The following is a 144,179-nucleotide window of genomic DNA, read 5'->3' as shown; positions in this document are numbered from 1 at the left end:
TGCTGAATTTGATTATTTAGGGTAAATATTTTACAACAGATGGTCATTACAATATCCATTTAAGAAGTGCTCTATTAGAGGTAATTCATAAAAATGGGGATGTTTTATCAAGAAATGGTAATTCTTTCTTTAAATTTATATAATATAGATTTTTGATCTTTACTCGTAATTGGGAACCTGGATGAGGCGCCCCAAAATTTTCTCAGAACAACAATGACTGCAACCTATGATTGCTCCTAGGAGTCAAGACTATGGTTATCCCTCAGTAATTGTCAGATCAACATACAGGGTTGTAGATTTACTGGTTTCAGCTCTAACTAGAATTTAATAGATGGATTTGAGGGGTAGAATTTCTGTTAGGAATTTGTTCACTATCAAGATGGATATGAGGTAGAATTTGATTATGTGAAGACTGAAAAATAGATAATAAAAGATCAAATTATGAGTTACAAGAGTTTTAAGAGCTCTATTTTAGATGTTCATAAAATTCTATTGTTAATTCTATATCTCCATTTTAGTCTAAATTAAGGAATCAATAATTAATCAGATAGATTATAGTGTAGAATTAGAGCTGTTAAATAGACTGCTTTTAAAAATTCTAGGTTTTCAAGGTTTATGTCTCTATTGTAAGTATTTTCATTGACATACTAACTATCCTTGTGTCTTGAAGAAAGAGTTTTTTTTTTAGATTGGTAATGGACTCTGGACTCCAATTGTAGACAACTAGAAATTACTCTTAGATAAATTTCCCTGGAATGCTCAGGAGTATGTTTATGTAATTTGTTATAAATTCATGTAATTTTGAGATTCGGGGTATGCCCCTACGGAAATGTGATAATATAGGACAAAAGTCCTGGGCAAGACTGGAGGTTTTCTTCTCCGTTCTTTCCTACCAGTGCCCGTTTGAACAGAGGAATACATTTTAACTTTTATTCTATCTTTATTTTAATATAAGATCCAAGGCCTTGGCCGTTTATTGATCAATAATAATAATATTATTAAATAATATATCATACTATTATAATAGTATGATATATTATTTAATATTATAATAATAATAATATTAAATAATATATCATAGTATTATATTATAATTATAATAATATTTCTATAATATTATTACTCTAATTATCAGATATCCGATCATATATCGGATATTCAATCACATATCACATATCTGATTTTAAATCGGATATTCGATGTCAAATCGGATATCCAATAAGGCTCGGCCTTACCTTCTAGGTTTGGTTCCTGGATAGGTGAAAAAAAGTCAGAGCAGATTTTGAAGCACTTTTAGGCATCTTCAAACTCTATTTTTTTCACATTGCCACTTTTTGGCACACCATGATCTTGCACATACCCACTCACTTGTCAAAAAAAATCTAAGAGCAAAACCTCAACTTCATTCTATAACTTGAAATTTGAATGCAACCCAATTCCTAAATGTAACTTGGCATTCATAGTATGTGACTCCGTAGTCACTGAAACTTGATGTTGTTTTTCAACTTTATTATCAACATTTTCATTAGTAGGCATATCTTCATAAAAGTGTACAAATGATTTTTATTCTTCGAGTTTCTTCATAGGTTCAACCTCATATTCTTTTATATATTCATCAAATTTCACATTTTCACTTTGCATAACTTTTCTAGTGTTATTATTTAAACACTTATAAGCTTTACTTTTTATAGAATAATGAAGGAATATAACTTCTTCACTTTTTGCTTCTAGTTTACCATTCTTGAAATCTTTCAGAATATAACACTTGCTTCCAAATACCTTAAAATATTTTACATTAGGTGAGCATCCATACCATACTTAAAAAGGTGTTAAATGAGTACCTTTCTTGACTTGCACATGATTCAAGGTATAGATAGTTGTACTTACATCTTCTCTCTAGTATTTCAAAGAAACATTTTTCTCCATCATGACTATCCTAGCATAGTCTATTATAGACCTATTCCTCCTTTCAACAATTCCATTTTCTAGAGGGGTCATAGAAGCATATGTTTTTCTTTTGATTCCTCTATCATTACAAAACATCTCAAGCTCATTTGATGTAAATTCTCCTCCTTTGTTAGATCTCAAACATTTCATACTTTTACCTATTTCCTTCTCAACTCTTGCTAAATACCACTTAAAGCATCAAAATTTCTATTTCAAAAAAATAACTATCATCATTCTAGAAAAATCATCAACATGTAGCACAATGTACGTATCTCCTTTGTAGCTTTGTAATTCAATTGTTCGACATAAGTCAGCATGAACAATCTCTAGTATTCCTTTAGAGGTATGAGTTTTACTCTTAAAACTTGACTTTGTCATTTTTCCTAGATGACATTATTTGCAAATAATATTGTCAAGCTTCTTCAAATTAGGGAAAAATTTTACTCTCCTCATGTTACTGAAACTAACCAAGTTATCAAAATTAACATGACATAACCTCTTGTTCCATAGCCACACATCATCTAATTCTACAATTAAACAAGTAGCATCCTTTATATCAAGATAGAATATATTACCTCTAGTTCTATCACCATTTCCAATTAGTTTTCCATCAGTATCATATATCTTAGTAATCTTGTTTTCAAACTCACTCTTATGACCTAAATTGTTTAGTTGTAACACACTCAACAAATTATAGTGAAGTCCTTCAACATAATAAGGATTGTCCATAAAATCATTTTTGTGAGTTTGATAGAACCTTTTCCTTTTATTAGACAAGGTGCATCATTACCAAACCTTACACTATTTCAAACATTATAATTTGATAGAACCTTTTCCTTTTATTAGACATGGTGCATCATTATAATTCAAGGTAACAAACTTACTTTTATCTCCATTCATATCATGTGATTACCCATTATTAATAATCCATCTATCATTCTTGTTCACACAAGATAGTAGTGTCATTGCCTCATCCTCATCAAATTCATCCTTCATTGCAACATACACCATTTCATAATCATCATCGTTAGATCCTTCTTTTGTTTCTTCAACAATGTAGCAATACTTCTTGCCTTTATCTTTGTAATCTTTGTTGTCTTCATTTCTTCTACTTTTGTACTTTTTATCACCTCTGTAATTCTTCTTCTTTAGACATCTAGTAGAAATATGACCAACCTCAGTACAATTGAAACACATCATAGGTAACTTACCTTTGAACTTGCCTTTACCTCTGTGAAATCTCCTTGCTAGTAGTTCTTTAAGTTGATCTACATCTTCTTCATCTGTACCACTACCACTGGAGACATATTTTACCTTCTTCTTCTCATTAGGTTCCTTCAATGATAGCTTATCTTTGAAAGTAGGTTTAATATTTTTAGGTTTATAATTATCAAAATTAGATAGGTCAAAAGAAGTGAACCTACCTACTAGACCTTGAAGAGTTAGATCATTCCCTAACATACATCTCAGTTCTTTTATTGCAAAACCTCTAATAGCATAGATGTGTAGTAGTGTTCTCAAAACTTTTATTAGTACATTATCATCATCTATTTTAACAATAGCTCCTCTTATTGCATTAAAAAAATCTTTTATCCTAGAGAAATATTGAGCAATATTCTCACCTTCTTGCATTCACATATCATTGAGCTTACCTCTAATACTTTTAACTTTAGTGCTTTGAACATTTTTGTCATATCCATAGATAGTGTGTAGAGCATCCCACAATTTCTTTGTACTATCACAACCCTTAATATCATTAAAATCAGCATAACTTAGGACAAAGACAATCTCCAACATTGCCTAGTTGTGTTATTTCTTCTTTTTCAGATCTTTAGTAGTTAAGACTCCAGTAGGATCAACAAGCTTAACAACAATGGTAGATTGTGTATGATCTCCAACTCCTCCAAGGTGTAGCTTCATCAAAAATTTCCATGCAAGAGAGTTATTTCTATTAAGCTTGGGTACCTCACTTTTTGACATCTTGATATTTTTGCTTCTAGTACCTTCAAACTAGTACTCTTAAGTAGATGACTCTGATACCAAATTTTTGAATTCTTTAGAGTAACTGAGATGGTGGGTGAATAAGTTATCCAAGGTCCAAATGTAGAATTAAAACATTTCACAACTTAGTGAATGTATATCTATACAAAATTCATCATGCATGCATCCATTAGATTATGCAATCACTTACGCTTGTAGGTTACTGTCAAATGAACTTGTAGAAATGCAAACATGAAACATAAAAGATTCAATAAAAAATTTGACATAGCGATTTGACATGTAAACCTAATTTGGAAGAAAACCACCAGCAACATGCTACTAATTCTCACTCTTCTGATGTGATGCCCTATGAAAGGCCAACCTTATTAAAGGTTACAATGCACACTATTAAATGTGACCCGGTTAAAGTTTTTCAATCACCCTATTTTGAGTGAGCCTTATTAGAGGAATTAAGACCATTCACTTAGAATTTCACACGGTTAAAGGATTTACAAATGGCTATTAGGTCAACCTTAATCCAAAGGATTTACCCTAGATTGGTATAATGATTATAAAGTAATAGTAAGGCATGATCTAATAAGAACTTACAATACTTTTGTAGATTACAAATCTTTGTTTCAGTCCTCCATTCTACTTGTCTTTCACACACTTCATCTCTGATAGCTTGTTCACCCTTCAAGCATCCATACCCTCTAGCCTTCTTTCTCTACTTACCAATGCAAGCTTTTCTCTTAGGATAGTAAACGAAGTGATGCCCTAGACTCCTTGTCTTCCTTAGGTTCTCACACTTGACAACCTTTGCTTCTAACTAAACATCTCTATAAATATGACATTAAGATCTTTTGTTGTTCATCCTCCATCATCAATTTTAGGGTTAGGTTAGATTAGGTAGGATTCAATGAATCTACCCTTCTTTTCATTTCATGCCCTTCTACAAAATTAACCTTCAATTCTCTTTGAATTAACCTTAAAATGGTTTACCATGAATTTTGTGCCACCAGCTCATCAATCTTATCTTCCACATGGTTCACACAATCTAAGAAATCAAAATTGTAAGCTTAGATTCATTGATTCTTGATCTTTCTGATAATGCTGACACTCAGCATTAACTAGCTTTTGATGCTCAGCACATATTACAATTCTCAACATCCACTAACAAATCACTCAGCATGAATTAAAGTTTATTGGTGCTTAGAATCAAATAAAATGTACTTGAATTACAATGAAATTTTCTTTGCTTGGCTCCAACTAATTTTCTACTCAGGTTACATTAACTTTTTTGGGCACCTATTGTGCACATTATTAAGCTTGGAAGACAAACTTTTCTTGACTTGTTCTTCTGAACTTAATTAGTGTAACCATCCTTTGCAACCTTAAGTATATTATTAATGCATTACAATATCACTATCTTAACTTATCCTTCTACTCCTTTTTCATATCATAACTCAACCTGTCCTCTAGGTGTTATTGTTACCTTATTTGATCAAATCCTCTTCATCAATTGAACAAATGATTGTACTCAAATCATGTAACTAATTGTCTTACCAACAAGTATCATGTTTGCCATTAGTGACAAAATAATGAATGAAAAACATATTCATACTTGTATCAATCTATTTTCAATACATACACTGCAACTAAATTTCATAAATCAATGAGTTTGATTATGGCATCCTTCTACATTTCCCACGATGAAGAGATTCAAATAGATAGTTGCCATGCAATCATGGGTTAATGTTGAGCTTCACTTGGTCTCAATAATATTTTAATATTATCTACTTATCCTACAAGGCCAACCATGTGAAGCTAGAAGCTCATTTGAACTCCCCACCCCCCCCAAAAAAAAAAAAAAAAAAAGAATTTGAATTCCCTGTGAACATGTAAAATTCATTCATTCAATTAATAAAATATAATATTCATGAATTATCACATGATAACATTCATTAACACAAAATTTTCATTAGAACATACATATTAACATTAAGACATAAGATTCATTCGAACATGAACATGAACATTCGATAGATCATAAATAAAACATCTAGACATAAACATCAGTCATAGACATAAACATCATGAACCTTTTTTGTAGCCTAATTTCCTCTCCTCTTGAGAAGTGGTTTTTAAAACTTTGCCTACATTTTTTTCTTGGAGTCATGAATTGTTTTTTGAATAAATTTCAAAAAGACCAAATCATTTACAATTTATAAATATTTGAATTTGATTTTTCATTTTCATAAACTTACAATTTATGCAACAAGTTTTGAATTGTTATAATTCTTTAGAATAACTGAGAGGGGGGGGCGGGGGGGGGGGGTGAATCAATTATTCAAGGTCGAATGCAACTTTTTCTATAAATCCTTAATGGTGCATAACTGAAATTATCATGCATGCAATTGAACATTAAACAACTATGAAAAGTAAACATGCATCACACCATAATACTATGAATTTGATAACCCAGAAACCATCCAAGAATAAGAAGGTAAAACTGGAGTGGGGATGATACCCACAAAATAATTGTGCAATTGATTTCAACCACTTCTGATGGTCTGCCCTATTAAAGGCCTGCCCTATTAAAGGCTACAAAACATTGTTAAATGTGACCTTGTTAGAGGATTTCACCATACTATTAGGAATGGGCTTGGTCTAAGGACTTTAGAACATATACTTGGAATGTCACCCTGTTAAAGGATTTACAACATGGCTATTAAACCAACCTAAGTCCATAGGATTTATTCTAACTGTTACAATTACTAGAGAGTAACAATAATGGCTTTTGATCTAATACAAATTACAACACATCTTGTAGATTATAGATCACACTTCAGTTCAATCCTTTGCTTGGCTTTAATCACTGCAGCTTTGACAGCTTGTCATCTCAAGCTTCATCACCTTGAGTCTTCTTGCTCATCATACCAATGCAATCATATCTATGGTCACCTATCGAAGGAGAGTATCCGTGCTCTCTTCCACCTTAGCACCTTCATTAGTACTTCATGCTTTCATGCTTGACAATCTCTATGCTTCATGATCTTATGACTCCTTAAATAGAAATTTGGGAAACCTTTCCTACTCAATTTTCGCTCTCCAACTTTAGGGTTTCAATAGATTAGGTAGGATACAATGTATCTATCCCATATCTTGCTCTTATCTAGAAAATTAATCTAGAATCCAATTGTATTTGCCAAAAAAGTTTTACATAGTGTTCTATACCACCAGCTCATCATTCTTATCTTCTATCTGATTCACAAAATTTTAGATAACTACCATGTCGGCTCAAATCTGGCGAATCTTTGATTTTCAAAATAATGTAGCAACTTGACATTATTGATTTACTGATGCTCGACACTTATATCTTGCTCAGCACTTGCAAATTTACTCAACACCTATTATCTTTTCTACTACTTAGCACCTAATCTTCACTCGACACCTGAAGACTGCTTGACACCTGAAGATCACTCGGTACACACTAAGTTGAACTTTGCTCATCTTCAACTGAGAATCTATTCGACACTAATGAGCTTTCTTGGCTCTCTCTAATGAACTTAGTTAAGCTTTACAAATGACTTAGCTAAACCTTACATCTTTGATGTGTTTTAGTGTGCCCATTCTCTATCTCTTAGAGTATGACATCAATACACTATTTTATCAATGGCTTAGCTGATCCTTATACTTCATTATAACATCATAACTTCAACCTTTCTCTAGGTGCTCTAGTTACATCTTATTGATTGCCTTCTCCTTGTCAATCAACCAATTTATAGTATTTGGATCACTAAAGTAATTTTTCATTCCTGCAAGTAGAAAGTTTGACATCAATTAGAAAACAATGATTGAAACTTTTACCAGTTCCATTACTCTTCATTCATGAGCTTTTCAATCATTTCCAACAATCTCCCTCTTTGGCATTGATGGCAAACCAAACTGATCACTTGATCAACTTTAGTTACCACCAAAATTATATACATTTTCTGCTACTTTCTGCTTCCTTCTTGACTACTACATCCTTTACTATTGATCTCATATATCTCCATATCTTTACCTTTCAGTTTATGATAAATCTCTCTTTCATATATATCTCCCTCTTACTTTTTATTGATCAGTTTTCTACATATATCTCTCTCTTTGACATAAATGCCAAAGATGTAGCATCTTTAACATGTGAAATATAAGCTTTGATTCTCATGTGTTCTCCCTCTATCACCATGCTTGTGAGTGATTTGGAGTTCCTGCTCCTGCTGTCATCCTTTGCATCATTCTTCTGATATTTCAATGATTTTTTCGTGTTGATGCATGGTAGCTTCTTTGTTGCTTTAAAATGCTTGAGTTAGAGGAATTACCCCCAACTTAGCTCTAAGATATTCAAAAGAATCCTTGGGCAATGGTTTGGTGAATATATCTACAGTTTGTTCCTTTGTGTGAATGTACTCCATCTTCACTTGTTTGTCTTCTACTAGTTCTCTAACATAGTGATACTTGATTGCAATATGCTTGGTTTTCGCATGCATTACTAGATTCTTGGATATGTTTATAGTACTTATATTATCACAATACAATATCACAAGTTTGGTTACCTCTTCTTTCATTCCTTCCAATAGATGTCTGAGCCACAAAATGTTTGTGCAATTGACTGTTACTATCACATATTCTGATTCTGCAGTGGACTGAGATGTGCATGTTTGTTTCTTGCTAGTCCAAGTAACTAGTCTTTTACCTAAAAATAATGCTTCTCCACTTGTGCTTTTCCTGTCATCAATGTTACCTCCCCGATCTGCATCTGTGTATGCATTGAGCTCAAACTTTTCATTCTTTTTATAATATAGGCCAAAATCTTTAGTTCCTTTGAGATACCTCATTATTCTTTTTACTACTATGAGATGATTTTCTTTAGGATTAGCAAAAAATCTAGCCACTATTCCAACTACTAATTCTATGGCTAGTGTGCTATGTACAACATATTGTAGTTTTCCAATCATGGATATATACATTTTTTGATTGACTTCAGCTGATACATCATTTTTGGATAGCTTATGTCCTATTGCCATTGGTGTGCTGACTGGTTTGGAGTCTTCCAATCCAAATGTTTTAAGTATCTCTTTGATGTACTTTGATTGTGTCATAAATATACCATGTTTTAGTTGATGTACTTGCAATCCAACAAAAAATTTAATCTCTCCAAACATAGACATCTCAAACTCATGTTTCATTTTGTCAGCAAAACTTTTGCAAAGCACTTCCTTTCCTCCAAACACTATGTCATCCACAAATATTTTAGATACAATAGTATCCTTACCTTCTTCTGATTTGATGTACATGTTACTGCTATCATCAGTTCTTTCAAATCCTATTTGCACTAGATACTTATGAAGTCTCTCATACCATGCTCTAGGTGCTTGTTTTAGACCATAGAGTGCTTTATGTAGTTTACAAACCATATCTCTGTTGTTCTCATCAAAAAATCCCTCTGGGTTTTCAATATAGACTTCCTCTTCCAATAGACCATTCAAAAAAGAAGACTTTACATCCATCTGATAGACTTTAAAACCTTTATATGTAGCATATGCAAGTAAAGTTCTTACTCATTCCATTCTCGCAACAAGGGAAAATGTTTCCCCATAGTCTAATCCTTCTTCTTGAGCATAACCCTTACATACTAGTCTAGCTTTGTTTCTAGTAATCTCACCATTCTCATCTAGCTTGTTTTTAAATACCCACTTGGTGCTAATCACATTCTTGTTAACTGGTCTGGGAGGCAAACTCCAAGTTATGTTCTTCTTTATTTGATCAATCTCTTCTTCCATAGCTTTATACCAGTCACCATCTTGTAATGCATCATACATTGTCTTAGGTTCAAATTTTCTTAATAGACATGATTCATTTCTTAGTCTATTCCTTGTCATTGGTCTTGCATCTTTGTCACCAATTATCTGTTCAATAGGGTGATGCCTCTTCACATATTTGGATAATCTTGGTTCTATCCTTGTTTCCATGTTTGATCTTTCAAATTCATGTACACTATGCACTTCATTGTCAGGTAGTTCTACATCTCTGTCATATGTACTGACTTCAGAGTTAGAATGTGCATTTCCTTCATTCTGCAACTCGGCTTTTGAATGCAGCTTGACATTCACTGGTTGTGACTCGGCTGAAACTGAAACTTGTTATTGAATCCCAATTTGATTGATAGCATCCTTGTCAACAGGAATTCCTTCATATGAATACACAAAGGTTCTGTAATCATCCATTCTCTTTGGTTTTTCAACTTGGACATCTGTATGCTCATCAAAGTTTACATTTGCACATTCCACAATTTTGTTAGTGTTAGTATTTAAACACTTCTATGCTTTACTTCTAGTGGAGTAACCAAGGAATATGCCTTCATCACTTTTTGTGTAACACCCCGCCAAGGGATCCAAAGAATTAACCTAGAATTTCACTAAGTTTGGTAACATTTTTTCTTTTTTACATGAAAGTAAATACCATACATAACTTATTCACAATAATGGAAGCAATAGATATGTCCATCTGAAAGTAAACATAACATACATAACAGATTACATTCTTTAAAGATCCCTTAACATTGAATTACATACAAGCATCCGTCTAGTACAACATCCACATGAAATAATAATGATAAGTCCAATGTTTAAACATTACATTTCCAAATGCTCAATCATCCTCTGTACATGTCACAGGGTATGACAAGCTCAAAGAATATACATATGTAGAATAAGGTACATCATCCTATTCCAATCCATGATACATCAAAGTTGAGATAATCACATGATACATCATCATAAAAGACATATACATCCATCATAAAGACCAAACAAAATAAACTAAGTGCACGGTTCCTCCCAACCATTAATAGCATCATTAGACCATCATGGGCCCTAGCCATCCCTCCGTGCATAACATCCCAAATCATCAAAGAGATCATCGGTATTAACATAGTAGGAATGTCACTCCAAACATATACAACATCATATGTAGAAAGTAATCTAACATGCAAATATAAGAATAAGATAACATCATCTAACATATGCTAATCATCAATGAAAGGATACATATCCACCATCACGAAGGACACATAAGCCACGATGTCTTAATGAGTCTCAAATGATAAGAGTGGAAAATACACTACCACCCGACCACGTGGTACCTAAGTGGTCCACTCCCACCATGTTGAGGAGATAATCTCAAGTCCCAAACAAGTTGTCAAAATCTCATAGCATAAATCTCTATAGTCCAGGAATCCTAAAAGTATACTAACTCAAAGGTTCCAATTACAAACTGACATCTACTTCCTAGAGGCACACAATGACATGTAGGAACCTACTATGCAAGTGGGAAAGTGTCATCGCATTTATCAGGTACAAGTTACCCTGGCAGTTAGCTAAACTCCACGAGTCCATACTAATCTCATGCAGCCACTAGTATCCTCTCATACTGACAAGGCATACTATGGAATTCAAGGTTGTGACCATGCGTCTCACTACTCCCATCCTAGCCTGTACAAGCACTCAAGGCATGGGCGAGATCAAAACACTTATCTTTTTAGGTTCATTCAGTTAGTATTAGGTATGAATGTTATCACTTATTAATCCAACTTACAATGAGTTACCCTGGCAGCCTCTTAGGGCCCCGGCCCCCCTTGCAAGCCACTTACCATCACTACATGCAGATATCCTACCCTATTGCTCATGGACTCATAAATCTCAAAATTCCAAAAGATAATCCATAAAATCATCAAATATGCATAAAAGCATCAAATCTCCATGAGCAAACATCCATAGAAAATCATGAACACAACAGCTCTCTATTGGCAACTGAAGTATCACTGATAATCAAATATCCATGGTTCTTAATAACCAAAATATATCTCAATCATACTGATTGAAGACTCCAAAAATGGTTGAGTCAAACATGTCACAAAATGACATCATCAAGAATAAATTCACATTTTAGTCCGATCATGGCGACTAGAAAATAACCAAGGATAACTGATCGATGACCAAAATAATGGTTAGGTCAAATGTCTCATACACAAGAATCTCAACTATAACCATCAGTAATCACATCCAATACATAGAGAATTCCATCACATAACCATGGTTGGGTTTATAAAGATCGAGATTAAAACATCATCATGACATCACAATCACAAAACCCCCAAGCCTTTGGTAGACGTCCTATACTAGTCAACACTAGTCAACCCAAAACCCAAAACAATAGCATAAAGAATACACAATGTAAACACATGTTTTGGTTTTGCTACATTTTCAATTTTGAATTCAAATGCAAAAATCTCGATTTAGATTTCCCAAACTATATCAAGTGGAGAAATTTCACGTTTTACCTAACCCATGTATTTGTTTGATAGATAAAAAGTTTCTCCATTAGACTCAATTTTCTAATTGATCTAATAATATTTTATTTATATAAACTCTGTTTGAAGATAGACATTTCCTATGAACAAAACTTCGATCATTTATTCTAATAATTAATCTTAATTAAAACTAAGTTTAATTAAATTAATTATTAATATCTCCTCATAATTGACAAGCTTAATAGCAATATTTTAAATCATTAAAAAGAGTGACCCATTAATTGAGAACTTTATCATTAATTATATATATACATGTATACTTATATACACATATATATATAAATATTTATATATATATACATACACAAATATATATATATATATATATAATATCATTTAATAATTAATAACATTTCAGCATTTAAAAAAAAATTGAAACTCAAATTGCATATGAAATAACGTTGCAGATTAAACCTTATATAATCTGAAACCCACATATGACTCAACGCGATTTAAAATCATGCAGCTATTTAAAGTACTGCACCATAGGTACACTGCGGATCGCAAGTACACTGTGGTCACAGGTACCCTGTGATCTCGCAGGCCTGCGGTGGGTGGGGTATATGATACCTGCCCAATAGTTACATATATATATATTTTTAAACGTTTTCAATGTAATGGTTTTTTAATAACATTTTTCCGAAACAAAATTGAAATCACAAATGCGTTTTAATGAGTATTACTACGATAACTCGCTCAGCTTTCCAATTAATTAAATATATATATATATATATATATGCATATGTATGTATATATATATGTATGTATATATATATATATGTGTGTGTATATATATATATACACAAATATACATAGGGTTTTATACAGTATAAATTTATATACGAAAATACAGATCTGAACTATATATATATATATATATATATATATATATATATATATATATATATTCACAAAGAATATACATATACATATATATATATATATATATATATATATATATATATATATATATATATATATATATATATATATATATATATATATATATATAAGTTTCCTACAATTATTAACTATCTAAATTTTCTCTATAAATTTTTTTTTTCAATGAATTTGGCTACAATTCAACCCTAGCCCCATATTTTTTCAGATCTATAATATTCTCAATTAAATTAACTACCCATAGAGAATGCATGCAATAACAATAGGAAATTCCTCAGAAGACATATGGAAGACATGAAGAAGACAAGGAAATGAAAGATGCGGAAATAGCATAAATAAAATCACAAGAATCTACCTGAATTCTGATGCTAAATCGCTCTTCCTCAGAAGACTCGCAGAGCAAGCTCCCTTCTTCAGAACTCTCAAATCCTCCAATGCTCCAATTGCACTCCAAATGCTATGTCTAAGCTTCTAGGAATGCCTGAATATAAAGAGCTCTCAGGAAACCTCTAAAATGCTTCTAGAAACAGCTGAAAGGTGTCACCAACTAAGCATGGGTCTTTTCCAACCTTTTTGATGAGTCATAGGGTTGTAGACACCACGTGCTTAATTAATGCACTAACCCCTGTGTTGTTGACACATGAGAAATAGAAAAGTGCTTTAATTCTCAGACAAGCTTATAACTCCAATTTACTTTTTAAATAATTTCTATTTAAATTTTATAACTTTCATTTTAATTTTTATAACTTTTATTATTATTATTTTATTTATTACTTTATTATTATTTTATAATTATTATTAATTTTAATTTACTAATTTTCTTTTATTTAATTCTTTTTCCTCAATTAATTCTCATTATAATCAAAATATCAAAGATCATGATATTTAATTTTCTCAAATAATTAATTTATTAATTGAATCTATTTATTAAGACTTAATTAATAGAAAATTCACCATAGACCTCCATGATAAAATATGAAGACCCATCATAGAACAAATCATACAAAATCAGTCTAAAGGGTAAAAAATCATGAAATATGTCATCCGACATATTCAGTGGGTATTCAACTCTGATACTTGTCCTAACTCACTAGGACAAATGGTTTTAAAGGTTTGAGATTTGGACTTGAGAATTTATCTCCCTTCTCTTATCATTGAGATATTATAATAGGGTATGCTCATCCTAACAATTCATGGAAGTCGATACCCAATACCTACAACCTGCAGAAAAACCATGCATGTACATACAATATATAATGCTAAGCTAAACAGACAATGACAGGAAGTGGTGCATCATGTAGATCGTGACTAAACAAGTGACTACGACTCCCTTCCTTAACCACATCAGAAACGCCATACAATAAGAAAACACACACACCATACACATGCAAGTATGGGGTAAGTATCCATAATAAACACATGAGATAATAAACCATCTAACTAATCATCATTAATAACTAAAAACAATATAATGATCATCATACATACATGAAATGTAAAGTCTAAATGATCTCATCATATATCAACTGAATCCATATCATAATATCTGATAGTGTCAAAACAATACCACTAAACTATGAACATAAAACTAGTCCATCAAAGTCTGATAATAATAGCAACAATAAGTCTAAAAAAGATGTGAACGAGGGTAGGCACTACATTTTGCATCAAATTTTCCATTTCTAGCATCCTTAAGGATAAAACATTTGCAACCAAATATTTTGAAATGCTTTACATTAGGTGAGTGACCATACCATAATTCAAAAGGTGTTGCACTTGTACCTTTCTTGACTTGTACTCGGTTCAGTGTATGAACAACCACACTTATAGCTTCTCTCTAATATTTTAGAGCAACAGTCTTTTCCATCATTAATGTTCTGGCACAATCAATCACAGATCTATTTCTTCTCTCAACAATTCCATTCTATGGAGGAGTTCTAGGAGCTAATGTTTGTCTCTTGATCCATTTGTTATTGCAAAATATCTCAAATTCATTTGATGTGAATTCACCACCTCTGTCTGATCTTAGGCATTTGAAACTTTTTCCTATTTCTTTTTCAACTCTAGCCACATACCACTTGAACATTTGAAAAGCATCAAATTTTTACTTTAAGAACATAATAGTCATCATTCTGAAATAGTCATCAAGAAACAACATTATATATTTATCTCCTTTGTAGCTTTGTACTTCTATTGGACCACATAAGTTAGTATGGACTAACTCAAGTACTTCTTTAGATGTATAGTTTTTACTCTTGAAACTTGACTTGGTCATATTTCCTAGCTAAAATTGTTTGCACATGATATTGTTAGGCTTCTTTAGTTTAGGTAAACCTCTGACTTTCTTCATTTTACTGATATTGACCAGATTATCAAAGTTGACATGACATAGCCTTCTATGCCATAACCACACATCATCAAATTTTGCAACAAGACAAGAAGCATTTTTCATATGAAGATAAAATAGATTACTTGTTGTTTGATCTCCTTTTCCTATCAATTTACCAGCAGTATCATAGATTTTTGTAGTTTTATTTCCAAATTCTATTTTGCACCCTACATTGCCTAACTGTGAGACACTTAGCAAAGTGTAGTTTAGTCCTTCAACATAGTATGCATTATCACATGAAATTTTCTCTGTAAGCTTAATGGAGCCTTTTCCTTTGATTTGACATGGAGCATCATTACCAAATGTAACACTATTTCCATCATACTGAGTAAAGTTAACAAACTTACTTTTGTCTCCTATCATGTGATGTGAGCATCCAGTGTCTATGATCCATCTGTCATTCTTGTTCATACATGTTACCAGTGCTATAGGCTCTTCTTCATTAGACTGGTCCTTCATGGCCACATAAACAACTTCATCATCATTATCATCAGAATCCTTTTCAGCAATATAGCACTTCTTTCCTTTGTCTTTGTAATCTTTCTTTTCATCTTCTCTTCTATACTTGTATTTGTTTCCCTCCTTGTATTCCTTTTTCTGTGTACACCTTGCAACAATATGTCCTACTTCATTGTAATTAAAACAAATGATAGGAAACTTACCTTTGAATTTTCATTTGCCTCTGTGAAATCTTCTAGGTGGTAAAGCTTCCAATTGTTCCACATCTTCCTCATCAGTGCTACTGTCACTGGATACATATTTCATCTTTCTTCCCTTCTTTGATTTCACCTGTTTAGCATCTTTCAATGATAGCTTGGCTTTGAAAGTAGATTCAACATTCTCAGGTTTGTAGTTGTCAAAGTTAGATAACTCAAATGCAGTGAGTCTACCCACTATACCTTCAAAACTTAGATTGTTTCTTGGTACACATCTTAGCTCTTGTATAGCTAATACTCTAATAGCATAGATAGGTAGCAAGGTTCTTAAGAATTTACTATTAATAGTATCATCATCTAATTGACCACTCAAACATCTTATTGCACTTACCACTTCCTTTATTCTAGAGGCATACTGAGAAACATTCTCATTTTCCTCCATTTTCATATTATTGAACTTTCCTCTGAGGCTTTCTCTTTTTTCTCTTTAGACATTCTGATCTCCTCCATAAATTTCTAATAGGGCTTTCCACATCTTGAATGTAGTGTCACATCCTTTGATATCATCAAATTTAACATAGTTAAGTGTAGAAGCAATTTCCAACATTATCTGATTGTGTTCCTATTTGTTTTTCAAATCTTCTGCAGTAAGAGTACCAGTTGGATCAACATGTTTAGTAATAATTGAATTTTGGGCATAATCTCTTATGGATCCAAGATGTAGCTTCATCAAGCTTTTCCATGCAACAAAGTTGTCTTTGTTGAGCTTGGGAACTTCTCTCTTAGGCATTTTGATCTTTTTTGCTTCTAGTCCCTTTAAACTAAGCAGCAATGCTCTGATACTAATTGTTATAATTCTTTAGAATAACTAAGAGTGGGGGGGGGGGGGGGGGGGGGTGCGAATCAATTATTCAAGGTCCAATGCAACTTTTTCTACAAATCTTTAATGGTGCATAACTGAAATTATCATGCATGCAATTGAACATTAAACAACTATGAAAAGTAAACATGCATCACACCATAATACTATGAATTTGATAACCCAAAAACTCTCCAGGAATAAGAAGGTAAAACTGGAGTGGGGATGATACCCACAAAATAACTTCACAATTGATTTCAACCACTTCTGATGGTCTACCCTATTAAAAGCTACAACACATTGTTAAATATGACCTTGTTAGAGGATTTCACCATACTGCTAGGAATGGGCCTGGTCAAAGGACTTTGGAACATTCACTTGGAATGTCACCCTGTTAAAAGATTTACAACATGGCTATTAAACTAACCTAAGTCCATAGGATTTATTCTAACTATTACAATTGCTAGAGAGTAACAATAATGGCTTTTGATCTAATACAACTTACAACATATCTTGCAGATTATAGATCACACTTCAGTTCAATCCTTTGCTTGGCTTTAATCACTGTAGCTCTAATAGCTTGTCATCTTAAGCTTCGTCACCTTGAGTCTTCTTGCTCATCATACCAATGCAATCATATATATGGTCACCTATCGAAGGAGAGTATCTGTGCTCTCTTCCACCTTAGCACCTTCGTTAGTACTTCATGCTTTCATGCTTGACAATCTCTATGCTTTGTGATCTTATGACTCCTTAAATAGAAATTTGGGATACCTTTCCTACTCAATTTTTGCTCTCCAACTTTAGGGTTTCAATAGATTAGGTAGGATACAATGTATCTATCCCATATCTTGCTCTTATCTAGAAAATTAATCTAGAATCCAATTGTATTTGCCAAAAAAGTTTTACATAGTGTTCTATACCACCAACTCATCATTCTTATCTTCTATCTGATTCACAAAATTTTAGATAACTACCATGTTGGCTCAGATCTGGCTAATCTTTGATTTTCAAAATAATGTAGCAACTCAGCATTATTGATTTACTGATGCTCGGCACCTGAAGAAATTCTGTGAAACTCAGCTCTTGAAATTCACTCAGCACTTCAATATTGATCGGCAATTATATCTTGTTCATCACTTGAAAACTTACTCGGCACCTATTATCTTTTTTGCTACTCGGCACCTAATTTTCACTCAGCACCTGAAGATTGCTTGGCACCTGAAAATCAATTGACACACACTAAGTTGAAATTTTCTCAACTTCAACTGAGAATCTATTCGGCACTAACTAGCTTGCTCAGCTCTCTCTAATGAACTTAGTTAGGCTTTACAAATGACTTAGCTAAACCTTACATCTTTGATGTGTTTTAGTGTGCCCATTCTCTGTGTCTTATAGTATGACATCAATACACTATTTCATCAATGGCTTAGCTTATCCTTATACTTCATTATAACATCATAACTTCAACCTTTCTCTAGGTGCTCTAGTTACATCTTATTGATTGCCTCCTCCTTGTCAATCAACCAATTTATAGTATTTGGATCACTAAAGCAATTTGTCATTCCTGCAAGTAGCAAGTTTGACATCAATGATAAAACAATGATTGAAACTTTTACCAGTTCCATTACTCTTCATTCATGAGCTTTTAAATCATTTCCAACATGAATATCCACCCAAGTCAAGCTTGTGTTGGTCATACTTCTATTTTCTTTGTTTGGTTGCCTTTGATGTGTTAGGAAAACTATGTGAAGTTTGAAATATGTTAGATCACATAAGTATTAAGATTAATTATTACATAATTTAATTCTTATTATTATGGCATACCTTTTTTCCTTGAGTGGTACCATTTCTCCATCATCTATTGCTTTTCTCTCAGTGGCATCTTTTTAAAGATTCTTCGACTCAATAATAGGAATATATGGGGTCCACTATTAATAAGGGTTTTTTTCATTTGGGTCATGTAGTTGTACCTAATATACTTCAAGGCTTAACCCACTTTCTCAAGGAGCCTAAGTCTTTGAAAGTCATTAGGTTCAAAAAGTGATGTCATGACATCAATGAGTTGGTTCTTTAACTCTTTCATTTGCAAATTTCACCTTTTAAGAAGAGAAAAAAACTCTTAAATTCATATATGAATTGAAGCTACCTTTTAATTTACTTGAAGAAATTGAGCAGATGAAACATGATCTAGAAATGAAATAAATATGATACATTGCATGTATAGTCAACCCAGATATACACAAACTTTCATTTTTAAGTTTTTCATAAAATATATTATTCCTTGCAAAATAAGAGAGATAAAGTGGTAACTACTTACCAATAGACCCTACCACCACATCTATCATCATGGTACATGTTACTAAATTTGAAGTAGGTGACATAGTGAATAAAAGATCAATGGTGGGACCTTAAAAAGGAGATTGATAGAGAACAATAAATCAAGATTGTTAGAGCTATTAAAAAAAATTGTTCGAGCAAAACAAAAATCTAGGATAGAACATGCGATATCCTTGAACCACTTGAAGTATCATGCACTCGGGGGTTTCCCATATATGTCCTGAACATCCTCTATAAAAATAACACATATTCATTTTATTTAATGACATAAATAAAAGAGTATACAAAATAGCTAATATTAAAATTTTGTTATAATTAAGAACTACATTAGTACTTTATCTGTATATATATATATATATATATATATATATATATATATATATATATATATAACTACATTCATCAACCTATCCTCCATCCATGTATTGATTTTATTCCACATAAAAATATGTGATTTCCCTCGTGTGCCTCAAATATGCAATTGGGTCACTTCTTAGTTGACACAAGTCATGTACTATTTATAAAACCTCCAATATTCCCTAATGTGTTTGGCCATCCATCAATGAATATAGCTATTGTTTTAATTTTTTCACTAACTTTTTGTTGTATATAATTTTCTATGAGTGCATACCTATACATAATTTTTTTATATCTAATAATTTGCATCCAAATACTGTAATCATAACAAGGTTTGACATACTCCATCAATTCAACAACCTTTTTGTAAGAGACCTTTATACCATTCATGGAAAATAAGCCCATACCATTAAATGTGGATCGTGATATGCGATATATCCTCTCTCCAACACAAAAATCATTATTTATTGGAGGAAATTCATTTGGGAAATATTGTTTCTATAGATGTTTGTACCTAAAGGGCACACCAGAGTCACCTTCACTCTCATCATCATAAGAACATGACCCCCCTTGAGAAAGGAAAAATTTCATGCACTTATTGAATTTCTTTTTGATATTTTGACCTTGAGTTGATTTGCTTGATTTAGGCATACTAAATGTCTCACTTTCTTCTTCCTCTCCTACATTTTATTCACTCAAGGGAGAAAAATCTGACAAATATCTATTTCTTGGTACCCATACTCCACAAAATACGAGAGATAGGAGACAATGAGAGAGATATTTTACAAATGGTAAAAGACATTAATCTCTGTGGGGTGTACTGACTTATATTTGATGATACATGAGGTTGTGTGGGATGCTCATGAAATGGCTTCAGCTTTTTGCAATAGTAAATCACTTTTCATATGTTAGCTAAAAAATTCATTATCCATATACTGAAAATTACATTGACTATGATCATCACATATGAATTATAAATAGTAAAAGGTACATGACAAGTTAATCAAATTAATAATTAATCTATCAAGAACTAATTATTGAATAACATGGGCATTGATCACATAAATTTACATTTCACTCTTCTCATTAATAATCAAACCCCCTCCAATATTAGCTAATCAACCCCCCCATAATTGATATTATTATTCATTCATCTCATCATTAGGATCAATTTCGTCATTGACATCTTCACCACCACTATCATGGCCATCGTAATCATCATCATCATCATCATTATCATCATGATTAGTAGACTCATCATCATCATGATTAGTAGAAGCATCATTTACATTAGGAGCATCATCAACTTACTCTCAATCATGATCCACTTCTTCCTCTTCCTTAGTATCTTCTTCTTTGATCACATTATATTTTATCACCCTTCCCCTTGGATCATGTCTAAAAATAAATGACCAACCTAGTTTACATGGAAATTCTAAGTAAAATACCTACTCACATTGGCTTGGAAGAACATAGGTCTCATCCCCAATAGGTTCAAACAACCTTGTATTAATAATTGGAAATCCATTCTCATGCTTAATAATAGCTCTATCAGGATTATTTTGATTGAGTGGTAGTGTATGTCATTTGATGACAAAGAGAACTAATTTGAAGTAATTAAAGTCACAGTCCAATATATCAGTCAAAATGCCATAGTATTAATTTAGAGAATGTCAAGGATGTAAGTCATTTCCAGATAAAATATTGGTCACTTGGAAGACTACACTTATCCCAGAATTAGAATTTCTCTTAATGTCATCTAAATCTTTGATTCAAAATTTATAACCATTGCATAGCATAGACTTGTGGTGTTTCACCTACAACAATGTCAAACATGTATAAATTATTGCATCATGATTTCAAAAACATATAGTTGATTAACAAACTTGTAAGTACCTAGAGATCTCTTAAACCATATGTTGAATCTATTTTCATTTGTGTCAAATTGGGATCTCCATTACAATGAGCTTGTTTAACCAATGAAGACATGGATTCCCATTTTAATCAATGATTAGAATGTTGACTTTGTTTAATCCATATAGTCATCCAATCTTGATTGTTTGCAATAAACAAATGTATTACATCTCATTCTTTAGTAGTTGTACACAAGTAAATAGATGACTTACAATAGATTTTTTTTAAAGATTAATAATTAATTAAATACAATAACATCTCATAATTTATTACCTTTCACTTTCCCAAATCTATCATTCCCCACCAAGTACCCCCCTTGAAACCTTTAAATAGATTCAAGATCCCAAATGCAATCTATATAGCTATTTACTACAAGATTAGGAAGATAATGAGTAACATACACCATCATTTGGTATACCATATATCCCTTGCTCCTTTTCAAACACAACCTTTCAAACATTTTAGGTGTCTCTCAACCATCTACATTGACTTAGGCTATACAGGTCCACATAATTCAATTTCCTCAACTTGGTGTATGAGGCAGTGTTCTTGTGTATTGAAAAAGGTTGAAGGTAAACACTTTTCAATTTCACACATTAGTGGAAAAATTCTTTTATTCCAATACTTTATATCTTCTTTATGAATTTCCTTAGATGACAACCACCTACAAGGGATTCAAGGTACAAGAATATATAAATATGAGACTTTATAATATATTACTTGTTTGATATATTGAACAAATATCACTTCTTATCTCATATATTTTTCAAGATCATATATCACTTGTTTGATATTATTGTCAATTTTTTTTGGGAGTGATAGGGGTAGCACATACTGCAACAATTGTCAACTGACCATTTCGTTCTTTTCTAATGTAATACAATGAAAATTGAATAAAAATTTACAAATATATTGTAAATACAAAAGATCATGACTTAGCTTGATGAAGGTATGCCAATCATGCATTTTTACCCCTTAGAAAAATTCACTTTTCTTTGATATGAGATTTCTTATATTCATAGAAAATCTTGCAGAAAATAAATTTTTTTGTATAACTTATTTTATGACATTACATTGTTGTTCCATTAATAACCAAGGAAGAGAAATTGCATTAATCTAGTATCCATTTCTGTTTGATTCATTAATATTTTTAATTGCATGATTGGAATAATGAATGTCACTAAAAATTTTAGAAAGTTTATCTCTGTTACATTCTTTCAAATATGCATAGTATCAAACAAATATACAATTTGCAATTGCTCATAGTAGGGTAGCCTACTAAATTCTCTGGGATAACATTTTAGTCCCTTTGGAAGGTAGCCAGTAATGATGCCTTGATGACCTTGAATTCTATTATATTCCAACTACCATAGGTGAGGAGTCATTCTTTATGGCTTTGATGTAATTGTTGACATTACAATCAAGTTTGTTTATTAATGACATGCATGCTTAATCAAATGCTTAGTAGCTACCAAGCTTGTCTTGCAATATATAGTATTAAACAAGTAATTTAGGCTATATTGAGTTCTATAGTTGCTACTAAGTTCTAGGAACAATATTTAATTCACACCATGCAATATCTACCAAGTTGATGATTATCAATATAAATTGTGTTTCATAGTGTTTACTAAGTTTCTCAGTGCAAACTGAGTTTTCTAGTGATTACTAAGTTTGCAAATTTAGCAATGTGAATCTAGTATTGACCAAGCTATATAGTGTCAACCAACTGATTTAGTTTATATCAAGCTCACAGTGGTAGAGTTGGCCTAGCTATGCAATGTTAGCCAAGTGATTCAATTTATATGCCAAGTTTTTCAGTGTTCATCGAGTAACCACTATAGACTGAGTCTAGACTACTTGGAAGTGATTAGTATGAGATGAACTTTGATGTCTACTAAGTGCATGATGATGTCAAGTAGTTACAATGGTTTTTGAGTGTTAGAACCTCATTGACTTTGTCTTCATAACCCGAGTACCTACAAATGGGCCAACTTTGTGTATTTTGGTGAAACTTGTATTGTAGCCAACTTTGATGAATTGTAAAATAGATTTTTATATATGTAACATATTGTATCACATCCAATGTGTGTAATGTATGATTATAGAAATATATATAAGAGAAAAAGTGCAAATTATGAAGACTAAAAGTAGTATAAGGAGTAACAAAGATTTATCTATCATAGCAAGGTGATCATTACCCTCCAAAGGAATCTCATTCAACAAATCAAGTTATAGATCAAAGATTAGCCATTAGTTCATCCTAACAAGTGGAAAAGTTAAATCCTTTCACAAGGTAGACTTAACAGTCTTTTGCAAATCTCTTTACCAAATACATACTTCATTGTATGTTCACAAATACTTTTGTAAGGTGGACCTAGCAGTCCTTATTACTCCTAATAGGGCAGATCATCAGAAGTGATCATTATAAGCCTTAACAAGCCAACTTTATACTACAATGTTAAAGCTTGTGGGTATCATCCCTACCCCAATTTTATTTTCTATTTGGAAGGTTTTTGGCTTATGCTATTGTGTGTCAAAGTGTTATGAATGTTTTAATGTTTTTAGTTTTTCATGCACGCAATTAGATCATAATACATATGAAGTATTAATTGGTGTATTAAGATTAAGTTTTATTGGTTACTAAGTCACCCCTCCCCTCTTAATAACCTAGAATATCTTATATTTATAATAGCAATCCCTTCTTTCTTATTGAAAAGATGTTTTTGACACTTAGATACTTATGATTTTTGTGGAGGAAGTGCCTATTTTAGCATCAAACACCTGCTTTGATAAACTTTTGGAATGACAAGATTTAATATTTAAACCACACATTGGATATGAAAACTCTCCCTTAGTTTGAAGAGCTACAAGATAATAATATAATTTCATTAAATATGTTCATTTTTGGAATAAGTATTATCACATACAACTAGATTTCAACATAACATACAATAGAAATGTGTCAACCTTGGGGCATCAGAATTGTCCACACAAGCATTACATCGAATTGAAATTATTTTTATCCAATTATTCTAGAGATACCATACATAATGAAACCATTCCATCACACCAAAAACTCATCAATACTAGGAGAAATGTATACATTCATATCTTTCACTTGGTACTTACCTAGTTGAATGAAAAACTTTAGTTAATTATTGTGGTCATTTCACTCCAAGACTTATAATTATATGTAGGTAACAATAAAATAATAAAATACTAGGAAAAATAACTACCAACATAATTTACTCCCTCTTTATTGACATTCATGGAGGAAGGTTATTGTTGATAACAAAAATAGGCCACAGTAAGTAAATAGATCTCATCTCTCTAAATGGATTGATATTGTTAGTTACTAGAGAAAGCTTGATATTTTGAGGTTCTTCTTTAATGTGTTAATTTTTTTTCTCTATGTCCATAAATGCTAAACCATCCATAGGAATTTAAATAAGGCCATCTCAGCTTCTATTGCATGCATGGTAATCCATAAATTGTGCCAAGCTACTACACCTGAATAATCATTTAAGATGTGGAATAATGGGGATGTAAAAAAGAACCTTGCAAGGAACCTTTTCTATCTTTTGATCATTTCAACATCTACTCATATAACATTCGGGACATTTTGTTACATTTCCTTAATCTTTATGATACATTACATGATATTTAGTGTAAGCATCTATTGATTGATACTCCATTTCAATATATTTCATAGCACACATGATTCTTGATACATATTTCACCTTTTATATACTATAATGACATATATCACAAACCTTAACATACATGACATTGTTACAATAGATAAAAAATTCACTAAGAACAATCCAACAAAGAGAAGAGTTGATTGGGATTCTTCATAAAGGGTCATGTTTTCCTTCTCAAGTAGAGGTATTTCATGGGTAGCCTCAATGTCATCCTAATCATAATAATAATCATCATCATCAATACTAGTAGCAACACTAGTACCAAATGTGTCATGAATCACTGCATTCATACCATCATCTTCGAATGTGTTTTATGGTGCATGATCATGATCTTCCTTGGGATCATGATCTTCTCCTTAAATACTCACACCTCCATGTTCCTCCATATTCACACCTCCATGTTTCTCCATATTTACACCTCCATGTTCCTCTGAGATGTTTTGGTCCATATCACATACTACCCTAGGGAGATCTACCTATATAAAAATGATCATAATCAAACTGTAATTCCCTACCTAGAGATCTTTGGAACACAAGGATAAAACATGCACTAGATAATTTGTTTTCTTAAGATAAGTTATTTAAAAACTACAAAAAGTAACCAAGTGCAATAATGAAACACTAAAATAGGATGATGAGAATAGGGAACATGGAAAGACTCACATGTCCTTCTACACTAGTGGAAGTCTTGCAACTTCTTTGATGGAGACACAACCCAAGAACAAAATGGACACAACAGAAAAGGAAAAATTATATTAACTGAGAAAATAAGCTAGTACAACAGTATAGGAAAATAAACTTCAAAACATGCCCTAAGGGCTTACAATAGCATAAATCTGGAGATAATTTCTCCTTTTAGTACCTCTTCTCAAACTCCACTCCAAACTGCCTTTTACAATGCCAAAAATCTCCTTAAATAGACCCTGGAGGGTTAAGGACTAGGAGTACATTCTAGAAAGTGCTAGTAGGCATCCACCAACCAAATAGAAGGTTCCAGAAGCTGCGTTAGAAGTTGGTGCAAATCTAGAAGAATCCAAAAATGGTAACCGAACTTCCGGGAGGCATAACTTTTGAACCATAGCTCTGATTGACAAACCGTTTACATTTTCGAAAAGCTCTCAAAGCGCTCTATAGCCCTATGGACAAGCTTCACTTGTCCCCCATTTTTTGGCCCTTTTTGAGGTCATTTAATGCCCCTAACCTGACTTTGAAGCATTCTTAGGAGGTCTCCAAAACTCAAAAAATTTCAATAACTTTCAAACCGTGGGGCCTTTTGACCTGATTCTTTTTTTGGAATGCTCTAAATCACAATTAAATTCATCTGGCCAATTCACACCTTCTAGGTCACCAAAATGATGGTCAAATTGCATGCTCCTTTCAAGATTTTCTAGCACACTGATAGTTGAACTGTGAGAGTTGGAACCTTTATTTGACCCAAATGGGTGCCCAAAAATGAAAACACATAAAACAAAAACTAAGTCTAAGTACTTTTTTTGGGTGACACAGGATTGCCCTTATACCTTTGGATGCTCCTGCATCATTCTTCCAAAGATCTCTAAACTCTAAACCACAACTCTAAAACCAAGACTACACAAATCATGAGAATATACGAAGGGGATGTTCTCTCTCAAACCCAAAGTAAAATATCCTAGCATGGTTAGACATACAAGTCCATATCAACTAATCATAATCATGAATCATAAACAAAGAGCAACAATGGTCATGTAGAAGATGAGGGCTCAAAGTTACCACCATTCATCTATGAAACACCATGTTGAAAGATAAATGTTGACTCCTAGAATTTGGCTAAGTCTAAAATCCTGAAGCCCTAAATTTTTCTAAAAATCTTTAGCTTAACTTAGAGAGGTCTGGAACCTATATCAAATGAATCATTTCATATATTAAAATATATCTTAAGCATAAAGAATATTTAGATATATTTCAACTTATACTTAAACAATATATTTTAAACTCCATAGAAAAAAAGGATTGAACTAGGAAGGTGTGAAACCCAATAAGGTGTCCAAAACCAACTTCCAAACTTCCCTCTACCAACACTAAAATCTCCTGGTTTCTCATGTAAGGAAGTGTATTGGTCTCTAGTTTCATGTGAAACTTTTCATCACTACATGTGAGAAAGTACATTTCTCTAAGTGAGGAACTACATAACTCTACGCAAGGATTCACATCATGCCATGCAAGGAAGTGTTGAATTTCATGTGAGGAAGTGCTCATGCAACACAAGAATTCATTCCTCCATGTGAGGGAGTACATGTTGACACAAGGGAGGATGTATTTCTCGCAAGACAATACATTATCATGTGAGGAAAAACCTTTGCTATGCGAGGAATGAAAACAACACAATAATGAAGCCAAACAAAAAAGCATAAAAACATGAAACCTGCACATTAGAGAGTACTAGATCCATGTAAATCAAGGAATGATCACTTGAGAGCGTGAACTACAAGACACCATATAATATAAATTAGAAAATATCTGTCCATCCATTCTATAATAGTATAGGCAAGAACATGTAGAAAGAAACATCACAATGTACATACATGGTTCATAAACAAAAGATCATATGAAGGAAAACATAAACATTTAAGAACCAACACAACTTAAACTCCTTTTTAGTTCCTCCAAACTATAATAGCATCATGAGACCTCAAAGGCCCTAGCCATCCCCTATGGATAATATCCCAAACTACCAATTAGATAGTTGGAGCTATCTTATGAGGGATTTACTACTAAAAAACTAACTAACATCCTAAGAACAAGAATATCTAACATGCTAATCCAACAAAGCATAGATATGTCAACTAGCAATAAATCACATCATCTAACCATATGTTATAACATCAAAATAAAGGAATACATCAATGTAACTAATATCATCTAACACAATATCCATACATTCCAATAAAATCATAAATTACAAGAAAACATACATTGAGAAACTTGAAATACCAAGTGAGCATCAAGCATCGGTCTTAACTAGAAAATAGACCATCTCTATACATTGGGCCCTAGTAGTGGTATACGTAGCTATGTCTCCCAACCATGTGAAACCCATAGGTCCACTCCTACCATGCTGATGGAGATAATGAGCCAACCAAAAACACACATAAAGGAAACATCCATGGATAACACTCAAGCTAGATAGTAAAGAGAACAAAAACCAAGATCATTAGATAGTGCAAACACAATAGGTCTTGGTCAAACACTTTATAGGTAAACTATGTATGAACTTGATGGAGGGAGAGTCACTTAGCATTATAAAGCCCAAGATAAATATCATGTGGAATCAAAACCTCCCTAGTAAGTGCATCACACCATGTCCTAGAGCTAAATCAGGTGCTTAGCTTTTTAGTATCTTATATTTATTGTCCAGTAATTTATTTGATTATCACTTATTAAAACTTCTTCATGCCAACCTAGGAAATAGTCACCAAGGCTATGAAAGAAGGCCCTCCATGATGCACCCCTACATAACCATTCTTATCACATGATGAGTTCCCATAGACAATGCATATTCCCAACCCAACCCCAATGAACACAACTCCACCAATAATAACCACAAGATAGGGCCTCCACAAGCACCAAAAAAATACACATGCACATGCTCATGTGTGGATGCACCAACATAACAAAGATCATAAAACAATGGCTAGATGAGAATACAAGAAAAATAACACTCAACCAACCTATATCTAGGAGCACGAATTCTACACAAATCCCAATAAGCAATAAAACGATACATCATAAACTTACTCAACCAACCTCAATATAGGGGTATGGATTCTACATCATTCCAATGATGGACAAGGTGATGAGAATAGGAAACATGGAAAGACTCACATTTTCTCCTACACTAGTGGAAGTCTTACAACTACTTCCAAAGATCTTGAAGCTCTAAACCACAACTCACAAACCAGGACCATGAATCATGAGAATATACCAAGGGGATGTTCTCTTTCAAACCCAAAGTAAAAGCTCCTAGAATGGTTAGATATTCAAGTCCATATCCACTAATCATAATCATGAATCAAAAACCAAGACAAAAAATGGTCACACAGAAGATGAGGGCTTAATTTTACAACCATTTATCTATGAAATACCATGTTGAAAGATAAATGCTGACTCCTAAAATTTGGCCAAGTCTTAAATCTTGAAGCTCTAAAATTTGATGAAGTCTAAATTTCTAAAGCCCTAAAATTTACTAGAATCTTTATATTAACTTGTAGAGGTTTGGAAGCTATCTCAAATGAATCATCACATATATTAAAATATATCTTAAGTATAAGGAATATTAAAATATACATTAACTTAAACTTAATGATACATTTTAAACCCAACAAAAAATATATTTTGAATTAGGAAGGTGTGAAATCCAATAAGGTGTCCAAAACCAACTTCCAAAATTCCCTTTGCCAAGTCTAAAAGCCACCTATTTATTAGGTGAGGAAGTGCACTAGTCTCAAGTTTCACATGAGACTTTGAAACACTATGCCCAAGAAAGTGCATTTCTCTGAGCAAGGAACTACATAACTTTATGTGAGGATTTTCCTTACACCACAAGAGGAAGTGTTGAATGCCAATCAAGGAAGTACTCACATTGTTGGTGTTTTGAAACTACTAGGAAATACAATACCTAATATTAGGATATAGCAAAGAGATACGGGCCTAAGGATTAGCTACTTCCTATATTTAGCATGAACCTCTTCAGATCTAGAATAGCTTCAACAAAACCTTAGGGATTCTCTACTATTTTGGCTCTATAGGACCAAGGCAGGTGAACCTTATGGATGAAATGTCTAGTTATTTGATATTTACTTTATAATTCACTCATACACTAATATTCTTCCTTCTTATTTATCCCCTATAATAGATAATGGTCACAATTCTTCTTGGTTTTACAAATGACTCTTGGTTACAATAGCTAACTATAATGCTCAAAGATTCATTCCAAACAAGTGTTAACTAGCTATTAAACTCTTCATATAAAAAATTAAAAATTAATTTGATTTAAAATTTTTGCTTCATGAATTCTTCAATATATAGCTAAATATATGATAAGTACCCTATCCATTGGTATTCAAATTCTACCCAAATAACTTTTGATCTAATCAATTATATCAACAATTATACCTAAACCTCATTCTAATGAATATTCTTCTTATATGAATAGAAATCCTACCAATTTTTTGAAGCATTTACTTAACTCCTTGAATTAAAAGTAACATCAAATTGATATATGACCCATCTTAGTTGCATTAAATTGCATAAACCTTTCTTACACAATCCCAACATAACTAGCAAATAACAATGGAGACCAAATTCATAGAAAAAAAAGATGACACAACACTCCTTTTGTATTAATTCTCCTTTAAGACCATACAAAACTAATGTAAACTCTAAAATACTTTAGGACTTGACAACTTATCATTCAATGTTCACTTGTATTCTCAGATTTGCTAATGAATATATTACAAAATTCCATACAAAAACATTGGACTAAATGCAAATAGCATGAAACTAAAAATTACGTGAATTTTGGATCTCAACTTCACATCTTGGAAATCCCTTTACAAGAAGGATTGAAACAAGATTCAAATGGGAGGACACACATAAAAAATTGATTGGAAGACAAATACAAAGATATTTCATTTGGTGACAATACAAAGCATTCTCTATAATTGGTCAAAACTCTTGATGTAGTTACAAAAATGGCAAGTGGCATCTATTAGTATGTTCTTTCCAATAAATTCTACTTTCTTTTAACTAAAAATCATATCCCCATTTGTAAAAGATTAATATATCAACTTAATGTTCATCTTTTGACTTTTCTTCATTAATATCCATCTCTGCAATCTGTATTTCAAATCAAATATTTTTGCCACCCTAGGGTCAAAAATAAGCTGACTAATAGGTGAGAGCCACATGCCACCATTTTATTTTCTAGATCCATGACCTTTCTCCTTATCACACCATCACTACCTTTCTTCCTTTCGTCACCATGCTAACCCACAAAGTTGTGAACCACCTTCATTCTAACCATTTGGCCTCCTCAGTATAGTTTATGGCTTAACATATTTTACACATATAATGATGTGAAGACTAATATTATGGCCTTATCACTTCATCATGGCCACCAAACTTGCAATTCATTATAACCACACAATATTGGACCATGTAATTCTAACTGTAACACCTTCTTTATTTGTAAAGTTGCAACACCACACTTACTAACCTGTGAAGATGTAACCAAGAGTATTTCACTTTTTCACAAACTCATTCAACTCTAGCTATCTAAGTGCTACAATCTTGCACTACCCATCCAACTAATAGTTTCACACCCTCACAACTATAAAAATCACATGTCATTATAACCATGCAAAGTTGCACTAAACTACTCATCTTAACAATTTCATTTTTTATAGGATGACATCTTAATACTTCTACCTTTCTAATTTACCTCCAATGGGAAGATATCAAATGAGTCTTATCTTCTTTTATCAATCAAAATTCCTTCAAAATATGAAAGCAAAAGACCCATGTGATAATGTGACAAGGATTTTGTAAGAAATAGGTCCACAAGACATGTGTCACCACATTGTTTTCTTGCAATGACTAAATCTTGAGCATTTTCAAAATGTGAGGATATGCTAGACATTGATTTGTTGAGATCTAATGATAACTTAAAAGATAAAACCCTTGACATTACTTCTAAATGTGACCATGCAATAGGAAACAACTAACTATTTCACAACCTCGCACATTTATTCATGAATTACTAGGTTTAAATTGTAACAATGTGTCAATACTAAATATCAACTAATCCTTTGAGTTAATGATATCTCAAATTAACATAAATTTTAATTTAGCAATCAAATATCATGAAACTCATTTGAATGATAACCTTTGAACTTGATGTGATGTTGCAGACGCATTCACACCTTCACTAAATTTATGCCCTTAGCATCACTTTAGACTATGATGTTGTGCCAAGCTCCTATACTTGACAAATTCTCCATTATTCTCAAGTTCACAACTTGATCACTTAACTTTTTTTATTTAACCTATGAAGATGCAAAACCAATGAAAGTTGACCACCCTAATCATTTTCACAATCTTGGAGCTTGATCTCTGACTCATCTTTAAACTTTAATGATGCCACAACTACACAAATTTGGATTGATTGATTTATGCTTGCCCATCACTACAACTTACCATTGACCACATCTTCAAATGAATGATATATTAAATGAATATATATTTTATTTTATCAATCAATATCATGAAACTCATTCAAAACCTAAACTTTGTTATTTTTGTTGACCTTTCAATTAGTCCTAGAGTGTACCACATGTCAGCATTTGATTTTCTTACCTTTTTTCTAGCTTCACCATCTTTGGCCCACTAGGACATGTGTTCTCATGTTGTATTCCCACTTTCACTAATCTTCTTGCATCTTCAAAATGTGACCATAGTCTAGCCACAAATATTTATCATTGATTGGATTACAAATATTGAGAATTCTTCAATCTCACTGATATCTCTATCAATTAGAAATTGTCCATATGGTATATCACTCTGACATTGACTTGACACATCATTAAGTTTTTCCACATGGAAAAAAATCACATCTCCACTACCATAACCCATGATTATCTTTTAACTCTAGCGATCATGCAATCTAAAGCATATCGTGACTTCAAATCTTAAACCAAGGGTTAACCTAAACTTATTTTGACCATGTGGTAAGCTAAAAATCATTTCTCCTTTGAATAAATAGACACATCAAATGAATTAAATAAATAATTTATCAAGGGAAACATGGAAATTCATACAAAAACTAGACCTACCATCTCTTGCCAATTGCAATACATCGATCGCGTGCTTCCCTGCTTTAGATAAACTTTGAACATCTTCAAAATCTAGGAATATGCCTATTGTTGATCTAGGAAGATCTAATAAGAGTGGTAAAAATGGAAAATTGTGGCATAATCAGTACCCTTGACCAATCAAGTACCACTTCTCTAACACATCACTTATTCTATGGCCCACAAGTCTATGTGTCTACTTCTCACTTTTTTATTTTAGCTAAAGGTCAATCATTCTGAAAATGTCAAAAAATTCCTACCATCAATCTATTAATATTAGACAACACAGGAAACAAATACTTACTACATAACATAAAACTAAAAGGCCCCCCCTAGGGTAGGTGGTAGCTAATTGGACCTTCATGACTTAATTTATCACTTTGCATCATACCTTTGTGAACTAGCGACAAGCATTTCTTCTAACTATTGGGCATCTTTTGCAGTTTCACAGCTTGGATTTTACCTTTTATTATTTAACCATGTGATCATGCAAACATGCCTTAGACTTAACTATTTTCTTCTCTTCATGGCTTAAAACCCTTAACTCAATAAGTGACCTTGAGACCATGCAATCCACTAAATCTAAATTATCAAGGTAACCTTCTCACATAGTCATAGAATAAAAGGTAACTACATCATTTATCCTACAAAACTATGATAATTACACCATAACCTTTTCACCTAGTTGCAACCATAAAACCTTTAATCCCAAAAAAAGCCATGACCATGCGATTGACTACAATTGCCTCTTCGCACCATATACCTCACAATTATCCTTAACTTTGTGAAGTCACATAGACTAGAGATGAAACTATTTTTCTCCTTTCCACCCATCACTACGATTAGTGGCCAAAATGAAGTAGTGTTGCACTTGAAATGGGTTTGCAAGCTCACAACTTTTTTTTTTTTTTGAAGTATGCAGGCTAAAAGAAATTAAGCTCAAAACATAGTGATAAAAAAAATTTAGCATGGTTTTTCATGTATCCCCATTTAAAAGTTCAAACAAAACCCTATGGTTTTAACATGAATGAAAAGTTTTTTCTGAAAACTCAAGGCAATCTAGGAAGGCTCTTCCTAATTTTCACTATTTTTTGCAAAATTTATGAAAGTGGAAAATCACACAGATAGTAGCTCTATCAAAGGATGATGGATAACTTGTATCCATGCAAGAATGGAAAATTTCATGCAAACATAGACCACACACTTGAAACTCATGATAACTTTTGAGAGCACACCTAACTAAGAAGGAAAATCAAACAAGAAAACACTATAGAGGGAAAACAAGCAAATACTTACAAAATTTACAAAATTTACAAGGAACCCTAAACTATTGTTCATGGAATCAAGTATTTTTAATATTTTTTTTTTTCAAGAAATGTCTATGAACTTACAGCTCAAGAATGTCACCAAATAACTCTCTTATGAAATATAAGTTTTCTCCTTTATTACCATGGATCTGATAAGGGCTAAGTTAGATGGGATCAAATTTACCATGCTTGCCTTTGTCTTCCAATCTAGTGTTCCAAAGTAATACTAATTCTTTAGGCTGGAACTTCCTCTCTAATTTTTTTCTATCATAGAGATACTTCATATGTTCCTAAACTTTTGCATTCACTAGAGATGCATCCCTCCTTGATTCATCTAGTAGTAAGATATCATCCATTCTCAGTTACATAACATCAATAGTATCTTCATCATAGGCCTAGATGAACTTATACATAACATTTAAATTGTTCTGAGAAAATCTTGCTCAAATCCCATATACTAAATCAAAAGGTTCACAACCAATAGCCTTTTTCATAATTACCATGTCTCTCCATAATGCTAGAGACAACTTGCAATCACAGACCTTCTTTTTATCTTTCAAAATCTTTTTAATGATTTTGAGTAAACTTTTATTATTGGATTCAGCCTGACCATTTCCCTAATAATGGTATGGTGATGATGTAGATTCAGTAATGCCATATTTTTGCAAAAATTCTTGTATTCATCTTATCTAAAACACATTGCATTACCAGTGACAATTTTACATGGGCATCCAAATATGATAATAATATTATTCAATATGAAGTTGATTACCACTTTACTTGTTTCATTTCTAGTAGGAATTGCTTCTACACTTTCTAAAATAATCAGTGGCAACAAGGATCCAAGAATGCCCCCCACTACATTTAGTTGAAATTTCCTCAATCAAATCAATGTCTCACTATTGGAAAGGTGTTTGAACCTCTACTAGCTTTAATGAAGAATTTCCAGAAAACTTCAACTTCCCATTGAATCATTACATGCATCACATTTCTTCACAAATTCCTATGCATCTTTGAATAAGGTAGACCAACAAAAACTAGACCTAAGAACCTTCTCGGCTATTTTTTTTCCATATAATGACCCACACAAACTCCTTCATACATGTCATTCAGAATCTTCTTTGATTCTTCTTCATCAACACATTTCAAAAGGACACCTCCTATGTCTCTCCACCATCATTGACCTATGGCAATAATATATCTGATAGCTTGCAACTTCATAGCTCTCTTTTTATTTTTAGTCAGTCTTGATGGAGCCTTCATATGTTGTAAATAAAAAAATATATCTTTTTATGAATCTAAAGTGTCGATGTCACATAGATCACTCCTACATTCATCATCAAGTTGGCTAATCTAATTTACTTCTAGGTTAGCATCTGCCATAAGTTTAGCAAGGTCTTGATCTCTAACCAAGTTGGCAATTTGGATATCAATATTGAATCTTGGATCAAATTGATCCATCTAGATCTTCTTCTTGATAATTCTTGCTACGAGAAGATGTCTTTCACTACAACACTTGGAACAAATGCAATTAAAGTGGATCCCATTATATAGAATATGAATGCCTCTACATCTTTAACCAATGCATATGCATATCTTTCATTTATATCATACTTAAGTTTAGCAGCTTGCAAAGATTTCCTAAAAAATTCAATTGGTTGTTCAAATTAATCTTCATTTTTCTACAATGAGACAATAGCTACTCTATGAAAAGAAGAAAATGAGAAAATGTGCATTGGCTTGGAATAATTAGGAGATTTCAAAATAGGTAATCCTTAGAGGCTTTTTTAATCTCATTGAATGCCATGGTAGGCTCTATATCCCATTTGATTTTAGAGCCTTTCTTTAACATCTTGGAAATAGGCCTACTCACCTCTGCAAAGTTGGTGACAAATCTTCTAAGAAAATTTATTTTCCCAAAGTATGAATGAATACCTTTTACATTATTTGGTTTTTTAATTTTATCAATTGCTTCAACTCTTTTATGATCAATCCTAACTCCTTTTCCAACTACGTGACCTAATAGCTTACCCTCTATGATAATAAATGCACATTTCTAGGATTCAAAGATATTCCATATTTCAATGCTTTGATAAATAGCTTTTCTAAGTGCATGCAATGATCTTATCATCTTTCAAGTAAGTAGTTAAATCATCCTAATATACTACCATAAATTTATCAACAATATCCTTGAAGGCTACATGCATTTCTCTTTGAAAAGTACCACAAACATTAGCTAACCCAAATGGAATTCTAATATAAACATAAGTCCCCCAAGGTGTTGTAATGTAGTCCTATACTATTTTGACTCTTTGAAAGCAACATGATTGTTTCCAAAGGACCCATCCATCATAGACATGAGTTTTGCTCTAGTTAGTCTTTGTAGCATTGCCTCCATGTTTGGCAATCCATAGTTATCTTTTAATGAAGATATGTTTAGATTTTTCAAATCCACACATAACCTTATATCTCCTTTCTTTTTTTTGATAGGGACCAAATTTGATACCCAAGAAGAGTGTCTTATAGGTTTGATGATCCCAACATCTCTTAGCTATATTAACTCTTCCTACATCTTGGGTGCAAGAGTAGGATTAATTGGCCTCTCCTTTTGTCTAAAAGGATTTGCTCCTTCTTTCAATGGTACTTCATGGTGAAAGAGGTCATGTATATATGCTTTCAAGTCATTATATGATCAAGAAAAGACATGTCTATACTTTCTTAATAAGCGAATCAACTCTTGTCTAATTTTTGGGGTTAATTTTTTACCAATATACACTTTCTTTGGTGCTTTAGTAGTCCCTAGATTTATTTTTTCCATATCCTTGACACTAGACTCCTTATTTTCTACTTTGGATCTATCCTGACTATCAAATACAGTTTTCAAAACAACTAATCCCTTAGGGATCTTGTTAGTTTTCAATTGTAGAAATTCCTACCCAAAGACAATATCTTTGCCATCAGTATTTTCAACATATACTACACCATCAATTTCTTGCCCCCAAAACTGGTCTTCATAGTTTAGGAATTTAATTATATCCTTGTCTTCTTCAAAGAGTTTCTAATTCTAAACATTATTAGGAATAGATGGCTTATTTTGTACTTCTAGATTTGGTACACCAACAAATGAGATGTCATCGGGCTTAATGGCTACATTAGCTAATAGGTTAGCCATTTTTTTTTACTTCTATCCTTCCAGATTATTTCAAATGCATCAAAGTACTCAACTGTATCCCATACAACATTCCTATATTGTTTCAATATTTTATTATTTGAAACATAGACTCCTCTAACTTGGGAAATAATTAATTCATAATCCCCAATAACATGCATTCTCTTGATTCCATGACTTACTGTAACTTTTAATCCTAATAAAAGTACTTGATACTCAGCTATGTTACTGGTAAATACAAAATGTTGAGTTACTAAATATCTAAAAGTATTCTTCTTTGGAGATATAAACACTACTCTAGCTCCTGATCCATAATTAAAAACTACTCATCAAAATACATGTTCCACAAATTTTGTGAATCCATACTATAACAAGTAACTCCTTATTCAATCAATGGTGGAGATTTCTCAACTTCTTGAATAACCAGTTTAGCCCTAAAAGAATTTACATCTATATCTAAGAAACATGTAGCATCTTTGTCAACACTATCTCCAAAAGCATAAGGGACTCTTGTCTCTCTATCAATCTTGATGACCTTTTCACCTATGTGGAAAGTAGCATATAACAAATCCCATTGTAGGCTACCTCCCATTGTAGCACTCCACTTTTTGGAGAGTATCATTCCATGATGAGGAGGAATATCAATTACAAGGACTATCATGGCCATTTCAACCTTGGGATAAGAAACGTATTTGAAAGGTAACACATTAATGGTACCTATAATAGGAACTTCCCTTGCATCCATGGTTCTACACCTACCTTGCTTGGTGTCAACTACTAAGCCTAGGGATTTCATAACTTTGAAAGTCATTATGGTATTAGATGCACCTGAATTTATCATGCACTTTTTCAAGGTTCAACAATTTATGACTAAATTGAGGAAGAAAAGATCAATATCTTTCAAGAAGGCTATAGATGAGTTGTTCAAATATATTTAAGGTATTTGAGACATGATTCTATTATCTTCTATTTCAATTGATTCTTTTTGCAAGACTATGGGTTTTTGTTCAATATTAGTTTTATTACCTATCCCATGCAATCAAGAAAGAGGCTTATTATTATGTTCTTCTATTCTAAAGATTTTAGGGAAAGGAACCTTGACAATAATCTGAGATAACATGGAAATCATGTCAACTGGATAATAATAAATAGGCTTAACAGAAAAACCTTAAGCTAATAATGCTTGAGTGGTAGGCCCTATTATTTCCTTGATGAGATCAAGCTTTGATTTCTTATCTGGCACACTAACTTTGAAAATTTCAACATTATGAAACTAAACTTCTTCTTATGCTCCCACTTCTTGCTCTTCCTATCCTTGACTTTGACTATCATTGTACTATCTTCCTTATTTTTGTCATTCATCTTATGAGTGATATATTTGACAAAAATGATAGATGGTTTTCCAGTATCATGGCTAACATTTATATTTCTCAGATTATAGTTACTATGTACTTGACATATTATCTCTACTATAATTCAGTCAATCTATTCCTTAGAAGTTTTTCTCAAATTTATGTCACTAACACCTAAAGATGTAGTATATATCTTATGTTCATCATGATCTTCATTATTTGAAAATACTTGCTAATGATGTAATTAGTAAACATTCCTTTGACTAATAACATCACTTTTAGGTTCTTCTAAATCATAATCATGACATAAATTCACCATATTGCAGCTCACTTCATCATGACTCTTTTCTTCTTCCTTTTCCTCATTTTGCACATACTAATTTGCAATAAATGACTGAGCTAATGCACAATAATCTTGGTAATGAGGATATTCAAACATAATACACCATGGTTCATCATCTTTCATAGTGATAGAATTTATTTGTAGGGGGTGAGGTATATTTTTATCCTTAGTAGTTTGGGTAGGGTTAGGAATGGGCTTGTCATCTTTCTACTGAGTGTTATTTGAGTAATTTTGCATTCTAGGCTGCCTATTATAGTGAATATTGAATTAAGGCTTATCACTACTAGTTTTCTTATTTGCACTACTAGATAATGGATTCATGTTCTTTAGAAAATGTAAAACTTGTCCCATGATCCCCTCCTTAGGATTATCACTTTCTTTCTTATTTTTCCTTGGATTGAATAGTTTAGTGTCATCTAGTCTTCCTAGCTTACCATAAGCCTTTCTATTGTTCTCAATATTAACACCATCTTATAAGCATCTCCTAAGGTCTTGGGATATTTTTCCCTCAATATATATGTCATCTTTCCATAAAAAGCATTAAATTAGGTAGTGAGGCATACATCTTCACCAAGTCCCATCACTTGGAAGAGCTTATACATACCCTTTTGAAACTTCACATTCAATTCAAAAGTTGATTCATTCTGATTCTTTTTAATATTATTGAATTCATTCAACATGAAATCATCATTGGTGTTATCTCCATACCATTCCCTAAAATATTTTTCCAAATCACTCCATGAACCAATGTTGTCATCTGGCAACCTTCTAAATCAACCTCTTACATCTTCAGTTAGTGAATGTACAAACAAATTCATAACCACATCTTCATGCTCTACCTCATAATCATTTAGCATGTCTACAAATGTTCTTAGGTTCTCCTCACTAGTGATGGCATTATTGCCTACAAATTTTACAACCTTATCTCTAAAATGAAAAGAAAAAGGATATGGGAAACCTGGGATACCTAGAAATGACATCTGTATGAACTTTTCCATATATCTAGGCATTTTCTGAAAAATAGTAGTATTTGATGTACTTGATACATTTTCTTGGTTTTTGAGAAGGCTTCGAGGTTTCTGAATTGGTTGAACCACGGTGATTTGAGTATTGGTGGTAGAGGATGAAGTAGGGGTTGAATGAGAGACATTATGGCTTGGAACGATTGTTCCACAGTTGGAAACAAAAGTTATGACCTAAGTGGACATATTTGGCCATGAAGCTAGGGAAGAATTAGACTTAATAAACTAGATTTTTCTTCTAGTCTCTGCTGCTTGTGCTTCACTATCTACTTTCTCAAGCTCCTTAGCTAAATCTTCTTTCTCCTTCCTTGTTTTCTCTAAATCTAGATCCAGCTGAGATAGAACTTGACTTGTAGATTTCTATAAATGACTTGAGGTTCATTTATTTGGATTTCTACAACCTTCTTCTTACCCTTATTAGGATGTTTCATTATTAGATCTATATGTTCTTGCTCATTAGGTTTGTAGGATTGTACTTGAGGTAAGACAGGTCCTTCCTTCTCTTTCAAGATATTTTCTTGATCTTGGACCTTAGATCTTAAAACTTCAACATCTCCAAATACATAGGAATGCATTTTGGAGGACTTTTCTTCTAAATTTGTATTCTTCTCTTTGAGAGAAACCATTCTTCTGAGAAAGTTATCTCTCTCAATGAGAGTGTTCATTTTTATTTTCTCTTTTTCTTTCTCCAAAAAAATACATTTGGCTTCTTTGTCAACAATCCCTCTTCTAAGGACTTCTACCATAGAAAAAACATCACCATTATTTATAGCTATTGTTTTAAATTTTAGTAAATCATCCAAAACTATCACATTTCTCTCAATATAAGTGACTTGCTCAAGATTTCACCTATTTGATTGAATACTTCTAGGTTTGAGACATTGGTTCATCTCTTCCACTACACTAGTTTTGAAAATAGTATCTTGTACAAATGATACTATTTTATCTTGATAAAACCCATTTTCATGATAAGGCATTGTGAAAATGTTACCTAGGAGTCTAGTGGTTATAGATTAAGAATTATGAGACAAAATTTCTTTCTCAGCTAAGGGTTGCTATTGTGGGCTATCTCTAGGCTTCCAAGTATGACTAGATTCACCTTTCTTTTTAGGCCAATTTTTTCTACAAAACTTTGGAAAATTTGTATACAATGAGATATCTAGATTTTATTTCACATAATCTCTCATATTCTTCCTTTTGTTAGCCATCTTTCACTTTGTAAATATAAGCATTAATATAAAAATCTAAGACTAAGTCACCACTCACTATGGGAAAATATCTTTATTTTGGCTATAAGAAAAGGAAAATTTTACAAGGAAAACTTTTCTTGAAACAAATGTAACAATAGATAACCCAACCTTAATACTTTTATATTATATACTTTTAGAAAACAACTCTATTCCACTAATAGGGTATGTTATAACACTTTCTATATTACAGCTTCTATGATACTGGATCTTTCACAAATTCTCAAGGTTTGTTGCTCAATAGAAACTAATATACAAGAATAGACTTACATGATAACAAGATTATGAAAAAAAAAATGCAATTTTCAATAGAGATTTTGGAACTTCATAATTCTTTTCTATCATTGACTCCCTAGTAGAGTTTCCATTTTGTTGGTGTTTTAAAACCACCAGACAATATAATACTTGATATTAGGATACAAAAAACATATATGAGCCTAAGGATTAGCTACTTCCTATAATCAACATGAACCTCTTTAGATCTAGACCAACTTCAATGGAACCTCAAGGATTCTCTACTCTTTTGTCTCTATAGGACTAAGGTGGGTGCACCTTAGGGATGAAATGGCTAGTTACTTGATATTTTCTTTATACTTCACTCATACAATGATATTCTTCCTTCTTATTTCTCCCCTATAGAAGATCATGGTCACAATTCTTCTTGGTTTTATAAATGACTCTTGGTTACAGAAACCAACTATAATGCTCAAAGATTAATTGCAAACAAGTGTTGACCAGCTATTAAACTCTTCATACAAAAAAGTAAAAAATGAATTGATTTAAAATTTGTGCTTCATATAACCCCATGAATTCTTCAATATGCAACTAAATATATGATTAGTGCCCTATCCATTAGTATTTAGAGTCTACCCAACATACTTTTGATCTAATTAATTTCCTTACAATCAATTATATTAGCAATTATCTCTAAGCCCCATTCTTATGAATAACCTTCTTATATAACTAGAAATCCTACCAATTTGTTGAAGCATTTACTTAATTCCTTGAATTAAAAGCAACAAAAAATAGATAGACAATCTATCCTAGTTGCATTAAATTGCATAAACCTTTCTTACACAATCCCAACATAACCAACACATAACAATGGAGACAAAATTCAAAGAAAATAGATAGGAAAAACACTCCTTTTGTATTCATTCTCCTTGAAAACCATACAAAATTGATGTCAACTTAGAAATAATTTAGGACTTGACAACTGATCATTCAATGTTCACTTGTATTCTCATATTTGTATACGAATACATCACAAAATTTCATACAAAAATAGTAGATTGCATGCAAATAGCATGACACTAAAAATTACATAAATTTTGTACCTCAACTACACATCTTGGAAATCCTTTTATAAGAAGGATTGCAACAATATTCAAATGGGAGGATAGATACAAATATATTTCATTTGATTATAATACAAAAAATTCTCTATAATTGATCAAAAATCTTGAACCAGTTATAGAAACAGTAGGTGGCATTTATCAATGAGTTTTTTCTAATAAATTCTACATTCTTTTAACTGAAAATCCAACCTTCATTTGTAAAAGATCAAGTAATCAACTTAATGCTCATCTTTCAGCTTTGTTTCATTCATGTCCATCTCCACAATCTGTATTTCAAATCAAATATTTCCACCACTCTGGAGGGTAAAAAACCAATTGAATAATAGGTGAGAGTCATGTGCCACCATTTGATTTGCTAGATCCATGAACTTTCTCCTCATCACATCATCACAACCTTTCTTTCTTTTTTGACCATGTTGACTTGTGAAGTTGTGAATCACCTTTGTTCTAACCATTTCACCTCCTTGTGGTGGTTTATGGCTTAACATCTTTTACACATGCGACAATGTTAAGACTAAGATAATGGCCTTATTGCTTCATCATGACCACTAGACATTCTATTCATCTTAAATGTGTGATGTTGCACCATGCAATTCTAACTATAACATCTTATTTATTTGCAAAGTTGCAGCACCACTCTTCAACCACACTTACTAACCTATGAAGTTAAAACCAAGAGTATTTCACTCTTTCACAACCTAATTTAACTCTATCTATCTAACTGATATGATCCCATGCTACCCATCCAACTACCAATTTCACAACCTTGCAACTATGAAAATCACATGCCATTATAACCATGCAAAGTTGCCCTAAACTGCTCATCTTAAAAATTTCATTTTTCATAGTCTCACAACTTAATAATTCTTCCTTTCTAATTTTCCATTGAAGGAAAGATATCAAATGAGTATTATCTTCTTTTATTAATCAACAATCCTTTTAAATATGAAAGCACAAAACCCCTGCGATGATGTGACAAGGATTTCAAATGAAAAGGCCCCAAGATATGTGTCACCATGTCATTTTCCTACAATGAATAAAGCTTGAGCATTTTCAAAATGTGGGGATACACTATACATTGATTTTTTTGAGGTATGATAGTAGCTAAAGAAAGAAAACCCTTGGCATTACTTATAACCGCGACAATATGATAGGCTGAAACCTAACTATTTTGCAACCTTGCACATTTATTCATCAACTGCTAGGTTTAAATTTCAATAATCCACTAATACCAAATATCAACTGCTCCTTCAAAGGAATGGTATATATTTAATGAACACACATTTTACTTTACCAATCAAATATCATGAAACTCATTAAAAATTGACCTTTGACCTTAATGCGATGTTGTAGACCCATTCCCACCTTCACTGCAGTTAACCCCTCAGTATCACCTTAGATTGTGATGTTGTGCCAAACTCCTATACTTGAAAAATTCCCCATTTTTTGCTAGTTCACAACTTGATCACTTAACTACTTCATTTAACTCGCAAAGATGAAAAACCGTTGAAAGCTTACCATCCTGATCATTTTAGCAATCTTGTAGCTTGATCTTTAGCTCATCTTTAAACTTCTATGATGTTGCAACTATACAAATTTGGATTTCTTGATTTATACTTTCTTATCATCGTAACTTACCATTAACTACACCTTCAAATGAATAGTATATCAAATGAATATAGATTTTATTTTATCTATAAATACCATGAAACTCATTCAAAACCTGAACTTTGTTATTTTTTTTTTCCCTTTCAATCAGTCCTAGAGCATGCCACATGTCAGCATATGATTTTATTAACTTTTCTCTAGCTTCACCATCATGAACCCATTAGGACATGTGTTCTTATTTCATATTCCCACATTCACTAATCTTCTTGCATCTTCAAAATGTAGGCATATGCCAACCATAGATCTTTATCATCTAATAGTTTGAAAACATTGATGATTATTCAATATCACTGACATCTCTATCTAATAAAAAACTTCCCATATGCCATATCACTTTGACACTAACTTACCACATCATTAGGTTCATCCACATGGAGGCTAGTCGTACCTCGATTTCTATAACCTATGATTATCTTTTAACTTCAATAATCATGCAATTTGAAGCATATTGCAACTTCACATCTTAAACCAAGGGTTAACCTAAACTTATTGTGACCATGCAACAAGCTAAAGCTCATTTCTCCTTTGAATGAATAGACACATCGAATGAATTCATCAAATACTCTATCAATGGAAACATGGAAATTCATATGAAAATTGAGCCTATTATCTCATGCCAATAGCCACAAGTTGAATGTACACTTACCTACTTTAGATAAACTATGAACATCTTCATAATTTGGGCATATGCCTATCTTTGATCTAGGAAGATCTAAAAAGAGTGGTAAAACTAGAATCTTACATCATAATTAGTACCCTCAACCAATCAAGTACCACTTCTCTGACACATCACTTATTCTATGGCATATGAAACAAATACTTACTACATAACATAAAATTGAAATGGGCCTTGTCGAGATAGGTTGCAGTCAGTCATGCCTTCATGAGTTAATTTATCACTTTGCATCATATCTTTGAGAACCAGCAACAAGTATTTCTTCTAGCTACTAAGCATCCTTTGCAATTTCACAAATTGGAGTTCACCTATATTACTTAACCATGCGATCATGTGAAGAGGCCCTTGATTTAACTAGTTTCATCTCTTTGTAGCTTAAAACCCTTAACTCAACAAGTGACCCTACAACCACGTGAGCCATTGAATCTAAACCATCAGGATAACCTTCTCACATAGTTATAGCATAAAAAGTAACTGAATCATTTATCCTAGAAAATTATGATAATTATAGCATAACCTTTTCACCTAGTCACAACCATAAAATTTTTAATGCCAAAAAAAAAGGGAAGATGCAACTGACTTCTCTTCACACCATAGACCACACAATTATCCTTAACTATTGCAAAGCCACACAATTATCCTTAACTATTGCAAAGCCACACAGAGCTAAGATGAAATTGCTTTGGTCCTTCACACCCATCACTATGGTTAGTGGCCAAAATGAAGCAATGTTGTGCTTGGAATAGGTTCAGAAGGTCACAACTTAAAATTTTAGTCAAAAGCATGCATCATAAAAGAAAATGGTCTTGAAACTTAGGGATATAAAAAAATTTAGCATGGTTTCTCATGTATGCCCAATTATAAGTTAAAACAAAACCCTAATGAAACAACAAACAAGGCAAACCCTAAGGTTTTAACATGAATGACAAGTTTTTCTGAAAATCCTAGGCAATCAAGGTAGATTCTTCCTACTTTTCACTAGTTTTTAGCAAAATTTAGGAAAGCTGAAAATTAGCCCAACACACACCATGCAAGACTTCATTCCTCCACACAAGGAAGTATAGTCTCACATGAGGGATGATGTATGTCTATGCAAGAAAATAAATTCTTGTGTGAGGAACTACCCTTCTCATGTGAGGAATTTCAACAACACAATAACAAGGTGAGACAACAAAGGCATAAAAATATGAAACTTCCACATTGGGGGTACCAGATCCATGTAAATTGAGGAATGATCACTTGAGAGAATGAAATACAAGACAAAATGCAATAGGTAGTAGAAAACATATATCCATCCAATCTATAACATTATAGGAAAGAACATGTGGAAAGAAACATCTCAATGTACATACATGGTTCATAAACTAAACATCATATGAAGGAAAACATAAACATCTAAGCACCAACACAACTATAACCTCAAAGGCCCTAGCCATCCCTGGCATGTAACTTCTTAAACTACCAGCTAGATAGTCAAAGCTATCTTATGAGAGCTTTACTACTACAAAAGTAACTAACATTATAAGAACAAGAAGATCTAACATGCTAATCAAACAAAGAATAAATACTCCAACTTGTAGAAAATCACATCATCTAACCATATTTTATAACATATTAATAAAGGAATACATCAATGTAACTAATATCATCCAACATGATATCCATAGTTTCTAATGAAAGCATAATGATGGAGATAATGAGCCACACACAAACAGACATAAATAAAACATCCATGGCTAAAATTCAAGCCAAATAGTAAAGAGAACAAAAACCAAGATCATGAGACAATTCAAATAAAATAGGTTTTGATTAGACACTCTATAGGTCAACTATGTAGGGACTCGATGGAAGGTGAGTCGCTTGGCATCAGAAAGCCCAAGCTAAATATCATGTGGAATCAAAACCTGCCTAAGAAGCACATCACACTATATCCTCAAACTAAATTGGGTGCTCACCTTTTTATTATTGTATATTTATTACCCACTAATTTATTTTATTATCACTTATTTAAAACTTCTTCATGCCAACCTGGGAAATAGTCACCAAGGTTGTGAGAAAAGCCCCTCCATTATGCTAACCTAAATACTCAACACACACACACACACACACACACACACACACACACACACACACACACACACACACACACACACACACACACACACACACACAATGTAAGGAAGAGCAAAAGCACAAAGTCAAAAAAGGCTAGAAGTAGTATAAGAAGTAGCAAATATTTATCTATCAAAACAAGGTGATCATTACACTACAAAGGAATCTCATTCAAAAAATTAGAGTTGGAAATCAGAGATCGGCCACTGGTTCATCATAATAGGTGGAACAATTAAATCCTTTCACAAGGTAGACTTAACAGTCTTTTGTAAATCTCTTTACCGAGTGCATACTTCATTGTATATTTTGCAAATCCTGTTAGAAGGTAGACCTAGTAGTCCCTATTGCTTCTAACATGGTAGATCATCAGAAGTGATCATTGTAAGCCTTATCATGCCAACTTTATATTGTAATACTAAAGCTTGTGGGTATCATCCCCACCCTAGTTTTACTTTCTATTTGGAAGGTTTCTGAGTCACCATATTGTGTGTATAACTACTATAAATATTTTAATGCTTTTAGTTTTTTGTGCATGCAATTAGATATATATACACATGAAGGATTAATTGATGAAATAAGAACAAGTAACCTTGCCTATCTTATATTTCCAACACCCATTTTTCAAAAATTACTAAAATAAACAAGGTAAATATCTATATCACATAACCATTGAATCCAACATGGAAAATTCATTTCTAATTATTTAAGCATTTGATAATGATTGATTAAAAAACATGAAAGGGAACTTAAAACACATAAGTGAACATGGTTAAATACATGGCTAATCATTGCTACAGAAACCTAATCTAATGTAGTAGGATAATAATACACAATGCAATCTCTGGACACATCTTAGGGTAATAACTGAACAACATCATGATACCACATAAATATAGGTAACTAGTGGCACAAACCTTAGTGAAACCATCTAACACATCATAATCTCATAATCAGCCATAAAGCTAATCAAAGGAATTAATACCATAACATAAATAAAATTACCTCAAGGGTGTAGACCACTCCTGGTCCTAATCATTATCACTCACCAAGAAAGATCATCAAGTTTGCATGCATCAGGATGACTTGCATAAATCAAATGGGAGAGGCACTACACAAACCCTCATTTTTTGGTTCATATGTATATTAATGATGAAAAAAAAAACAACTTACCAATGGATAATAATCAAACCCCCATTTAGTGTGACCATTTTCCCTACAATTTCTCTTAGTTGTTTTGATTTTGATTCTTCTTGTATTTAAGCTATTACAACTCTTGCAAGGAAAATAATATTTTTCATTGCCTTCTCTTTGAAAGTTAGACAACAATCTAGTGTTTGTCTCCCTATTTGTATCAAATTCCCTTGCATTGTTTGACATGATCCTTTTTCATGGGAATAACCTATTCTTGTACCCTTATTGAGTTAGTTGTGTATATCTACCAAAATATTGGACATGTTGTACTTAATGTTTATATGTACACATATGGTTTTGAAAGAAAATTTTGGTGTAATTAATGTGTATATTTGCAAAAATATTGGACATCTTGTACTTACATTTATATTTGCACATATGGTTTTGAAAGAAAAATTATTTGTAATTAATGTGTATGTCTACACAAATATTTGACATGTTGTACTTAATGTTTATATCTACACAGATGGTTTTGAAAGAACAATTTGGTGTAATTAATGTGTATATCTATAAAAATATTGGACATGTTGTACTTAATGTTTATATTTGCATATATAGTTTAAAAAAAAAATTTTGGTGTGTTTATGCCTCTTCATATTGATTTTGTTCAAGGGAAGCCTATCAATGGTAATAGAAATCAAGAATGCATTATTCTAAGAGTTTACAATTGTTCAACAAAATTAATGTTTTACAAGAAAATGCACCTAAAGAACTATTAGCTCAGAAGCAAGAACATGGTGTTGAAACAATATAGAAAGTGCTTGACATGAAAGGTCTGCAAGTGAGAGTGTTGGCCAATCATGAAGACATGAATGATGAAATGAAAGCTATTGAGGACCAAACACCTATGCCAAAGTTACAACACAATGTGAAGTTGATTTTAGATATGTTAGAGACAGATATTCAGAAGTTTCCTCAAGATTTGAGGGACAAGAGAGATAGAGAGTATATGGAAATATACCATAAAGAGAAGGAGTAGGTTTAGAAAGAGACTACACAACACAAACAATAGCTAGACAACATACAGGATATTATGGAATCACTAGACAGAATCTAGGAAAGTGTTGTGGTAAATAAGATTGCATGAAGAAAATCAAATACAAACGTAATTATTAGATCTACCTTACTAACTCCTAATCAGTTGGGCTATTATTATTTGTCCCCATCATATTCATGTTCATAGCCATGTTAGGGAGGTTATCTCACCTAGTTCATCCTGATGAGTTTGAATTCCTTGATCATCATCTTAGGTGCTCAAAATAATGTCTGAGATATTTGCACCTTAGGTCCCTATTTGATCATCATTTTCAAAAGGGCCTCAAAGTTGACCACAAAATGTTTCTCAATGTGTTATTCTTTACATTCATTAGAGGGGGATCCAACTTTTTCTTACTTAGACATAGGGCTGACTTGTTCTTCTTTTTAGGTGACCCCTTGTCCTCTATCACCTTCCTCTTCATTAATCTTGTTTGTAACTCCTTGTCAATCCCTCCATTCTTATTCTTATTTTGACATTCTTGTTTTCTTGAACATTTAGGGAGTTTTTCACATGATTCTTCATTTGGTTTTTTTGCATCTTTCATTAGTTCATATTTAAATGAAATTATATTTTCCTTCAACTTAGCCATCTATTAGTTTATCCATGTGTGAGTGAATGCTGTTAAACATGAATTGTTATTGTGTCAAAACTTCATCTTTGTTAGACCAATATATAGAAGGAATTACATTCTTTCTTGTTGTATCATGATCACCTTGGAAATAGAATCTATATTTTCTTAAACCAACATATCTTAATATCTCAAATACAATAAATTTGAGGGTACAATAACTCAACTATATGAGCTACTTCTATAGTTGACCACTACTTTCATTCCTATTGATCGTCAATATGATTTCTTGAAATTTTTGAGCTTATATTTCTTCTCTAATTATTTTCATTCAAATGATTCACTTTCTTAGCTTTGGCATAAGATCTTTAAGAAAAAACACTTCACACAAGATTCTTACCCTCCAATTTATTGCGTATATCATATTAAGATATTAGGATTTGTCATGATTACCTTAGAAATAGCATCTAATCACCTTGGAATTTGTCATGTATTACATCTACATTTTCCTTTTTATTGCTTAAAAGAGTGTTTCAAGGTTGGAAACCACTTCAATATCCTTTGCATGGTTTAGAGGTAATGTCATTTATGGGAGGGTCTTCTGCAAGGGAATAAGCCTCATGATTATGGCATTTACACAGAAGTAGAACTTTCTTCTTCAACTCCTTTCACTCAAATCTCCAATGAAATTATTCTTCCAGCAGTGAGAATAAGTCGTACAAATTCCTTGGAGCCAAGGAACCCTAAACTTGTACTACATTTTCTACAAACATGGGAAAACTTTCAACTGGATTCAATGCTTCATAACATTCTAGATCATATAGGATGCCCAAATTAATAGTAGTAATAGATACTTAAGATCCTCATCGGGAGATTGTACTAATACATGCATGGTTACATCCTTAATTTCCATTTTTGGGCCAGTGTATAGATCCTTTATATCCATCCATTTGTTATAAGTTGGGGAATGGACTTCATGTGTGACATGCAAGTGATACATCTGCATATGCAATTTTATCAACTTGAAAAACTATATCTAATCCTGCTAGTTGGGAACAACTGATTGTTCATTTTCTTGTACCTAATCTAATTAATTTTCTATAGGAATTTGTAATCATCCCAGCTAATCATCAACTAGACCCTTTAAACAAGGTTATGGCTTGTTTCCTTCTTAAAATACCTTTTATGATATGTTTTTGTAAAACTTATTGTGAACTCTTCATATTTTTCATGCTTTGCATTATTTTTGTGCAAGATCTTGATGTAGGAGTTAATGCAAGAATTGATAAAATCCAACTCCATAGCTCACCAAGATCACCTGCATGCAAATACACTATCAAAGGGAAACCACGGAAGAAATAGGTGGAGCTTGGAAAAACCCAAAACAGACTTGAGAGAGAAGATATTGTAAACCAAAGAAAATGTATTTACAATGAAAATGAGATGAGAGATACAATAAGAGAGCCCGAATATAAAGGGCTTATGGAAGCTTGTAGAGCAAGTTGGAAAGTGGCAGAAGATAAGGTTGACAACCAAGCATACTTCCATAAAAATGTGGAATACACTAGAAGGGAACAAACTCCTATGTTGTCAAAAACTCATCACTACAACAATTAAATGAATGCATTAACCTAAGTAAACTTAAGTATATAGAAAAAATAATTACTAATTAATTATTTACTCTAACACCCCCCCTTAAGTGCAACTTAGGGGAATTCCTTAAGCTCACAAAAATTAAGATAAAATGCAGAATGGGTCCCAATAATGAGGCCATGTTAGGTACCCATGTACAATGCAAAGAAATGCAACCTCTAGAAATGGGGAAAGAGAGAAAAACTCATGGGAAAACCCCTCCCCCAAAAAAAGGTAACCTAGTGAAGAAATGAAGAAGCCTCCAACTAGAGGAATGTTCCATAAAAAAAGAACAAAAATTGATCATGAAGAGCATCATTGAAGCATGAAGAAGCCATAAATTATATCATTATAAAGAAACTACTGATATGAAGAACCTCCATGGAAGAAGAAGGCACAAACTAAGCATGTCTATATGGAAGATGATCCATCTCACTAAAGTGTGTATGTAGCCAGCCACTGCAATTACCTTGTATATAGGATCAACCACTGAATACATAGCTCACACTATTGAACCATCCAACTAAGGAAGCATTAGAACACCAAAATAATGATTTTCTCCAAAATTGAAAATTTTTATATGAATCTTGATTGTAAATAGCCTTCTAGATCCAATGGTAGTGTCCGTTTGGGTCCAAATTGCTATGAAAAATGCTCTTCCCTAAGATTGAAGAAAAATGCACAAACAAACTAGGGTTTGTGTCTTTGAATTGTGGCTTCAAAAATCTTTCAGCCAAGAAGCAATAGGGAGGCTTTAATACCATGTAGGAGTTGATAAAATCCAACTCCACAGCTTGCCAAGATCACCTACATGCAAATAACCTATTGAAGAGAAACCAAGGAACGAAGAGGTGGAGCTTGGAAAAACCCTAAACAGACTTGAGAGAGAATATATTGCAAACAAAGAAAATATATTTACAATAAAAATGAGATGAGAGATACAATGAGAGAACCTAAATATAAAGGCCTCATGAAAGCTTGTAGAAAGAGCTAGAAAGTGGTAGAAGATAAGATTGACAACTAAGCAGACTTCTAGAAAAAGGTGGACTACACTAGAAGGGAAAAAACTCCCGTGTTGTCAAAAACTCATTGCTACAAAAATTAAATCAATCCATTAACCTAAGTAAACTTAAGTAAATAAAATAAATAAATAATTATTAATTATTTACTCTAACACTTGAGCTAAGTCACTTAGCATGGGTTGAGTGAGTTTTATTGTTTTATTATTTGGATTCCAAAATATGTATGCAGCTAGACCAAATTTTCTATTATCCTAATATGTAATAAGTACCTTCAAAAGGATGTTTGGGTAAAAGCACAAACCTATGTCACCTTTTATAAAGAAACGATATATCAGAATGCAATAGTTCAACATTAATGACAAAAAGAATAGTATTTGTGTTTAGAATTTGAAGATGATGTAAATTGATGAATTTTATTCCTATAATTTTTGTAATTTTTTTGAGTAAGAACTTATTCATTTTATTTTATTTTGAAGTCCCTCTTTTAACTATAAAATAAAAAGGGTGCAATTCTTGTCAAACAAGTATATGCAAATCATCTTTTTTGTTCTGATTTGAAAATATCTTATAGATGGCATGTATAGCTAGGGATCAAAAAAAGAAATAATTATTTTATATATAATTTTCTTTTTTATAAGTACTCAAAATCAACCTTATCAGAATCCAACAATTTTTTTTGTCCTATCAAATCTACACCACCTTGAAAAAAAATTACATATTTGCAAACAACACTCTCTCCACTAGAGATAAATATATATTTTTAATTTTTTTGATATGATTTACTATTTTTTTTCCCTTTTTTGAGGGAGCATCTTGTAAAATGTTGAAATATTGACTTATAATATTTTGAAATTATAACATATTATAACTAATCAAAATAATTAAACAATTATATAATGATGATATTGAATCTGAGATCTATAAAAGGGTATTTTTAGTTTTTGAAAAACATTGAGTTTTGATAGAGAACTAAGATTTGACAAAAATAGGTTTTGATACCCTAAATAGTGACACAAATTTGTGCTTTTACTTGTCTTTGTATATATAAAGACTACAAGTTGTGCAATTTTTTATGTATTACATATGCATTTTCTTTCCCATTTCTTATAAGAGTGTCTCATGTTTGGAAACCACTTCAACATCCTTTGCATAGTTTAGAGGCATGTCTTTGTGGAAGAGGCTTATGCAAGTAATGACATTTACATAGAAGTCGAACTTGATTCTTCAACTCCTTTCACTCAAATTTTCATTGAAGTTATTCTTCTAGCAATGAGAATAGCTACTACAAATTCATCGAAGACAAGGGACCCTGAACCTATGCTACATTTTCTAGAGACACAAAAGAAGTTAATACTATATTCAATACTTCATAACAATCTAGGTCTTATTGGATGCCCAAATTAATAACTCAACAATAGATACTTGCGATACTCACAAGGAGACTATGAAAATACATACATGGTTACATCCTTGGCTTCCATTGTTGGGCCAGCCTATGAAGCATTTATATCCAACCATTCATTATAAGTTGGGGAATGCATTTCATTCCTAGCATGCAAGTGATGCATATGCATATGTAATTTTATCACCATGAAAAACTATATTTCATCTTGTTTTGTCTGCATTATTTTTGTGTAGAATCTTGAGCAAAGTCACTTAGCACAAGTTCACTAAGTTTTATTGTTTTATTATTTGGATTTTGGAATATGTATGTAGCTAGATCATTTGTTTTTTGTTCTAGTATGTAATAAGAACCTTCAAAATGATCTCTCTCTCTCTCTCTCTCTCTCTCTATATATATATATATATATATATATATATATATATATATATATATATATATATACAGAGAGAGAGAGAGAGAGAGAGACTACAATTTGTGCAATTTTTCATGTATTGCATACTCATTTTCTTTGACATTGCATATAAGAGTGTTTGAAGGTTGGAAACAACTTCAACATCATTTGCATGGTTTAGAGCTAATGTCGTTATGGCAAAGGCTTCTGCAAGGGAATGAGCCTTATGATTATGTTATTTACACATAAGAAGAACTTGCTTCTTTAAATCCTTTCACTCAACTCTTCACTGAAGTTATTCTTCCAATAGTGAAAATCACTGCTACAAATTCCTAGGAGCCAAGAGACCATAAACCTATGCTACCTTTTTTGGAGATATGGGAGAAGTTAATATAGGATTCAATACTTCATAACATTCTGGATCATATAGTGATGCCCAAATTAATAGCACCAATAGATACTTGGGATCTTTGTAGGGAGACTCCAATACTTGCATAGTTACATCGTTGGCTTCTATTGTTGGGCTAGTGTATGGAACCTTTATATCCAACCATTCATTATAAGTTGGGTAATGCACTTCATGCATGACATGCAAGTGATGCATATCCATATACAATTTTATCACCTTCAAAAATTGTGTTTGATCCTGCTAGCTAGGAATAATTGATTCTTCATTTTATTGTACCTAATTTGATGATAGTTCTAGATGAATTTGTAATCAACCTAGCTAATCAATGAATAGACTAATTTAACTATGATATGACTTGTTTCTTTCTAAAAATATCTGTTATGATATTTTTTTTGTAAAATTTCTTGTGAACTCTACCCATTTTTTTCGGTTTGCATTATTTTTGTACAAGCTCTTGAGGTGAGTCATTTGGCATGGTTTGAGTGAGTTTTATTATTTTAATATTTAGATTCTATAATATGTATGTAGATGGATCAATTTTTCTATTATGAGCTAATATGTAATAAGCACCTTTAAAAAGATCTCTCTGAATATATAAAGAGATACATGTTTAGAAGGCAATATAAAGACATAGATGTTTAGAAGAAAAAGAAAAGAACATTTAAATAGGTACATCTTCTCTCCCTTGAAGAAAATCACAGAGAAAGGGCATGTAGATCACAAGAGCATGTCAAAAAAATCCAAAGATCAAAAGGGCACAACAACAAAATGCATTGATTATAAGGGTACAACAACATTCACAACTCTCCACCCTCATTTGGAGCTCTCCAACTCTTTCGCACATAGCTCTACACAATCAAAACAAATGGGGAATGATTTATATCATATTTTATTTTTTTGTTAATGGTCACATGGGCACCATAATTATGATGTCAAAGTTTGTATTGCAATGGTGTTGAGGAAAATTGCAAAAAAACATAGAAATGAGCACAAATTACACCATCATCACAAATTATTGTCAAAGTTTGACACCAAATGTTGTATTATAGACATTTTATTAGAGGTAACCTTGAAAAAGAGGGAGAAAATAGAGGATATGATTTAGTCAACCTTCAGGGACCTCAGTTGTATTCACTAAGAGGAAGTAGATCATGTTGAGAAGGATTCTCCAATGATCAATAAATTGTAAATAGTTAAGAGGACTACAATTTATGAATATTATTCATAACTATATGGGCCTATTTCCTATGTACATCATGAGGAAGTGACACAATTTACAGCAAGAGGATCCCAAAAGGAGATGTCCTAGCCTACCAGAAATATAACCACATAGTAGAAACACAACAACAAGAAACAACAATGCAAGATCTGATACCAAATTACAATAATTTATTCACAAAATAACCATTACATGTAATGTGCCAGGCTATAAGGCCTTCCCATTTAAAACCAAATACAAAGAAATTACAATAATAGTTCTACAAGATCCCTCAAGATCTAATCCAAACCTATCCTAGCTAGCCCATATCTATAACATAACAACAATCTGGAAGAAACCACCAAGGAAATCTTAACTTGTGCTCACAAGCCCACCAAGCAATCTCCTTTTTTTCTAGCCGCAACCCTAGCTCTACTCCAACTTTATCCATGATCCAAGTGTAAACTACCTCAAATTCAATGCTCTAGCCACACAATCACAGCTTCACCACAATCCTATTGTAAACTGCCTCACATTTAGAGCTCTATCCATAGACTCAGGAAAAACTTACTCTTTAGCTACTCTCCACACTCATCCTCCAAATGAATCAACAAATCACTCCATCATGAATGCATGAATAAAACACTCCAGAAGACCCCCTACTTATACCCAACTAAGACAAAAGTCAGTTTAGTAATTAAAAATTAAATAGTACTAACAGTAAATACTTGAAGAGCCAGAAGTTGACCTCTAGTAGCAATTAAATGTCCAAAAATTGATACTAAAAAAAAATCATTATATCTCCTAGCTTTGATTTAATTAGAAAATGTTCTTTTAATTTAAGGTATAACTTTAGGTCCTTTACAATGCTTGAAATTTGAAAAGGATGATTCATCAATAATATATGCGCATCCATCCTGAAAGTCACACACAAAATCCTATCACAAAAATTGCCATAAATTGATACTCTAGAGGAATTGCCATATCTCCCAACTTATAATGAATTAGGACTTGGGCCTTTAATTAGAGGTAGAAATCTTAGCCCTCTTTGATTCTAAAATTTTAATGCTCTCATTCACTGTGAAAAATTAGTTACATGGCCTGCAACAATCACCTAGAAACCAAAAAACACAGTTCTAGCAGCAAGGTAAATATAGTTCAAACTTCAACTCATTACATTCAATCTCTATGCATTCATGAGGAAAGGTTCTCCAATGTGTCTCCAACACATCCATAACCATGAAAAGCACAACTCTACCAAAATCCAATCTCAATGCTCCTGCATTAGACTCCCTAGGTAAATAGAAAAGTATGTCCCATACTTTGATGCCCAAAAAAATCTGCAACCAACTTCATCTTTACCAAAGGCTTACACTTCATCAAAGTCAATAGAACTAATCTATACATCATCCATATTTACATCATACTATCAAACAATAGAATCTCAACCATCCAATTAACATGCTCACACCCAAGAAAAAATTTAACATAACGCTTCAATAGAAAATCCTCATCCACATCAGCAACTAGTGAATCCACACAAGCAACAAAAAACTCCACATTAGCAGAAATATGTAGATCTCCATCAACACATGCCAAACTCATAACACTAACAATCTCATTTCTCACAAAAAGATTCTTTGCAACATATAAGTCATCACCAATAATAATTGGATCATCCATGACCAAGTGCTCTACAATTTCCATGTCAAATCCAAATGACTGATCATGAAAGCCAATGTCTATTCCAACATCAACAAGGTTAGGAATATCTTCAGAAACAACCTCTAACTACTCTACAAGTTTTGTATCAGACTTCACAAACTTATCAAAAAAACCAACCTCTTCTAGCTCGACCTTGTCATGCCATTTTCTCTCACAAAAAAGTCTCTTAACCAGCCCAAAAACTCTCTTCTAGATCGATAGATTCTAGCTCCATAAACATCTACAAAATTCCTTCCTTATCCTTTCCTTATCTCAATTAGCCAAACTAATTTCAAACTGAGCAACCACCTTCTTAGTTTGATCAACCAAACTAGCTTCAACCCAAGCAACCATCTCAGAAAACCTCCTTTTTAACACATCACAGAGATTTGCAATTATCTTAGGATCCAATCCTCTTGGAACCATCTCCCAAGATCTTCACAAATGCTCTATAATAAATGACCAATAAATCAATCTTCTCAAACAAGATCAAACTCCCATATTCACAACCATAGATCCATTTGTAAGCCCTCTTCAATTGCAAGTTAGAATCACGATCTACCTATTCACAACCAAGAGATCTAGGACTTTAGAAAGAAAATTCACCACTAGATCAAAATCAACTTAGATCTACTTCTCCAACCCAAGTCCTAGTGAAAACTACCTCAACCTCAATGATATGTCTACACACTGAGGAATGACCTTCACTCTGGTACCACATGACATAGCAAAGGCTAGTAGGATTCCCAAAGGAGATGTCCTAGCCCCCAAAAATATAACCACAATGTGGAAACACAACAATAAGAAACTACAATGCAAAATCTTATACTAAATTACAATAATTTATTCATAAAATAGCTGTTACATTTAGTGTGTCAGGTTGTAAGGCCTTCTTGGTTATGGCCAAATAAAAAGAAATTACAATAATATTTCTACAAGATCCATCAAGATCCAATCCAAACCTATCCTACCTATCCTAGATTTATAACATGACAATAATCTGGAAGAAACCACCAAGGAAATCTGAACTTATGCTCCCAAGCCCACCAAGAAATCTCCTTGTTTTCCAACCCTAGCCCTAGCTCTACTCAAATTTTATCCAAGATTCAAGTGTAAACTACCTCACATTTGGTGCTCTATCCACATTCAACACTCTGTCCACAAACTTAGGAAAAAATCACTCTTCATCTACTCTCCTCACTCACTCCTACTCCTCCAAAAGAATCACTCCATTTTGAATGAGTGAAAAAAAGACCCCACAAGACCCCCTACTTATAGCCAACTAAACCATATGTTGGCCTAGAAATTACAAATTAAACATAACTAACATTAAATACTTGAAGAGCCACAAGTCAACTTCCAACAATTAAATGTCCAAAAATTGATACCCAAGCAAAATCATGACATCTCCTTGCTTTGACTGAATTAGAACTCATGCTTTGACTTGAAGGTATAACTTTAGGTCCTCTAAAAATCTTGAAATGTGAAAAGGCTGATTCATTAAGAATATCTATGCATCCTTCCTAAAAGTCACGCACAGAAACCTATTGTGCAAACTACCATAAATCGATACTCTAGTAGAATTGCCATATCTCCCAACCTATAATGAATTAGGATTTGTGACTTTAACCAGTGGTAGTAGTCTAGGCTCTCTTAAATGTCTAAAATGAACATACTCTCCTTAATTGTGCAAAATGAGTTACATGTCCTACAACATGCACCCAGAAACCTGAAAACATAGTTCCAGTAGCAAGGTAAGAATTATTCAAACTTCAACTCAATCCATCCAATCTCTATACAATTATGAGGTAAGGTTCTCTAATGTGTCTCCACCACATCTCTAACCATGAAAAGAATAACTCCACCAAAATCCAAGTTTAGTGCTCCTGCATCAAGAAGTGACAACTTCCAAATGATTAACACTTGTATTTGCAGAAGTAATATTTGCCAAATGAGTTGACATTTTAGAAAATATTTTTACATTGAGGTAATATGTTATTTATATTGTGTACGAGTCATGTTTATTCTCCTTAGCTAATAGGTAGTGTTAATTTTTGGTAGCTTATATATATATATATATATATATATATATATATATATATATATATATATATATGAGATATTATATAATTTGTTTTAAGTTATTAATTTTAATGGATACATATGTCTCTCCATATCTCATTCTTAACATATATGAGAGGAGATTGATGCATTTGAAACATATATACCGATATGTCAATGTAACTATATTTGTAGTTATCTTTAGAAAAATAACTAAAGGGTCTACATCATATACTATGAAAGGATCAAGTAAGTTAACTATCTAAGAAGCTTCAATTCAACATTGTTGTCTTATGTCTCCAAAAAAAATATTATATATTTTCTTGTTACTCTTGAATTTAGCTTGTTGGCATTAAATAGGTTTGCTAGATTCAATTGTGTCTAATTTTTTATTAGAAAAAGAATAAATGATAAATAAATATTTGAAGCATCCTGAAATATGGTAGATCTGATGCTACATGAGAAATTGGAGACAACATAAAAATAGAAATATGATGAACAATTATAATACAAAAAATAAAACTCAAAACAAAACGCTAAAACAAAATAAATTCCATGCAAAAGAAAAAGAAAAAAAAGTAAAATATGAATAGTAGATAAGCTCTAAAAGGCTTTAAAATTATATCATATTTATTTTTGAATTATATTTATAAAAACTTAAATATTTTTAAATTTTATTTATTTATTTTTTATAATTATTAATTGATAATTAGAAATCTGAAATATGTTAAATAGAATTATAGTAAATTGTGTGAATATAATTCTAAGAAATTGACAAAATTAATTGTATCTTTTATACTACCAAATTTTATTCACAAAATTTTTACTTATCTAAATAAATATACTTAATTTATTATTATATTACTAAAAAAAATTAAATTTACAATAATTTAAGTACTGTTATAAAAACTACTTATCCAAAATAAATATTTATTATATTGTTATATACTTAAAATTTAAAATTTATAATGATATTAACATAATAATTAATAAACAACATAAATATCATAAAACCTTAATAAAAGTATAAACGTAATAATTAAATTTAAAAAACCTCAAAATTACTTTGCTAGATAAAAAGTAAGTTTTGCACCAATATAAGTGTGATGACATACAATTTGGACATGAGCGTATGTGCATCAGATGTAGGTGTGTCAGAGAATACAAGCATGTCATTGGATGGAGTGGGGGCATGGCATTTGACCATTGCAAATATGTTAATGGTGAGTTATATCATTATCATATTTTCAAAATTATCTTCTCCCACCCAATAATTAAATGTCCAACTAGATCAAAATGAGAACTTTAACTGGGGTTGGAGAAGAGGAAAACAAGTCTTTTATTTTCTATTAAATTGAAAAATGAAAAACAAGTTTTCCATCAAATCCACAATGAGTCAAAAGCATCTACAAACTAAGAAATTGAGGTATCTATTTGATATTGAAATAATATTCATTTGATTCTTTCATTTATGTGCTCTGCCACTATAAGGAGTACCCCTACAAAATCAATGCCACATCAACAATCTCAATAAAATGCAAAAAGTCTACTAGACTCAAGGTTGTTGACTGGTCAACAATAACTTTTAGTTACCATTAGACTTAAAAGAAATACATATTAAGATAGGAATTATAATGAAACATTCTAAAACAAACCACAAACTAGTTATGAGAAAATCACCATGTCCCGAACTTGTCAATCAAACGACCAAGTTGTCATGGGCTCTAGGACTTGTCCAAGAACATGAGGGACAAGAATATTGTAGGAGTGTTTTACCACCCTACCACGAAGTTTTTAAGCTTCCCAAAAATCTTTCCTGACATGAAAGATACCCATACCAACATCGAGAAAAGTATAAACATGTAAAACCAAGAAAAGTACTGTAATTGTGTAACAAAGTCTATAATATGATCAAAATCCATGACTGCAACAATGAAAAAATATAGTTAATGCACCATTCTTTTATTTGCATGATAACATATGTAGTATCTACACATAGGCACATAGTCCTAATCCAAGGAAAATAGGATATTCCCAATGTATGGTGGTCTTATCTTGACAACACATTAATTATCAAGTCCAAACATAATCTCTTACGCATTATAACAAAGTATAAAGATACTTTTGTTTAACAAGATAGGTAACTATATATCTAGAACTGATAAATCAAGATTCACAAAGTAATACTGATTTAACATGCCTGAACACAAGGTTTCTAAGCCATATTCAAGAAGATACATATATAGACATCAAATCTCTGTATACACAAAGTCATGCAAAAACTAAAACTCCCATATCATATCTACCAATTACTATCATTACAATATCTGCCTATCTAAAACTCTAACCATTCTACCCTCCCCTTTGCAGCAACATAAAATCTCCTATAAGGAAAAAGCAGAACTCTCAGCCCAAAACTCTCTTGTATTGCAGCACCAAAGTCTCCCCTACAGAAAAGAAGTGGAACCCCCCTTGTTTACTCTGTTGCTGGCTTCTTTAATCTGTTCTTTCCCATGGCTTTTCAGTTTCCTAACTGAATCTTGAAAAAATTTTGATTTCCCTCTTCCTTTTGGTGTTTATATCATTATAAAAATAGTCTTTTATCTTTTCAAATTTGTGGCCCCTAAGGTATACTCATGCTGACAAGTGGCATTTGCTAGTGATGAGGTTCTATTATGATTTTGTAACTGTCATTGACAGTTTTGATAGTGTCCCACTCAATCAGTCGTAACTAATTAACCAGGAATGAGCTTGAAAAAATATTTGGTCAGATCATGCATAAATTGCTTCTTAGAAACATATCTAAAATTGAGCCAAATCAAATGGTTTTATTGGAAGTTATGCCCCACGCACTGAGACCCAATTTGATTGTCTGGATTCTGTAACTTCTGTTGCTGAGCCGATAGAGGTGCAAAAAGGAACCCATAACTTTTGATCCATAGTGAATATTACAAAAAAATTTGGAGAGGATTTATAAAACTATTATTCACAACACATATCCAAGATTTAGGTCAATCCAACAGTTATATTGTGAGATATGACCCCCGCAATATGACTATTTTCTGTTATCTGCATTTTATGACTGTTATTTCTGATCCGACAGTGGTGCACTCAAGAACCCGTAACTTTTGATTCATATGAAATATAAAAAACGCTTTGATAAAGATTTAGAGAACTAGGATTGAAAATAAATATCCAAATTTGAGCTCGATCCATTGGTTTAATTCTGAGATATGACTTTTGAAATATGACTATTTTTTTGTCATCAGAGAATTCAGGATTTCTTCTGCTTGTATATGTAAGCTCATTGTATGTCACTTGAGATTGGTTTGGCCTTCTAAATACTTTGGTTTCTCAATGTAAAATTCCCATAATCCATTATAATTCTATTGTTTTCCTTGAAAGGATCTTCCATCATGATTGAAGAAATCAACAAAATATTGAAAAAGGCTGAACATTGCATTTTTAAACCATTGAACTGCTTTGAAGTCTGAGCCTGAAATGTGAATTGAGACAGAGTTCTGAACCTTTCTGAATTAACAAATCTACAATTTCGAACCAAGAGTTTGAATTTTGTTACTATTGAACCTGCAGGACAGATCAACTGAACCATTGAATTGCTTTGAACTACTTTGAACTTCAGTTCGAAGTGGTTCAACAACTCTAAACTTGAAGCTTTGAAATTGTGACCATATCGAGTACTAACAGGGGCTCTAACTGTGGGACTGATTTTGATGCAAAATTAGAGAACTCCAGTAATCTTTGGGAAAATAATAGTGCATTATCCATTGGGCAAATAGAGTCAACAAAAGAAGATCGGGAGCTGCTTGTAGAGAGGGTGGAGGGGAGCAAGGAAAAACCAGCAAACCAAAACCCACAACCAACACCTAAACTACCAGCAAGCATGAGGCTTGCACATTATTCAAACTAAACTACACACAACAAAACTTATTTACAAAATATATACAAAGGTAGGAAGAGAACCTACCATGAGAACTAGAAGAAAGGAAAGGAATCATGCAAATCCATTTACCGGCTGGGAGAAATAGGAGCCTTTTCTAATCAGAAAGCGTACCTCAATGGAACAGCTCCAAACGATTGCTTGATGACGACTCTTTCAATGCCAAACTTTGAACTGGCAATGTACATACACATGTTGATCCAACATTCCTTTCCAAATAGCCATAGCTCATCATAATACTCTCCTTCACTTGAGAGTTGATCCTTCACATCTCCAAGTGTAGATTCCAATCCAGGCTGAAAAGCATAAAGTTTAGGAAACTCAATGAAAGATGATATGCAACACCTGAAAATGTTGCCATGAAGATTCAGCTCTTGCACGTGATCATGATCAACTTACAACCATAGTAATGCCTCATCGAACATAGGATTAGCCTTCGAGTATCTATTCTCTTGATCTCTTTCAAGAACTAAATTGTTATCCAATATGCCACAAAATCCATCTCTTTCTTTTTCCAAAATGCCATCACATGTTCCAACATTTCTTCCATAGTCCAAATCAGCAAAGCCATGTATAGATGGATGAAAAGGAAAATTATCAATGAATACTTCATCCTCAGATTGATTTAAACAAGTATCTAGTTCATCATTAGAGGAATCATCCAGCTTGAGTGATGATAGGAACGTGTCTGTGATTTCCTCTTCCTCATAGGTGAGACTTTCAGATGATGTTGCAACAGAGTTTTCAACTGGCTGGAGACTAATCCCAATCTTTCTTTCTTCCATCAGAATTTTAGAATCTATTAATATGGAAGAATTGAATAGGTTTTCATTATTTAATTGTGAATCTTGAGGCTAGAAAAGAGGATTTTCTCTAATAGCAGTATTCTCACAAAACTCCATTGGCATGAAAAGTGGATTAAGGTTACTCCAGACAATTTTACCCCCCAGACTTTCAGCCTTTTCTTCACCCTTTGGATCATTGGTGCTAGGATTCTCATCTTCAGCTTGAGTATTCTCATTCTCCCATCTTACTTCATCATGGTAAAAAGAATTTTTAGAGTAAGATAAATTCTTATCAGCATATGTCACATTAATATCAGCACAAATTCCCAAAGGAGAATATGATATGGCTTCATTATCATATATGACAGATTCTTTAACTTGTTGATTACAATTCTCAAAATGCAAAGAATCATCAACATTCATTCTTTCAGTGTGATTAAACTCCTGAATACTATTATGAAAATCTTTACCATCTAGACCATTTGAAACTAGATAACATTTCGTACTTGTGGATTTGGGAGATCTAGTCTCTGGGTTGAAGAAAGATTGTGGCAAAATCTTGTTACCTGAATCTGCAAACTCTTTAGCATTGCTTTGCTCCTCTTTGTCATTTTCAATATGCGCCCAACAGAATCCTGACATCTTTAAAGCACCATCTTCAGCCAACAAAGGTTTTTTAAAGTCTCCATCATTAAAAACCGTTAGATTTTGAAAATGGGAAAGAGTGGAAGTAGGTTTGGGTCTTTCTAGAACACACCTTTTTTTTGTAACTTTCTTATCAGTGTAATGTTGCTGTCCGCAAAGATATTCTTTCATTGGGGGAGTCTTTACAGATTTCATACCACTAAGGATTAAAGCATCATCTAACCTGATTGCTTCTTTTTGCACATTTACTAAATTTCTTACTCCAAGGCGTTGTAACCAAAAATTTACTTCAACATCCATAGCAACAATAAAGAAGCATACTTGATTTCTTTCATTTGGTTGAAGAGCTAGAGGAATTTTACCAACAGTTCGATTAAATCTATCAATGAACTCCCTTACAGATTCATCCTCTTTCATCTGAATTTGAAGAAGATTCACCAATAATTGATGAGAATTGACTGTGGGCTGAAATCTCTCAAGGAATCTTTCTTCAAGATCATTCCAAGTTGTAATACATCCACCTTGCAAATGTTGAAACCATTCTACAGCTTTTCCCACAAGGCTTTGAACAAACAATCTGATGAACACATCTTCTTCCTATACACCAAGAATTGTGCATGCAACAATAAACGCTTTGATATGATCAACCGGATCTTGTGTTCTATCTCCATGAAACTTGGGAAGGTATTCTGATGACCTTTTTGGTAAGGTTGAATATTGGGCCAAGGTGAATGGTCCAATTTGAGCACCCCATGGCTGAGCTACAACTGCTGCCATAGTACAGGTTGAAACTCCAAAATCAAGGATTCAACAAGTTTGTAACGTAAAGTCACCAATCTCCTGCATGCAGAGATAACCATAAAACTGAAAAAACAAATGTTAGGCAATGATCTTCATTTCCTTCCCCAGCGGAGTCGCCAAAAATTTGTTAGTGAATAGATTGTCCTCCAAGAAAATATATACAAATATAACCCTGAATGCCCAAATGAGAAGACAAATCAGCACTAACAGTTGGACAAGTTATCATTGGATTGATAACTTTTCTCTAAATTTTATCGGGTACAGCTCCCCATATGAAATATTCAATGAATTTAAATATCCTACACTTTTACCCAAAAGTACAAAAAGATCTCTCACAGATTCTTGGATCATGAGGTATAGGTTATTTCTAACAACAAAGAGATATTTTAACTTATCTACAAAAATGAATAATAACACCTACCTGTAGTAAAGACAGTAACTAGATATCTAGAACTGATAAATCAGGATTCACAAAGTAATACTGATTTAACATGCCTGAACACAAGGTTTCTAAGCCATATTCAAGAAGATACATATATAGACATCAAATCTCTGTATGCACAAAGTCATGCAAAAACTAAAACACCCATATCATATCTACCAATTACTATCATTACAATATCTGCCTATCTAAAACTCTAACCATTCTACCCTCCCCTTTGCAGCAGCATAAAATCTTCTGTAAGGAAAAAGAAGAACTCTCAGCCCAAAACTCTCTTGTATTGCAGCACCAAAGTCTCCCCTACAGAAAAGAAGTGGAACCCCCCTTGTTTACTCTGGTGTTGGCTTCTTTAATTTGTTCTTTCCCATGGTTTTTCAGTTTCCTAACTAAATTTTGAAAAACTTTTGATTTCCCTCTTCTTTTTGGTGTTTATATCATTATAAAAGTAGTCTTTTATCTTTTCAAATTCGTGGCCCCTATGGTATACTCATGCTGACAAGTGGCATTTGCTAGTGATGAGGTTCTATTATGATTTTGTAACTGTCATTGACAGTTTTGATAGTGTCCCACTCAATCAGTCATAACTCATTAACTAGGAATGATTTTGAAAAAATATTTGGTCAGATCATGCATAACTTTCTTCTTAGAAACATATCTAAAATTAAGCCAAATCTAACAGTTTGATTGCAAGTTATGCTCCACGCACTGAGACCCAATTTGATTGTCTGGATTCTGTAACTGCTATTCCTGAGCCGATAGAGGTGCAAACAGGAACCCATAACTTTTGTTCCATAGTGAATATTACAAAAATATTTGGATAGAATTTATAAAACTAGCATTCACAATACATATCCAAGATTCAGGTCAATCCAATAGTTAGATTGTGAGATATGACTCCTAAAATATGACTATTTTCTGTCATCTGCATTTTATGACTGTTATTTCTGATCCAACAGTGGTGCACTCAAGAACCCGTAACTTTTGATTCATATGTAATATGAAAAAAATATTTGATGAAGATTTATAGAACTAGGATTGAAAAAACATATCCAAATTTGAGCTCGATCCAATTGTTGAATTCTGAGATATGACCTCCGAAATATGACTATTTTTCTATCATCAGAGAATCCAGGATTTCTTCTGCTTGTATATGTAAGCTCATTGTATGTCACTTGAGATTGGTTTGGCCTTCTAAATACTTTGGTTTCTCAATGTCCAATTCCCATAATCCATTATAATTCTATTGTTTGCCTCGAAAGGATCTTCCATCATGATAGAAGAAATCAACAAAATATTGAAAAAGGCTGAACATTGCATTTTTAAACCATTGAACTGCTCTGAAGTCTGAGCCTGAAATGTGAATTGAGACAGAGTTCAGAACCTTTCTGAATTAACAAATCTACAATTTCGAACCAAGAGTCTGAGTTTTGTTACTATTGAACCTGTAGGACAGATCAACTGAACCATTCAACTGCTTCGAACTACTTTGAACTTTAGTTCGAAGTGGTTCAACAACTCTAAACTTGAAGCTTTGAAATTGTGACCATATCGGGTACTAACAATACACAAGTAAGGCTCAAGACATTTAAGATACTCTGCCTAGAATTTGGTTATTTACATTTGCAAATGGAAAAAACCATTTTTCCCATTAGTTCCCAATTTAAAAAAAACAATTTGTGTGAAATCAATCTGAGGATATGCTCAGTAGATACATAATTATAATTTTCCGTGAGACCAAATACATTAACGCAAATAATGAAAACCCAAGCATGTATCATCTATACTATCACACTTTTATAGACATATCTACAAGGTAACCACCCATAGTTGACATTAACCATAATCATACATAAATAGCATGAGCATGAATCTACTTTCCTTGTTCTGAGGTTGCTGAAATTGAACAAGCCCTAAATAAAGCTAAGAGGTGCTCATTTATCTTCTTGACTTTTACTTCCTCTGATAAAAGAACTCCACATCCCTATAAATTTTCCATGACACTTAAATGCATTCAGGTATTTTATCAAAAAGATTGCGTGCATCTTTCCTATTTCCCTAGTTCTCATGCATGTTAATCAAAGCACTTATTATAAATAATTTTTCAGCAATTTCTAAACCAGAACAGGCTTAAAAGCTAATTCTGATGGTGGTGTAACTTTGTACTTGTCTTCTCTATTCCATCTCATCCAAATTGGGCATATGCTAATGTGCAATCTTTATAAGGAAGGCGTGGATGAATCTACCTAGATGTATGTCTTTGCTCTTGGTGGCTTTTTCAGAACAAAAGCCTCAAAATATGCTTGATTCTTTGTCATTGGCCATGACTCCCCTTGGCAGCAAACATAAGGTACAACCTACCCAATAGTATCAACTTCCAAACCATGCCTTCAAATGCATCTTTAAATCAGCAGATGGTGATGTCATCCTTCCAACTCTCTTACTGAGAGTCCCCATTTTTGGTAGCAATCCCTATGGCTACATTAGTCATGATTTTTTTTAATCTGATGCTCTGATGCTTCCTCCCCTACCCTGGCCAAAAATTGTTACCCACCAATTCCATTTTACATCTTCCAAGCAGTTACCACACAAAGTGGAACTTACAACGCCTAAATGATTGTTATATTGCTGTTAGAAAAATATGGCTAATTATATGCTCCCATAACTACTATGATAGTTAGTGATGTTCCAATAAAGCAAAGACATTACATAGCTTAGTAAACATTCCAGTTGTTAGTAATTAAATAATAAGGGTTTATATTACCATTGTTTGTATTCATTAACATTTATGAAGAAAATTTATTATCAAGAATTGGATTCAATGATCCATGTGGTAATTGGAATGCAAGTTTATTCAGACAAGAGGAAGTTGTGAGAGTCACCCATCCAAAGACACTGCAAATTTTTATAATCTTTAAATTTTAAAATTAAATTCCTTAAGGGCCCGTTTGGCGAGCGGAATATAAGCGGAATAGACATATGTAAATTCCAAAAACTTTGAATTCCTCATTTGATGGAATTGGAATACGAAGTAAAAATGGAGTACACATTCCATTTTTTGCCTAAAAATGGGGTTTTGCAATTCCACCAAAATAGGTGTTATTGGAATACATATTCCTATTCCTTTTTTTATTAATTTTAGAAAACATAAATTTTGGGGTCCACAAATTCCCATCAAATATTGGCTGAACCAAACGGAGAATAGGAATACGTATTCCTATTCCCGCAGCCAAACGGACCCTAAGTATATCACACATGCCATTGCTACTTTTCTTCTCATTATCGAGATTATTTTCTTTTTATTTTCAATGTCATAGAATGTAGTTCTATTTTTATTTTATTTTATTGTATTAATTTTTATCATTTTTTCATAAATTTTCATTAAATTTCAATTAATTTATATAAAAAGTAATCACTTTACATGAGTATTTTTAGTTTTACATTAAGTTTAAATCATATTTAAAATAAAATAAAAATTATCAATACATCATATATTTTAATTTCAATTGATTTATATAACTTTTTATTACTATTAAAAATATATGTCTTCTTGACATTTATTAAATGTAAATTTCATATCCTACTTTTTTCATCAATTCCTAATTATATTGATTAAACCTTAAGATTAATAGTTATTATTATAATTATTAACTCAACATTATATAAAATATTATTATAAGTCTATTTGAGCATGATAAACTTATAAGTTGGGAGAGTCTTAGCTCCACTTTCAACCTTCCTTAGTCTCAAAAAATGACTTATAATGTGATAGTCAAAGCTTGTAAAAATCTATGCTCTTCCTGTAATGTGGATTCCCATAGATTTCTTGACATGAAATCATTGGATGGATCTATTGTTATAAAATCAAGGCCGAAAACATTTTTAATATTCTTGCCTATAACAACAACATTATTAAACATGTCAATATTTTGTGGTATTCTGATTCAAATGAGGTTGCTTGGAAACGCTAATTTTATCTCCTTTAGAAAATTCCTATAGATCATATAATTAAATGTTTTAGATGGTTGCTAATGTTGGATATACTTCCCTTGAGGAAACATCCTACCTGCATTGAAATATGTAATTTTTGCAAGCTTCATGATACTAGTAGCCATATCTTTCTTGACTTATATATTGCTGAAGAGTTTTGGTTAATGTTTGGCATTACTTACCCTCATAATGTTAATATTTTTGAAATTATTATGGATCATATTGATGGTTTAAAGAAGGATTCTAATATTTTATGGAGTATTCTTTCATCTAACATTTTATGGTAGATTTGAAAAATTAGAAATGAAGACAAGTATCAACACAATCCTAGGTTCCTTATTGATTCTTTTAGAAGACTTATATGTTATTAAAAATATCGTAGGTTATGATTACCATGATAATAGATCATGAGAAGCTAAAGAGATTCTTGAAAGTGGGGTATGATACCATATTCATTTTCAAGATGAAGGATGGTTATGACTAGCGCAGGACTATGGATAGCTATGTTGTTTTTGAAGACACCATCAAAAAGTTGAACAAACAAATCAAATAGAAGAATAAGAATGCTTCTGATGAGAAAATTATCATGCTTGATCAGATCTAGAACATGAAGAGCATTGTTTGGATGGAGAGTACTCAAGTATGGACAACCTAGGCTCAGTCATACACTAACCTCTTTCATTAGCTTTTCGTAGTATCTTTTTTACAATTTTAATTGTTAGAATTCTTTATAATAACTAAGATAGGGGGTGAATTAGTTACCCAAGTTCCATATGCATGTAAATAAAAATATTCACATCTTAGTGAACCCATATCCATAAAACATATTCAACATGCATGCATCCATTAGATCATACATTCGCTTAAACTTTTAGGTTACTTTCAAATTATCTTTGTAGAAATGTAAGCATGAAACATAATAGATTTAGTAACACATTTGATACAATAATTTTACATGGAAACCCAATTTGAAAAAAACCACCAGTAACATGCTACTCTTTCTCACTCTTCTGAAGTTATGCCCTATGAAAGGCCAACCCTACTAAAGGTTACAATACACACTGTTAAATGTGACCTAGTTAGAGGATTTCAATCAACTTATTAGGAGTGAGCCTTGTTAGAGCACTTTAGATCATTCACTTGGAATGTCATCCTATTAAAGGATTTACAAATGACTAGTCAACTTTATTCCAAAGGATTTACTCTAGACTAGTACAATGATTAGAAAGTAATAGTAAGGATTGATCTAATAACAACTTACAACTCATTTTTAAACTATAGATCTCTATTTCAATCCTTCATTATGCTTGGCTTTCACACACTTCATCTCTAATAGCTTGTTCACCCTTCAAGCATCCATACCCTTAAGCCTTCTATCTTTGCTTTCCAATAGCACTCTCTTCTATTCAGTCTCTAATGAAGTAATTGCTTAGACCTCTTGGCTAACTTAGGTTTTCCATCATTGATTCACATTGCTTCTAACTAGCCATCTTTATAAATAGAAAATTAAGATATCTTTCTGTTCATCATCTATCATCCATTTTAGGGTTAGGTAGGATTAGGTAGGATTCAATGAATCTACTCATCTTTTCATTTTAGTCCCTTCTAGAAACTTCTCCTTCAATCCTCTTTGAATTCATCTCAAAATAGTTTACCATGAATTTTTTGCCACCAACTCATCATAGTTATCTTCCACATGCTTCACAAAATTCAAGAAAATAAAATAGTCAGCTTAGATTTGTCAAATCCATGATTTAACATTAATACTCACACTTGACATCAATATGTCATCACTCACCTTCCATACCGTTCTTCCACTTGTCATCAACTAGGTCACTCAACAAACACTAAATTTTACTAGTGCTTCACATCAACTAAACTTTACTTGGCTTACACAATATCACTTGGCATATACTGAAATTTGACTTTTCTCTGGTCCAGCTAATTTTTTTCTTGACTTGCATTTAACTTTTCTTGACACCTACTATTGACTCGATCAAGCTTGGCAAACTCAATTATTCTAACTTGTTCTTCTAGACTTAGTTAGTGTATCCAACCTTTGCAACCTTAAGTACATAGTAAAGGTTGGATACACTGAATAATAAATAGTTTAATCCTTTATTAATAAATAGTTTACTCCTTAATAATATTAAGTATCTATTTATTAATAAAGGATGTTATTTAATAGAAGTAGTGAACTATTTATATTAACATAGCATGAGTAATTCAATTGTTTTTAATAGGTAAGAGACTACAACACAATGGTAAATTGTGAGCTTTCTATGTGGGAGGTCTTGGGTTCGAATGTACTCAATATTAATAGTTATTATAGTAATTAATCAAAACACATAATAATACTAATGAATCTTGGCTTTGGCCTCTTATTGATCAAAATAAAATAAAAAATTCAATTGTTTTTAATATGAATAAAAAATTATTAGTTCTTAATCAAGTTCTGATTATCAAGAAAGATATTAAGTTTTAGATTTATATTGAATGATTCACTAGTTTAAAAAATTAGAAAATTTTTTTGTTGCAATAAACAATCTTTAAATGCTTCAAAGCATGCATCATAAATATTTTTTAGTAATTCATGACTTTCTCAAATATTTATAATTAGTTTATTTGATAGGATTGTTTTGGATTTAGTTGTGTGTCTCATTTTATATTACAACTCAATTTTGGAGTGAATCTTATAGTCAAGGGTTGATATTATTTCCATCTAAATATTTGATAGGATTGTTTTGGATTTACTTGTGTATGTCATTTTATATTACCACTAGATTTTGGAGTGAATCTTATAATCAAGGGTTGATATTGTTTCCATCTAATGGTGGAGAGATGGTCTTGATTTTGACTAATTATTAGTATTATTTACATAAATAATTATTTCTCATGTCATGATTGGAATGATAAATTTAATTATTGAAACAATTATCTGTAAGTTAAAAATAAATTAAATAAAAAACATATTTGAAGATGTATTCTCAAACCAAGAAGATGAGAGAAATATCACAAGTTATAATTGAGAATTAGATAAATAGCTCAACTCAACAAATTTTTTTTTACTTGAGTCATAATTTCAATGAAATTTTATCCTTTTTCAAGAGAATAAAATATATATTCTTTCATAACTTCAAGTTGGAACTACACTTTTGATTTTTGTGTTCAAGCTTTAGCTTCTTGTGAATTTCCTTGAATTTTTTTATCATGTGTAGTATGTTGCAAAGCAATATTAGAGATAAGCCCACACATTTTCATTTCTATTGAAGAAAAGCTATTAGAAAAGATAGCTTTGCATAGGACTATATAAATATATGAATAGATTCATTTCTCAAAGAATTTTGAGATAAAGTTAATTTTCACTTTAATTTTGGGCTAGTTATGCTACTTTCAATGGATAGTTATTTCATAATTATTTGGAAGTTAAGATATATGAAATGTCAATAGTCAACATAATCGAGACATATAATATTTTATCTCCTAAATTATGTAAAATAATTTTGAAGGAAATGATGAAACACTCTTACTCTTTTATTTACCTAAAAATAATTAATCATTAAACTATTAAGGTTAGCTCAATTAACTATACTAATATTGTATAATTCAAATTCAAAATAAAACTTTATATGTTTTGTGGTAACCACCATAATTTAATTAAGATGAAACAAAGTTTTATACACATCCTTCTAAAAATAATTAAAATACTCATGTCATGTTAATATCAATAGTTCATAATCTCTTTTAAACTTTTCTAAACAATAAACATGAAACCAATTTAAGTTTAATTTTATTTAAAAAGAAATAAATACAAGGGACTATCCATATTGGTTCATCCAAGTGACAAGAAATTGATTAAAAGCTCAAAATATAAGAATTAATTGTCAAACTTAAACCTAAGGAGGGAAAATCAACTTTCCACTAGTATATGGGATGAATTTCCACCATTCGATTATAGGGAATGCTCCAAGAACCCAAAAATTCTTATGTCGAATAATAAATATTTGCTCAATTCAAATATTTTAAAAAAGAAAAAATTCCTCTTTGTTCTTTAAAGACTTATGCAATAATTTTCTAAAAAAATTCTATCAAATAAACTACTATCTAGATTCTTGGAAAATATTCTAAATTGTTTTTACAATTTTTAGTAGGATTTATTCTATAAGTATTTTAATCAAATATTTGTCTTGAATATTTATTAATAGTAAGTTTCATACTCATTTATTTATCCATATTCACTATTAAAAAATATCTATGATACATTTTCAAAATCATTTATATTCTTTGATCTATTTTCTAAAATTAATAATAATTAAAATAAACATTAATCTTTATAACTTAACCTAATAAAAAATTAGTTTTAAAATTTATTTTGATCAATAATTTTTGAATTAAAAAGCAGCCAAAACAAGGGGGCTAGCCCTTAAAACAAACAAACTAGTCCACAACCAGTAGATTACCACCAACCAAAATTATCCCCTGCCACTTTTTAACATAAAAACATTGCTCAAAAGCATGAAGATAAAAGTATCAACAAGCATTAAAAAACTACTACCTATACTAAAACTGCTAAAACTAAGAAAACATAAAAACAAAGGCATAGCCACCTTAAACCCAAAAAATTTTGACAACCAACAAATTATAATATAGATAGCTAGGAGGAAAAGGCCCTAAGGCTTCTTGGCATCCTTCCCCTTGAGGAGGATTTTTTCCCAGTCTTCAGCAAGGAAGTCAAACAATGTTTTGTAGTCCTCATTGGTTAGATCACCTTCCTGGTCCTTTAGTAGATGTAATGTGGTAGGAGTAGCATGCATCACCTTGATAGTGAATTTAACCAAAAGACTCATTCTTTCCTCTAGGGCATAGACTTTCCCTTAGAGTTCATTGCCAGCCATCTAGTGGACCTCCTTAGTGATGTCCTACTTGCCACATTAGTAGCCATCAACATGCTCCTTAGTGACATGCTAAACTATCAAGGTCTTAGGTGTAATATTATCCTTGGTAGAAATCCTAGCGAGAGAGGAAACCATAATAGGGAAGGGCGCTCTATCCATAGTATTAGGAAAATGGTCCCAAGTGAGGTCCACACATCCCATCATTATGGAGGCTGAAACATACATAATCTCTTTGCCCCCTTTAATCAAACCTCTTGAGCTAGACCTTGAGGAATCAAAAACCTCTACTTCCTCCTCCTCCATATTACCCAAACCAAAATTTGATGACTCTATTTAATGCTTTGTTTAGAGTTACCCAACTCCACTGAATTCGAATCCTCCTCCTATGAGGCCCCATATGTTAGCTTCCTTTCTGCATTGGATTCCACAATTCTCCTTGACCGCCTCCTACCACCTCTCTCCTCATCCTCCTCATCCTCTAGTTCCTTCTCTTTGCCTTTTCCAACTTCACTTTTTTACCTAGGAGGGAGAGCTTCATCTCCACAAGGGACACACTAAGTGAAGGTTAGGGGGGAGGGGCTCTAGGACCCATGATCCTAAGAGGAATTTTTTGGAGGTGGAGGTTGAAGGGTGTAGACTTATCAATCTCAACAATCCTAGGGGGGCCAAAGCAATGTGGAATTGATAAAGGAAGAACATCAACCCTTGATGTAGAATGGTATAATTAACCCCCTTCCTCATTTTTTCTTTAACATCAACAACCATATCAACCAAATTATGTAATAGAAAATGTGGAATAGAAATGTAATCACAGTGGGAAAAATGGTTTCAAAGAGGGAAATGGTAATAATAGCAGACACCATATCTCCCATCAAGTGTTAAATACTTCATCAATGCCAAATAGACTTCATTCTAGGGCTCTGAAAGCTTCTCCCTCATAAACTCTCCTTTGTGCTGAATGGGTTCGTCGTGCTCCAAGAAGAAATGATTCAAACACACTTAATCAACCACCCTAGTCACTTTTTTCCATTTCCTTCCCTTCATAGCAAGACTCGTCACTAGAGAGATAACTTCCTCCAAAATATGAAATGAGATACCATTAATCATAACTTTTCTATCCTCCCAAGAATTAAAAAATGTAGGGAAAAACTTTCATCATATCCATTTGGTGCCTCCATGAATGAGATAAATCTTTCCTCCTTCAATATATACCAAACCAGTGGTTTCTTAGCACTGTTCTCTATCATAGAAGGCTCAATTCATAGAAGATCACCCCCTATATCTGCAATTTTCCCTACAAGTCTCTCCTTCTTCCAAACCTAGAGGCAATTACTAAGATTGTAGTCACACTTAGGTGCAAAAAAGTGGGCCTTAAGTATTCATAAAGGCCTATAGTATTATGAATAGATGTGTCCCATCTAGACATAGTTTTCATGTAATTGCCTTTATCCCAACTCTAGTTATTTCCATCATTCCCAATAAGTATGAGGAAACTCATAAAAAAATCATTAAAAATACATTCATATCAAACGTCAATATTATTTTCATTATGGACAATGTAAATTTATTATCATAAGTACCTTTTCCACCATTCCTTTGCATTTTTCCACAATGACTCTACCCCATTTGTTGACTTAGTAATGAGTCACTATAATTTCAAAAAAACCTCCAGCTAGACTTAGTCATGCTTAATTTCTTTAATTAGTAAATCTCTTGCCAAGTTTGGTAAGGCTTTAAATTCCCTCCAACACTATAGGTCCTTCACATTTAGACCTCATGTCACCATGACATCAACCACCCCATTTCCCTCCTAAAAAATATGATGCAATTCAAATATTTTCAAAATAATTTATAAGTGTCTGATGTCTTCAACAATTCTTCTAATTGCCCAACCTTCATTCATGATTCCTTTTATAGTTTCAATAATAATTTTTGAGTCACCTTCAATCTTCATGTTTTCCCATCTAATACTGATCACCATTTTCATACCCTAGAAAAGACCCATAGCTTCTGTAATATTGTTGGAAACTTTCCCTAGATGTCTGGCATAGGCCAAAAGCATCATACCCTCATTGTCTCTAAGTATACCTCCACCAGTTGATCCCTCCTTTCTACCAACACCATCAAAGTTGAGATTAACCATGTTCTCTCTTAGAGGTTTCCATCATGTCCCTTTCCCTTCTAACAAATTGGAATTATGAATCTCCATGAGCCCCTCTACCAAAATCTAGCTCTTGGAAATCCTAATTTCCATCTTATTAGTGGAGATCTTTCATTTCCTGTACTTGGAGCTCTTCATATTTTGACCAAAAGTTTTCAAATTATGTCTTCAATAACCTCCTCACTTCTCTCTTCATTTTTGAATACCCTATTATTTCTCTCCTTCTAGATACCCCAGAAGACATGGGGGATTACCTTCCACATTTAGTAAGGAGAAGGTGGGTAAAAGGGCCTTGTCAACTCTAAAAAAATTGCTCAATTCCCCTATTAAACACCCAATCCAAATCCAATTTCTATAATAACCTCCCCCATATAGTAGAAGCATAGTTACAATCTAGGAACATGTGGGTAGTATTATCCTCCACTCTCTTGGACAAATAACATCAATAGTGAGGATTTTCCCATGAACGGTGGTCCACCAGAAAATATTGATCTTCAAGATCAAATGGTTGAACTAGATATTACCCCAATAATTAGGCTCTAAAAATTTTTGAAACATTAATTTATAAGTAGACCTGATAGAGAACTCCCTCATTGAGGTAGCCTTCCAAATAAAAGTATCATTTTGGGTTGCTCCCAGGATTCTATAACCTTCAAGAAGGTCATTTAGCTCCTCAATCAGCTCCTCACTATTGAAGGTGTTATGTTTCAATTCAACCTTATTCCACTTCCTCCTTGGGCCAATAAAATTGACAACCTTATTCTCTACCTACTCTTGTAGGTGTTCCTAAAGTAACCCATACTTAATTCTAGTTAGTGGTTTGTTAGCAAGCCACATAGTATCCCAGAAATTAACCTGATTTTCATCACCCACTAGCCACCTCACACCTTCCCTCAAAAGACTTATGTTTCTTAGTATATTACCCCAAACCTTAGATCCCAGTGGAAGATCATTTCTTGAAATGTATTAAAAAAAATTAAAATTATAACTAGCTATATAACCTAAAGTTATATTTCAAAATTTTACACCAATTGGTCTCCTCCTTCATTAGATTCCACCCCACCTTCATGAGAAGCACATTATTCTAATTAGATATCCTTCTAACTCCTAAACCTCCTCTACTCTTAGGTTTACAAACTATGTCCTAGCTGACCAAGCTTAACCTATTCTTCTCACTTCCTTCTGACCAAATGAAATTTCTTTGGATTTTTTCCAATTTATCTGCCATGCTCTGAGTGATTTTGAATAGAGAGAGGAAATACACATGAATTCTTTGAAGGGATGAAATCAAAGGCTTCATCTTAACTACACTACTCAAGGTTTTACCTTTCTGCCTAATCAACTTCATTTTCATTTTCTCCATAATGGTATTCCAAAAGTTATTGCTTACATCTTTCACAATCAAAGGGATCCCCAAGTACGTATCAAGCAGCAAGGCAGTATTACACTGTAGAGTAATTAAGATCCTCCATTATATATCTAGAAGAGTGTTAAAGAAGAACACCTTGCTTTTATCCAAATTAATTTTCTATCTCACATTAACAACATAAACTTTGAAGAAAAATTTCCAAGCCTTAGCCTCCACCATAAAGGATTCCTCGCTTATCCAAGTATCATCCAATTTTTTTTGAATCACCTCTAGTGGAAGCATGGAAGTAGGCCTAATACCTTTGATATCCCTACCTTCCATCTTTTTTAGGAAAGCCCTACCCAACTCTTTTGCCACCATAATGAATACATAAGGAGAGATAGGGTCCACCTATCTTAGACCTCTCTCCCCACAAAATTTCCCCCAAAGCTAACCATTCATGAGCACTGAATAATTAATAGTCTCTATCATTGATTTAACCAACCTTATAACCTTATTACTAAAACTAATTTTAACCATAGCATCATAAAAGAAGGTCCAGCTAATCCTATCATAAGCTTTTGAAATATCAAGTTTCAAAGACATATCCATATTACTTCTCTTCTCCATAAAGTGAAGCACCTCATGAGTAGTTATGGACACACAAAGGATTTCATGCCCTAGAACAAACCTATTCTGAGTTTTCCCAATAAATTTGTGCAGTGGCAATTTTATCCCATTCACCATAATTTCAAAAAAAATCTTATAAGTAGTGTCACAAAGGCTAATTAGCCTAAAATCTGAGAGAGCCCTTGGGTACTTAACCATAGGGATCAAGAAAATAAAATTTTTATTGAGTTTCTTGAGAAGCTTCCTAGTTTTGAAAAATCCATTAGTAGCCTTAGAGAGCAGATCCATTTCAATCATCTAGTAGAGGTGTTGGAAAAAAGCTGGGGGAAAACCATCAAGGACTAGGGATTTATAGGCTTTCATAGAGAAAATAGTTGTGTGAATTTCCTCCTCAATGACCAACTATTTTAGTTCCTCATTCTCCTTTCTCAATATCACTATGGGTATGGAATTAATTAGCCATCTTCTAACCCCCTCCTCAACATTTCTATGCTCCTCTTTATAAGAGTTCATGAAGTAAGCAGTAGCCCAACTACCAAGGTCTTTAGTTTCTGTTAGCTTTACATTATTATCATCTTTGAAACATCAATAGTGTTTCTTCTTTTATCAATGTATGCTGACCTATGTAAAAAAAGAAGTATTCTATCCCCTAGCTTGAGCCATAAAACCCTTGATCTTTGCTTCCAAAAAGTATCCTCTTTGATCATCATATCTTTCCAAACCTTCCTATAGTTTTCCTCTTCAAGAATCATATCTTCTAATGCTAAGACCTCCCCCATATTTTTTTGGAGTTCCTCTAACTTCCTTCACACCTCCTTCTTAGTCTTAAAGATATCCCAAAAGTTTTTGTTTCCAAGGTCGAACATTCCTTCTAATGTTCTCCAGTTTAGTAGAGAATATGTACATTGCAGTTCCTTCCACATTAATCCCCCACCACTCTGCCACTTGAGCACCAAAGTTAGGATGATATTTCCACATTATGTCATATCTAAAAGGTCTTGGGCCCCCTTAAAACAACTCTTTCTAGTTCAAAATGATGGGAGCATGATCTAAGACAACCTTGGGTAATCCCATGAGAAAGGAAGAAGTTAGACCCTCCCAGCCAACTTGGACCAAAAGTCTACCAAGTTTGACTTGGATAAGGTCAACTCCCTTCCTATTGTTTCAACAAGTTAACTTCACACCACACATCTCCATGTCTGTTAAATCATTTTTATTAATGAGCTTAGCTAAGTCCCTCATACTTTCATTAAAATCCACTATTCCTCCAACCTTCTCTAAGGGATAAAGTGAGGAGTTAAAATCTCCCATACATAAGGCATTTTTGTTATGAGAAAGGAAGACAAATAGTTCCTCCCAAAGGCAACTTCTTCCTTGTCTTGAGTTTGGGGCATACACATTAATGATGTTCTAGATTGTATCATCTTTCTTATGTTCAACAATAAGATAGCTTTTAGAATAATGTATGAAACTTCATTTAGCAACAATTGGGTTCCAAAAAGTGGCCACACCTCCCAATGCACCCTCTACTTCACTATAAAAAATATTAGCACCTGACCAAATACAACTAGCAATACATTCAAGATTAGAAATGGTCATTTTAGTTTCCTAGATCAGAAGGATATCAACTTTCATGTTAGACAATAGTTGGTTGAGGGCATATTATTTTTTAGGGCTATTCAACCCCCTCATATTCCATGATAGAATAATCATTTTCTGCAAATAAGTATTTTTACATACATAAAACATGTAAATAATAATAAAGTATTTATATAAATCAATTGAAATTAGAATATATGATTTAAATTTGATGAAGATTTATGAAAAAATTGTAAAAATTCAATTCAAAATTACTAAACAAATAAAAAAAAGTAGAACTACATTATGTAACATTGAAAATTGTTAGTTCATGTTTTACAAAATCACCATTCTTATTCTTCATTTTTGGTTCGCTTTTTTTTCTAGCCATTTTCTTATTTTGGACCATTGGTTCTATTAAAAGTCAAATGTAGAAAGAGGTTTAATGATATTTTCATCTTTATCCAACCTTGTTCTTTTAGTTAATCCTTTCCTTAAGCTAATTGTTGACAAAGTCCTTCTATTAGCAACCTTATTATGGGTGATTTATTCCAAAGTACCATCTTATTAAAAGTTTCAATGTGACTTGGTATAAGATGTAAATTTCCCTATACTCCTTGAACCTTTTGTACCCCTTGTCCCAAGTTCAAAGAACACTAATCTACATTAAAACCTTTGTACCAAATGAAATAGTTTACAAGTTCAATGCTTCATTCATTGCTCAAAGAAATATTCTTTGGTGGGACCACTTAACATGTTGTGTATGCACTTAGTGTATAGGACATGCAACAACTCCCTACCTCATCATGTATGATGCAATCATGGGTGATATCATAATATAAAGGTAAGTACAAGCAATTAATGGTCAAAGTAAGGTCTTCATTAATGATCATGCCAAAATTTTGATGTAAACATGCAGAAATAAAGATTTGGCACATGTAAAGAGGAGTAATTATTTGAAGTATTTTTCTCTTGGCTTAATGTAAGTACGTAATTTTCCTCATCACCTTTCCTTCATAGCATGTTGAAACATGCCAAAATATTTTCAGCCTCTACATAATTAATGATCATTTTCTCTTTTTTTGAGATGCATCTATAGAAAGTTTTACCCTTTGAAAAAGAGGACATTACTATTTCTTTCCTTGTCCAAGATAAATAGTCACAGGAAAATTGAAGAAAGAAAGCCTTCTTACATTGTTGTAACAATCATTGCTCTCTAGGTAACCCTTCCATTTTCTAGTTATTTTTCTTACACCTATTGAGTGAAGCATATTTTTGGTTGTTTCTTTCCTTTTGAATTGAATGTAAAGCTCCTAAATCATCAAGTCTATGTAGCACTTGTTTGGGAATACTCATAGTTTACAATGTAGATCCCCTATAATACTTGATAGAGACTTGTTACGAGTTGATTTGGGAAGTGTTTCAAAAAGATTGTGTGAGAGACCAGTCAAACCTTTTTCTAGTCAAGTTTTGGACACTAACCTCCTCATGGCCTCCACTTTCCCACTAGCTTATCCTTTCCTAGAATTGATTCAAGAATGCATTCATATGTATAATGTGTCTAAAGGGAATATATTGAAGAAGGATGGATGTGTTTTGCTGAATATTAATAGGGAGATTTTATCTAGATTATTTCACCTAGAAGAGCAACAATTTTCTGACCTTACCCCTACCTTGTCTATGGCTAGATTTTATGATAAAGGAAGTGATTATAGGAACACCATAGCAAAAAGATGGACTAAGCCTTTCTATAAAGGTAGTTCTAGGTTACTCAAAACCTTGAAGAAAAGCATAATGACCATTCAAGTCCATGATATAATGGTTATATTGCATAGAATTTTTGGGTCTCTATAGATCTTTATTCTTGAAGAATGGATGTACTTTTATATTCAAATTGTGTTGAATTCTAGACTGGGTGGAACTAATAGATAGGTCTCTCAAATATTAGTTAAAGGGAATCTTAAATCTAAAGAAGTAATTTTTCATGCCATCTTATTTGATATAAATGCTAGCTACCACTTAGGATTTGCAACATTTTCTACATGAACCCTGGACCAAGAGTATCACTATATATAATTATTGTCCCTTGTTGCATAGAGATAAAGTCTTGGAAGATTTTAGAAAGGTCCATGATTTTTTTTCTGAAAAATTGTGTTTTGATATGAAAAGCTCACTACATAATAGATTATTACCTATGTCTCAAAGGCTCATTTAATCTTTTGGTAGCCTATAAATCCAATTCCCAATGTTCACTTATTTAAGAGTAGGGGGTTTTGATGAAGAACCTATATGTCTTCCCATATTTTTCGTTGATTGTTTTGTCCTGGCAGAGCTAGCTCAATAATTAGTTGTTGTAATAAAAAAAAAATTAGTTGAAGATGCTTTTCATATAATTTTCCCACTGAAACTAGGCAAGTTGACATGTAGAAGCATGGAAGATGCTGTGTATAATTTTTGACTTGGTTAAATTTAGTTTTGGCTCCTATTAGGCTAGGTCATATTTTGATAGTAAAATAATTATCCATAGCTTATTTGACACTCATGCAAGGACTATACATTTCCACACTATGGAGGATTTTTGGAAAGATCGTATAGATGAGTTAGAGGTTAAATGGAGAGAGTTATCCAAGTTCAACATTACACAAATTCATCTTTTTCAATTGAATTTGGGTATAGATATTATAGACATAGAGGAAGATAGAATAGACTTCCCAGCTCCCTAAAAAATTGAACCAATAAATTTTGCTATAGATTGGAATTCTAAAGAAGAAGATAATATTCTTGAAAGAACAACAAATGTGATTAAAAAGAAAATGTCTTGGTTGAGAATGAAAAAGGATACATGTGCTAATGATCAGGTTGACCTTGTTTCTAATGTTGGTCTTACAATTTTAGTTAGTAGAAGGTCATCAAGGATCTCTAGGAAGAAGATCCATAATCCCCCTCTGGTGTAGAAAACTCATTCTAGCAAGAAAAATAAAATGTCTATAGCAGTAAGGCTTCACCAAGTGATTTAGGTAGATGGTGAACCAGATAAAGAACAAGGTGATGAGCTCATCAACAACAACCAAAGAGTCCACATGATTATGGGATTATCCCCTATGAGGGTGTAAGTTATAGGAACTCCTAAAAAAGGTACTAAATTGCAATAGGATGCTACCACTCCTAACTAGCTTGTGGCTTTAGTGAATAGGAAGAGGAGTCTAGATCCAGTTTCTTTCTTGATTAATGATATTGTGAGTAAATATACCAACAAGGCTCCAAAACCTAAGAGGACTAAAAGTGCAACCAGTATAACCTTTGATGCTGTAACAAGGAGAAGTATAGTGAGGTAGCTACCTACAACCAAAAAGAGGGAACTAATAAATTGGACTTGAGAAACTTTGAAATTATGTGCATAGATTTTGGGGTGATGAATTATGAAATGTAAGAACACTAGGAAAAGATGTCTACAAAGAAAATTGTGATGCAATCATAGAAAGATGAAATTGAAAACTACTATGGTTTCTTGCTTCATGTGAACTTTCAGTTTTCTTGTGTACGACTCTTCATCTTAGCTTTCTTTTTGTAGGCACCATTTGTCACACTGCATTTATTGTAGGAGCTTTTAGGTTAGGATATAATGGCTCTAGCTAGTGGTGAACTAGTTTTTTCTGGCATTCACACTATTGCTTTAGACTACCATGGTACCAGTATAGAATAAACACTCGCGCAAGTTTTTCCCAAAGGTTTTTCATGACGTAATCTTGATATTATCCTTCCTTTGCAAGAATTTGATGTTGCATGTGACTAGTTAGAACAACACACCATGATAGGTTATTTTGTTTGTAGGACTCCTCCTGAAGCTATGCTCTGAGAATGGGTTCACAAGAGCTAGAATCCTCATGGAGTTTGCCTTGATGTTGTGCAAAACCTTACCAAAGGTTTTTTTAATTTCACTTCGCTAACTTGTCACAAGAAGATGCAGTCTTTAACAACAGACCTTGGTCTATGCATTCTTCTCTACTTTTTTTTAAAAAAATGGTCATGAGACTTCATAGTCTTGGATGATAAAAGGCTTAGGGTTCCTATGTGGGTCAAGTTCCCAGGTCTACCCCTACCATGCTAGCCTTTCATTGAGTCCATTACCAAAGCCCTTGGCAAAGTTGTCACCAAGGAGCCTGAGAAATTTTTTAATGCTTGGCCATGGTGATGTGTTTTCATCAAGGTTGATCTTTCAAAGGATCTTAAGGATTCTATGAAAATCCAAGTTGGGGCTCAAACCTTCTCCCAAAAGGTGCTTTACATGAACCTCCCAAACACCTATTACAGGTGCCAGTTTGTAGAACACAAAAATAGGGATTGCCCTTTGGCTATGCCTAGTGTCAAGCCCATGCCTAAAGAAGTGCCTACCAAATAGGCCAAAGAGAGAAAAGAAGAATTGGTTACTATTGGGCACAAGGTCAAGGCTACCTTAAATCACTTGCCTCCCAAGCAATCCTATGCAGAGGTCACCACACTTCCTCCTCCTATCCCCATAGGAGCATTAATTCAAGCCAACGCAGGGATGCAAGTGATAAAAAAGGACCTACTATGGGGGTTTCATAGGTTCCAAACCCTACTGGTACATAGGGGATAAAGGCGGCTACTAGGGATTCTACCATGATTGGGGTGCATACTCCTCTTGTTGCTTCTTCCATAGTGCCACTAGTGATGAGGCGTTCTCATAGTCCTCCTAGATGTGCAGAGATATCAGAGGTTAAATAATAGGCTATCAGTTTAGAGCATTTTTCATCTAATTTCAACCATGTTTTGAACTTCTTGCAGAATAGCTACTCCTCTCTTGAGGACAACGATGATATGGAAGAGTTTTCATGAACTTCCTATCATGGAATGTTCAAGGTCTCATAGACCTCCCCAGAAAGTACCATGTCTGGAATCTTTGTCATAGACTTGGTAATTTAGATTTCTTTATCTACAAGAAGTTAAGATTTTTGGTTTCATGCTTTCTTCGGTGTGCCGTGTTATTTGGCAGGATGACATTATCTTTTCCTCTTAGCACGAAGCTTGCTAAGGTGGTGTAGTTACTATCTTGTCACCTTGCCTCCATTCTACTATTATTTCACACAATTCTGACCCCATGCATAGAATTATTTGGCTTTTTATTTCCATTAACAATCATTCTTTTGGAGTCATTAATGTTTATGCTTTTAATGATGCTATGGAAAGATCTCAGATGTGGGCTTAGCTAGCTAATAATTTTCCTCTAGCTACTTGGGTCATGTGTGGGGACTTCAATATGGTTGAAGTGGCCTCTAACAAAGATGACATTCTAACTCTTCACTGGACAGCTGGGGAAGGAGAAGCTTGGTACTACATGCACAATAAATTGGGCTTTTTTGATCCCAATACCAACTGCTGCTAGGAAAGTCAGGTTTGGCACACTTGATCTAACTTGCAAGTTGGCTTTGAATACATTTTAAAATGCCTTGATCATGCTATGATCTCTACACAATCTTTTTTCTCTTTTTCTAAGGATTGAGATCTACCTGTCATTCCATTGCTAGATGGACATTATCTAACCATTATCCCATTTATTTTGTCATTTCTTGGCAAACAACTATCTTGAAGGTGGCCAAGTCTCAGTTCTTCCTCAACACATCTGTGTTGATGCATGCTCCCACCATCTCACACATCCTACATGTTTGGAATTTGGAGCCACGTTTGCATTCTCAAAGGGGATGGATTCAATGGTGGAATGATGCCATTACCAAAACTACTTAGTTCCTGGGCATCTATGGGTGTCAATTGGAAATGTTTAGAAAATGGTCATATGAAACCAACATGCTTTCCCTCAATCCCTTTGATGTGGATTTACAAATTCAGCTTGTCAAGCTTCTCCATGACAAACAAATTGCTGATAATTATGTTGCTCTTGGAGCCCAAATCAAATCCCATCTCCACTTGTTGGTGGTTGGTGACAAAGCTCAAAGGAGTTTTTTCAAGGTCTTCAAGCCTGTCATACCAATGTTGGGATTAAAAAAACCAAACAAGGAACTACTATTTTGTTTAGTCTCTTTGGCATCCTACAAGCATTTGTTCATCACTATGAAAATGTGTTTGCCTCATACAAAAATTCAGTCACTCAAGAGGAAGTTCTCAGAAAGTGTATTTCTATTACTCCAAACGGCCTAGCAGTTGAGCAATGTGCTTTCTTTGAGCAACTTCTTTCCTTTGAGACCTTAAAGAGGCAGTCTATTCCATGGTTTATGACAAGTCCCCTAGGTGTGATGGGTTTCTGTATGAATTCTACAAACACCTTTGGGAGTATATAGGTCCTAATCTACACAAAGTTTATCTTGAAGCCTATCATTCTAAAAGCTTAGGAGCCATTATAAATAAAAGAAATATAAAATTCATACCTAAAGCTAGTGATCTAGAGGACATATGCAATTGGAGACCCATTACCCTTTTGGATGTGTCTTATAAGATTATTTCCAAGGCACTCTCTCTCAAAATTATGCACATGTTGCCTTTAATTATGTAGCCCAAGAAAACTAGCTTCATCAAGTCTAGATATATTCTTGATAACATTATTTCTATCTAGGAAGGTATGGAATGGGCTTGCAAGTCCAATCAAAAGGCTATCTTTTTAAAGATAGATTTTGCTAAAGCCTATGATCAGATTGAATGGTCCTTCATTTTGGCTATGCTCCAAGCTTTGGGTTTTGGTCTCAATTTTCCTTTAGTATGTGGAGATTCTCTTTGGAGATGCTAATGCTTGCATTACCATCAATAATTCACAATTTGAGGCTGTGTAATTTTTTTTCCAATCAGTCAAGGTTGCCCATTAGCTCCAACACTTTATGTCCTTATTGCTGAAGGTTTTGTCTATTTGCTAGCTCATTTTGTGTCCTCAAGACTGGTTCATGGCATCTTCTTTCCTGAATCATCCTCCCAATTAGTTAATGGACACTTTGCTAATGATTTCTTTCTTACTCTTTTAGATGATGAAGCAAACATCAATAATGCTTTAAGTTACCTTGACACCTTTTGTCAAGCCTCTAGTTTTGCCATTCAATGGCATCAAATGGTCTGGTTCCATCAGTCATTTTTGCTAGCTCCACCTTTTCTTAACCAATTTGAGTGGAAATGAGTCATGCATGGGGAAATCTTCCAATTTCTTGGCATTCCTTTTGCATTTGAGGCTTCGCCTATGGAACTTTGAAATGTTTTGTTGGCCAAGATTAGTAAGAAGCTTGATTACTGGATCACAAAACTGCTCTCCCTTGCTAGGAAATTCTAGATTTGCTCAAAGATTCTAGCAGCCATTCATGTGTATTACTCCTCCTATTGGGCTCCCTCCAAAGCTTCATATCTAAAGCTAGAAAGATTGCTTAGGGATTTTTTCTAGGCCTCTAGTTTTGATCACCATGGCTTTCACAGAGTTTTCTAGGATTTTTGTTGTCTCCCAAAAGAATATGGTGGTCTTGGCCTACTTTCTGCCCAAAAACAAGGCCTTGCTCTTTGTGCAAAATGGATTATTCAAGCTATTTGTGGAGATGAAACCTAGAAGATTTTGGTTTGGCATTACATTTCCTCTAGCTTTCCTATTAACAAGCCAACATGGAAGGGGATTGGTTTCCAAACCCTTCTCATCATGCATGAGCCAGTGGCTATACATGACTCATTTGTCATCATGAGCATATGGAAAGCCTGGGAAGCCATTAAGCCTTGGTTTTGATGGGTTGGAGATGAATTCCACAATGGCCTCTCCTTGAATCAACATAACATTTGGTGGTCTCCCCTAGTTTCCATTTAGGGTACTCCCCTCTCCAAGACCTGAGCTACCAATGCTCTACATTTTTTCAAATGCGGCATCAAAACTCTTAAGGACCTCTTCTCAGGGGTCCCCATGAGTTTTAGGACCTGGAAAGATATGAAAGTATAGTACCCCCTTATCCATTTAGATCAGTAGACTTTTGACCTTCTACTCTCTTCCATCCCTATTCACTTAGTTCATAAAGTGGGGATTTAGGTTGGTTGACCTCGGTGGCTTGGTTGGAAGTGGTATCCTACCATTCCATTTTCTAATTACAAGCCAAATTTGGGATACAAATGACTTTTGCCCCATCTTTTGATGGTGGACACACTCAACCAGAGATGGCATTTGCAATCTTCTCTTTCTCAATGGAGAAAATGCTTTGATACCATTTGGAATACTATAAATGAACCCAAGATTGAAAATTTTGCTTGGTGCTTGGCCTTCCAAGGTCTTCCCCTGGGGCCTCCACTAGAACACATTGGGGTTCCTAATCATAGGTGCCCCTTTTTTGGACATCCAAAGTCTTTCTTGCATATTTTCTAGTTTTGTAAGCCTACTCAAAATTATTGGCACTAGATTCATGATTTTTTCAAGCCATTCAGGCTTGAACCTTTTTCGTGGCACATGATTTTGCTGGATGACTTCCCCATAATTCCTTAGAAGTTCACCCAAATTTGTCATACCTTTAGGATGGAAATTCTATTTTCTCTATGGAAAGATAGGAATGTTGCTCTTTTCATGTGCAATTTTTTGGATGTTAACATTGCTATGTACACTAAGGCATACATTTGTAATAATGTAATTATGCAGATTCAAGGGCAAGCTAACAAAGTTTCCCTTGAGGTAACTCACCTGCAGGAGCTACTGAACCATTGGGGCAATGTTCCCTATACTATTTATAGAGTTCCTCCTGATGCCTTGGTAGAAACCTTGATGCCTCATGGCTGCCATCCTCAATGCCATTCCTTAGGCTACCACTTGCACACCTTGAGCTCCCAAGTTTTCCACCACTACTCTCCCAATGGTGGTGATGGTGGATGGAAGTGTCACTCAACTTCCCCACCCAATGGTGGATTTGGTTGGTCCTTGGCTCCTCCTCCTAGTACTCATAAAGTGCATTGGAAGTGGCCTTTCTTGGACTTGGCGATCTCTCCTTCATAGCCAGAGGTTAAAGATACAGAGGCTACCACTGATCATCTAGTTACTACTACTACTAACTATGGCTGGACTATTCCTAGCTCACCTCTCAATCCTAAAGTTGATTGGCATTTTCATGATAAAGATGATCCACCACCCTCGGTTGGCACTACTTTGGTAGCCTGAGGTTGCTTTATATGTTTTTTTTTTATGAATAGTTTATTTGTTTGGCTGTGGCCATGTTTTTAGTCCAACTTTGGCTATGTGAACTCATTTGTGGAGTGATCTTCTATCCCCCAACCCCTTTTTTGTGAATTGTAATCTTAGTATATTTTTTAATAGAAAAGGACTATTCATCAAAAAAAAGAAAAAACTAAAGGCTGAAAAAAATGCAATTGCTAGGTATATAAATTAATTGAAAAGTTGGAGTTTAGTCCCCATTAACCAATCACAAATTGCCTTCAATTCTAGTGCTCCTGAAAATCAACAACTATTAGAAGATTTAAAGAAAGGGAAAATGATGACATCTACAATGTTTAGTTGGATAAACCTAGTAACAAATTGAGTAAATAAACTCATGCAAAATTTATATGAAATTGTTTCTTTGGTTGGAATCACACATGAAAAATCCCATGTTCATTCTAGGACTTGGAAAATAGAAGTCAAGAAACTCTCAGCCATGGTGACCCAATTGGTAGAAGTGGAAGACTTTGGACTAGAAGTTCCTCAAGGAGAACCTATTGCAAGATGTAGATTAGGATTGATTCAATTTTTGAGGAGGAATATAGCCTAGATGGTATCTAGTTACACTTATGCAACCTCTAGGATGCAGTCATGTGAAAAAGAATTCAAAGCATTGCTTGAGTAGGTAAGCAGAGACTTTCAATCCATCAGCTCAACTTTTTCCAGCCCTCTTAAAGAGGGAATTTTTGATGTGGATATCATGATCAAACAACATAAAGAACATATGAACTCCATTAAAGACAAAGTTGATCTCACATAATTTGACTTCTCTAAGGTGGAAAAAAGTGAAGTTATGTTAGGAATGCACACTCTATGACTCCCTAGTTACCTGGATACCATGAACAAGGACGTCTAGAAGAATCATTTGTAGAGCATCAAGAACCTAAACACAATGGCCATGACCAAATTCATGAATCTATTAAAAACATGGAAGCTAGCCTATGGACAAGGTGATGTTGAAGATGAGGAGGAAGATGAATCGCTTGACCAATCAGTGGATGATTAGTGTTTTTCTTTTAAGATTCTTTCAAGGCTTTTAGTTTATGTTTTCAAAATTTAAACTTTGGGTTTGCATACCCTTTATCTTGGTTTTCATAACTACTTTTATCTATCTGAGAGTCAGCTTTTTAGGGAGATTCTCATATAGCTCTCTATTTAAGTTTGAAACTTAGTAGTGTTAGAAGTTGGTAGCTTTTGATGGTTATCATACTATGACCGCTATATCTAGATTTTATAGCTATGCAAGTTTTCTCAATTTCCAGTATCGTCTTTGAATAGTATTGTTCTTTTTGAAAGGAAATGTTTGAATGTTCGAAGATGTTATGCTTTGAACTTACTCATTATTGGAATAGTATTGAATTAATATTGGATTGTTGAATTTCCTTTGATGCTGGATAATCATTTTCATGTTAGATGAGTATTAATTTTTTATTGTCTTTCTATAAGAGATTGATGGAGAAACTTTGTGTTCTCTCCTTTGTATGTATTTGTGTTTATTCAATTATTGTTATCATATTTTATCCTAATCTAAGAATAGAAGGGAAGCCTTAATACTTTTAGGTTAAAAGTAATTCTCATTTGAAAGATAGTTTTAATTGAAGATCTAATAAGGAAGCTGAACCTCACCAAAATTCAAAGAGGAATTGAAGAAGTTGAAATTCCTCAGCTGTTGGAAAATTTTATGTCTTGTGGACTTGGGCATAGAAGTTTTTATTCATTTCATTTTATTTAAAGAAAAATCTATTCACCAAAAAAAATACAAAGAAAATAATCTCGATAATGAACAGATGGCATATGTGATAAACTTAAGGAATTTAATTAAAAGTCAAAGATTGTATAAATTTGCAGTGTCTTTGGCTAATAGAACAAGTACTTGAAATAATCAAATTGTAGATTATTTCATATCAAATAGATGCCTTGATTCTCATCACCAAAATGCATAATGCTAGATAGCTATAAAGGAATGGAAGCATCTGAGATGTAGATGTTGAATAATCAAAAATAAAGAAATAATGTACCAGCTTGATTTTGGTGTCTAAAAACCTAACCTTTGTTTTTATTTTTCAAAGATTTGACAATAAGGAGGTTTTGTGAAAGTGAAATTCTACTACTTTGCATGTTAAGTCTTTTTTGAGTTTCTAAATTTTTGAAAGTAGTGAGTAAAGGTGAGTGTTATGGGGAACACTACTCTCTCATTAATATTATTTCTTAAAATATAATGTTTGATATTTTAAAAGAATCAATAATTTTGAATTTCCAAAAGAAGTGAGTAAAGGTGAGTGTTATGGGAAACATTACTCTCTCATTAATATTATTACTTTGAATATAATTTTTGATATTTTGAAATCATGAATTATTTATATTCCTTTACTTATTAGCTGCATCTAGATCACTTTTAAACTTTATTTCATATTTAGAAACATTACAAATGATTACTATTTCAATGTATTTAAATAAATATTTTAATTAGGATGTAGTTTCATTGAATTATAATCTCACCCTATGGGAAAGGGGTTTTGAAATTTAAAATATCTTTATGATTTCTTTTGAGACGACCCCTATTTTCAATAAATTGAGAAGCATGTGCTTTGGTACTCTCAAAACTCTAAAAAGGTATGTTTTGAGGTAAGTCAATCTTTAATGTTAGTTTCACATATGATTTTCAAACAAATATAAAGGAGTGGATATTTCAAGTTTGTTGTAATGATTTAGAATAACTAAGAGGTGGGGTGAATTAGTTATCCTTGGGTCTACATGTACCAATTCAACTTAATCAAGATAAAATATTTACTCGTTCTATAAAGAATATCATCAACCATTTTACATTTCATCCATTATCTTAACTCTCTATTTCTATATAATTAATTGCTAGTGAACAAACTACTATAAAATATAGCATGCATACAATAACATGTGCACATGAAAATAACACTTTCAAACAAGGACTTCAAGTGGAAACCCAATTTTGGAAAAACCACCTAATAACATGCTACCAATTTTTCACTCTTCTAAAGTGAGCTCAGTTAAGAGCCAACCTTGTTAAAGGTTATACAACATATTGTTAAATATGAACTTGTTGAAGGATTTAATAACCCCATTAGGAGTGGGCTTGTTAGAGGACTTTATATCATTCCATTAGAGTTTCACCTTGACTAAAGGATTTACAAATGACTATTAGGTCAACCTTGATTAAAGGATTTTGACCCATAAATTACAACTCACTTTGCAAATTCAAATCTATATTCACTCATTTTCTAATTCATTGACTGGCCTCCATTACTAATCTTCTTGGCATCCCCTCAAGCAATCACTTCTTCACCAAACTATTCACACTTCACCTCTGTTATTATGTTATTCATAACTTCTCCTTAAGATCACTAGTCAATGATAAACCAACCTTCAAAAACATCTTCTCTACCTCATTAAATATGTAATTTTGATTTTTTTGTTTCTTAAAGACATCTATGATATTAGTTTTAGGTTAGATTCATTGAATCCATCCTCCATTTTTTGTTCTCCTTCTTCTAGAAACTTGTGATCAAATCCTTTCCTTTGATCACTTAGAAAACTCTCATCATGCATTAAATACTCTTGCTCATTAATCATTATAGTCCATGTGCTTTCACTAATTGAAAATTTTGACTGTGTTGCACTCAAATTCAATTCTTTCTCAAACTATAAATTTTGTTTTCGCTTGGAAATAATTTTGTTCTTCTTCTCAGTCATCAATGTGTAGCTCAGTATAGACTATATTGTCTCATTCTACATAGAATTACTTAGTTGGCTATTACTATGTTCATTCTTTACTGACACACCTTCATACATTTTCTCAGCAATAATAGAGTCTTGGCTTCAACATTTTTGTTCAACTTCTAATTAAGTTACTTAATCTTCTTCTTTACCTCCTTCATTGACTAACCAATGTTGATACTTGATCAAGGTTATTCTTTTGAATTGTTTTAACTCTAAGATTCATCCATGTGTCTTCTTTACTTTATGCATTTATTTAACAACACATTATCTTGTCAATGGCTAACTTATCAAGTACCCATTATATTTTGATGATACTTAACTTTCTCAACACTCAACATCACTCCCTAGCTTACCTTGCTATCTCTTCTTTTCAAATCATCTTCATCAATTAAAGGATATCACACTCTATATTGTTAGTATGATGTCTCTCCAATAGGTTTGACACTTTGTCTTTCCAATAGGTTTGACATCAATAAAAATATAACAATTGTTCCAAGTCTAGTTTCCAACAATCTCCCTCTTTGGCATTAACGACAACATCTCACACACTGTACTAGTTACCATGTAATCCAAAATATTCAACACTTATATTGTCAACTCCATCTAGGTTTGTGTTATCTCTTTTTTAGTTTCATTTTGATTCTTATCCATGCAATCTCAAGATGCTCTCTCTTTTAGTTCATTACATTCTCATGCTTAGTAGAAAAACCTCAGCTCATGCTAATATATGTAGAAACATATGTCTTCCTCTTCTTAGTAATCATTCTCTCTATATAACTTCTCACCCTTGGTATATATCCTTGTATGGTAACCTGATCTTACTCCCCACTTTAACTGAGTAGTGTTGTATGGTAACTTAATTATGCTAATCTCTCCCTCTTTATGTATACTTGTATGGTAACTTCAGAATACTCTCCCTCTTTGACAAAAATGCCAAAGACATCAACAATACACACATCTTCATGTCATTTCTATAAGTTACATAGAAATTCATCTTAACATTAGTTCTTGAACTTTCATCTACTCATAGTTCAAAATCTAACTTGTCACATCTTTAGGTAGCTCCTAAAATGTGACCTCCTACATCAATGTATGTGATGTTATGATTAAAACTTTTGATGCAATGCAACATCTTTAGTTAGTTTTCTTTAAGTAGGGGAGCTTACTTCTTATATACACATAAGAGTGTTGAGGTAGTTTGATACAGGGGCATATAAGGATCAAGGTTGTTGACTTAGATGTGGGTTTTGGTTGAGATTTACTTCCAAGGATCATAACTTTTGACTCGGGTATGGGTTTTGGCTGAATTTTTATAGCCAATTGCATGAGGAGGAGTTATGTGGATTTTAAATAGAGCTTAGCTCCATAGGTGTTCATTTTGACTTTTTTTGGTAGCCTAAAATATCATCTTGGCATCCAAAATTGGTTTTTTGTGTTTCTTCAAGTTTTTTCAGAATGTTATTTTTATAATAATTTTGAAATCATATTTTTTATTTCATTTATTAGTTGGTAATTCAACTTTCCTTAGTTGGGGGATTTTCTTGGGAAAAATAGGACTCATAGGATGGGTTTTTAAAATTACCAAAAATGGAAAAATCTATTTTTCCCACCAAATATGGTAATTTTTAGAATTGTATTAAGTAGGTGTTTTCTTTGATTGTAGAGGTAGAGTAGAGTTGTGAAAGTTAAATGAAGAATTATGTCATTTTGAAACTTCTATGTTGTGTCATTTTCTGATTTATTCTTTGAAGGATTTTGGGTTACATCATAGTTCTTGAGTGAATATGTCAGTTAATTATTCTTTTCTATTCACATATTCCTATCTCACTTCTTTGTCATGTACCAACTCTCTTAATTAATCATACTTGATCTCAATATTTGTAGTCTTTGTGTGCATCATAGGGTTTGTTTATATATTTATTGAACTTTTTTTTAGCACAATATATCACAATAGGTTCAATGATCTCTTCCTTCATTACTTTCAATAGTTGATTAATCCATACAATGTTTTAATAATTCACTATTACAACAACATATTTAGCCTCTGATCTAGATTCTAAAATATAGTTCTTTGTATTTCTTGTCCAAGAAATAAATCTTCTTCTTAAAATGAAAGCTCCTCCATTTATACTCTTTCTGTCATCAACATTTCCTACCCAATCAACATCTATGTAAACTTCAACTTAAATTTAACACTTCTCTTGTACCATAGTCCATAGTCTTATGATTTTTTTAGGCATCTCAAAATCATTTCTATCACCATCATATGATTTTCTCTAGGATCTAGCAACAATTCCAATAGCTAATGTAATGCCATGTCTAATATGGACAACATATTTTAGTTTCCCAATTATTCACCTATATAATATTTGAAGTACCTTTGCATAACCATCATTCTTTGAAAGTTTGTGTCCATTGACCATAGGTATTCCAAGTAGTCTTGAGTTGTCCAGATTAAAATTCTTCAAAATTGTTTTGGTATAATTTGATTGAGTAATGAAAATACCCTTATTCATATGATATACTTTCAAACCAACAAAGAATTTATTCACTCCAAACATTGACATTTCAAACTCCTTTTTCGTTTAATCAACAAATGACTTTCTCAATGAGTCCATTTTCTCTAAATATGCTATCATCAACAAAAGAATTTGGCTAGCGATATCTTATTTTAAGTTTCACTTTTTGCACAGAGATTATTATTGTCATTAGTTCCTAAAAAACTAATTTTCACCAATTAATTGTATAACCTTTCATAACATTATTAAAGGGCTTGCTTCAAACCATATATATCTTTGTGTAACTTTCATATCATATTTATTTTGTTTGGATTCCTTTAGGTTGTTCAATGTAGAGATATTCCTCTAGAATTCCATTTAGAAATGAAAACTTTACATCCATTTGGTACATATTAAATTCTTTGTAGGAATCGTATGCAAGAAAAATTTTCACTCCTTCCATCCTTGCAATTGCAGAATTTTTTTTTCCATAGTTAACTCCTTCCTCTTGTGTATATCCCTTAGAAATTTGTTCTATTTTGTTCCTTGTGACTTCACCTTTCTCATTCACCCTATTTTTGAACACCCACTTAGTTCTAATCAAATTCTTATCTTTTGGTCTATGTACCAATATCTAGGTCTTGTTCTTCTAAATTTTCTCAATTTATTCATTCATTTCCTTGATGTAATATTCATTCTTCAAAGCATCTTTAACAGATCTTGGCTTAAATTCACACAATAAGAATGTATCATTCTTAAGTATTATTCTTGTAATGACTCTTGACTCATTCTTTTCAATGATTTGAATTGGTGCATGCTGTCTTCTCACATACTTTTCCAATACAAGTCAGGTATTGGTTCTTCTTGATGTTATCCACTAGATTTTGCATGCTCAACTTCTTCTATTGTTAGTAGTTTCAACTTAGCTTCCTCTATGTGCTAGTTGGTAGTCATATTCTATGACTCGGCTCCTATAGCTTGATGTTCAACAATCTACTAATGGTTGGTAGAACTCTATTGCAAAACATTGGCAGTGCTTGGTTGTTGATGCTTAGTAGCATCCCTTTTTTGTTTAGGTAAGGTGATAGGACTAGCTTCATAGATATAAACAATATTCTTATGATCTTCAAGTTTTTATTTCATTTTTCTTTCTAAAATCACCAACTCTAACATTTCAACTTTCCACAATTTTGTTAGTGTTAGAATTCAAAAAATTATATGTTTTTCTCTTATTATAATAACCTATAAATATTCCTTCATAAATTTAATGCCAAATTTACCTTTTCTTATGTCCTTCAATATTTAACATGCTCTTTTCCAAAAACTTTAAAATAATTCACATTTGTTGCATATCCATACTAGAATTCAAAAAGTGTTTTTCTGTTCTTTCCTCACTTGAACTTGGTTTAGAAAATAGACCATAGTACTTACATCCTCTCTCCACTACTTTCATGAAACATCCTTCTCCATCATCAAAGTTCTTGCATAATCCATAATTAACTTATTCCTTTTCTCATATATACTATTCTATAGTGGAGTCCTCTGGTGCACTAATTTGTCTCTTGATTCCTTTATCATTGTGAAAGATGTAGAACTCGTTTTAGATGAATTCACCACCTATATCCAATCTCAAACATTTGAGACTCTTTCTAGTTTCCTTTTCAACTATAGGAAAGTACCACTAAAAAATTTGTAATGCATCATCGTTTTCTTTAAAAAACATTACAGTCATCATTCTAAAAAAGTCATCAACATATAGAATAAATGATTACTCACTATAATAGTTTTTTATTCTAAGAGGAGCACACAAATTAGTATGAATAAAATGCCATCAAAAGAATAGGTCTTTCTCTTTAAACTAGATTTTGTCCTTTTGCCCATTTGAAATCATTTGCACATCACTTTTGTTAGGCTTTCTTAGTATTAGTAATCCTCTAACTCTTTTCATCTTACTAGTGCTTACCAAATTATCAAAATTTACATGACATAACATCTTATACAATAACCAAACATATTCACATAATACAAATAGATAAGTATCTTCATATAGGTCGAGATAAAACAAGTTACCTCTTCTTTTCTCTCCAATTCCAATTAGTTCACTAGTAACACCATAGATCTTTTCCTTCTTGTTTTCAAAATCAATTGTCTATCCTAAACTTCTTAGATATTCTACACTCAAAAAAAAAAAAATTCAAACCATAAAACCAATATGCATTGCCATATTTGATCTTTTCATTTAGACTAATTTATCCTTTACCTTTATAATAACATCATTACCAAACTTAACACTACTTCTAGTATAATATTCTAGCTTATCAATATTACTTTTTGTTAACCTCATAATGGTTTTTGACACTTGAGTGCAAATACACTTAACCGCTTTCTATATTGGAACCAAGTACACCATGTATGCCAAGACACAACATGAGTTGAGTCAAGAAAGACTTCAGGTGCCGAGTAGCCTTCAGGTGCCGAGTGAAGATCAGATGCCGAGAAAAGTTCAAGTGTTGAATGACTTTAGGTGCTAAGCATGATACAAGTGCCGAGTTATATTTAAGTGTCGAGTCACAGATGATGCCAAGCAATACAGAAATGCAATAGGAGCTGAGTAAGCTAGTTTGTTATTAGTGTCAAGCATCTAAAATCAGTAAGTGCTAAGTAACACAGAATGTACATATGAGTTTGTAACTTCATTGATTCATATGTAAATCATTTTCATGGCCGACATATGATGAATCTTTAAGGATTAAATGATAAGATCAAATATTTTGTATTTCCTATGCAATCTACATGCAGCCAAAAAGAAAAATGGAGAAGGCATGCAACCAATAAGAAAAGTGCAAGGAATGAGCAGGAAGCAAAGATTCAATATGGATTGTAGATCCATACCTAACCCTAAGTCTTCAAATGTCTTTATAAGGAAGATGAAATATCATTAGAAAAAGAAGTGGATGTACAAGGGTATGGAAGAAAAACTATTTCAGAGTAAAGAGTATCAGATCTCAAAGGATCAAGATTAGAGAAAGTAGATTAAGTGCTTGTATTTAGAAAATGAAGGATTGCAAGCTATCAGGTTTATTGTACCTAATACTCTCTAGCAATTGTATTAGAATGAAAAACCATATGGTGATAGGTTAGCTTAAAATCTATTTTGTAGATCCTTTAAATAGGTGATTAAATCTTTTAACAGGGTGACACTTCATGTAAAGTGTTTGTAAATCCTTTAACCAGGTCACTATTGATATAGTGTAAAGCCTTTAACAGGGTAGACCATTAGAAGTGGTTAAATATTATTACTACAGTGATTTTGTGGGTATCATCCCCACCCCAATTTTACCTTCTTATTTTAGGAGGGTTTCTAGGTTACCAAAATCTCAAGTGTTATGTGGTGATGCTTATGTGTGTTTTTCACAACTGTCTGATATGTTCATATGCATGCAATCTACTTTCAGTTAAAAATTTTTAATGGTTAAAATACAATACTTCTGATTAACACCCCACCCCCCCCTCCACACTCAGAAGCATTCTTCCTATTTGAATATTCCAACACTTGTATCACTAGTGATATAATGCAAGCAACCACTATCAATTATCCATCTATAATTCTTACTCACATGTGAAATCAATGTAGTTCTCTCATCTTCATTAGAATCATCTTTCATTGCAATATAAAAAAGTTCTTCATCATAATCATCAAACTTAGTGTCAAACCCATCTTGTTTGGAAATATAGAAGGGTTTCTTACCTTTTTTCCTTGTAGTCTCTTTTATTTCTATTGCCTCTATTATCTCTATCATGTCTCCTTCTTTTACACTTGAATTAATTCCTTTCCTCTTTCTCATCATTGTCAGGTCATCTAGCAATAATATGGCCAACTTTGTTATGTATAAAATAGACAATAAAATGTTTATCTTTGCATTTTCATTTTCCTCTAGGAGGTCTTCTAGCCAATAATTCTTCAAGCTCATCAAGATCAGCATTACATCCATTATCACTTTCTACATACTTTCTTTTATTCTTTTTCTTAGATCCATCAAGGGTTAGTTGTGCTTTGAATGCAAATTCAACACTATCTGGGGTAATTAAACAAATTTGATAATTCAAATATAGTAAGTCTACCAATCATACTATCCAAGGTCAGATCATTACTAGGTACACATCTTAGTTCTAGAATTACAGATACTCAAATTCCATAGATAGGAAGTAAAGTCCTGAATATGTCACTTATGACAGTCTCATCAGTTATTTGTTCTTAGGCTCCACTAATATCATTCACCACTTCTTTGATTCAACCACAATACTATGCAACCATTTCACCCTCTATCATTGTCATGTCATTGAGTATTCCTCTCAATATTTTTTCCTTAGCTCTCAACACATTCTTGTCCCACATTTTCTTAGTAGTAGTGCATTCCTTCACATCATCCAATTCTACATAACTTAGGGTTGTTGCAAGTTCAATCATTATTTGATTTTTCTCCTAATTCTCTTTTATTTTCTCATTTGTCATCAATATAGGCACCTCAATGTACTCAATAGTTTTAAATATTTTGAGATGTTCTCCTTGTTCATCTTATGCATCTCTCTTGTACATATGGATCTTTCACAAGATTCCCTTCAAAATTTCCTTAAAAGAACCAATTCTTTGATACCAATTGTTATAATTATTTAGAATAACAAAAAGTAGGAGAGTGAATCAATTATCCTCAGGTCTAGATGTGCCAATTCAACTTTTACTTACTTGAAACAAATTAGTCAATCTTAGATATCCACTTAGTCTATATAGAATATCATCATCAACTTAACATTCCATACAATATATTAACTCTTCTTTTCAATATGTGCTAACTACCAGTAAACAAAAAATTGTAAAATATAGTATGTGTCGAGACTCAAAATTGAAGCCCTAATTTTGTGTACCATTGAAAAATAAAGCCCTATAAGTGCTCTTTAATGCAAGTGTACTTGGTTGTCCATTTGAGGCCTAATAGGTGTTTAAGGTTTCTAAAACCTTGCATTTAGTATGTATATGCATTTTATAAAGATAAACTACCATTCCAAGCCATTATGTGAGGTTTCGAGTTTTTCACCGGAAGACTAGTTGGTTGGTAATTTTGAGTGTGAGACCACATTGTTGGATCCATAATTGCAATTCCACCAAATTATTTAGAAAATATATTTTCTTGTGTGAATAGAAGTAATAAAGATAATATAGCTAATTCTAGTATGTTAGGCATTTCTATGTTTTAATTTCATGCATCTAAATGTATAGTTTTAAAGAAATGAATAAAAATGAGTAGGAATTTCTTGGTTTTATTCTGATTCTCATCCCCTATCTCTATGATCTAAAAGTGTTATGTGGTTTGGAGACAAATAACTAAGATCCATTTGCATCCCCTTAAGGTTGTATGTCTGATATGTTTTGCTATTGGAACAAAGGGCCAAGTAAATGCTTGATGTGTTTGATAGGGTTGTTGGTTAATTGAGACAGATAATTCATAAGAATGTGGTCTTTATGAACATCAATATCTAATTCAAGAAGTGATAAAATAGATTTGATATCTTGTTATATGAAATATGTCATTGATATCATAGATGTATGTGTTTGATTGATGGAATTACCAAATGGATAAGGCACCGATCAGCTACAAGATCAACTTGTGCTTACTACTACATATTTTGGGTTTTGTTGAAATCAAAATCATTAATCAAATGTTTTCCCCTTTAATGCTAAAGAGATGAATAGGATGCCCTCACTTAGCTTAGCAACTTCTTTGGCCATGTTATTAGCTATTCCATGTCTGAGATCTGTGCATAAGTGTTAGAAGATTTAGGGTTTTTATTTTATTTGACAAGATCAAGTGTATTTTTTAGCACTACTACCATATAAATGAATCAAAGGTATACCTACCTAGGTTTTGCAAAGCCTAAAGTATAAGAAGGGTCTGGCATTATAGTTGGCCTAGTATCTGAAATGGTATGTTGAAGATGGGAAGTAGCTACCCCTAGATGTACCTTGTTCTCATGAAGGTAATTTGAAACCATGTTGTTTCAAAACACTGACAAAATGGTGACTCTGCTAGGGATATATTGAATATGAATGGTAGACAAACCTTGAGAATTTAAAAAGAGATTCAATATAGTAGAACAAGTGTATAAAAAAGTTGCAACAAGAAGTTGTCTAATGTGTTTTCCAATTTTCTTACTCAAAATGTCATGCACGCCAGTTAAGTTTTATTCATGGACAATAGTATACTATGAGAATTGGATGTAAATAATGCTCTATGACTATTATAAATCTATCTTCAATCAATTCAATTTTTACAATTGCTGTTAAGAATGTTTCAAATTCAAGAATTGATTTATGAGGTGTATTCTCTTTTCAAGGTGTTAATGATCGAGGTAAGTTTCTCCTATATTGAAAGTTTGGTTCAAAATTTACAAGTGGTAAATTGTTTCAAATATTTTCTCACTTAGTGTGAGTGGAAAATCTAGTCAAGATCTCTATACCAGTGCATGGTTTATTTTAATATCAGAGGCTTTCAGTATTTATGGGTAGATCTAGTTTGTTTGGAAAGAGGAAGTATAATTTCTTGATTAAAGTTTTATGTGGTTGTTTGAATCTATTGAAGTAATTGACTTCAAAAGGTGAATCATTGATATGATTTCATTCTTCTCTTAAAGGAGGTCATGGTTGTACAAAGATTTTATCTATAGTTGAAGATTTTCATGTTTACACAATGCTAATCAATAGATTAGAGGTTTCATGTAGCAACACATAAAGGTATTTTAATTTTCATGTATTTTTCTGTCATGAAACTTGAATGGTAGAAATGGCTGCCTCCATCTAGTGGTTCCAGCACTAAGAAAATAGAGGTAGAAGTTTAAAATTTGAAAATATGGATTCAGAGTGTAGTTTTGAAAGTGATGTGCCAACTCTTGAAATTATTCATGCAAATATTGCTCGGCTAAAAAGAGAAATTTATAATAAGACCATCATTGGCATAAGAAATACAATTGGTAATATTAAGGGTCATAGTTGATTTCAAATTTACATGAAGTTTAAATTAGTAGTTATGAATCTTGATGGGTCTTTTAGACCTGAGAAGTCTTCATGGCCAATGGTACTCTTAGAATTTTTTTATGCCACATTCAATTAATTGGTCAACAAAGTCAAATTTAGAAAAGATTATTGAATTTCAAGATTTTATCATGGAGATTAAAAGTGATCTGAATGCTAATGAATCTAATGATAATGAATGCAATGAATCTATTCAAAATGATATTGAAGATGAAGAGTCTTAGCTTTATGAATCAAGGGATAGTAATAAGCAATTTGATGACAAGTATAATGTGGATTCATCTTGTTATGATGATGATTGTAAAGAAAAGTGTAACACTAGTAAGAGTCTTTCTTCTAGTGATGAATGTGAATGTGCAGAGATGTTGGTTGTTGAGGTATTGTCTAACAAAGTAGATGTATGTGATGATTAGAGTTTTGGTTTTTCAAAATGTATTACTAATGAGTCTACTATTGTAATTGTGTCAAGATATCTAGATAATAATCACAACTAAGGAAAAGAAACTAGTGATGAAGTCTTGTTAAGTGTTGATGACATTTTAGATTTATTGGCTCATGATTTTGAAACATATGCAAATCTACCCAAGGATGTTTTTGTTTTTCCATGTTTCACCTTTTCATATGGTGAAGTCATTTCCCCTAAATTTGATGTCAAAGAAGATATAGTTTTAAAATATGCTCTATCAAGTTTTGGAGGTGTATTTAATGATAGTTTGTACATCAATACACATGATGATTTCTATGTTGAGAAGGAATATGTAGAGATAAGGTCTATTGCTGGTTCATTTTCTTCTTTTTTTCATGAGGATGAGATAGATTTTTATTTCTCATATGATGAGGAAATTAGTAGTAATGAAGTAGTTCATTCTAATGAGTTATTTGAGGAAAACATTGATATGGATCAGCATATTGTGAAAATGCAATTTCATGATGATTCTTGTGATTTGGTATCTAATCATTTGTTGCAATGTGGAGAAATTGTAGCATATTTTCAATCTAACTTATGGAGTACTAATATTACAAATGACTAGAAATCAGATTTTACATTCCTTTCATATCTAGATGCACAAGGTGTTAGAAACAATATTCCACCAAGAGAACTTGGAGGGGTAGGGGGGTGAATCGGTTATCCAATAAATAAAACATTCATACACTTTAAGAAAATATAACCATTCAACCAAAGTAAAAAAAAATACCATAATAAAATTCTCATTGACAATTACACCAGATATTTTGACTAGGGAAACCCTTGATCAGAGAGAAAACGTTGGTGGAAATGATGCCGACAAGATGATCTGCTAATATGAATATTACCTGTTAGAGGATGGACTTTGTTAGGAGTCTATTACAACATTTAGTACAAAGAGTCCATGTTAGGAGACTTTGAGTCCCTATTAGGAGATTCCAACCCTATTATGAGTTGTGTCAACTTTGTTAGGAGTTGTGGAAGGTAGCTAAACCCACTACCCAAATAGCTTCAAGATCAAATCAATGAACCCATTGTCTAATTGACCTCAGTACTATTCCTTTCCAAATAATAGATGTGTAATGGAATTTTACTTCTTCCTCTATCTAGTACATTAGACTTCTTCACCTTCAAACTATGCAATCATATCTAGAGCTCTAGGATCAGTAAAAATAACCCTTAAGGTCACTTACACACATTAGTATGTCACTTTTCTCTACTGCTTTGTAATTCACAAGTCTTCTTCACTTCTATATCTCTAAAACATAGAAAAATATTTCCTTTATACCAACCTTAATTAATAAATCCTTGAGTTAGCTTCATACTTCATTATCATATGTTAATTAAATTAAATACACATTTAATTAATGTTGTTGGCTCACAGTTATACACAAACTTTCACACATGTGACTTTTGTATATGCGCACTCTTTGATGTCATCAATATTCAGTAAAGTATCTCTAGATTACTACACAACCCTTTATTGCAATTGTAATGAGTTGTATCAATCATGCAATAGGTACTACTTTCTTAATACTCTATTTCTATACAGTTCTCTATAATTAAATCATATCTTTCATACATTGTCGATTTAGGTTCTACTCACTTGCCTATGTAGCAAATACGCATGGTAGTATGTGCTGGTAACTACAAAACATTAGATAAGAAATATAATGCTCTCAATATAGAAATCACAATCTATTGCTCTATCAATCTTTTACAAAAAAATGTTGTCATAAATGACAAACAAAATTATAAATACATCATAACAATGTATTACAATGCTCCCCCATAGCATCAACATTCATGCTAACACAAGGTGAGTTACAAATTGATTTATGTAACTCATTGAATGAAGTAGAGTATCAAAATTTTGTGTTTCTAGTTGAAGGTGTCTATGAGTTAGTTAGTGATTATCAGTTTCAGTTTGATATCAATAGTTATGATCATGTTGATTCATATTTTCATAGTGAGGAAGATGAAGAAAGTATGTCTAGTTTTTATATGCACTATGAAAATTATGATGATAATTTTGTTTTTCCTAACAAAATAATTGAAAGTGCTAAAGTGTTGGGTGAAACAAAGGAGAATGAGAATATTAGTTTACCTCAAGAAGATGTCAATGAGAATTAGGTAAATGATAGAGGTAAAAAAAATTGTTGAAGTTTAGTGGTCCAAGGCCATCATTTATATAGTAGGAATAGTTGTTTTTTCTTTCAATAAAGCTGTGTAAGAGAAGTTTTTGTTGTCATGTGTGTGGTCTTCTTCTTCTAGAGATATGAATCATTGCCATGCCCAACAGGGACATGCATCCTCAGATAGAGCCATTGTTGGGACTCAAAATTGAAGCCTTTATTTTGAGAACCATTGAAAATCAAGCCCTATAAGCGCTCTTTAATGCAAGTGTCCCCGACTATCCATTTGAGTCCTAAGAGGTGTTTAATTTTTCTAACACCTTTCATTCAATATCTCTATGTGTTCCATAAAGATAAACTTCCATTCCAAGCCATTTCCTGAAGTTTCATTTTGAGCAATGTCCAAATTTGCAATTTTGCATAAGTGTCAAATAGTGATAGGAGACTATGTAAGTAACATTTCATGACTCCATAGTCTAGAAGTGTTTAGTTTCCATACCAGATAGCCTATGTTTTATATTTCAAGTCATTTAAAAAAAAATTGTCTAGGTTTTGAATCCCTCAAAGTTGGTAGTTTATTGTTGTCGTGTTGATGCAAATTGTTCTAAATTCTACGAGGTACTATTTGAATTAATATAACATTGACCCAATTGACCAAAATGAGAAAAATCTTTTGTATTAAATTATAGAGGTCAAAGAATTGCTACGTTTCAATTTTGAGCTTATGAAAAATCCATTTGATCAGTTTTTGAATGCGATTCCAAATACAATTTGTAACTATTTACATGTGTCAAGAAATGTAGATTGGTCAGTACCCTTATTTGTGATGTCATGTTTTTGAATCTATGATAGGTGAAATCAAATAGATTATACCATTATGTTCTACTCTAAAAATACTTCAAGTGTTCTAGTTTGTAAGTGTTGAAAAATCCATCTGCACACTTTCCCATGTCCATTCCATTTGCAAAAATCACTTTTCTGACATTGCTTCCAGTCTGCAAATTTGAGTAGCCTACTTTGACCGCTTGCCATTTTCACCCCATTATTCATCATAAGCCCTAATTGTAGATTTACATTTTCCTCATGAAAATGAACCAATTCCCTAGCTTTCATGCCCCCAAGTGTCAGTTTACCCTATTTTAGAAGCCAAATCTAAATGTGTTTTGTGGTTTTTAAAAATGTTTTCATGTAGTTAGTTTTGAGAGGGAAACTTTGACAGTTAATATTTTTTGACTAAGAAATTTTCATGAGATGAGATTTGATAGGGAAAGAGTATGTGGAATGTAGAATCAGTATTGTTTTTTTTAGAGCTCAATTATATATTTGGGTCAGTTTTGAAAGCTAGTCAATAGTCCCTATTAGCAAAAAATCATAGTTTGTAGATAGGATGTGAAATGAGTTTTAATGATCAATTAGTGCTCAAAATTAATTCTAGTTAGCATCAAATGATGAATAGATCAATTTGAAATCTTAGTTGTTTGAAAAGAAAAGAAAAATTAGCTGGACCCACCAGGGGCCCAACTAATTTCATCATATTAATGCAAATGAGTGTGGAATAAAGGTTCTCAAGGGGTTTTAAAAGGGTCTAAGATATAAACGTGAGCTTAAGGATTACTAAAGCCTCCATTGGATATTGGCTAAGCATTAGAAGTTTCACTAAAAGATTGAAGAACATACTACTAATATAAATTTGAGTAATTTGAATGAAAAGGTGCAGAATGGGAGGCTAAATGGAAGATTAGAAGTTGAAACTACATTCTCCAATAATGATGTGGACTCCAAGGAAGGGTATACTATAGCTCAATGCATACCACATAAATAGTGTGATAGTTCATATGGTGAAAAAATGGAAATTTCAGCCCACAACTGTATTTCTAGATCTGATGATGCTAATGAGCATGATAATTGTTTTGTACTCTACATTGCATTCAAAGAAACTTATCATATTTATTGCATTTCTCCTACTCTTGAGAACTTTGCAAGGTGATATTGGCATTGTACTACTTGTGTTGGGTCAAAAAAGGGAAATGAGTCTGTACCAAAATATAATGGGATCGAGGGACACCATAGTATAGTTTGTGAATGACTCAGCCAGGAGTTGGATGTAAAGAAAATGGAGTCAAATCTGATAATGGTTGAGGGTCTTTTGTTTTATTTTTTATTGATACCCATTCTTAATCATTGAGATGCTTACCTTTACACCTAAAATAGTGAGAACCCTTGCTGATGAAAATTTTCATCAAACCACTTGAAATCACCATTTACATCTTTTATTGCTGCTCTAAAGCCCTCCAATAATTTGTTTTGGTTTTCTTGCATAGTACTATAGGTGTTGGAGAAAAGGAATTTCAAGAATGGTTCAAAAAGCATCACTATTATAGTGTATAGTTTGGAGCACATCATGTAGAATGTTTGCTAGCCATTAGAGCAAGAGGAGAACTCTAGTGGTAGGGGAGGCATCTTTTAAATAATTTTGACTTTAAGATGTGTGGAGGTTTCAATGAATAGATGGAGCAGGAATGTGGAGACCAGATTCTTTAAGAAGAATAGAGAAAAGGGCACGTGAGGAGGGTGCATGTTGTGACTAGGCAAAGATGTGTTAGATATGTAAAAAATATTTTATTTATTTCATAAGAATGTTTTTTTAAAAAAGGAGAAAATTACTTTCCAATCTGCCAACTTAGGCCAAACCATGAGTAGAACTATAAAGGGTGGAGTAAAAGGTGCCTTAGATGCTAGTTGTAAGTAGAAAAAATATACACAAGAGAAATCTCCAATTGAGATACATGGTTTGTCTACTTCAATTTACTTCACAATTAATGATGAAGGTTCACAATCAAACCATACTATTCCACAACCTTTTCTTTATCTTCTAGAAAGAGGGCTTCCATTGGTAGTATATCAAGACAAGCACACATGAGTGGTCCATCTTCATTGGCTACCTAAGATGCATAGTTAGCTATCAATACTGCCTTGACATCTTCAACAAAGAAGCCTCTGCATTCTGCAAACTTAAAGTTGAACAAACATGTTTTGAAGAATATTCTACAAAAATAATCAAATGCTAAAGTTGAAGAAACTTGTTCTATATCTTCTTATGTGAATTTAATGAAGGTTTAAAAGTCCAAGGTAGTGAAGAAATAGAGAGTATATGCATCAGGCCATATGGATAGTGCAAAGAAGAGGATGAAGTAGAACAAGCATAAGACAATGAAGATAATGGAGTGGAACAAAGAAAAGAGCATTGCCAAGGGAGAGCCAGAGTCATGTGAGTAGAAAAATGATATGTTAAAACCATCTGTACTACATGCACTAGGTGTGGGGATGTTTTTTTGTTTCAATACTATTCATTGCAATATGCTAAATGTTTTTAAGACATCTTCCTTTTGAAGGTAGAAAATTATGTTAAGAGGCCCCACTATGGATGGCTAGCTAGGGGCACAACAACCAAATTTTTTATCAAGTTCACTAAAGGAGAAGACTCACCAGAAAAATGGCTAGATTCTAGTGGTCACCATATTTCCACAAGAAAATAGGAGGTTTCACCTATGGAGACATGGTGACCTCCCAGAAAAATAAAAATTTGGCAGAGTTATGGGGCCTGCCCAGGTAGCCGACCAACCAATTTGTGACAAGTGGTGACTATAGGAGACAATTAAAATGAATAAAGATTTAAATCATATATCTTAAAGCCTAATCATTATTTTTTTCATAAATCAAAATATTTGAATTTAAGTGATATATTATATATTTTTAACTATATTCAATTTATTTTTCAAATTTTAATGATAGTTTTATAGTCGTGGGCCAATTTTTCAAATGGTTTCAAGGAGTATTTTTTCCCAAAATATGGACTACAATATATTGTTGGAACTAGGAGGAGATGAATTTTCCAAATATGGGATCAAAATTTCCACAGGAATCAGTGGTACATTCTATAAGCATATTTATATTTTTGGGGGCATTCTCAGTAGAATGGGAAAAATTCATCATTGAGCATCAAAATTGGTTCAAGGGTAGATATTGAAGTTTATTGAAGCCTGAATGTGGAGAAAAATGATTCTAGAAAGTTTGTCTTGCCTCTAGAGGTCATTTAAAATTGATTTTTTCCCTTTGGCTTGTTATCAGATCTGGCATGAAAAATAGTTATTGTACCATCAAGTATCTGAGATATGTTATGCTTTTGGGGAGGTAGAATGAGGGAGGATTTAATTTACTAGTTGTTGGGAGAGATTAAAGAGAGTTTTTTTAACTTCTTGATGAATCTTTCCAACTAGACACATGGTAGTCATAGAACATGTAAAGTCCCTTTACTGATTTTTTATGATATTTCCAGCCTCAAATCAGAACTTTAAAATCAAACAACCAATATTACAAAGATCTGCCAATTTCCCAATAAAACCCAAATTGGGTATTTCCAAATTAGTGCCAAAAACTTCACAACTTCACAAATTATTAATAAATCTGAAAATGGACATTTTTACAAAAATTTCAGCAGCATAATAGCCTACAAAATGACATTTTCAGATTTGTATAGCCTTTACACAACAGATCACAAATGTAGGGCAAAACTATGCTCAATCGGGCCCCCGAAATTAACACAAAAATGCCCGAAAACACCACAAAACACTCATAAACTATCTCAGAAGTTTAATCACGACCCAATACATATATTCAGCTCTATTTTAACATCATAAAGTCTGAAATACAGCAGCAAACCAAACTGATATGAAACACTCAACTGAAAACCCAAACTCAAACCAAAAACAACCCCGAAAACACCCAAATCGGCACTATTCAGCACAAAGGCAAACTCTGTATGAGCATGCACACGGAATGGCTTCAAACTCCCATCCTTAGCCTTCTTGGAAACTTGCAAAATCCCGTTATTGGGTCTCCTCTCCACAGGTTTGGCAGCCTCTGAAGAACAACAAGAAAATTAGCAAGAATCAAGATGTAGAATGAGCCCAAAATGCCTCCAAACCCCTTTTAAAGAGGGCATAACCCTAACTCACGTCCAAGAGGGGTTAATAAAATATAATTTAATAATAGTTTTTATTTATTAGTCCATTGGTTTCCAAAGATTAGCCTCTTTTTCCAAAATTTCACCTTTTTGGAGCCTGCCTGCCTTAACAAAGTTTATTTTTTTTTAATTATTTGAATAGGGGACATGACAGAACAGATCTAAGAAATCATTCCTCCTATATCTTTCTTTCTCTCATTCTTTATAGAGGTTCCAATTTTTTCACTATGAGACCACTTGGTTGGCAATTTTCAATGTGAGACCACATTGTTGAATCCATAACTATGATTCCACCAAATTCTTTAGTAGATTTTTTTTTTGTATGAACAACATCTATAATATAGCTAATTCTGGTATCTTAGGCACTTCTATGTTTTAATTTCATGCATCTAACTGTATAGTTTCAAAGAAATGAATACAAATGAGCAAGAATTTCTTATTTTCATTCTGATTCTCATCTCCTATCTCTGTAATCTGCAAGTCCTATGTGGTTTAGGGACAAAGAACTAAGACCCATTTGCATCCTCTTAAGGTTGTATGTCTAATATATTTTTCTATTGGAAAAAAGGGCCAAGTAAATGCTTGATGCATTTGATAGGGTTGTTGGTTATTTGAGAAGGATAATTCATAAGAAAGAGCTCTTTGTGAATATTGATGTTTGATTCACAAAGTGATAAGATAGATCTAATATCTTGGTGTATGAAATATGTCATTGATATCATAGATGTATTTGTTCCATTCATAGAATTGCCTAATAGATAAGGCACTAATTAGCTATAGGATCAACTTATTCTTACTACTACATATTTGGGGTTCTACTAAATTCAATAACATTAATCAAATGTTTTTCCCTTTAATGTTGAAGAACTAAAAAGGATGCCCTCACTTAGCTTAGAAATTTCTTTGGGCATCTTATTAGCTATTCCATGTCCGAGATCTATGCATAAGTGTTATAAGATTTAGTTTTTTTATCTACTTTGACAAGATTCAAGTGTACATTTTAGCACTGGTACCATATAAGTGAATCTGAGGTATACTCACCTAGGTTTTGTAGAGCTTGAAGTAGAAGAAGGGCCTGACCTTATAGTTAGCTTAGTGTTTGAAAGGGTATGTTGAAGATGGGAAGTAGATACCCCTTAATTTACCTTGTTATCATCAAGGTAATTTGAAGCTGTGTTATTTCAAAACACCAAAAATATGCATAAAAATAACACCCAACCCACCCATAACTTGATTTTAAGAAAATGCTCTACAGCATTCCACCTTTTCTCTTGGTTACAATTTTGGTGCATGAAATTGAATCTATCAGGGGGATGGATCCCCCCTTCCAATGGATCTAGTGAAGGCTTGTTCAAACCTTCTTTTGGTCCTCTCTGCTAAAACCACGAATGCCTAGGAGGGGTCAAGTCTTTCTCAAGATCCCAACCCTGCTGAGTTGATTAACTTCCTTTATTATTTGCCCAATATGTTTCCTCTCCCTCAGAGAGATCCCATGAAAGATGTGGGTCTCAAGTGTGTTTATTTCCCAAAACTAAACTATTTTGAGGCTATTTTTGGATCCAAGAATCTTGTGGATTATGGGGAGAAACCTAAAGTGGTTTTAAGTGCAACAAGGCTAGAGATGTCACTTTCAAACTTTATGCTTGATTCAATTTCATCTAGACTATCCTCTAGAGCATCGCTGGGATTTTTTTAAATTTCTAACCTAATGTGGACATGGTTAGGAAATTGTTCTCTTCTAGATGGACGATGTCTAAATTGGTGACTATCTCTGTGATGATAGGCTTCCTCTTCCTATTTATGTTCACAATCAAAGTAGACCAAAACATTATCCTAGCGAGCTCTTGGCACTATGGAAAACATATATTGATGCTCACTAGATGGAAACTAGGATTTTGCCTCAACCTTGACCTATTAAGGTTGGCACCTATTTGGATTAAATTATTAGGGCTTCTTCTTGAATTCTAGGATGAGAGATTTTTTAGGTGGATTAGAGACTCTTTTGGACACTTTATCAAGCTTCACCTAACTACTAGTTCCAAGTCCAAATTTTTTTTTACAATATTATGTGTGATTGTGGGGATGAATAAACCTTTGCTAACTATAGTAGCTTTGAAATGAAGATGGGGTATTTGGCCACAATTGATTCCATATGAGAATGTTTCACCCTTCTATGAAAATTGCAATATGTTTGGCCACATGGTTGTGGAATATAGGAAGAGTGAGAAGCTTAAGAAAAAAGTCTCATCAACTAGAGTTATTGTGTTGGAATGCTTAGAGACTATAGAAACAAAGAACTAGGTCAACGTGGAGTCTCCAAATAGCATGTTGATGGTGGGTGCTCATTCTTAAAGTAAGAATGAGGGACCTATGGAGAAGGATAAACGAACAACAAGAAAAAGGGAATGAAGACAACCCTTAAGAAGAGAGATACTACTAACCCAAAAGTTGAGGAGATTTCTAGTAGTACCTCTATGATAGAGGGTGATGTAGCTCCTAAACTTTAGGAAGGTAAGATTATCATATTGTAGATCAATCTAGTCATAGAAAAAATGGGGGAGAAGAGAATAGCTTTTTGAACCTCTTGAATGAGGGTGGGAGGTTCAATTCCATGGAAACCTATAACATCTACCTAATGAAGGGGAATGGCTCACCTTTTTTGCAAGGTACCCTAGTGGTTTTCCCCTAGGATATTATTGAAGTTCATTCACTTATCCAAAGTAGACCCTATAGTTGAGTCACTAATTCTTGATGGAACATCCCCAAAGTACAATTAAGGAGTACAAACAAACATGATATTAGGACAATTATGAAAGTAGGGAGACACCTAACCAAGAGCCTCTAATAGAAGGAAATAGTCAAAAATATAGAAAACGGGAGACAAAAGACCATAGACAAGATCCAAAAATAGAGAAGATGAACATAATATCCTAGAATTTGAGAGGGCTTAATATCCCCATGAAGAAGTATGAAGGTTTTAAAAAAATCATGGAAATGAAAGTGGACATGATTTTTTTGCAGGAAGTAAAAATGATGGCACAGATTTTCTCTAGAGTAGTGAACTATATATGGACAGGAGAAGAATTATTTTATAGTATTGTGATGGGTTATTTGGGAGGCATTGTGACTCATTGGAATGTAGATAATTTCAAGGATAGAGAGATCATCCTAAATCCCTATTTCATGATTGTCGGCTTCATTTCCAAAACTTTTAACTCGAACATGTTTAATGTATGTGCCCTCAACATCTAAAATGTGTGGCTATCTATCTGGGAAGAGGAAAAAAAATTTGTTGACTCAATGATGCATGAGAAAATTTTGTGCATGGGAGAATTTAACACCCCTATTTATCCCTTAGAGAAAATGGGTACCTTGAATAACTTTTCTAAGAGAATGTATGAGTTGGCAGGCTTCCTAGGGAAGAAAGATCTTATTAATATTAATCTTAAGGGAACCCCTTCCACCTAGTCAAATAATAGATTAGGAAAAAATCTAATTCAAGTGAGGCTTAATCATGTTCTTATCTAAGCAAGCTAGGAAATTCTCCTACATACCTCCTTATTAGGTCACCTAGGGACCATCTCTGATAATTCTATGTTGTTATTCTCATCGAATCAGAACCAAACAAGTAGATGGAGACCCTTTAGATATGAGATAATGTGGCACTCACACATAGATTTCATAGTGTGTATATCCTAATGCTGGAACACCCCCATCCAAGGCCCAACCATGTTCTATTTTCTAGGAAATTATAAATGATCTACAAAGAGGTGAGAGGATGGAGTGAATCTTCATTTGGTAGTACCTTTAAGGGAAAGAAGCTAACTAAGAAGAACTTAGAGTCCTTCCAAGACAATTTATCTTGTGGTAATTTATCTTATAAAAATCAATAGGAGGAGAAGGATTATCAAGCCAAGTGGAAAGTTTTTAAAGAATGGGAATGAAGTCTTCTACAAGCAATGATCAAGAGTATAGTGGTTAGAGGAGGGTGATAAGAACATGAACTTCTTTCATAGGTCTGCACCAAAGTGAAAAATGGAGGAATGCACTTAGTCTATTGGTGGAAAATAATAGACAACAAATCTTGGAGGAGGATGGGATGGAGGAATAGCTCTCTAAATACTTTTTGGAGATCTACAATCCCCTCTAAATCAAGCGAATACTTATTGAGCTGTCATTTTGCATGATGCTTAGTGGTAGGAATCCTTTCAAACTCCTATGTTGAAAAGTTAATCTGGGACCAACTCTAAGGTTTTAGGTGATCTTGTGACCTACTAGGATCCACTCAGTAGAAGATAAATGTGAGTGTTCACAAGGAGAGCTTTGTTGGTTTTGACCAATTTTGGATAAGATGTTGAATTTTCTCGCTATATCGAAACAAATAACCACCTAAAATGAAATATATTTTTCCATTTTATAATGAAGGTAATTTTAACTATGCATCTATATGAATTCCTAAATTAACCAAGTATTTGTAAAATCAGATAATGAAGATAAGGTAACAAGAAGTTTAAGAAAATTACTTGAAAATTAAATCCCTAATGGACATAAGCCATGAAAATAACACATCTGCAAGTTAACCCTTTGAAAATATTTTTAGGTAAAAAATGAAAATAGGACAAATGCTTCCTTAATTCCACTGATGCAATTATCAATGGGAATTTAGTAACCGTAAGATGTTTCACTTTTCATCAGATTGCAAGGCCACAGAAAGTGCACTCATGCGAGACAAAAAGCTATGCAAGAACAATAGGGTGATCTCTTCTCCAACTAAGTACAATAGGGGAATTTGTAAATACAAGGAAAACACAAAAACTAAAGGATTGCTCAATCAAATCAACACAATAAAACTTTTGGCTCAATTACACTCCACGAACATACATTCACAAAATATAACACACTAAGGTAAGAATAACTACACTTTGAATGAAAGCACCAATAGCATATATTATTGAAACAAAATAATGGCCTAGAATACATATTACATTCCTAAATTTATAGAAAATATTCTCCTTAATTTGTGTTGAGAATGAGAGATCCCTTCATGCGAATATATGCTTCCAAACTAATAAAATAAATCTATTTATGTACAAATTGACTTTCTAACTGGTGCTAAGAAGGACTCCACCCTTTTTTTATCATTTAATGGGTGCATCAGCCTTTACATGTCTAAAAATAAAGAAAGCATGATAAAATAATTAGAAGAAATCCATTAGATGATGTAGGAGTCTCTAGAGATGCCAAAAATAGAAGCTCTATTGGAAATAATCAAGACTAGCTAGGTTACTGAGAGAGGAGGGGTGAATCAGTAACCTCAAATTTTTTAACAAATTCAACACTTACTAACATAATTCATTCACCATTAATAGATCTAATCTACTACATGCATGAGAAACTAAAAGCATAAAACACTTTGAACACAATATTGGGTGACCCGAAAACCTTCCAAATAGAAAGTAAAACTATGGTGGGGATGATACCCACAAAGCTTCAATACTGCAGTAAAAATTTGGCCTTTTAAGGCTTACAGTGATCACTTCTGATGATCTGTCCTATTAGGAGCAATTAGGACTGCTAGGTCCACCTTTTTAGAGGTTTTACAAAAATACAATGAAGTATGGACTCAATAAAGAGATTTAAAGAAAGACTGTTAATTCTACCCTATTAAAGGATTTTAAGCTAATTCACCTATTAGGATGAAATAGTAGATATGAATTACAGCTAAATTGCTGATTTAGATCCTTGAAATGTTGATCACCTATTTTTGATAGATATAACTTGACTACTCTTGATTTGACCTTGCTATATTCTTTACTCTGTTGCTGATTCACATTTGCATGCTGATCATCATATTCACTTTCACTCTTCTCAAAACATTACTACATCATTTCATTCTCAGGTATGATACAATACATTACATATATACCAACCCAATTCTCAAAATTACAAGGTCGGCCAAAACACAAGATAACAAAAATATTACTGAGTTGGTACAAATGTAGAAAATTGGGTTCTGATAGCTAACTTGGTGAATTTTTGATACTTGGTGTCCACTACATTACTCGGCATCATCATGCATTCAGTAGAAGTAGAGGCTTAGTCCATACTAATCACTCAACATAGCTTTGAACTTGGTGTACACTAGAGACACGGTAGATATAGTGTCACTAAGTAGAAACTAAATACCATGTTTACCTTTCTTGCACTTGGTAAATACTACTGATCCCATCACTTAGTTAACACTAGCTTCACATTGCAAGAAATGATGACTTGATAGATATTGCAAAGCATAGTAACCACTAAACTACTTGGTTTTAACTAAACTGCTTAATTTGAACTTCACACTGCCTATATTCACTTAGTATCCACTAGAATGCTTGGTGTGAACTCTGAAAATTGGTAACTATTAAATTCTTGGCAAACACTGGAGAACTTGGTAACCATACAAAATCTAAATAAGTGTTGTCACTAATAAAAAACACAACTTAATGCCAACAATCTCCCCCTTTGGCATTAGTAACAAAAACACTTATTTGCCAAAACTTATGTACAATGACATGCTGATTCTGGTTTTTGATTTTTCAAAAAATTTCTTTGTAATTTTGTTGTATATACATTTGCACATATCTCCCCCACACAATGTACATATTATATCAGCCATAATATCATATTGTATATATAAATATTTCTCCTCTTTATATACATGTCTCTCTACACAAATATCTCCCTCTCTAACTTTTTGACAATAATGCCAAAGATTTATATAAAATACTTATATAGAGACACCAAAATGTGAGAGAAACTCAAAATGTACCTTAAGAATAAGAGCTAATGTCTTGTACCAGTTTTCTTGCAAAATTTTGCAAGTTTGAAGTGCAACTTGGACTTCTACTAAGAGTTCAATCATATGATTTGCAACTGAAATTTTTTTGTCATGGATCAATGTTTTTGAATAACCAATATCCTTCTACATTGTATCCATGATAGGAAGGATCATCTTTTGGATGTCTATAAGAGTAGATCAGATTCTTCTTTCCTCTCTCAATAAATCTACCCACATATCAAATAGGAACGTGATTCTCATGTGATGTACAAAGCTTGAACTAGGGTCAAGCTGCAACTTTTGAGCACTGGCCTTTAGATCCTCATATATCTTACTCAATTTTCCCTTTATTTATTTTGTGTACTCAATAACATCACATAATTTGGCAAAAAGAGATGTTACATTTGTGAAATAATTTTCAAGATTTTCCAAAAAAAAGGAGAGCTCTACCTGATGAATAGCAATATGCTGAGCAATGTGCTCAAGTACTTTATTGCCAAACTTTTTCTCTACCTTTTCTATCAACTTATCTTAGCTACTAGAGTCCTCATTGAATTTATTTACTACCTCTTCTAACTATAACAAAATATGTTGAGATGAATCAACATCAACTCCCATAGGCTCTATCAAAATGTTCTTGGCACTCTTAATGATTTTGAATTCCCTATCTCTTTCTTTTCTAAACTGCTTCTTCTTAGCCTTGTTCTCAAGTAGCTAGCTAACTAATCTCATTTGGTCTATAGTAGCATTATCAAAATATAATTTGGGAATTTCAATTCCCTTGTCCAAATCTATATCTTCTTCAATTTCTTTCTCACTAATCAGAAGCTTTAGTGGTTTCTTTGGTTCAACTTCTGACATTACTACTTTGGATTTGGAAATAGAAACAATAGTAGAAATAGTAGGACTTGCAGTGAAAACTTGTATGGTGCCTACTAAAGGAATGCTAACTAGAGCACTAAAAGAATCCAAAATTTATGTACTTCCCAAAATTGATGTAATTACAAGAGGAATACTTATATAAGTATTTATAGTAGGAGCACTTACTAGAGAAAGAAAAACTAAAGTAGACAAAACTATAGAGTATAAAATTGAAGAACTAGATGTTGCACATATTGCTAATGGTCCTGAATCAGGCACTAAAGAAGAGGAGGGCTGCAGTTTGGTAGATGAAGTGGTAGACATTTCCATTTGAGATACTTGGAGCAAAGAGGGAGCAAAGAGTGATATGGTAGATGATGTATCTATTGTGGTCACAATCACACTTGTTGAAGCTATGTCCATGCTTGATGATGTTGTTATTTTTACTAGATAGTGAGGAAGGGAGGCTATGACTTCTATAGCTATCCTAATTGGATCACTCTCTTCCTCTTCTTCTTCTTCCCTATATTCCTCCTTAGCTTCATCCTCTTTCTCTTCTTCACCATCCTTCATCAATTCTTTATAATCCTCAACATCAATAGTGACACAAGGAGTATTGTCTTCTTCATTATCTTCATCCTTGTCACTATCATCATCATCATTGACTTTTACTAGATTTTGACTTGGTTTATGTAGATGATAAATATTCTTCCACATGGATGTAGAATCCTAGACTACATGCTCAATATCTTTTACTAAAATTAAACAAGTATGAAATTTGATGGTCATCATATCTTCATTTTTCTTCATAGCTTCCTTTACCTCAGCATTTGTAAGGCTTAGTAGCAACTATCCCAAAGATCGTTCATATATGTCCTTTGTAGTTTTCATAGTTGCTTCCCATCTAGGCTTTAACCTTGCTAATAACTCATTAGAAATTTTAGGGTCAATTTGATCAAGGAAATATTTCCATTGTCCCATCTTTGTCAATACCAATTCCTCAATCTCCATCTTCTCTGCATCAGTTTTGGTTTCATACTTTAAAGCTTTGAAATTTGTTATACCAGCACCTTCTTCCAATTGCTTCAATCTTTCCTCAAAGGTGAGTGGGGGTTTACTAAACACAACTTCACTACCTCCTTTCTTCTTGGATCTTCTAGTGAATACAACTGTAGAGGGCTTGGGTGGCTTGGTGATAATCACCTTGACTTTCTTTCTCATAGGCTCTTTTTTATATATTTAAAATTCCTCTTCTTTCTCAGATTCTTCTTCATCTTCACCTTTGCACTCAGTAAGTATAAGAGTGGCATTTTCTATTTTTAGTTTTGAAATCCTCCTCTTACCTTTATTTACCACCTGTGGAAGTTTAATTTCTACCTCTATTTTGGCTTTTGCTTCATCATATGTTCCAAAGATAGGTACCTTTGGATCTATAGGTTCATTCACTATGGCTTCAATTATCTCCTTTGTCTCATCAATATTAACCTCATAAGGAAGAGGTTTCACTCATATTGTTCTAGGCCTTACTGCTTGGATGTATACTCTATCATAGTCAACCATAAAACAGACATCACCCTTGTAATCTTCAACTAGTTTTTGGGGAATCTAGAACCTATTATTCATCTTTTCCTTAAATGTTTCAAAATAATTGTCCACTATGCTATCAAAATTCTCACCCATCTCTGCAATAAACTCTTTAATCTAATACAACACACATGTGTCCTTTCTCCATACCATTGAGCCTTTGGAAGCAAAAAAATTTTGAACATAAAAGAACAAACAAGTCAAAAGAGAACCAAATTTGCATAGATATCTTTCAAATTCCTTATTCTTTCCATATTCTTATTCAACTATTTCAACATTAAATCTACCAAGTCAAATTAAGAATTATTCTTAACAACCTTATAAGCTAGGTCAACAACCTCACACGACACACTATTCAGTCGACTAGAGTTGTATATCTTATGAGCAATAATATGAATACCAAATCTTAGTTCCACATTAGATACATTGCTAATCTTTAATCCTCTTTTGTCCCACTCAGCTAGGGTTTTCTTTTGAAGCTCATCCCAAACTAGGGTTTTCATAACTTTGACCTTGGAAAGCATAGGGAGACTCATAATTTTATGAATCATTTTATTCATAATCAGAACTGGCTACTCTAACCACATTTGACCATTATGGACTCAGCTCAAGATATATCTCATCCATTTTATCTAAAAGTTTCTTGGTAGGTGCAGAATATGGGTTAAGCCTTTCTCCTCTAGGTGCTTATGCATAGGCTTAAGGGTTCCATCCACACAAATTTCACCTAGGGTACTATCCATTTCTAGAATTCCTATTTCTTGTATAGCACATTTGAAATGAGTATGAATATTGTTGATAAGGAGTACCTTTGGTGGAATTTGTGACTGAGCTCTATTGGGGTCAAGGGTTTCTATAATTGCTGGTACCAATTTGAAATTCGTAGCATTCATTCAATGCTTCACACCAATAGATCTGATCCTTTCTTCACCTTTCTACTATTGTTGGTGGATGCCATGATTGCTTGGTAGACTAAGAAAATTCCTCAAAAAACTTTGGCTGCAAAGTATGCTCAAGATCACTTGAATGCTTTATAAATCACTCTACTCTAAATATACTAAATTTGTGATGTAAATGAAGTTGAAATCTTGCTCTTTGTTGAAAATTTTCCATTAATGCTTAGTATAATGAGAGCCATAATGACATAGCGCTTGATAGCCTATCATCCACTATCTACATAGATTACTCAGTAGAAGCCTGTAACTCGGCAACCAAACAAAACTTTGTTACTCTTGACCTCACTCTGTATGACCTAACCTTGCTTAGTGAATATTGATGCTAAAATTTTGTGATCCCTCTATATCTGAAATACTAATTTGGATCTTTTTCTTTCTTTCAATTGGAACTGCTTGAGATATGACCTTGAAGATACAATTCCAGTTCTTCCTTAAGAACTTAAGTGGAAATGGTGGAGTCACCCACTTCTTGAGTGACTTGACTACCATCATTTGAACTAGCTTGCTTAGTAGATTTAGGAATCCACTGTTGTCTCATCTACTTCTTGATGTTATCAAATTTTTCTTTCTTTTCATCTTCAACTCTACCTATATTCGTGTAATTCTTAGCTATATGACCAAGTTTAGTGCATGTGTAACATCTTATTGTAGTATCTTATCTTCTCAAGTGATGCCTAGCACATTGTATGCCAATGTGTCCATATTCTCCACAATAATGACATCTACACCAAGCATTGTAGTCCTAATCAAATATTGCCTTTACAAATTGTTTAGCTAGATTGAATGGTTTAGATCTACATTTAGATGCCTTGTGACCCTGCTTCTTGCATTTGTAATGTTTACCTTTCCATTACTCCAACATTTTTTTTATGTATGACCAATCTTATCACAGTGATTGCAAGTAGGTCTTATATTCCTTTAAGTACCTTTTTTGGGGGTTTCACCTTCTTCTTTGTATCCAAGTTCTGCTTTTCCCTTTTGCCTATAAAGATTCTTCTTATTTTGTTGATTCAATTGATCCATGTCTGCTTGGGATTTCATTATCCTTTCATTGAGTTTCTTCTCAGATTTTAGATCAACTTTCATCCTTTCATTGATTTTCCTTTCAGTGTTTAAATTATTCCTTAACCTTTCATTTTTAGATCTTAGACTTATGATTTCTTCATTTGCATAGGAAAGCTAATTGATAAGACTTTCTTACTAAAGGGATTGATTTTGAGTTTCATTGTTCCTTCCCTCCAAGTCTTCATTTGCCTTATTTCTCTATTCTAAAATTTCACACAATCTTATTGTCAAAATTTCTTGTTCTCTTCTCAATTTTCTTACTTCTTCTTGTAGGGAGCCATTCTTTTCTAGAATTTCTTTGATTGCATCATTTGCTTCATCTGAATTGCTTGAAGGGAAAAAATCTACAATATTCTCTTCAACATACTAGTGATCATTCATCTATTTTGCAAGTTCCTTCCTTCTTTTTAGGGATTTGGAAAGATGCTCTTTTGCTTCCTTGAGATGAACTATCGCCATCTCTAGATCTAGCTTCTCATTGTCAATAGCTTTGTCAATTTTGAATATATCCATTGTCCTTGATCTTTTTTCAAGATGTCAAACTTTATCCTAAGAACCACAAAGCTCTGATACCAATTGTCAAAAATAATCAAGACTAGCTAGGTTACTAAGAGGGGAGGGGTGAATTGATAACCTCAAAACTTTTAACAAATTCAACACTTACTAACATAACCCATACACCATTAATAGATCTAATCTACTACATGCATGAGAAACTAAAAGCATAAAACACTTTGAACACAATATTTGGTGACCTAGAAATCTTCCAAATAGAAATTAAAACTGGGGTGGGGATGATACTTGTTGTGGTGTCCACAACACATGCCCCGTTCCTCACTAGGAATGGGGACTCCCTACTTTTTCGACTCCCAGGCTCATAGTTCAAGAGTCGAGAGAAGAAAATTTGGTTACAAGTTACAATTTTAGAGTCAAAAAATTAAAAACCTGAAAAAATTTAAAATTAGAGAAAACAAAAAAAAAATTTAAAAAAAAAATAAATAAATAATAAAAATAAACATTTCGCATTACACAGGCGTCCACCATGGTGGCACTGTGCATGTCTACCATGGTGGCACTGCCACGTGCCCTACATGGCAACGTCACGCACTTGCCCCTCATGGAGGTCATGCACCCTCCATCTAGGTGCCATGTGCACCCTCCATGGTGGCACCACATGTACACCACTCGTAGAGGTGTTGTGCATGCCCTCCATGGTAGTGCCTTGCATGCCCTCCATGGAGGCACACTGCACATGCCCCTCATGGAGAGGTGCCATGTGTGCCCCTTATGGAGGTGCACTATGCATGATCTCCATGGTGGTGTTGCACATGCCCCTCATGAAGGCACGCCATGCACACCTTGGTAGTGTGGGTGCCCATAGTAACAAACCTCATGCCTTTTCCATGAGCTCTGCACTCTCCTCCATGGGCATTTTCACACCACACACCTATACATTTCTCAAAAAACCAAAAAAAAACATAAAAAATAAAAGGACACACCTAGCGCACCTCTGAGGTGTGCAAGGTGTACTAAAATTTGTCTTTCATAGGTGTTTGTTAAGTGTTTTCATCTCTATGGACTAATATTTTCTTAGAAAAGGTATCGTTAACTTGTCAAGGTCATAACTTTTGACTTGAAGCTCAAAACTTAGAACTGTTTACATCGTTGGAAAGAAGAACTGAAGATCTAATTTTAGTCCTTAAAATAGTGAGCCTTTGGCTACCCAATTTTAGGGACCGATGAAGGTCTCAACTTGAAATTTTGTGTAGAAGACCTCCAAAAAAGCCATTTAAAAACACCTAGAAAAACTTGAGATAAAAATGAAAAAGTTTGAAACATTTGATCATTTTCGATAATCTGGATCACTTAGTTTCTTGTTAGGAAGGATAGGGTAGTTGGAGAGAAGAAAAAGGTCAAAGATATTGAGGTTGGACACATGAAGTGGAATAGGTTCCTCATCTTATGAAGCTATTAATGACAAGATTCAATGAAGGTGCCTTGGGATTTTAGATCAAAGAAGCAAGAGTTCAAATTTATGAAAGTGATTGGCTATAAGAAGGTGTAAATCATCAAAAAGGGGAAAACCATGTACACAAAAGTGATCTAAAACCCATTTGAGAAAAACCTAGAAATTATTTTCAAAATTGACAACTTTGATTTTTTGGCAATTTGAGCTATCGAGGTCTACAGCTCCATAGGTCCGCAAGTCCATAGCTCCATAGGTTCGCAACTTTGCATTTTCATGTAGCTCTATAGCTCTACATTTTCATGAAGCTCGGCAAGTCTATAGCTCCACATTTTCATGCAGATCCATAGGTCTACAAGTACACAAGTCCATAGCTCCACAATTCAATGGTGCACCAATAGTTAATTGCCAATTCCAAAAGTAGAGCTTTCCATGCATTAAGAATGCATTTTGAGGGAAATTTAACTCCGACACACATCAAGTGAAGGGCCAACTTCTATTTTTGATGCCTCTATGCACTTCCACTTTGACTGATGGCTTCCTCTTACTTTCTCTCTCATTTCTTCTTTTTTTTTGATATGTAAAGGGCTCAAGCATCCAAATAATGAGTAAAACATGGATAAAGTCCCTCTAAGCACCATATTAGTTGATAGTCTATAAATATTTAGTTTATTTTTATTTTTAAAATCATTTTATTTCATAAAGATATCTCTCATTCTCAACCCAAATTAAGGAGAAAATTTCTTATACATATCCCATTGTAAAATGTAACAAGGGCCATCGCTATTATGTAATAAAATTATGCTTTTGGTGCTCACATTTGGAGCATAGTTATTCTTGCCTAAATGTGTCATTATTTTGTGGATTTTATTCATGAGATTGTGATTGAGCCAAAGGTTTATTCCATTGTTTTTGGTTGTGCAATCTTTTAGTTCTAGTCTTTGCTACAAATATACAAATTTCGCTGATGTAACAAACTTGAGAAGAGGTCACCTGATTGTGTCTACATAGCTTTTTGTCTTGCATGAGTGCACTTTCCATAGTCTTGTGATTTGATGAAGAGCGAAACATCATTTTATTTGTTAAAGGTTCTCACTGACAATTGCATAAGTGGATTCTAGGAAGTGTTGCTCCTATTTTCATTAGTTTCCTATTGATTTCTTCGAAGGTTTAACTCGCAACGTGTTGTGTTTTGTAGCTGATGTCCATTTAGGAATTTCAATTTCATGATATTTCAATTTTCATGTTATTTTCTTTTAGTTTTTTTATTTGCTTTGCTAACCCCTTGTTAGAATAGGAATGCATTTTAGTTGCATTGGTAGTTGCATGCATTGAAAAATAGAAAATACCAAAATATTTTTCTTTTGGTGTGATATTTTGAGACAGCAAATAGATTTACTTCGATTCTAAGATAAAAGAGTTTTTTAGAACTAGCAAAGGCCTCCTTGTGAAGACTCACATTTATCTTCTACTGAGCAGATTTTGATACATCACACGACAAACACTGAACCTTGGAGCAGATCCTTAAAAAGATTTACTTTTAAGAGAGGAATTACACAATGGATTCCTTCCATTGACCTCATGCAAAATTAATGCCCAACAATACCCACAAAAATTCAATATTGTAGTAAAATGTTGGCCTGTTAAGGCTTACAATGATCACTTCTAATGATCTACCCTGTTAGGAGCAATTTGGACTGCCAGGTCCACCTTGTTAGAGGTTTTGTAAACATACAATGAAGTATGCACTCGTTAAAGAGATTTAAAGAAAAGACTATTAAGTCTACCTTATTAAAGGATTTGAAGCTGACTCACATGTTAGGATGAAATAATGGATCTGACTTACAACTGAATTGCTGATTTAGATCCTTGAAATGTTGATCAACTCTTTGTGATAGATATAACTTGACTACTCTTTATTTGACCTTGCTATATGCTTTACTCTACTATTGATTCACATTCACATGATAATCATTATATTCACTTTCACTCTTCTCAAAACATTACTACATCATTTCATGCTTGGGTATGATACAATACATTACATATATACCAACCCAATTCTCAAAATTACAAGGTCGGCCAAAACACAAGATGACACAAATATTACTGAGTTAGCACAGATCTAGAAACTTGGGTTCTGATAGGTGACTTGGTGAATTTTTGATATTCGGTGTCCACTGTATTACTTGGCATCATCATGCATTTGGTAGAAGTAGAGGCTTGGTCTATACTAATCACTCAACATAGCTTTGAACTCAATGTACACTAGAGACTTGGTAGAAACTAAATACCATGTTTACCTTGCTTGCACTTAGTAAAACCTACTCATCCCATCCCTCAATTAACACTAGCTTCACATCACAAGAACTAATGACTTGGTAGACACTATGAAGCATGGTAACCACTAAACTACTCAATCTAAACTTCACACTACCTGTATTCACTTGCTAATCACTAGAATGCTCGGTGTGAACTATGAAACTTGGTAACCAATGAATTGCTTGGAAAACACTAGAGAGCTCAGTAACCATAAAAAATCTAAATAATTTTTGTCACCAATAACAAACACAACTTAGTGCTAACAAGCTCAACCTTCTCTGGATGTTTGTAGGAGTTAAACTATCATCAGAATGTGTTTTCGATGCATGAAAAGCCCTAAATATAGAATACAACTAGTAGTTAACTTTTGGCACACCTCTAAATTCTTCAAAATTTTCTAGCACACCTTTGGAGAACCACACCTTTAAAGAAATGCACCTTGGGAGAAGATTACCTTGGAAGATAGGTCCAAAAAATGCAAAATTTTCACAAGTGTCAAAACTAAAATTCTAGCTTTTGGGTTTTGTTCCCCTTCATGCCAAAGTTATGTCTAGGTATTTTCTCATGAATTTTTCTATAATATCCATCACTTGGGTTGCATCTAAATAATCTAAAGCTTCATATTTATCCTTTACCTTTTCTCAATAATTGCCCACCTCTATGCGAGTCTTTGAAAAATCTCCCAATTTCATATCCATTTCTAGGAATGCCTCTTCGATTATAAATGCTTGTCTAATACCTTCATCAATGCAAGCTTCATCAAAAGTCTTTAAAATTTCTTTCACAATCATAAGTCTATCCCTTGACTCATCTTCAAAAATGTAAAGGCAAGCATTGTTGTAATGTCTATCTACTTCCAAAATCTGTTCTTGAGTTTGATCCTTGAGCTTATGAATATCCTCATGTGATGTCTCCATTACTTTATTACCACCCACAATCTTCTCAATCCAATTACCTATATTATCTATATCATCTATTCTATATACATTCATTAGTATCTAATACCTTTGACCTTTTTATATTGACTACAATGCTTGAAGGTCATTTCCCTACGTATGTACTTTGTCCATTAACCCAAAATCTTGGTTCTATATAGCAACCAACTTATTTGCATTATTTTGAAATGTGATGTAGTAGTTTAAGATTTCCTTGTACAATATGCACACCTTTCAAAAATGGATCTACTTCTATAGTCTCCTTATCCCTCTTATCAAGTGTCATACCTAAAGTCTCCTTATGATTTTTAGGATCCAATAGACCAACTACTTTGTTAAAATAATCTCTTAGGATTTCATTCTTCTTCTAGAAGTTTAACAATTTAGACTCATCTTGTTCTAAGTGTTTCAACACTTCTTTGATTCCCATAGTGATCATCAATTTGGTAGTATCCATAGTGGGTTTTCAAAGCAAGACCTCTGTTATTTGATAATCTTTTGGGGTTAAATCCTCAATATTTACATGTGGAGGAGAAATAGCAATATGGGTTAAAAAGTCCTAATTTTGATTACTCATAATGAAGGCCAATGTTTTTGCATCACCTATGGGTGGCTTACATTTCTTGAGAGCTTCAATTAATTGTTTCATTCCCACTTCCTTAATACAATACAACTATCTTTTGTTTCTAACCATCACCTCTTTTCTCAACCATCTCAGAGCATTTTCTACTGGAGATTTATCCTTAGAAGAAGAGGGATCTTTTACCACTAGGCCTTTTCCCTTATCACTCTTCTTTGAGTCTTCTCCTTTTGTGAGAGATCCACATCAGGTATCTCTATGTTTGTTGAGTCCATAGTCCTCACCTCTATATCTTAAGAACTCTATTGAGGTTCCTCACATATTTTTCCCTCCTCTAATACTGCATTGGTAGGTCTTTGCTATGGCTCTTCTTCATGTTTATTTTATACATATTCTTCATTACTTGGAGGGAGATGAGTGACTAAACCTTTATCCATATAAGATAAATCTTGACTTGGTGATGGTGGATCAATTAAAGGTCCTTGTGGATGAGGCATAAATTGACTCTAATCCTCTTGTTGAGGTTGGAATTTTGGTCTATCACTTATCTAATCTCTTACAAGTTTAGTGCCTATAGGCATAAAATCAAAATCTATCATCTTAAAAACATCTATTAGTTGGTCCTCTTACTCATCAATCCACTGTTGTAACTCACCCTCAAAAGTTGTAACTTGAATAGGTTATGTAGGAATGGATGGTGGTGTTATAGTTCAACTCCTTTGTTCTACCTTAGTATCTCTAGCAAGATGAGTCATTTGACTCAATGGAAGGTTATCCTCTTCATCTTCATCATCCTATTCTTCTTCCTTTGAAATAACTTATGGGACTGATGGAAAGGGAATAAGCTTTATTATCACATTTTTTCTCCTTGTCCTTTTAACTAGAGTTTTCATGTTGCTCTTTTTGGCAGTTGATGGAGAGGCTTCTTGCTCTTGGGTAGGTAGAGACACTTCATATGCTTCTTCTTCAACTTCTTGCACTTTTTCTAGCACTAGCACTGGTGGATTATCATGAGTTTGGGTGGCCTCTACATTCTTTGCCCATTGGCTCTCAGATGCTTGAGTTACCTCCTCTTTGGGCTCGTCTTGCTAAGGGGAAGTTCTTTTTCTTTTGTTCTTACCCTTCTATGCCCTAAAGTATGCAACTTCTCTATCAAGCTGATGCACTATTTTCAACCTTATTAGAGATTGAGCTATGAATGTTGGCGCTCTTAGATGCTTGAGTTACCTCCTCTTTGGGCTCGTCTTGCTGAGGGGAAGTTCTTTTTCTTTTGTTCTTACCCTTATGTGCCCTAAAGTATCCAACTTCTCTATCAAGATGATGCACTATTTTTAACCTTATTGGAGATTGAGCTATGAATGTTGGCACTATCACTTTCACTCCTCTACCTTTCACTGGGTGAGTTATAGCTTGGAAAACTACTATTTGTAGAATTGGATCTAGCTTGAATGATCTCTTAATCCATTTCTTGGTTAACTCGATGATATTCCTCACCCTATGATTGATATTTTTGTTTTCTTCTCTATCAATCTTTGCATACATAATAGGCCGATCATATATCTTATCTCTATTATACATGGAATCTAAGACCTCTACAAGGTATTGATATACAATATCCAATGGGACCTTCATTTTCAAGGCACTACTTGCCAAATAAAGAGTCATTCTACAATGATCCCTTATTTAGATCTCATAGTCATCTATTGCATTCATCTAATGATCCTCTATGGCATCTTCATATTGGAACTATTTTCCTACCAAGTACTAAACTTTGCCAATGTTATGAAAATAGGGACAAGGAGAGTTATAATCCTCTAAGGGATATTGATCCCATTTAGACTCAAAATTCACAATATCATGCTTTTGTTTGACAAAAAAAGGACCTATAGTGATGGGCCATACCTAGGTCTTCTTATGTTACTTCCCTACTCTTTCATATGCAGATGTGATTTATCATACAATCTCTAGGAATATGAGTCTATCACATAGATACCTAGGGAGTTTCTTTGGATTTAAATTTGTACCTACTACCATCAAATAAGTTAATGCCTTAAATTAAATGTAGTAGGTGCTTATTTCTATAATCTTTGGTGCTACCTCTTCTAACATCCTTTTTGCATAATCTCCCTCAATGAACTAAATGATTGCAAAAATGAAGGCATCACTCAGTATTTTATATTCCTTGCTATGATCCAAGAGCTTTTTCCTCACTAGTTGGGGGTATATCACATAAGGCCATGCATCAGTGTCTTGCAAGTTTCCCATTTTGAAAAACCCTAGCTAATTTGTTGCTCTTGCAGCTAACAAATATACCAAATAAGATGTCATATAGAACCTTTGATCACTTTTAACTACCACCAATTGTTAATCTAAATTCTCACTAAGAATTAAGACCCAGTCAATGGGCATATTTTTCATTCTAATGGTTTCAATGAAGTGTACCATCTATATGTTTAAGTCCTATTGTTGGTATTCCCATGATTCTTCTTAGTAGCACTATGGAATGTCTGATATCATCTTTCATCTAACCTCTTTTCATATCTACTTTTCCTACATTTCACCCAAGAGGAGTCTTATCAATGAGATACAAGGATTGAATAATTTTTGAGGCTTCTTGTTCATTCTCTCTATACCACCTTTTCACTTGATGGTATGCCAATGTAATATACTAACCTTCCCTTGAAAGATGAAATACTTTCTTTATATTCTTGGGACTTAGATCTAGAACAATCTATCTAGTTATGTTTTTTACCACCCTTTCCTCCAAAACATAATTCTCTACCAATGCCATAATCAAGTCAGAAGATTGTACTAAAATTGGGTGTGAAGGTGCATTTACTAACCCTGATCTAATAAGTGTAGATACCACTGGAGGCCTCTCAATTGGTTTTTTTCATATTAATAGGAATGTGCTCAAATAAATATGGCCTTAATGTTTTAGATCTCCAAATGAGCATCCTAGAAGTCTGACTTTGATGGAACACCTTGAAATTTGAATATCACCAATTTTAGAGCCATATTTGTTGATGCAGGAAGGAATGAAGAACTAGAGATGAAGGCACACCCAACTATCCAAACCATCATGCAAGAGTTAACATAGTGAAAACACAATAGAAAGAATAAAAATTGAAGGAAGAGGAATAGAAAACACTTTTATTGATTCATCAAATAATCTACATACATGCCTAGTTGTTGGGCCTTCTAGGTTAAGGCTAGATACAAAATACATTCAAATCCATGATCTAGCTTCAAATTTGGATTTTGAGACACATAAGCTTCCCCTTTCACATCTTCTCTCTATTCTCCTTTAAAAATTAATCCTGGACCTCCTTAAATACTTGAGCAACCATAGGTTAGTCTATCACAAAATCAAACCTTACATTAAATGCATGCACAACCATAAGTCAGATCACATAAAATATTAACTACTAATAACAAAACTAAATATTTATAAGGTTATCCCAAACTAGAACTTGACATAGACAACTTGGTCAAAAAAGGACCAACACAAATATTGCCACTCAACACCAATAGGAATACTCAGCACCAACAGTAACACTTGGTCAACCCTAGAATGCAACAATAACTCAGCATCCATTAGAGCTACAATAACTCAACATCCATTAAATATATACTAACTTAACATCCATTAGAGCTACAGTAACTTGACATCCATTAGAGCCATAGTAACTTGACATCCACTAGAGCTACAATAACTTGGCATCCACTAGAGCTATAGTAACTTGACATCCACTAGAGCTAAAGTAATTTGGCATCCATTAGAGCTACGATAACTCAACATTAACTAGAGCTATAGTAACTTTGTATCCACTAGAGCTAGAGTAACTTGGCATCCACTTAACTTCATGGCGGCAACAAAATATTGGAAAGCAATGGCATTCAACTCCAAATGCAAAATGAACAAAGATTAGTAGGATAACAAGGAAAACTAGGATGCTCCTACATCAAAAAAATGGGATTGAAAGAAATGAGATGTCACAATCTAAGTTGAATACCACTTAGATTGGGAAATCCATGAAGCATCCTCAATAGGTATGTTCTTCCACTTCACCAAATATTCATATAAATATTTTCTTCTGGTTCTCTTGCCAACTCTCTAATCCAATATATGTTCAACTTCTTCAATCTACTTCTTGGGATAATCTTTTGATACAACAACTTCATCACCTGACTTGTGATAATTATATAAACCAGAAATATTGAATATAGGAGATATTTCCATGTCATCAGGTAACTCAACTTCATAAGTATTACCACTCTCAAACTTCTTCAAGATTTTATAGGGTCCAAACATCTTCATCTTCAACTTACTATATGTTCCAATAGGAAATCTTCCTTTCTTCAAATGAACCATCACCTCATCACTAACTCTAAAATCATGATGTCTTCTAGACTTATTAACATTCTCTTTATACTTTTGATTACTTTATTCCATCCTCAAATTCACTTCCTTATGCAAAGATTCCATAAAATAAACAAATTCCTCTTCTGCAGCACTTCTCTTTTCTTCACCAACAATATTTCTCAAATCTGATATACCTCTAGGTTGTATTCTAGTAACAATCTCAAAAGGTGTTTTCCTTGTACTCCTATTCACAAAATTATTATATGCAAACTCAGTTTGTGCCAACACTACTTCCCAATTACTTAGCTTATCTCTCACTAAAAATCTCAACAAATTACCAAAGCTACTATTCACAACCTCTATCTATCCATCTATTTTTGGATGGAATGTGGAACTAAACTTCAACTTAGTACCCATTTTCTTCCAAAAAGTTTTGCAAAAATAAACAAAATACTTACTATCTCTATCAAAAATAATACTTCTTAGTAACCTATGCAATCTCACAATCTCTTTAAATAAAATTTCAATAACGTGCTCAGCATCTGATGGTCTTCTTACATAATATTAAATGAGTCATCTTTGAGAGTCTATCCACCACAACAAATATAGAATCATACCACTTCACTATCTTAGGCAATCCAAGAACAAATCCGTACAAATGCCACTCCAAAGTTTCTCAAGAATAGTAATAGGTGTTTACAAACTAGTATTTTCACTTACTCCTTTTGCAACTTGATAAACTCCATAACTCTTCACAAATTTCTAAACATCTTTATACATTTGTGGCTAGTAATACTTATCCTTCAACAAACTGAATGTCTTATCAATTCCAAAATGTCCAGCCCATCCACAACTATGCTTTTCCTTAGTCAAATTAAATCTCATAGAAATTTTAGGAATACACAACTAAATTCTTTTGAACAACATACCTTCTTGAATGAAATATTCATCATAATTACTTATGTTATTTGTTAGATTTGGTGCTCTACACTCTCTCCATGCCTTAGAAAAATCAGGGTTAGTATAATACAACTCTTTCATTTCAACAAAATGAAGAACTTCAACCTTCATCTTAGTTAATAAAGAATGTCTTCTACTCAATTCATTAGCAACTCTATTAGTAAATCCACTCTTATACTTAATGAAATATGTGAAACTTTGCAAGTACTCAACTCACTACATATGTCTTTGATTCAATTTATATTGACTTTCAAAGTATTGTAAAGCTTTATGATCAATATACAACATCAACTCTTTAGGAATCAAATAACATCTCTACTTCTTCAATGCTTGAACAATAGTATAAAAATCTTGATCATACACAAAATACTTCCTTTTAGCATCATTTAATTTTTCACTAAAGAAAGCAACATGTTTACCTTCTTGACTTAATACAACTCCTATTGCACTACCTCTTGTATCACATTCAACTTGAAATACCTTATTGAAATCAAGCAAATCCAATACGAGTAACTCCAAAAACTTTTGTTTCAAAGTCTCAAAACTCTTATCAACTCCATGTGTCCACCTAAATTCCTTTTTATCTCCTCTCATTGTATTAGTCATAGCATTACAAATACAACTAAATTTTTTTATAAACTTTCTTGAGAAACTATCCAAGCCATGAAATTGTCTTACCTCACCCACATTCTTAGGTGTAGGCCATTCCAAAATTGTTTTACTTTCTTAGGATTCATCTTCAAACCATTACCTAAAATCACAAATCCTAAAGACACAATCTCCTCTTCCATAAAAGAACACTTCCTCAAATTAATCATCAACTTCTCCTCCTTCAATCTCTGCAATAATTGTCTAACATACTTAAGATGTTCTTCCTTAGTCTTACTAGATATCAAAATATCATCTAAATAAACAATCAAAAACTACCCAAAAATATTTTCAGAACTTCATTTATCAATGTCATGAAAGTACTAGGTGCATTAGTCAAACCAGAAGGCACAAAAAACCATTCATACAAACCATCTTTTGTCTTGAAATTTGTCTTCCATTCATCACCTTTTCTAATTCTAATCTACTATTAACCACTCTTTAAATAAATCTTTGTATAATACTTTTCTCCACTCAAACAATCCATTATGTCATCCATCCTTGGCATATGAAGCCTATAATTTCACTATGATCTTATTAATAACTCTATAATTAGTACAAATTCTCCATCCTCCATTCCTTTTACATTCTAATACAACATGTGCAACACATGGACTCAAACTTTATCTAATCAAACCTTTCTACAACAATTCATGCACTTATCTATTAATTTCTTAATTCATTGTTGGTGTCAATCTATATGGTGCTTTGTTCAAAAAAATAGCTCCAAGAATCAGATGAATACAATGGCTTATAATTATCATTAGAGGTAAACCATTAGGTATATCCTCTACAATAATCTCTTTATACTCATTCAGAAATTCTATAATTTCTTTTGGTACTCAATCAATACTACTAGTTTTCACTCAGTTACCACTAACTAGCACTTGGTTAACACTATTTTTTGGCACTCGGTTACTATTGACACAACTTGGTCTTCTTTGAATTATAGTGAAACAAACTTGATTCTTTTTCATTTCCTTTTCAAAATGTTTCCCATTAACCATGCATATTCCTATAGTAGTACAATTAACCTCATTTGGACTTTCAATAAAAGTTAACAATATATGCTTTCTCCCATTTACCCAAAGAGTATAAATTGATTCAATCTTCTATCATCTACAACATATCTATTAGTGTAAATAATTAATTATTATTACACTTTACTTATGCTTACTTAGATTAATGCATAATTTTATTATTTATTAGTTAGACACTTTGGAGTATGCGTACTCATATGAGTTGTCTTGTTGACAACATAGGAGTTTGCATAATCAACTAAGTTGTCATATAGACAACATAGTTGTTCACACTCTAATTAAGCACATGGTGACTACTACATTTTTTTATGTGACACACCTATGTAAGCATATCCTCTCATCATCACACTAACTTCTATCCTCAATGGAGGATAATATACTCTTACTAGACATGTGCTTAGTTGTGAGACTTATCACTTTGTCGACTCCTAGACATTCTAGAGGCCTTTATACTCTAGCACTCCTAGTGTGTATGTACTTAATTCAATTTTATATTGTTATTTTGATCATACTTTATTTCTTCATATTGATCTAGTGCTTGAACTTCTTGATTTTGGGTGATTTTTCCCTAAAGCATACTCTCACATGGTATCAGAGTTATATCAAATTCTTACATGGTATTGGAGCTGAGGGAGCTTCTATTTACATAGCCATTGAAGACCATTTTTGCTTCACCTCTTGGAGGACCACAATTTAGATTTGGAGTATCTATAATTATAGGGAGCATCTAGAGCCAAAGCAGACCTCACCATTACATCTAGAGGATTGATTCGGTAAATTTTGAATATAAGTTTTCCTACACTAGGCCATAGTCAACTCTGAGGCAATTTGTTTTTGCAAACTAGAACTTGAAGCTTGATTTGTGAAATTGCCTGATAGGTGAGATGTTTTGCAAGACAAGATTGGAGCTTGCTGGTGCAAATCAGATATTGGCATCATATTCAAAAGGTCAAAAAACCCCCAAATCAACTTTTGTTTCATCAAAATCGGACATCTAAGGTGAAATCTAGAGTCAATTGGTTTTTAGAGGAGTGACAATGGTGATTTAGGAAGAATAATTGTAGAGGTAATTTTCAAATAGCGATATCTCCCTCATACAGACTCCTTTTTTCGAGAATTTTTTTTGTTTTGGGGTAGAATTTTGTGATCTACACATTGATGCAGGATGTTTGAGATCTCTATTCCCAAATTTTTTTGCAAATCACAAATCCTAATTTTTGCAACTTCAAAGGCTTAGTTCAGCCTCATTTGGACACATTTTTATGTTCCATTATTTTTGAAAGTGCTTAATTTTTCATCTACTTTCCAATTCTATAATCAAATTATAGGTTTGTGTGGAATACCACTTTCAAAAATAGGTCATTTTTTGTATTGTATTGCTTTTATAAAACTTCAAAATTGTTGTACATCTTAGCTACATTACTTAGTACCAAATTTGAACTCCAAAAGGAGGTTGTAAAAAAAAAAAATCAAAACCCCACTTTTCTCCATTTTGACAAGTGTCCTATTGTAAATGCACTAAATATAAAGTGCCAAATGCATCATTTTTGGGGGTTCTTTGATTGAGTGAATAGAGGTGGGGGGGGGGGGGTTGGTGTGGGGGGGGTGTCTTCTGTTCTTGTGTCTCTCTTTCTCTTGTGTGCTCTTTTAATTCTTTGCATTATGGGTTCACCTAAAACTCCACTTTTAACTTCACATAATTATACTACATAGAAAAATATTGTATGAATTAGACTAATGGAAAAATGTTTAAATCTATATGTTGATGGTAAAATTGTATAACCCACTGATGCTGCTGTACAATTTGATTGGCAAGTTAAAGACAACTAGACTTTAGGAATTATTAGGAGTTGTGTTCATAGAGATCTCTTCTTCCACATTTCCAGCTTTAAGGATGCCAAGGGTGCTCAGGAGAAACTTGAAGCTTTGTATGGTAAAGTGGATGAGGAAAAGGGATTCCAAATTGAGGATGATCTACTTCTCTTGGATCCTAAGAATTTCAACACAATTCAAGACCATGTCAACAAAGCCAATGAATTGAGAGCATTGATTAAGGATTGTGGTAATCCCATGAAGGATGATAGATTGATTCATCACATATTGAAGAGGCTACCTTCAAAGTATGCATCTTTTTTTTTGAGTTACAACACTCACGGGTTGACCATGGGAAGTGCCTTCACTAAGCCTTCATTTGATGAATTTGTAGAAATGTTGATGTTGGAAGAATCCAAGTTGATAGATATAGGAATTCTCAAGTCATCCAAGTCTATGGCATTGGTGGCTAGTAATGAGAAACAAACAAATCAAAGTGGAAAAAGTTTTACGAATAGTAAGAAAGAGTAGTGGAAGCCAAAATCACAATTAGAGACACAATAATCTTCCTCCTCATAAGAAGGAAATTCTTCTTCCAACAAGAAGGGAAAGAAAAACAAGAAACGAAATAATGATGAGCATCATTGTAAGACTAAGAGAATAGATGAGTTGGAAAACTTACATAGGAAGAACAAAATCAATGTGCCAAATGCTTCAAAGGATTCAAATCCATCCACTTCACAGGGAAAATAGCAAGCATTTATGGCATGTTCAAGTTCTTTGGGGGAATGGATTCTTAACTTAGGTTCCTCATATCATATGGGTTCTTCCAAAGGACATTTTTCTTCATTAAAGCAGTCTAAGGTACCTCACATCTTTGTACAAAATGATACACAAGTGGAAGTTGTAGGGAAAAGACAAGTTGAGATGGAAAATGGAGAGTTCAAAGAAGTTCTCTATGTTCCTAATCTTAGCACTAATATCTTTTCAATTTACCAAATCACTCACTATGGAGGTGGCAATAAAGTTGAGTTCCTTCCTGATTCAATAATGGTGCACAATCTTAAGGATGATTCATTGGTTGCACTGAGTAAAGTCAATCATGGCACAAGGTTTTATTCTTTTTCCCACTTTGTGCCTAAGTCTCCTTCACATGCCTTATTAACATATTCATAGTCACAAAGTAAATTATGGCATGAGTAGTATGGACATCTTGACTTATGTTATCTTCATCAACTTATCTAAAAAAATATGGTAAAAGGTCTACCTACAATCAACTTTTCTAAGGGTAAATGTTTAACTTGTTCAATAGATATGCATCTAGAACAAAAGTTTGACAAAGGAAAGTCTTGGAGAGCATTAGTTGTTCTTAAGTTGGTTCACATTGTTCTAGCAAGCCCTTTTTTAGTGACATTAGTTAGCAAGGTTCGCAATGTCCTTACTTTCATTGATGACCTTTCATGCTATACATGGGTCTACTTTCTTAATCACAAGAATGAAGTGTTTGATAAGTTTCTAGCCTTCAAGAGTTATGTTGAGAAGAAGTCAAGTAAAGCCATCAATGTTCTTCATATGGACAATGAAAGTAGATATATGAACTCAAGACTTAGAGACTTTTATCAACTTGAGGGTATTGATCTTAAAAATCTTATAGCATTTAGTCCACAAAAGACAAGTGTTGCAGCAATGAGGATTAGAACTCTTAAGTCAATGGCAAGTTTTATGATTCAAGCTAAGTCTCTTGATCCATCACTTGAGGTAGAAGCTATAAGTAGTGCCAATCACATTCTTAATAGGTCTCCTTATAATGTGTTAGATGGAATGACTTGTTTTGAGGTATGGTGCAAAAGAAAAATAGTTGTGAAACACTTTAGAGTTTTTGGTTATATAGCATGGGCACACATATCCTCAAGAGAATGCAAGGTACTACCACAAAGACCTTGTACTTTCATTAGATATGATGAAAGTGTTAAGGCATATAGACTTATGGATCTTGAGACTCATGAGATATTTATAGAGAGGAATGTTCACTTTGACGAAAGATCACCTAGCTTATCCACTAATCCTCTCCATACTTCATACATTGTGGACACTGATAGTGACAAAAAGTGATAGTGATTAAATGGATTTATGTATAGGTGATCCTATTGATACTTGCAGAAAAAGGTCACAACATCAACACATTCCACAGGCATACATTGCTACAACGATAGGTCAATATAATTTAGTTCAATTGGGTACACCTTGTCTTCCAATTCCAAAATAAAGGGATGACTATATAACATATATTTTAGGTTTTTTTGTGGAGTCATATATAGAATATTTGGGAGACATTATTGATGATATACATCTTCTCTTTGATGAACAAGATCCTTCTTCACTTATTGTGAATCTCTACATGATCAATCTTACTGCGTTGATATGATTGTGTATTTGATGCAGGAGCATCTAGAGGTATAAGGGCAATCTTGTGTCACCCAAAAAAATGTACTTAGACTTAGTTTCCATTTCATGTGTTTTCATTTTTGGTTACCCATTTGGGTCAAATAAAGGTTCCAACTCTCTCAGTTCCAATATTAGTGTTCTAGGATAGAGTATTTGAACACCTTGGGATACGTGTAAATGCCAAAAAAATAGGAGTATGTAATTGAGTCATATTTTGGTAAACTATAAGGTTTAAATTGGTTGGATGATTGTAATTTTAATTTAGAGCATTCCAGAAAAAGAATCAGGTCAAAAGACCCCACAGTTTGAAAGTTATCGCAGTTTTTCAGTTTTTGGAGACCTCCTAAGAATGCTTCAAAGTCAGGTTAGGGGCATTAAATGAACTTGAATAGGGAAAAAAAATGGGAGATGAGAGAAGCTAGTGCATAGGGCTATAGAACACTTTGAGAGCTTTTCAAAAATGTAAACAGTTTGTCAATTAGAGCTACAGTTCAAAAGTTATGTCTCCCGGAAGTTCGGTTACTATTTCTGGATTCTTCTAATTTTGTGCCGACTTCTAATGCGACTTCTAGAGCCTTCTAATTGGTCAGTGGATGCCAAATAGCACTTTCTAGAATTTATTCCTAATCCTTAACCCTCTGGGGTCTATTTAAGAACATTTTTGGCATTGTAAAAGGTAGTTCAGAGTGGAGTTTGAGAGAAGGTACTAGGAGAAGAAATTGTCTCCAGTTTTATGCTATTGTAAGCGCATAAGGCCTATTTTGGAGTCTGCTTCTCTATACTAAGTGTACTAGCATATTTTTATAGTTAATAAAATTTTCACTTTCCTGTTGTGTCCATTTTGTGCTTGGGTCGTGTCCCCATCAAGTGGTATCAGAGCTAGTTTTCCTGAGTGTGTAGACAGAGCACCGACTATGAGGTAGTTTGCACTAGGACTGTGTGGTTGTGGGTTTGAGTTAAGAAGATGCCTCCATGAAGAGAGTGTGGTGGAAGGGATGGAGCTATTAATCTTGAGGAGGTTAGAGCCCTTCAAAGGTAGGTACAAGCATTGCAAGAGGAGCTCCATAGAGGAACAAATGTTTCTGTAGGCAACGAAAGTGAGGACGATAATGAAGAAGAATAAATTGGACTAGAAGGGGAAGTTGACAGGGAATTTCTGAATCAAGTAGAGGAAAGGATTTTTAGGGCAATTACTAAATTTTGGAAAAGACCTACAATTAATGTAGGTGTATTTTCAGGAAATCTAAAACCAGACGAGTTGATCGATTGGATCAATGAACTGGAAGAGTACTTTGAGTATGAAGATATCAGGGATCTAGATAGGGTTAAGTTTCCAAAGGCCAAACTGAAAGGACATGCCAAAATTTGGTGGCAAGAGGTCCAATTGGACAGAAATAGAAGAGTCAAGGATAAGATCACAAGGTGGGATTGCATGGTGGACAAACTAAAGAAGCAGTTCATTCCTATTGACTATGAGCTTGATTTGTTTAAGAAGATGTATGGGTTAAAGCAAGTAGGAAAATTAGTCCAAAAATATACAAAGGAGTTTTATCGACTTCTGACTAGAGCAAGGCATGTAGAAGCAAATAAGGAGAAGGTTGCTCGTTATATTAGTGGGTTGCGACCTAACATCCAAGAGGAATTAAGTCTGGTAAGAATGACCAACATTGAAGAGGCATACCAGTTTGCCCTACAAGTTGAAGAGAAGCTAAATAAGAAGTTTGAAGGGAGAAAAAGAGGGCATAGTCAAGGAGGAAGGGGTAGTGGTAGGTCATCTGGAGGCCAAATTGAAACCCAAAAGAAAAATGAACATGTGGGTACTAGTAGGAACCAGAGGAATGAGGGTTTCAACTGCTCACTTGATCAAGACTTTGGAAATCAGAGAGGAAGAGGTAGAGGATGTGGACAAGGAAGAGGAGGCTTCTATGGTACCTGTTTCCATTGTAATGAAGAAGGTCATCATGCCTTTGAATGCCCTCAACGACAAGGAAGGATAGATAGGAAAGTTGAGGGTCAAGCTAGGGTTGCTCATGTGGATGAGGATGCACAATCATCACATTCAGAGGATGCAAAAAGAGGAGAAACTTTAGTAAATGAAAGGGTCCTACTAAATGGTGAGATTGAACCTGGACAAATGAGGAGTTTGTTCCGTACCAGGTGCAAGTGTGAGGATAAGTGTTGTGATGTAATCATTGATGGTGGTAGCACTGATAACTTGGTATCAGAGGAGATGGTCTCTAAGCTAAAGCTCAAGAGGGAGAAACACCCCTAGCCCTATCAAATTGCTTGGGTGAAAGATGATCATAAGGTCTTGGTAAGTGAACAATGCTTAGCGAAGTTAAAAATTGGGAGTTACCATGATGAAGTTCTTTGTGATGTTATTCCAATGGATTTTTGCCATCTATTGTTGGGAAGACCATGGCAGTTTGATAGGCATATAGTACATGATGGTCATGCAAACACATACTCTCTTACAAAGGATGGAGTTTGCCACAAACTAAAGCCCATGAAAAAGGAAGGAAAAAAGGTATGTAGTAGTGATAGGATTTTTCTTATTGATGGAAGAAAGTTTTTAGATGGCATGAAACATCAGTGTATGTGCTATGCTTTGATTCCTAGGAAAGATAAGGAAGGTAGTAGTGAAATACCACTTGAAGTTTTAGATTTACTAGGTGAGTTTGGAGATATCATCTCTGATAATGTTCCAGAAGGATTGCCACCAATAAGGCAAATCAGTCATCATATAGATTTAATCCTAGGAGCTAGTTTTCCTAACAAGGTTGCTTAAAGGATGAATCCTACTGAAACTGAGGAGCTAAATAGACAGGTTCAGGAGCTATTGAGGAAGGGCTTGATTTGGGAGAACCTGAGTCCATGTACAGTACTTGCAGTACTAGCACCAAAAAAGTATGGAGAGTGGAGGATGTGTACAGACTCTTGAGCTATAAATAGGATAACCATCAAGTATCGGTTTCCTTTGCCAAGAATGGATGATCTTATGGATTGCTTGAGTGGAGATTAGTACTTCACAAAGATAGATCTCAAGAGTGGCTATCATCAGATATGGATATGAGAAGGAGATGAGTGGAAAAATTCCTTCAAGAGCAAGGAGTGTCATTATGAGTGGTTAGTCATGCCCTTTGGATTGATGAATGCCCCAAGAACCTTCATGTGGCTTATGAATGAGGTACTTAAGAGGTTCTTGGGAAAATTTGTTATTGTCTATTTGGATGATATTTTAATTTTCAGCAAGACTTTGGAAGAACATTTATTACATATTCATAGTGTCCTTGAAAGGTTAAGGGAAGAGAAATCATTAATTAATCTAAAGAAGTGTATCTTTGCAAAAAGGGAGTTAGTCTACTTGGGGTTTGTTATATCACCTGAAGGTCTCAAAATGGATCTAGAGAAGGTAAAAGCCATCTTGGAATGGCCTACTCCAAAGTATGCTACTAAGGTAAGATCATTTCATGGTCTGGTTAGTTTTTATATGAAGTTCATTAAGAATTTCAGTGGCATATGTGCACCCCTGACTGACACAATAAGAGGGGATAGAAAATAGTTCAAATGGACTGTGGCAGCTACAAGAAGTTTTGAAATGTTGAAGAAGAAGGTGACAAAAAAACCTGTGTTGGCACTTCAAAATTTTAGAAAGGTGTTCTAGGTGGATTGTGATGCTAGTGGTAGTGCTATTGGGGCTGTATTAAGCCAAGAAGGTAAGCCTATTGCATATTTTAGTGAAAAATTGAATGATGCGAAAAAAAAGTATTATGTTTATGATCAAGAGTTCTTTGCAATAGTTCGGGCCTTAAAGAAATGGGGGCATTATTTATTGCCAAAGGAATTTGTTTTATATACTGATCACTAGGCATTACAGTACCTAAATAGCCAAGGTAAACTAAATCAGAGGCATATGAAGTGGGTAGAGTTCTTGCAGAGCTATACATTTGTGTTGAATCATAGAAGTGGAAAATATAATAGGGTTGTAGATGCACTAAGTAGAAGATAGTTATTTCTTATAGTAATGTAGGTTGAAGTAGTTGGGTTTGATGAACTCAAGAATCTATACCCTAAGGATCCCAATTTTCCTAAAGCGTGGAAAGCTTGTAAAGAGCTTGTTGCTGTAGATAGAACCAAGTGTCTAGACTATTTGATTCAGGATGGTATGTTGTTCAAGGGCAGTACTTTATGCATTCCAAGGAGTTCCATGAGGGAAAATCT

Source organism: Cupressus sempervirens, chromosome 2 (genome assembly GCF_028749045.1).
Source record: "Cupressus sempervirens isolate cs-2001-9-10 chromosome 2, ASM2874904v1, whole genome shotgun sequence".
NCBI lineage: Eukaryota > Viridiplantae > Streptophyta > Pinopsida > Cupressales > Cupressaceae > Cupressus > Cupressus sempervirens.
The sequence above is the reverse complement of the archived record's forward strand: the minus strand, read 5'-3'. Positions refer to the sequence as shown.